At 42.6% G+C, this 107709-nt stretch overlaps 4 protein-coding genes across 27 annotated transcripts; all 4 read right to left on the bottom strand.

The window, feature by feature from the left end:
- Positions 1–3403: 3403 nt before the first annotated feature.
- TMEM248 (transmembrane protein 248) lies at positions 3404–20494 on the bottom strand. The gene is made up of 7 exons (XM_054208053.1): positions 20356–20494; positions 10963–11137; positions 9950–10235; positions 8525–8675; positions 7556–7739; positions 6942–7085; positions 3404–6167 (listed from the first exon to the last, which is right to left on the bottom strand). The coding sequence occupies exons 2-7, from the start codon at positions 11119–11121 to the stop codon at positions 6147–6149; spliced, it is 945 nt and encodes a 314-aa protein (XP_054064028.1). The 5' UTR covers positions 11122–11137; positions 20356–20494; the 3' UTR covers positions 3404–6146.
- A 2906-nt stretch (positions 20495–23400) lies between these two features.
- On the bottom strand, positions 23401–49037 carry RABGEF1 (RAB guanine nucleotide exchange factor 1). Of its 9 annotated transcripts, none has more exons than XM_054208046.1 (12): positions 48906–49031; positions 41300–41418; positions 37324–37509; positions 34768–34934; positions 33617–33736; positions 31456–31476; positions 30378–30544; positions 28726–28807; positions 27789–27921; positions 27277–27368; positions 26652–26908; positions 23401–25618 (listed from the first exon to the last, which is right to left on the bottom strand). In XM_054208046.1, exons 3-12 carry the CDS (start codon positions 37500–37502, stop codon positions 25220–25222), a joined length of 1617 nt encoding a protein of 538 aa, XP_054064021.1. In that variant the 5' UTR covers positions 37503–37509; positions 41300–41418; positions 48906–49031; the 3' UTR covers positions 23401–25219. The 9 variants fall into 9 exon arrangements, with proteins under 9 accessions (XP_054064021.1, XP_054064018.1, XP_054064019.1 ...); XM_054208043.1 differs by having other exon boundaries at positions 30378–30547; XM_054208044.1 differs by lacking the exon at positions 41300–41418 and having other exon boundaries at positions 30378–30547; positions 48906–49037.
- Positions 49038–49307: 270 nt separating this feature from the next.
- On the bottom strand, positions 49308–65162 carry KCTD7 (potassium channel tetramerization domain containing 7). 6 transcript variants are annotated; one of them, XM_054208059.1, is made up of 8 exons: positions 64859–65162; positions 62984–63104; positions 60381–60573; positions 59410–59579; positions 57583–57761; positions 56701–57073; positions 53963–54089; positions 49308–52120 (listed from the first exon to the last, which is right to left on the bottom strand). In XM_054208059.1, coding segments are annotated over exons 3-7 (867 nt in total). In that variant the 5' UTR covers positions 60525–60573; positions 62984–63104; positions 64859–65162; the 3' UTR covers positions 49308–52120; positions 53963–54088. The 6 variants fall into 6 exon arrangements, with proteins under 6 accessions (XP_054064034.1, XP_054064032.1, XP_054064029.1 ...); XM_054208057.1 differs by having other exon boundaries at positions 49308–50991; positions 51188–52120; positions 53963–57073; positions 64859–65160; XM_054208055.1 differs by having other exon boundaries at positions 49309–51394; positions 51865–52120; positions 53963–57073; positions 64859–65160.
- Positions 65163–66143: 981 nt separating this feature from the next.
- Positions 66144–107476, bottom strand: TPST1 (tyrosylprotein sulfotransferase 1). Of its 11 annotated transcripts, none has more exons than XM_054209400.1 (7): positions 96262–96476; positions 89581–89684; positions 87975–88918; positions 80681–80879; positions 71091–71141; positions 69275–69350; positions 68162–68209 (listed from the first exon to the last, which is right to left on the bottom strand). In XM_054209400.1, the coding sequence occupies exons 3-6, from the start codon at positions 88817–88819 to the stop codon at positions 69306–69308; spliced, it is 1140 nt and encodes a 379-aa protein (XP_054065375.1). In that variant the 5' UTR covers positions 88820–88918; positions 89581–89684; positions 96262–96476; the 3' UTR covers positions 68162–68209; positions 69275–69305. The 11 variants fall into 11 exon arrangements, with proteins under 11 accessions (XP_054065384.1, XP_054065375.1, XP_054065379.1 ...); XM_054209404.1 differs by lacking the exon at positions 96262–96476 and adding an exon at positions 95707–95808; XM_054209407.1 differs by lacking the exons at positions 89581–89684; positions 96262–96476 and adding an exon at positions 107157–107476 and having other exon boundaries at positions 87975–88896.
- Between the last annotated feature and the right edge of the window lie 233 nt (positions 107477–107709).

The following is a 107709-nucleotide window of genomic DNA, read 5'->3' on the forward strand; positions in this document are numbered from 1 at the left end:
AGCCAAATGCCCGAGAAAAACCCACCTGGCATGTGATTGCTCGTAAAAATGGTGAATCCACCCACCTGGGCCCCTCCAAAACAGAGCAGGCAGGAACCCGGCCCCAGCTGCTCAGCAAACACTGCTGCCAAAAGAAGGAGAGAGCAGGAGTCCAGGGGAAAGAGACTTAAACTCCAGGGTGGAAATCCTGCCTCGGGTGCTGAGCTGCAGTAAGCAGCTTCATCTACAGGTCACAAAATCACATTTCTTACCCACTTGTGCCTGCTAGAAGACATCAATTTTGTTCATACAGGGCTCTGGGGGGAAATGGGTGCAAGGACATCATGGGTTTACCCGCATTTTTCAGTCCCTCACCTTGCTCTTGCTCCTGGGCTCTCGCCCTTTTCCCCAGACACAACTCCGTGGCCTGATGTATACCCAGAGCACAGAGAGGACATTGCCATCCCCCTCGTTGCAAAGTCCCCAAGACAGATTCCAAGATGGTGGAATAGCCATCCCTGGAGGTATTTAAAGCCCCCAAGATTCTTACCAGATGCGATCTTTGCAAAGGATAAATGATAAGGTAGTGTACTGTGAAATGTTTTATCCACAAACACCAATAAGATCTATGAAAAAGCTGGTCCATGGATTGCCCTGTTCTTCTCTGTTTTTTTTTTCTTTTTTTTTTTTTTTTGTAGCTACAGATTACATCTTATTCATTTCATCAAAGTGCAAGAATCACATTGCGAGGAGCTAACAACAGAGACAGCACACGGAAATAAATCAATGCTTAGGTCCCCAACTGTTTGTTTAACTGCCTGTAAAGAAAACACCTTCAAGAGGTAAATGGGGAATACTGGTTCCGCCAGGAAGCCTTGCAGGTTGGGGCACAGCCCCCCCTTCCCTGGAGCAGCACAGTCGATCGGATGCATTTTCTAGCCGAGGATAAGTTATTTCTACCAGAAAAGGTCATAGCACTTAGCAGAGCTGTAAAAGCCCTTTATAAAGGAGAAACCAAGACCTACAAACACAAAGCAGCTGCCCGAGTCACCCAGCGAGGTGCCAGATCTCCCGAGAGCCGGTGCGGTGACCGAGGGACGGGGACACGGCTTGGCATCAGTGCTGAAGGAAGGTCCAAACCCAGGCAGCTTCCACCTCGCTTCTCAGCGGTGCTGCCCTTTGCTCCGCTGTTTTCAGCCCGGGGTTAACAGACCCCCCGAGGTCGGTGTCCAGGCTACAGCCGAGGAGTTGGCAGGAGCTCGCAGGAAGGACACCCGGTCAAGGGAGACCACAAAGGGACCTTTGTGCGTGCAACTGCTCGGGGATCTTCCCGGAGGGCACTTGTGGGGCTCAGAAATCAGAAGTTTGAAAGCCACCGAGTTAGCTGGTTACCAGCGGGCAAATGACTCCCAAGAGTTTAACAGAAGCGTGGGCTGCTACCTTTAGCCACAGCTTTATTTTCTCACTCTGCCAGGCAATTCCGCCCCAGCAAAGTTTTGACTAGAGCTGGAGGGAAGAGATCCTTGGATTTACAATCCAAATTGCAGCAGCTGCCAGCGTACTCATTCACGTGAGCTTTTGAGAAGAACATTTCTTTGAAACTCTCTCTTTTAAAAAGAAGGCTAAAGCAATTTGCTTGCAGAAAGCAGGCGCTACTGCGAGAAGACAGATGCCGTTCCTCATTTCCAGCAATACTTTCACATAAGACCAAAATACTTGGCACAAAGCACCCGATTAAAGAAATGCCATCGCTGATGGCAGATGGTACTTCTCATCCCAATCCGCAGCCGCCTGCTAACGTTAGATGTAATCTGCTTGCAAACACAGTGCGTGCGTTTTTTCCAGATGAGCAAGCTTTACATAAGTTTTCATTGCCCTTATTTTAGTTTGTTAACAAACATCCATTCGTTATGAGTAAACAGCCTGATTACAGTGTTATCAAATGAATCCCTGCTGCTCACCCCACCCTTCCAGCACCTGGAAATAGCAGCAAAACAGCCTTTTTTCCTACCCCACATTGTACCACCTGCTAAAAACACCTAGTTTTAAGCTGTCCATGCTATCAGGAACAGGGGGGAACCTTGAAAGAACTCGATTTAAGGCTATGGCGCTAAATTACAGCAAGATTTTCCCTATGTAAGAGGCTTGGGAAATATTCCAGGCAGCAGGCTGCTCACCTTTACTTTAGAACAAAATGAATTCAATCACGTATCGATTTGCCGAGTACCTTTGCCCCAGTGGGAACTCACCGCGGATCCTCCTGTAAATTCACTCAAGTGTGACTCTACGCGGCAAGAGCGATGAAAAACAGGATTTTCTTCAAGGAAGTTGCACTTCTCTCAAACGCATTGAACAAAGCTGTGCCCTTGCCAAATAGCGGCTGCTCGAGTTATGAAAGAGAGTTTGTTTAACAGAAAACAAGTGAATACGTGTCCGACTGCCTTTCTCTTCCTCTTCGCTGGCTGAAGGACAGGATCGTCGAGGCCGGAGGCGGCTGCTTTGCTAAGTACCCACGGACGCAGAGCTGAGTCCATGCGAACGCAGGGCGTTAATGCTCATTTGGGGCAGACGTTTCAGAACCAGCCAGGTTTCCCAGAGCCGTAGCAAAGGGGATTTGTAAAAAGATATTCTATTAAAATAACTTTTTTCCCCACTAATTCTCAGAGTCCCTCTCCCCAGTAAAAAATGATAAACCAACGTCGCAGATTTGCTTGTAAACAATGCTCCCATTCGCCACCAGATCTGAAAGGGCACCATTTGGATGCTTTGAACTCTGCTCTCCAGAGAAGCGCGACGGGCTGGCTGCCTGGCGCCTGTCAAATACCCGGTGCCCAGCTTTTAACAAGCTACCAAGAGCTAAAGGAAGTCTGTTTTCCCTACGCTCTCAAGCGCTGAAAACGCGCAGGTGCAACTTGTTCCCGCTGCAGTAACTAGAGCTAGAATTTAACAAATTCTATTCTCTTGATTTCAACAGCCATCCGTATCCTCCTCCAGCCACCCGCAGACATTCTGAAACACTCAGCAGCTGGTCTTCGTTCCGCGGAGCAAGTCGCACAGCAAGGAGGCAGCGGAGATCATCCTTCATCATCATCATCAAGGAACAGCAGCAGGAGAGATGGGTCTGGGTCACAAATTCTGCCTTTCTCATGAGCACCAGCTCCATTCCCTACCCCAGGACACCTGGTGGACTTGGCAGCGCTTGGTCAGACTCAATGATCTGAAAGATCTTTTCAAACCTAAACATTTCTACGATTCTATACATAAAAGTCCACGTAAGGTGCTCACTGCACCACTGGTACACAAAGGGTTTGAAATTCCAACCTATTGCGGACTTTCGGTACTAATTTCCGCCGATGGTCCATATAACACAGGTGACTTATAAAATCTCCACAGGAACCGGGCAGCAGAAATAAAGACAACAGAATAAACTTCCTCGTTTTTATTCTGCAAAGCAATATGCACATCTTACAAACACAAAATTAATCTAGGAGAGAAATGTCATTTCCAAATCGGCTATTAACCTTCATGCAACAAGACAAGTGAAATGTAAGAACAAAACAAACAAACAAACAAAGCCATCTTAACCCCACAATCACCTGCAGAGGGTTGAAAACCAAGGCTCAGATTTTCTATGTAATGCCAAAGAAAAACGCAAAAGAAAATGGCAGCTTTCTAAGAACAAGAAAACACGTACAAATAGAATCAAAACTGATTCAAGTCATAGTTAAAAAGAAAAAGAAAACAAAAAAGGAAAGATCAATATGATCTGAACTTCAATATTAAGTTTTTACTCTTCTGTTTGGCTGCATTTAACTTTTGTACATTGCGCCTAGGAACAATCCGATATTCCTCAGTATTACAGCATTTCAACCCGATGGACACCCTCACCTCCCCGCTGCAATACAGGGGTGCAAAGGGATAAACTAAGGCCAAAAATTACAACTCTCTGACATTTCCCCCTTTGTGGGTTGCAATCTTAGTATTTCTGGGTACTGCAGTACAGCAGGTGATAAATTGCAAAGCAGGCTCCTCTAATTACCAAATAGCAAAACCAGATTTAAACAAATTTCTGTTTTCCCCAACGCCAAATTCCAGTTAGAAAATTTGGAGTTTGATTTTTAATTTGCTGAAACGGAAAGGACCTGGCTTTGCCTTTTTTTCCCCCCCCAAAGGACTCGCGTTACGCTGGGTGTTTTCTAGGTATTTCCAGAATTTGCAACATCACCCCGGATCTGTTTCCTATTCCTGCCTTTGGTCCCCAGACCAAGCCACCCCGGTGGGCAGCTCTAGAAGTCAGTATTCATGCAGGAGGCTGGGCACGCGTGAATTAGCAACAGCTCGGACACTTTTCATGAGAAGCCGTCTACCTGGTTTGACTTCACCCATTCGTCTCAGCGAAGCCATTATCAGCCCATAGCAGCACCAGGAGAAAACTGGAAGCTTCATTTTATCCCTCGACTTCAAACTAGGCCGTCTCTAAAGCTCTGCCTTAACATCCCTGGAGAAAAACGCTTGTTAGTTAACACCATTTAAGTAACTGAAATTCTCTAAAGGAAACATGTTTTGAAGAAAAGTGTGACTATTTTGCTTCAAACGCTCTGAAGACTCATGAACTTACTGAAGTCCCATACGTACAGACCAGCAGGGTACCACTCAATAGCGTCTAAAGGTAATAAACTAAGAATCTTATGCCAGCATAACTGAGACACTGAGATTTTTGACTTGGGTTTCTTCTTTTGTGTAGTTTAGAGCAAGAGGAGGAGGAAAAAAAGCTTATGTGTATGTATGCAGACCTACAGTTATACTACCTGACAAGAAAGCCGAAAGACAAGATGAAAGGTCAATTAAGGCAACCAGTGAGATTTTAAAAGCAGCGGCGGAAATGTCTTCAGGAAAACCCTGACTCCTAAAAATTAAGGAGGCTACTGAATAAGAAGCCACAAAGAAACAGCAAAAGCTGGAATGAGAAAGGGAGAAGTGCACAGAAGAAAACATCTGATTTAAGAATGGACACAGAGAAGAGTGTGTGTTTTACTGTGTGGTTTCTTTGGCCTTAATCACAACAGCCCCAGTTCTCTCCCCGTCATCTTCCCCCGAGTGGACAGCATTAAATGGAAATCGGACAAAGCTAATAAAAGTGTCATTTTCAGCTGCCCTTCGGAGATGGATGGAGAGTCCCAAAGTGAAGCTCGGTAACAGACTATGGGATTTCTTTTCCTTTCATTATTTGCACTTGCCCAAGGCTGTGCAGAGCCCCAACAGACTGTTAATACAATACATCTTTTTACTAACTTTCACTTTCTAGAAAAAAAAAAAAAAAAGTTTACAGAAAGCTGCTCTGCAGCAAAGATGCACAATCCTGGTTTGAGGGCTGCGGATGGGAGGCCAAGTGGAAAGCTTTCCAGATAGTCTCTATGCTGACCGATTCTCTGGCATTCAGCAAGCCAAATGGAAAAAAAAAATAAAAACCAAACTTAGCACTTTTCAATAAGAAACATTTTAAAATGGGACTTCACTTCTTTTTTTTTTTTTTTTACTATGAATAAAAGCACAAGTTTGTCCTAAATACAGCACTATTAAAATGTGACTATGTATTTCTTTTTCAAAAAAAAAAAAAAAAATCTAAAACGTTGATATCTTTTTCTTGCAAGCAAGGAGCAAATGGAAGAAAGTATTAGGCCACACAAATACACATTTAATTCATGTAGTAGATTGGTGGCTTCGGAAATGCAGTATTATATCAAAGGTGCATACTGTTTCAAACACACTGTACATATCATTGGGCAAAAAACCAAAGATCTGTTGGGTTTGTGTGAGACACTTGCAAAGGCATCTTAACCTGCCCAGATGCAGCTAGACAAAAATATCTTGCTCTGACTATACGTAGCCATATCACTAAACATATCTACACAAACATTCGGCTATGTCCACAGGTAAAGACTGAAAAGTTTCCCGCCGCACTACAATGCGGAACAAGTGCATCATCTGACCTATTCGGAATATACTTTTATAAATATGTACAAATCAATTACAGGCACTTGAAATGTCTTTGGTTGGAATAAACCAACATTGCAAGATAATGTATTCACAGAGTGTTAAGACCCATTCTGGGTTCAGCAGGCAATGATCATGGTTCTCAGTCATTCTCAGTAAAAGGAGAGGATGGATTATGCTTCTGACAAAGCAACCTAAGCAAAAGAAAAAGAAAACATTTAATTAAAGTCAAATTCTTAATCCCGTAACAGTGATATTACTTATCTCCATGCAGCTGGGCATATCTGTCCTTGCTTTTTCAAAGAGCCTTGAAAAGTCTAACTTGGAAAGGAAATCAAAGTAAGTCTGAGGGTGTTCTGTACCGAGCCTAATGAATTAAAAAAAAAAAACAAAACAAAACAAAATGCTCAAACGAGCTCATACTACAAAATATCATTAAGATCAAAAGGTGCCAACATTAACTTCCTACTTCACAATTAAATATACTGATATTTAATCCTTCAAGCAAAGCGCAGGTCTCCAATGCAGTATTCAATACTGACTGTTTCAACGGCTTTGTCATTTTTTCAAATTTAATTCTGATTAACAACCATTAGAATCATGTATCGTGTTTTATTCAAAGGTTTCAGTCTGTTGTGATAAAAGATAAATAAAACTATTCACTGCTTCATACAAAACGGTGCAAGTAACATCAGAATTACGGCAGAAGAATCGCATGGCAGCACTTACTGAACTGCAATAATCCACGTCTGCAGGAGAGAAATCTAACTCTGAGGATCTACAACGCACGTATCTGTATTTTGCAGCTCCCATCCGTACTGTCCACAATGAAACACCCCCGTCTCTTTGAAAGGGAATTAAATCTACATCTCCAGAGATAAGAAAAACCACCACTCTGCGCCGTGCAGGAAAGGAGGTTTCCTGTGTTTTCTGATCAGAGTCAGTATTTTGCTATTACACAGACTCACCTTTTCAGAGCAGAATTCTGTATTGCTTTGCCTCAGTTTGCTTGGTCTGCCTTTAATAACTGCATAGCAGAACATCGTAATCACCATCACAAAAAGAAAGTAACTGGTGTGCATGAGATGCAGGTTTATTAGAGAGCGATCATCCTGCACAGAGAATTAAAACCATTTACTGACAATGCACCAAGAGTTGGCATTTTATATTAAAGCAATAATTATCAGATCAGCACAGAAATTACTTCATGAATCAACCTTCTTCCCCCTGCGCAGCTGGCGTAGTAATGAAAGAGATTCCTAATCGTGGCGCATAAAGAGCCAAAATCTCCTCATGTTAAAAATCTGTACCGGAGATCTCTTCCCATGCACTGTCAGCGTCTTTTCTCAAACGATTTGAAAATATAAATGTTAGTTATCAAAAGCTGTGAGGCACATGGAGATTACATGGAGACCATCACGCCCACCCGGGGTAAAGCAAACCCAGCTCTGTCTCAACCCTTGCGCTACACAATAAACCACCACCGAATATGACTATTCTAGGACACGAAAAGAATCATATTCCATTAAACCAGAGCAAAGCACTTATTCAACATAACGTATAAAAACACTGTGGCACTTACATCTGGAACTATAACAGTTAGTTTGGGATTTAAAGCATGATACACTTTTCCGATTGCTCCTTTGTAACACCAGAAAGGGTTATAATCTTGTGCATATTTTGTATTAGAGTCCCTGGCTGTGGTAAAGATCTTGTACCAAAGCGTAGCATTGCTGTACGTCTCAGGAACACAATGTGGCGGCTGACTGCAGAAAAACAGAAATAATTAGCACCCCACTTGCCATCCTCCACGTTCAGTAAGGGTAACTTTTAGAACTGAGTCAAGCCCAGTCTCCTCAACAGCAGCACGGTTTTATTTTGGACCTTCCGAAACAACAAGAAAAAGCAAAGCTTAACCAAAACGCTGTATAAAAAACCATGTGACTCCTATACTAAGATTAGAATTTAACTGCACGTTGTTCCAGTAAGTCAACAGCCCACAGCTGAACTAAAAAAACACTGGTTTTCATAAGGCTTCACGCAGCCGCGTGAGTCTATCCAGTGGTTTTCCAGGGTACATTGAATAGTGTCAGAGAGTCTAGAGAAGACAAAGGGAAACTCCTTTGATGAAAGGTCTGTACCTGCTGGGGTATGGCAGCAAAGCAGCATTCGGCTTACGCTGAGCTCTCAGCAGCGAAGAGGATAAGAACCTTAGTGTCAAAGCCTTAGCTCTCACACGAGGCAGTGAAACTAAATTGTAGGGTATCTTTAACTTAAATATTCACAGATTCTTTTGCTCCTAGTGAAGTTTAAATCACAGGTAGCACGTCGAAAGGCAGGTAGGGGCTACAGTTCTAAACACCCACAGAAAAATCTAGTGTTGCTAAAAGACAGCAAAAGTCTTAAGACTTGGGACCGGGCTCTTCCTGTGGGGGAAGGCAGGCAGGTACGTAATTTCCATGTTCATCAGAAAGTAACAACCTCAGAGAACCAGCTGAGGCATTAACCACCCAGTAACCGGTCTACGAAGGAGTGTTCAAAATGCACTTACACTGTGACAGGAAACACGCTGCTGGCTGCCGTCACAGTCATGCAGGTTGTGAACACGACCTGCTCGCAGTGGCCGTGAAGAACGCAGTCATCTGAATTCCAGGCAGCCGGCAGGGTGAACGTAATATTTATTTCCTCGTGGGATTCTCTGCCTTTGAGAGAGAGAGAAGGAAAGCTGGGTTTTGTTCACACAAGTATCTGAGCAACAATCGCTAGGATAAGGACAAGAGGCAAACGGCTAAGGCAGCAACCATCACCCTGAACCCGCACCTTTGAAGTCATCCAGGATCTTCACTATCAACAAAGAGAGCACACAAAGAAAGTTAAAAACCAAACCAAACCAAACTACACTACAAAAGCCCCAGGTGCTGGTCCTTCTAATCTCTCCTGCCCCCAGGAGTGGGGTGATTAGCCTCCTTTCAGAAGTTAAAAACTCACTACTTATAAGTGAATTCATGCACGTTCAGGGAACTTTATTAGAAAGTAAAATCGGATCTTCAGCCTTTCTCCTCCCAAAAACTTTGTCCCACATTCGTTTTTCCTGACACTTGCTTTTCAAATTGGAGATATTCGTGTAGACAAAAAGGTGCTAGCAGATATTGAACTGCAGATTAAGTAGCGTACGTTAACTCCACGTGGATATATTCATACTGAAAATAAATCCAGGCTACTGGAAACGGAACTTGCATTTGGTAGCTCTTAAGGCAGTAACAAAATAACAACATAAAATACAGTAATAGAGATTTACAGCTACAGTAAATGTCTCTTCACGGATCTCTCAGGTTCAAGAACACCTTCAGGCATTAATATAAAATGCAGCCCTGGCTAAAAGCTAAAATTCAATGAGGTTTTCTTATCTATTTCTAGTAATTTTCTACAATCTCCTGTCAAAACTTAACAGCAGGGCCGCCACACAGCAAATCAGTCTCTTCACGCCACAGAAATTGTAACCATCTTATTTGTTGCTGTTGGCAAGATTAAAGCTTATTCATGTAGGCATTTTAGATAAACTATTTTTTTTTTGACAATGTGCTACTTGATCTCTAATGTATATACAGTAATGCCTTTAAAATGAGAGTTAAGTGCTTGAAGATGTATCAAGATAGAACTGAAGATAGCCACTGTAGAAGCTTTTTGCTGCTTGGAATTTTGTTGGCTTAAAAATTACCTTCCATTGTCATTAGGTTAATCATTTAAAACTGAAAAATCTAATCTTGCAAACCTGCAGGTTCTTTTCCATTCTGGATGCCGGGAAAAGTTTTTCTAGCAAACAAATGAAGGGCTTTATATAGGAATTTACTTACAACAAATCTGGAAACACATGTATGTTCTAAGCAAAGGATTCATCTCACCAATAATAAGCTGGTGATTTTTTATTTGATTACATAGTTACCATTCAAAGTTAAAAAAGCCAAGTCTTGCATACCTGAGAGTCCGATTTGGTGTCCAAAAATTGTGGAACTAAGATGTGTGACATTGCGAGAATATCCGCCAAACGGTCGGAGCGGGTCCAGCGTCAACGTGATTGTAACAGAGATGTTTATTGGACCGGAGTCCTCAAGAGTCTGTGGAGACTGTGTAGAAGATCTCGCCTGCCCACTTGTCACGGTACTTTCTGGAGTTGTGGTATCATTGATGAGATGCTTTAAGGTTTCATTCTCAGATATACAGAAGTCCAAATCATTAAACCTCAGGAGGAAGGTATTCCAGTCCTTAAAACAAAGGTGATGATTTCAACCAGATTAGCGAGTTAGCTGTTTGCTGCCGCTTCCCTAGAGCGGTGCAGACCTTGATGTGTACCATCCCACCGGCAGTTCCAAGCCATTTAACAAAAACTACACGGCTCACAAAGCAAGCACAAATACCGCCATGGCTATCTAAACAACAGGGCGAGTTGTTTACACAAGTCAGACGTGTTCAATCCCAGCCACCACCTGAGCGCTGCTCAGCGCGGCAGCGGAATATCCTCATTTAAGCTACAGAAAGAATATACGCCTTGGTCCGCTCTCACCAGGCTCGGGGGATGAGTGGTTTCTAGCAAGGTTTCCCTCCTTACAGCACAGTACTACTAGGTAGGAAGTTTCACAAACAAGCGAGCTGGCACAGCAGAGTAAGAAAAAGAAAGGCTTCTGGCCATAGTAGGGAAGATCCATCTCAGATGATTCGGCCTCATCCTCGAAATAAAACAAGACTATTCAAACATTCGCACCAACAGCCTCTTTCCTTATGAAATACAGGCAAGCATAAATGAAAAAAAATCTCCCATAAGACTGTGCACTTCCATGAGAGGGAAAAAAAAACCAAAAAAACTCATTAGCTTTTTTTGGGGGAAAAACCCAACTCATTTTGGGGGGAGAAAAAAAATATCACTCATTAGTTTGGGGCATGTTTTTCAACTTAGTATTCCTCCCATTTAGCTCAGGAACTTTTTGTACCTACCTCTGTCATTTCTGGTGACTTGATCTCCTTGATTTTGAAGAAATAACCCAGTGTCAGAAAAGCTATCGCCATAGCGCTTACACTGATCATAAAGACCACAAGCGGAGGTCGACTGCTGATGTAAACCTTCAGGTTCTCCAACAGGTTTATGTTGAACATTATTCTGATTGTTCACCTGAAAACAAAGAATATTACAACAGTGACTGGGCTGTGTGTGTGTTACAGGGCGGGGGTTTGTAGATCACATAAGACAAAAGTTTGACAGGAAAAAAAAAAAAAGGAATCTTATACTAAAATGAGATTCAATTATATGACTCTGTGCTGCTCACTGAACACAGACTCAGTACGCCTGAAATTAAGCACAAATCAAAGCACGCTTGACTTCACCTTCTCAGCGCCTGAAGTTCCCAGCTAGGACCAGATTCTAAGAAATGAGGACAACTTCTAGCCCAGCCAAATATCGCTGATAAGCAAGAAACCCAGTTCTTTTCTTTCCCCAAATACCTAAGCAGAACAAACGCCGCTACACCCGAATTCCAGTAACATTGGAATTCATCAAATTACAGTGCGGATGGAGCTGTAATGCGGCCCAAGAGATCCAACTTCGTACAGCCTTGCATCTACTTTCAAAACTGAGGCTGAAACCTTAAAGCTCCCCCTTACTCCATCCCTAGACTCCAAGGACCAGACCTTCAAAATGGGATCCAAAAAGCAGCCTACATCATTTTAGGCTTCTGCATCAAGAATTCTGTGGTCAGGAACACCAAACTAACTGCATTAGGGTGGAGGCTGGAAGAATCCCTTCTTTCGTCGATTCTTGCAGGATCTAGAGAACTTTTGCTAGAGCCTGTAAACAAAGAGAGGACCTTACGCATGCTGAGGAAAAGTACTGAATCATTAATTTTTGTCCAAAAAAATTGTATTTTGTCTGATTCCTCTTCTGAATTTTCTTTTCATTTGCCGAGCACAGAGACCCAAACTAAGTTTACTGTATCGGCTTCCCCACCTGCGCTCGCAAGGAAAAGCAAACAGCCCAGTGTTAAAGGGCAGCCTTGCGCCATCGGCTTCAGCAGCTCTGCAAGAAGGAGCTTCAAGCAAACCTCTTATCTTCGTCTTACCGAAAATCCTGCTTGAAAAGGCTTTTAACACCGACTGAACTACAAAGGCAGTAACTGTTCCTAGCAATGTGTTGCTTATCCCTGAAATTCATAGGAAAAGGCAAACTTCAAGACTGGCACCTAAAGAATTCAGGACCGTGACCGGGTGACGTGTGAGCATTCATACAGATCTGATAACATTTAATTAAGCCAGGGCCCCTGCTCCTTGCAGGTCTGGGTGATTCTCATTGGCTTTTCTTAGAAACAGGCTTCATTTACAATCCAGATGTACCAGGCTGAAGAGTGGGAAGCCTGGCGACAAGAGAGGGACCCAGTTTTGAGAAAGAGGGCAAGGGAGAGAGTGATCTTTGGTCTGATCTATTGATTTAAAAGAAAGCAAGAGAAAGGAAAAGGACAAGCTTTCAGATCAAGTCTTTTTCAGGTCCCACAACGTACAATGATCACCTTCTTGTGTACAATCAAGATTTCACTGCCGGAAATGCTTCTGTTATTCTTAACAGAAGGAATATTGACAAAACCTGCAAAACTGCCCCAGAGAGGGGGAAATTCAACTCACTGAGAAGAGACACGAGCTCCTGTGGCAATAAGACACTACTGAGTTGTTCGTGCTGACCTTCCCCATCTCCTCCCCACACACCTACTCGTTCTCCTCGGTGGAATCTACTGAAACAGTGCTCACTCCAGAGCACAACGCCATGGCCTGGGTTCACTATTCTGCACCATCAGCTGATTTTCACCCACCCTGCAAAGACCAGAGAAAGCCGGCAGGAACGACTGGGTGCTGCAAACATCTCTTTACAAAAATAGAGTGTGTCTGAGAGTGAAAAGCACGGTGCAGAGAAAGGATGGAGAGAAGGAGAAGAGAGGAAAGAAAAGGTGATGATAAATGTACACCCTACCAGAACTTCCATGTCTGTCCCAGACCAGCTGCTATCTGGTCAAAAAAAGAGGCCAGTGAAGGTGTCAGGAGAAGGCAGGAGCGCGAGGGAAAGGGAGAGCTGGGGCTGGTAAGGATCATGCTGGGGACGATCCGCACTTCTCTACGTTCTGCCTCTTTATCTTGTCACCGGCAGCAAATTTCTTAAATGAGCCCTGGCTAAAAATCCCAAACGTTCCATCTCGAAACACTGGAGACACATGTTGAGATGGAAAACGATCAAAAGATAAACCAAAAAGCAGAGTTGTATTCAGCGTTCCCTTCTGAATTTCCTTTTGAAAATAACACCACAGATGCAGGCTTTATTACGGCATTTAATCAAAGCTGAATGTCACCCACAGCATACCCAGAACTGTGATCCCTTTTTTACAGGGGCTTCCAACAGCTCCATTAGCATGTTTGTTTACCACAGGGTCTAACATCGGCCATAAAACTGGATGCGCTGAAAAGCATACATATAAAAATATTTGGGCTAATATTTTTATGTAAGAGATCACCGGCTTTTAAGTGCCGGTTGCTTTAATATGCTCCCGTAACTCAACGGCTTTGAAAGCAATTAGAAAATGCTATAAGCTGCAATTTCCAAAGTGTAATATGCCTTTTGAGCATTTATGTGAGAAAAGGGAACAACTGTGGATTTCAATACTAGAGCTGACAGGAAAATAGCAATCGGACACGGTGAGTGCAAACCAGAACCAAGAAGAATGTTTCCACCCTGCTGCCTGAAGAGCTACCAATATTTCATGAAATAAAATGCTTAAATAACACCAGTTATCAAAGAACTTGTGAAACAGATCAGTGCATACAAACCAAAATGTATATTCCCACTAGATTTTAGGGGTTCGGTTAATGGTCCATGCACTTCGACCCCTGCTTTCTGTTAGGGCCCGTCAGAAACACAACGCAAATGCTATTTTTCTACCAGCTCTGGTCGTAACCAACAACTTGCCCTGTGTAAATGAATAACCTAAAGAATATAATTTAAACTTTTACTTCTTTTTCGCACAGTTAAAAAAAGAAACCCAACGCTATTACCTCCTGGCAGGTCAGGAAAGCAAGATCAGATTTCACTTTTTAGCTAAATAAATAATTTAGAAAGCGGCTCTAATAACTGCCGCCTGCCTCTCTCCGCTCCAGCTAAGCCTTTTAATACTTGTGCAATAAAAATCGCCACAGTCAGCCTAACAAGTAGCTCAAGCGCAACGGGAAGAATGAAAACTGCCAGCCCGGAACACTGGCCACCAACTCCAAAGTAATTGCTCGGTATTGAGGTGTATCCGTCAAGACAAAATGCCACGTTCAGGCAGAGTTACAGCTGACGGTCCTCATCGGGAAACCTCATTGGGAAACACTCGACAGGCGCCGGAGAGATGTTGTGCTCTTAAATCAGGCCCTACAAACCCTGGAAATTCTGTTAAAGAGTTAAAAAGATAAAAATGGTAAAGGATGGAAATACACAAGAGTTAATATGTCAGAGTCCCTGGCAAACACAGAATTAGGTAACCATCTAAAAAGCGAGGAAATAGCCACTTATTCTACAATTTAGGGGAGTCTTCCTTCACAATAGCTCGAGATTGAACGCAATAACCTCAAAGAAGCACCATTTTTGATTCCTCCTCATTTGTGTATGAAAGGGTATAAAAAAGGTAACTTCTGAAATGGACCTATGAGTTTTTCAAGAATAAGTTACAAATAAGGAAAATCTTGAAGTCTATTGCAAAGACCAAGAAGTCAATAGAATGAGTCACAGCAGATTAAACTCCCATTTCAGGGATTAATATCAAAGGAACTGAATTCCTAACAACAATAAAAACATGCATGCTGTACTAAAGCAGGTATTAAAACTAAAATTGTAGTTGCCAAAAAGAAAAAAAAAAATTTAAAGAGATCAAAGTAAACATCTGACATAATTTTTACATGTTTCTTGCCATAACATCAACTACAGCCTTTCCACCAGAAAGCTTAAAATCATGTAATTTCCTTACAAATATTTCTCCTTCTTGTTGTGCATGTAAGACAGTCACAGTCTAGAGGAGAAAAATATTTCGGGGGGTGGGGGTGGTGTTAAATAATAAAAAAAACCCACCGAAATATCTTAAGGAAGAAAATTGTGGGTGGAGAAAACGGGCAGCAGGCCAGCACCAACCCATCCCAACGCTCCATCAAGACCTCGCGCGTTTTCTAAGTCTGAACCTCTTATTGCACATAATAGCGTTTAATCTTAACTGTGCAGTTCAGTTTATTTATAAATCAATTATGTTTTCAAAGATGTCCCATTACTACGGTACAATGTGGGTTAGGAAATGGGTCACATCAGGGTTAACCACTTTGAATGAAAATAATGTTGCGTGCCAGAAAAACACTCATAAACACAAATCAACCGAACTGCGATTTTCCTAGCAAACCATCCATAAATAACATGCAAACAAAGAAATGGTGTTGATTGCAAACTAAAGTGCCTCTCGTTTAAGAACAGTAAACAGCAGCAGGTACCGAAAATGTCTTTAATTTGGTTTTCTTCTCCTCAAACCAAACCTGATGTCTAACACCTAAACCACTAAAACAGTAAAGGAAAATAGATCGGTTGTGTTTACTGTGAAGCTGCTTATTAAAGTTCAGAATATTCAAAATGGTCTGTCAAAGCTTTATAAAGACTAATTAATATCTATATCTCTCAATCTAATATCACCAGCCTATCGAACAGAACTAGCAAAAGTAACCTCACTTGATCTTGCAAGGGAAAACAAAGCCTCTGCTGGTTCTCAGAGCAGCAGCAATTATTATCTTTATTATCATAATTTTGTATTATAATGTTATCTATTATTATTATAAACAGGTTAAAAATTAAAATTAACCAGAAGTTTCTAAACTCACCAGACGGCTGCCCTTTCATGCCCTGAAATGAACTATTCATTTCTACTACATGAACTAGCACAGCTTTTACGGTCAGTTTCTTTCAGAAATTGGGGAAGGCTAATCAAGGTTGGTTGGGTTTTTTTTCTTTAAGTCTTCGTTAGAATTTCACAACATAGTATTTTTATCATAAAACACAGGCAGTTGGGAGGAAAAGTGGGGTTTTCCCACTGATTTTATAGGAAGACTTACTTTCCCATACTGCTATCCGTGGAAACAAAGAGGTGCCAGCACCTGCAACTGTTTCAGTTCGTATTTTTAAGAAGCGTATCAAGACCCTGCAGGATGAAATTGTGCAACCTAAAACCTCTGTCAGCGGCAGAGGGAACCTCCAGAGCAGAGCACTTTTTCTGTCCACCTGATCCTCTTCCCCTTCTCCTGTCCTTCAGCATTAAAAAAAAAAAAAATAAAGTCAACAGACTCATAGTAAACAGCACCAGCCTTCTTCAGAGAGTAGGGGGAGAGAGGTAATCGGGGCTCGCGGAGGAAGAAAGTCGATGAAAGTATCACCTAGGATCCTTCAATCCACCGCACCCAAATACAACCAAAAGATAGCAGCCAGATGTGCCCAAACACAACACGCCGCCTCCCCCAAGACTGCTCCAGGAGAAAGCACCCAAGTGGGAGATAACAGCGCACGGGCTCAAACCGGTCAGTGGCTCATCGCCGCTTTCTGAGCTATTTTATCCCATACGTTTGTTTACTGACAAAAACCCCCACCGTCGTGCTAGAGCCTGGAAGCAGAGAGCGCGGCAGGAAAACGGCCTGGCCCCTTTGCACATGCAAGGGCACGGAGGGAAGACGCTAAGCGGCACAGAACGAGAGCAAGAACATCACCTGCTGAAAAGGAGCTTCTTTCCTCGCGGTATTCTGATAACGGAGTGGGTCAGGAAGCAGATTATTAGCAAAAGGCTGAGAGCCCGGGGACTTGCAAGAACAGAACGAAGCAAAACGCTTCATACTTTAACGAGACGTTTCTTTTCACCTCTAAAACCACTTTTCAAAGCATAATGAAGCATTTCAATATCCCCAAGAGCTACATAAACAGCAAACATTTCAGTTCTACCCATAAAAGCAAGCCAAGGAAGGGAAGTAATTTGGTCAGAGTTATAGTAAATTCTAAGGATCAAATTGATACTGAATTTGCAAGACCCAAGTTCCTGACTGTAACTCTTGCTAAGGACAGAAAACTTACAATGAAAAGTAGACGAGTTAAAAAAAAAAAAAAAAAAAGGAAAATTCGTGGCTCAGACATTACTCAATCTGTGTACATGAAGTTTCCAGATACTTAACAGCCCTTCCCAACAAACCCATGTTGTAGTTCAACGTGTCTGTGGTGGATTTGCCACAGGCACCTGAGCAGCGCGTCAGCTGATGCTCCTGGAACAGCACCCTGGATTTTCATTTACCACTTAAAGAAAAATTTCCGCACAAACAGACAAACGCAAACAAGTTCCAAATACTAGTTTTTTTAAACGCTAAAGGTTTAAAAAAAAAAAAAAAAAAAAAAAAGAACTAGAAAAGGGTAGAAAAGCTATAAGCCAAGAAATATAAACAATGCAAGGAAAGCCTTTTTTCACTGGTTCAACGAACCCCACATTCTGCCTTATGTAAAAAGTGAAAAACACAATTTAAAACATCCCCAGCTGTAAAATGAACCTCTGGTTGAAAATAGACATTTTGCTGCCAAACTTTAAGGCGGCAGCCCTGTTTGCCAAGTGAGCCTGTGCCATGGGAAAGAGCACACTTTCACATGCAAGAGCTCTGGCTTCGGCATTTTTAAAACCTTCTGACTTTTACAAGTCAAAGTCGTGACTTATCATAATCTTAATCATCCAGGTTCCAATAAAACATACAATATTAGACGCAAGGACTGTGAAGTTGTACTAAAAACCACTATTCTGGTCACTGTTGCTTAGCATGAGAACCTGGGAGAGGAAGGCAAAAGGAAAATCATTCAGTTTCATAGGATCTGCCCAAGTTCCAAGAGAAATCAAATCCTGCGTATAGTGTACTGACAACAGGCAAACAAATGCAGTTTACAGAAAGGCTTTGCTCAAGAAGTATGAAAAGTCTCAGTAAAGGTTTAATAATCAGAAACTGGTTTAGTGACCAATTTAAGAAGGTTAATCGTTGACTTCCTTAAGGAAGGCGGTACAGAATTCAGCAGCGCAAGTACACAAAAATGCCAGAAAAAGGCTCTTCAGCCTGTTTGTAATGAGAACGGTGGCTTGTAACGGGAACTGTAAGGCGAGGGAGACGCAGACAGATACACAGCTTGAATCACAAGCAGAGAATGACTGACAAGTGGAGGAAATGGCAGCTTTAGAGAAGATGACAAAATTCTGGATGTAGAAAGGAGGTAACGCTGCCTGTGTGAGAGGAGTAGGAAAACAGCCAGTGGCCACTAGCGAAGGCGGGAATACAAACAGCAAAAACGACTGAAATAAGGGACTTAGGTAATAGCCAAAATATCAAGGATATGGCAGTAACGTCACCATATCTGTATGCTTCACCCACACTGGTCAAAAGAAATAGGACTTTCAAACTCATGCAGGTAAGTACAGTCTCCGTTTTACAGGTAGATAATTAACAAAACCTGACAAGCCAGGGCATACGCAAGTTTTTGTCCAAAACAGAACCCAGCAGTTCTGAGTCCTGGCAAACAAGCTTTATTCACAGGTCAGAATGCTCTTCTCAAAACAATGAGACTCCCACCTACAGAGATGCTTTTGGCAAAGGGAGATTTGGGAAAAGCAACAAAATTCTGACACCAACGAGTTTCCTGAATGCTTAGTCTAGGACTCATTTAATAAAACAGCTTCATTTCTAAAACAATTATGGTATTTAATAAAAAATAAAGATGCTCACAGCTAACAGCTCCGCAGGAACACTGTCGGGGAGCGTCTGGGGAGGGAGCCGCGCTCCATCCGGGGGCAACGGAGGTGCCAGTCACCCAGCTCACACGGAGGACACCGAGGTCTGTCTGTCCCTGCCTTCGGATGCTCCTCTCCACAGGCAGAGCACACTGGCTATTTTGTATTATCTGGCGGCATTTCCAGTTCTTGTCTTTCAAGTGGGAAAGAAGAATGGCATTCCACCGGCCCTGAGCCACTCCTCAAATTACGGCAAGTAACAAAGCTACTAAGGTCCTAATCCTCTTTGATGGGACTAAATCTAGTCTCGCAGGCACAATTCAGTATTATCTCTGCTCAGTCTGCCCACAAAAAGTTGTCCCCTGTCCTGCAGACACCTGCTGACCAGAAGCTGGGTTGCAGCCATCGGCTCGGTCCGGAGACCCGAGGGAAAGCAAGTGGATGGAGGTGGCTCACAGGATGAGCCTAGAACCATTTCGTACATCCAACCTAGAAGCAAAAGGGTTAGTACCTATTTCCTATAACTTAACCATTTATAGAAACGCATTGATGATTTCCCACAAGAGACAGGCCCACGGCAGGCTCTCATCTCACGATCCACTTCCAATTGCAAAACTTCTCAGAAGTTCGACGATGATGTGGACAGTAATCCTTAATGAATTCTTATCTAGACTCTAGGTTTGTCTAACAGGGCAAATTCACCTGTACAACTACACTGCCAGAGCTAATCACGCAATTAAATTTCCCCGGAGAAGACAAGCCCTTAAAAAGCAAACAAAGGGAAAGGGGGAAGAGAGAAGCTGCGCTGTAATCTGTTCTTCCCCTTGCCAGGCAGAAATGTTTCCCAGCCTGTCCATATCCCTCGTTGCGATACACGGTGCAAATTTAGCGTCAGGTATCCAGCAGCCATGTTCCAGGCATGATGCACCAGAAATTTTATTATTAAAAAACCATCGTAACGTCTTTAGACAGGAGTTAAATCAAAAAAGTAAAAAAGGATAAAATACAGGCATGTAATGAATAGCAGAAAAAAAAAAACAAAAAAACCAACACTAAAAAAAAAAACAACGAAGGAATCACTATTCAGAAGCTATTTTGAAACGGAAATATTTTTAGTGCTACCGGAATTACTCTTTCTTACTATTTTTTCCCGGTACGATACCACACATACAAAGTTCAAGCTAACAACCTTTAAAAACAATAATTAAGTAAATAATAAAGTAAAACTGACGCTAGGATACCCCAGCCCAGCCAAATCCCACCGTTTATCGTTATTACCGCGCCGATCTGAGCACACAGCGCTGGAAGCGGGGCTCTGCGGCGGCGGGGAGGGACGCGCCCGGCTGCGGGCCCGGGCTCCGGCCGCGCTCCCCCCGTCACGCAGCCGTCACCGGAGCAACCCCCCGCCCCTGCCCGGCAGCGGGACCCCGGCGCCGAGGCCCGCAAGACACCCCCCGCTAGGGCGGAGGCGACCCCACACCCACCGGGCCCCCGCGGCCGGGGAGGGGAGGCCGGCGGGTCCCCTCAGCCACCCCCGCCCCCATCTTACCGGCGCCCCAAGAGGGGAAGAGGCCCCCGGGCCGGGCGGGCGGAGGCCCGGAGGCAGCGGCGGGGCTCAGAGGCGGCGGGGCTGCCGTGCGGGCGGGCTCTGCACCATCCTCCTGCCCTGAGGGGGCCGCGGGGAGGGGGCCGGGGGCGGGGGGGGAGGCCGCTACCGGCTCCGCTGCCCGGACGCCCGCCTCCTCCGCCGCCGCCACCGCCTCCCGCTGCTTCCGGGGACGCAGCCGTGACCTCTCACCCCGGCCGGCCGACGGACGGTGGCGCGGGGGGGACAAGCTTTGCGGCGGCGCCGGCAACGCGCGGCCCGGCTCCCGCCCCGGAGCCGACGTCGCCCAACCCCGCGACCCTCCGCCCCTTCCCCGGCAAAAAACATCGAAGAGAAGGGGAACGGCGTGGCCAGCGGGACTGGGGCAGCGATCGCCCCCTGTGCTCGGCAATGGCGAGGCCCCACCTCGAGGGCTCTGCCCAGTTTTGGGCCCCTCACGACGCGAGAGACATTGAGGGGCTGGAGCGGGTCCAGAGAAGGGCAACGGAGCTGGTGAGGGGTCTGGAGCAGGAGTCTGGTGAGGAGCAGCTGAGGGAGCTGGGGGTGTTCAGTCTGGAGAAGAGGAGGCCGAGGGGAGACCTCCTCGCTCTCTACAGCTCCCTGAAAGGAGGGGGTAGCCGGGGCGGTGTCGGTCTTTTCTCCCAAGGAACAGGCGATGGGAGAAGAGGAAACGGCCTCAAGTTGTGCCAGGGGAGGTTTAGGATGGATATTAGGAAAAATTTCTTCACGGAAAGGGCTGTCGAGCATTGGAAGAGGCTGCCCAGGGCAGTGGTTGAGGCACCATCCCTGGAGGGATTTAAAAGCCAGGCAGACGTGGTGCTGAGGGACACGGGGTAGCGATGGGTTTTGTCAGAGTCAGGTTGATGGTTGAACTCGATGATCTGAAAGATCCCTTCCAACCTGGACAATTCTGTAATTCTACAAATACCTAAAAGTGTTCAAGATGAAATCCTTAAAGCAGCTGACTTAACAGAAGGAACCAGCAGAATAACACTTTAATGATAACGACGCCCAGGAGAGGAGAACCTGAAGTCCTGCTCCCTGGGAAACGCAGCAGAGGGGAGCGAGCCCGGCCGCGGGGGATGCAGAGGATGGAGGGGTGGGTGCGCCTGGGACAGAGGAGGCTCAGGGGGATCTTGCCCATCTCTACATCAATCCTGGAGGGTGGCAAGGAGGCAGAGCCAGGCTCTGTCCAGTGAAGGGACAAGAGGCAACAGGCCACGATCCAGGGAAGGTAATGGCGCTCCCAGCCCTCCAGCATTACCCAGCTGGTTTAGCCGTCATTCGGTCTATCGTAACCTGCTCTTCACTGCAAGGACAGCTGCAGCACCCCCCCAATTTACCTGCTCACCCACCCCTGACTGCAGCAGCTTGACGAGCTGCAAAGGAAGTGTCTGTCAGTATTTCCAGTAGTTGTGGTACTTCAGAAAGGTAACACCATGGTATTTCCTGAAGCTCGAAAAGGTCAGAAATCACCCTGTCCAAGGACAGTACTGAATTACTTGCCTTAGTTAATAACTGACTCCCTTCTTGATCGTGGCTTTGGGAAAGAAGTAGTAGCGCCAATGCACATTTGGCAAGGCTCTCAGATGATAAAAAAAACCCCAAATCAACATATAGACTACTTCTGTACACGGCTCTGACAAAAGGATGGTGGCTGTAGATAAAGCAAAAAAGTTCTTTATCAGATGGAACACTGCTTCCTCTCCCCTCAACGATTTTAACCCTTATTTTCAAATTGCTGTTAAATAGTACTAGCTTTATCTATCTATCAAAAAACCCCAAAAAACCTAATTACCTGTTTTACCTCCAGACAGGTCATTTGCCTCCCTGTGCCCCTCTCCTTTAGGCATGAGATACAAGAGAATTTACACTGGAGAATTAGTAAACATTGATTCTTCTACCAGATATCATCAATTTAATTTCATAATTCAGTTATATGAAACCAAAGACGTTGTACGGTTTAGTTAACCAGTACTTCCTGTAAAATAGGTTCTTCACTACAGCAAAATAAATGGGTAGCTCGCAGGCAAAGAAGTAGTTTATAACTTAGGATCTGAGTCCTAGCAACGAGCTGCAGGGTCTTTGTTTTCAGTAATGCTGAACTAGTAGCAGTGGGCTGCTGAAAAAAAAACCGAAGAATTTTTGATGCTGTTACTGTCACCAAAGCACAGCATTCCAATTAATTTTAAGATAATATTTCAGTAAACTCTCTGGTTCAAAAGCAACTTGTTCATAGATACTATTTCATAACTTTTTGCATCCCTGGGGTGTCTTACTGTATCTCATCCCAAACTGGTGTGTGGGACCAGAGCATCTCTATCCTATAGTGATGCCCAGGACCTCGAGCCTGGAGCAAGTACCAACCCGATCTGGTACCGTGTACTAGAGGGTTCGTCAGCTCACACCAAGCCCAGAACTGCCACGACCAGCACCTCACAGCACGATGGCTTGCCCAGCCTGAATTCTGCAACGCTGGAAAGATACTCTGCAGTTATTACTGGGGCAACCGAACTACCTTTTAAGCAAGAAAAAAAAAAAAACAAACCCAACCAAAAAACCTATTTACCTGTTTTACCTACAGACAGGTCATTGTTACTAACCAGCCCGCACCGAGGGTAGGAGCAAACCGCTCCTGCTGGCTAACCTTTAGCTGGGATGGGAAATCCATCTTACCTGCCTCGCGGGGCACTTGGAGCATGCGTTTGCTGAAAACGTTCCCACTTTAGTGGCTTGATAACAAGATGGCATATGAATTAGAGATACTTAGTTACAAATGCACCAGCAAGTCGTTCTTAAGCACTTAATCACTACAATGATCTTTCTGCAAAGAAAAAGACATCGTTACCTAGACTTGCACTTGAATGGCTAAGAACCCTGTCTCCCAAAACACAGAGAATGCAGAAGCAGACACAATTATATTCACATTAATCATTTACAGCATAACAAAACCCAGTGATGAGATTTTTAGGAACTCATTAACAAGGGCATAATGTACACACTTTTATTTAAACATCGGAATTTACACAATAGCTCCGAGTTTGCTTTTTTTGTTTTTTTTTCCTCCTCAGGAAAACCTGTGTACCTGGATATCAGAAGTAGCACCTAGTGTTTGTAAAGAAAATAAAGACTTTACAGTATTATTTACTGCCAGCACTGGTCAGGTCCTAAGCAATTTGGGCACAGTGACGCATGGATACATTAAATAATCTAATTTCTCGCGATCATCCGATCAGCTCATTGCTTCACCTCAGCAGTGGAGTTTTGGGTAACTGGTTCTCTCCGAAACACTAGGAATGCATAGTTCGTAAGGCTAAATACGTTTGACAAAAAGGGACAAATCACAGTTGTGGTCTGAAATTATTGCAGTGCGAATTTAGAACAGCAGTGTTTTTAAAGCAGTGGAACATAATAAAGAGGTAGGTACTTTCCTCCTTGATGGTAAGAATTTAGCATTGCTTAAGAGTAGTTCAAGCTAAGTAGCTTTATGTTAGATATCTCAGGTACACAAACACGTCACGGCAGACTGGATTAACTGGAAGATATTTAAAATGATATAGAAAATGTTTCACTGGCATAAAAAAGTTATATTGCCAAGAGGTTACTTTTTGTGGAATGAGCTATTATTCTTACCTTGAAATACACCCATTCAACTTCTAGTGCCGTAAAGTCAACGTTTACCTCGACGTTCAATACTTTTGCAAAATAACTCCCTTTGCTATGGGGGGGGTCACTAAAGATCAGAAGACTGATGTTTCCTGAAAATAAAGTGCACTTTTCTGCTCAGAGCAACGGCTCGTGCCTCTTCTAAAAAGCAGCCTCTCATTATATGAACTTATTTATCTACCAGGATTGTCAAAAAAATAATCAAGACCTAGCCCACCGATGGAAATCACTAGGCAATGCCAGAAAAAGAAAGCCACTTTTGGTGCAACTCTTGCGCTAACTCCTCCCCACCCCCTTTTTGTTCCACATTATGCAATTTTTAATAAAAATATTTCCTTCCTTTCTGAAGCTTGGCTGAACGTTCTCTTTGAAAGTGGTAATACCAGCACTTACGTGCACCACCGAAGGCTATCAGGTGTACTGACAAAGCAGAGAGAAGATTTACATGAAGAAATGTCGTATTTTAAAAAGTGCTTTTTTTTTTTTTTACAGAGCAGATTTCGAGACGAATGTCAAGTTTTCAAATCGTTACAACGATATCTTCTCTGACTGTAATTCATCAGTTATACCATCTAGCTTACTGCAACAGTAACAGTGTACTTGCCTTTATACTGCGATGTGATTTAACTGAAAGGTGCTAAATGAATACTTTTATATCATTTTCACTCATACACAAGATGTCATGCACAGTTGAGACATTAGATTTTAAATCTATTTACAATTTTACATATTTTACAATATATAGTTCGTCTTTACAGCTACAGAATAAATTCAGACTAACATTGGTAACTTTTGAGTTTCTGCTGGAACTCAAATTCTTTAAGTTAAACTAATTATTAAAAACAAGTAAGTGCATGCCTAGAAGGAAGCTCTCAGGAAAGATGTCAAGGGACTAGCGTTGCTTAAAAATTACACCGGTTTGTGTAGAAAATGTCAATTCCGTTCAAAAACCCACAAAAGCCTAATAGAAATCTACTTGACTAAAATAAATACAATTAACAATACACTTAACAAAAAATGTACCTTTAAAAATGTACTGATTTAAGCTCATCTGATTTTTAGCCTTAAATTTACTTCCCTTCCCAAGTAGCAGATAGTACTAGGTGAGGACAATGATGCTTTTCAAAGTTAACACTGATAATTATCCTGCGTAAACCTGAGGCTGCAGCGGTGGGGGTAGCTTGTCATTCTCCACATTTTCAGAGTCAATAGCTGCTAAGGCTTGATTTTTTGGTTTTATTTCTAATGGATATTTCTCAACAATATCTTGGACTTCCTTTGTAATTCCATCAGTCCAATCTATTAGGTCTTTCTCGAGCTTCTTGGCTTCATTGACAATTCTTTCCTGTCTCTCATTCAACTGAGATAGTAGGTCTAAGTTTTTATACATTTGCTTAACACCCAGGCACACATCAGGTGAAAAACTGTCAGATTCTTGCTTCTTCGGGGATGTCTGACCAGTCATAAAACGATCAAAATCTTCTTGGCTTAGATTTAAAGACTGAGCATCCAGTTTTTCAATGAAGGCCACAGCACAGCACTGCAAACAAAACAGAGTGAGCATCACTGCAAGCTACAGATGGCAACCCATGCATTCTATTTTTTAATCCTGCTGTTAGACCAATAACTGATTATTTTATTTAATGCCTCAACAGATTGCTCCTAAAGAGCTTTTCCAGAAGCTAACTGTATCAGACAGTTCACAGGCCTCTCTCCTCTCCCCAAAGTCTGAAGAAGTTGAAAACTCGGAGAACGATGTGGGAAGACATCACTGCGCCTGAACAGTCCAGACCCACTGGGTAACATCAATTACAAACCTCAGGGTCGCTGCATTTTGCAGGTGAGAGCAGAAAGAACAAGACATGACAACTAGACAAGAGCACTATATTAATATTTAATAATCTGATCAGCAGAGACCTGCTATGCTCCCTGTTCATTTTCTGGAGGAAGGAATGTCAATGCCCATCTCACCTTGTGGATGCTCTCCTCCTACTGAAAGGAACATTTCAACAATTTTAACACTGCAAGTACTTCATTCAATTACATATTTTCCCCTCGAAAATGGCTTTACGGTGAACTGCAGAGAAGCTGAGTTCATAATCATAATTCCTTCTAATATAAACAAGCACGCCAATAAATGTCTCCTGCAGAAGCTTTAAAAAGCCTGTTTACCTCCACACGTTAATGGCCTAGTTCTGCAGTCTCGTCAAGAGATAAAACTCTCATGAGCTTAAACGGGGAACTTTGCACCCGTAACATCTGCACAGCCCTAACTCAGGATTTTAGGAGTGGAAAGTCCTTATCTCTTTACAAAATAAAAATATACCCAAGTCTTAGCATCAAACTGTACAAATAAAGGGTTTAATACTATAAAGAAAGCAAAGCACTGACTGGTTTGGAAAGCAGAGAAGGAAGAGAGAGGGGATATAGAGCAGAAGAGCCTGCTGTACTCTAAGTAACCTCAACCACTATTTGAAGAATTGTTATGCTGAGTTTGCCTTTACTGGAAATTCCTACATCCAAATAAAAGACAATCTTGTTGTCCAAAACGTCAACGCTATTCCTGCACTTACCAGATTGGTAAAATAGTAGCCGTCTTCTCCTGTCATTAGCCTGCTTGGATTGCAGAAGCGTGTTATGTACTGGATGTTGGACTGCAGACGGGGCGGGTTTCCCTTCAAAACAATGTATATAAGCGTTGGAAGAAAGTCATCAGCAGAAGCTGGTTCATTTTTTGTGATTTTAATAGCATTAAATATATGCTTGCTGCACTTGGTGATGCATGCTAACTTATCACGAGGGACACGCTTTGAATCCATTTCGATAATATCTGTAAGACAAAAAAGTTCTCAAATCATTAAAACCATATTCATCAGACACCTGAATGAGTAGGACACCTACTGGAAAATACTAAAACTGCATCATTTTTATCTGTGGTGCTTGATGTTCCATAAAAGTTTCTGTTTATTCGACCTTCTCTTGGTTCAGTCCAAGCATTTACAATAGATCAGGTAAGCCTAAACACTTCTGTGATGGAAAAATTATTCTCGCTTCACAGATGATATACTAGTCCGATACCACAAAGACCACTGCGAATCCGAAAGCCTGGACACCCTTTTGATGACAACAGAAAACCATCTCTATGAACAAGAGATCTGAAATTAAAAGCTGTAAATGTAAACTTCATCATTCACAAACCTGTAATTGCTTTTACAACCATATCGGAGACTTCTGGAATCTCTTCATTGACAGGAACACACAGCATTTGTGGAGTTACCCAGTGCAAAGCCCTAGGACAAGAAAAAAAAATGCTAAACTGTTCTGTGCCAGTAACATTCAGGTGTTTGAAAACAGCTGCTTCTTGAACTCAATGCACAAGGAGCGCTTTGTGTAAATGAGGCGCTAGTCCAGTTATAAGCTAGTTTATTCCACTGAAGTAATTTATTTCCAGAAAAAATATTTTCTTTTTCTTTTTTGCCATAATTTAACAAAAGCACACCAATTAGTCTTCCAGCGTAGTAGCTTTCATTATTCTGTTCATTCCTTCTCTTTCTTAAATAAAGTGTTTTTAACTCTTTCTGGTTAAAAAGCTTACCTTTTTTTTTTTTTTTTTTTTTTTTTATCTACAGCAGAAGATTTTTAACGTGCTTGATTCAGAGCTCATTCACACGGCTGTGGATTACTGGACTATTTTTCTTTTACAGACTTACCTGATTCTCTTTTGGACAGCAAGATCTTTCTTCTCATCATCAGTTGTTTCAGGACAAAAGACGTATTTATACTGTCGAGTCATAATGTATTTTTCAATCTGATCCATTGCTTTCTCAACTTTTTCAGGGGGCACTGAAAGGTACAAATCCCACCCCCAAAACAGTAAATAAAGGATTCCGTGTCTGTTTTGAAGATTTAATATAGTTTGGTCCCAATATCACCACATCAGTACTACCAACTTGAGCCAACCCGAGTTAATAAAGAATGGATATATTTGGGGTATTCTCACTCTCTACAGCAGAAGTAAAGTTATAATGGTGAGACCACCACAGTGACGTGGCCAAGTACGTACGTGCACAGGTTCACAATGAAGCACGTTCAACACACAAATTAGGTCCAGCTGCTTGTAGCTTACAAGAGTATTTCTCAAAAATAAAGTCTTTGAGAACAAATGCAGGGAGGTCTTCCAAGTCCTCTGTTCCTGTTTACGTCTAAAAAAAGTCCCTGGGCATGTCTGAGCTGTGCCACTTACACGCCAGGCACATAAAAGCAGTCTGCAACAGCAACGCTCCCATCTCACTGGCTTTTTGTGCATTATAGTGGAACGTAAGGCTCACGGCCTGTTAACTGGGTTGAGACTACACATTCAACCTCAGTTTTAAACAAAGACTATTGAATGTAAAACAAGAAATGAAAACAACTGAACCACATTTAATTGAGAGTTTAAGAAAAAACTGTAAAAACAAATAATTCAGACTGCAAAACTTTATAGAACTGGTGCTGCTGGGAATAGTTCTAACTACGGTACTGGAATTTATTAACAGCATTTCTGAAAGCTAGTCCGGAATGCTTCGTTTTTACTTGAAAACACAAGAGGCTCTCTCCTCAAATCATTACTTTTTCAGGAGTAAGATATGAGGAAGAGGAACATGATACCTTTCCAGCGTGTCTGTAATTTCTCTGCTACATTTTGATAGAAGTCCTGGGCACACTCAGATTGCTCCTCAATACTTAAGTCCTGTAACAGAAAACTGATTAAGTGTTCATGCGTGGAAGAAATGGCAGCAACGCCTCTGATGTTTTGTTTTTGTTTAAGGAAAGCGTCCCGCTGCAGTCACAGTCTGAGAATGCAAATATAGCCGCAGAGGTGTTTATGTTGGCTAACTAATATTCAAAAATATCAGCAACCAAGACATACTGGCTCTTTAACATGTGAAAGACTTATGTTCATTTGCTGAAGAGATGTGTATTAGCAATGGAACTGGACAGGTGCAATGCCATTTTCCCCGGACACATCCCTGAGCAACGGTGACAAAATAATGTAGACTATTAAGCAGAACGTTCGCTCCCACCTCTGTGTCTGTAGCTTTTTAAAAGATTATATATAGTATACCAAAAAAACAAGAACATAAATCATATATTTGAAAGAATATCTATAAAGCAAACACTTCTAATTATGAAGTTACTACGAAACATATTCACAATGTTATCTGTGAAACAAAATTGTCTTTCGAGCATTAACTAACAGAGCTACTGAAGAACATAATGAAAGTTTTTAAGGGTTAAAATTAACTTCACCAATCAAGTCACTTTTCACCATTAAATGGCATCATAAGACCATATGTGTAAAAAAAAAAATAAAAAAAAAATTCTGAATTCTCTAAGGCCAAGAACTGGACAGTTACCCTGAACGCAAAGTCTCGGCTCCGCTGGCAGTGCTGCATTTTAGGGCTGGTTTACGTGTAGTAGCAAATTGCATGTTTTGAGAAAGACTTGTTTTTGACTGGCACAAACTATCGAGGAACAAGGAAATAAACCTTTAATGTTTATAACCAATAATAATAATATGCTGTTTTCACACACTCTTATGCTCAGAATGAATCAGTTCTAAAAGGAAAAAAACCTTCACGATGTATTCAAAGTGGAGGGGGTGTCAGATTCCATCAGAACTCCCTTTAATTTCCAGTCCAATTTGAGGATAAACTACATACTAAATAGGAAAGGTACGGGAAGGAAAAAAAAAAAAGGCGTGCTGTATACTGACTCATTTCAACCCTAGGTGGCACCACAGACATATTAATATTTCAAGACCATTAAATTTTTTATATGGAGAATGAAGACGTAACCCTTATTCCATATTAAAAAGAAAAGAAGAGCACAGTCAAGTTCCCCTTCCCCAAAGAAAAGGAGACGTGGTTTGATACTGTATTATCTAACTTTTTAGACTTAAGATATCTAAAAACTCATTATGTAATATATTATGATTTCCACAAGTTGTATTTATCTACAAAACTGTTTGTTCAACAGATGTTTTATTTTTCATTATTCATTTATTCAGGATGCAAAGCAAAGTTCTCTCAAGACACCTGAGACACTGGTGTTGGAGAGTTTCTTTGGTCACACACCATACCACAAAGGAAGGCATTCAGAATTTAAGACCGCCACTGGACCTTCATTTGACTAAACATTTCAGCTGAAGACTCCTGTGTACAGCATATACAAACCAAACCGCTGGAAGAGCAGCGGCGTTTTCCCCATCTCTCCTTAATTTCCCCATTTTATTTACATAAAAGGCATGCAAAACTTACCCTTTTATGGTTCATTGTGTCCAAAAACAGTTTACATTGCTTATAGATATCTTGTCCAGGTTTATGATAGGTCTTGAGAAATTCTATGAATTCCTTGGATACTCGATCTGTCTCGATGCTAGCCTGCCTGTTTATGGAAGGGCTGGGAGCCTTGGCTTCTTGGATCTCTGCTGAGAAAATTTGGGAATATCAGATCAGCTTTTTTACACTGGTGGATGAATTCCGGAAGTGTTTAATGCATATTAAAATTTCATGTTGTTTTTTTCCAACTGTGAAGATGAATAAGCATTTATGTCTCAAGCTTTACCAGTGAAATGGTGCATATTATTGAACAGAACTCTAGGAAACTGAGTATTCCATTGAAGTGAAACATTTATAGCCACATACCCATTTACACTAATGGCCTTTTTATATCAGCAAATTACCGTAACATGGGTTTGTTTTCCTGTTTCTTACATTTTCATTTCCAGGTAAGACATCTCCATATAAAGTTAAGGCTTCCAGATGGGATTCTGCAGCAGTTTAAGATAATGGAGTGGTCCCTTTTCCATTCTCCCTCACCCTTACATTCCTGCTCCTTTGCTTGCACCAACACAGGTATTCATTCAACTGGCTCGTGAACTAGCTCAGGAGGTAGCAATTTGGGGCAGTCCTAGTCAGAAATTGGTGTTTCTTATGGGGTTATTTTTCAGCCTGATCAGCTCCCCAAGCTGGCTTCCTACCAGGTCATAGGAGCAGCAGCAGCACAAGACAAGGAATGGGAGCACGAGGTTGGTGCAAACACAGCAGCCCTCCTTTGGCCCGGCAGCAGATGCCGCAGAATCACACCTGCAGCGTAAACGAGAACTTGGCCATTTGTGTTTCAGCAAGAGCAGAAGCACCGCGTCTGTTCAAGGAAGAACTTGCTTGGCACTCAAGAAGGAGGCAGGAACACAGACTGCACACAGCACCGGATGCAAGTTTACACAGCTGCAACCACGGGGGTTTTCCACACAAACACATCTGATCTTCCAAGGTATACGCTCCAAGTTAATTGCACTGATCCAATACCTTCACTACCCAAGTTTAGTTCACCCACCTTTCAACTTGCCAGCCAAGACTGTTCAAAATGAAGGAGTGAATAGAGATGATGTAAATGAACATGATGAAAAGCAAGCAGCAGAGAGACAGAAAACATGAAAATGTTCATGATCAACATGATAACACACGTATCTTTCAAACTGAAAATACTAACATGCACAATAAAAAAATTCCTTGTTTCAATAAGCACACATGCAGAACTCCAAAATAAAAGGAAATACATGGGATTAGTATATTTAAATTGGTATGTTTAAATTTGAATTTGAGGTAGCTTATTATTTGTGGGTTTTTGTTTGTTTGTTGTTATTTCCTTTTAAAGAGATCCAGTACCGCAGTAAAATCAAAGCTGTATGATCCAGCGACTAACACGCATGGATCGTTTGACCAAAGCACAAGACTCGTTAGGACCTCTACACTTCAGCATAACCTCCTCTGGATAATTTGGTCAGGTACCATTAGATACCATTTATGGTATTTAAGTGATAACAATGGAAAAGGCTTTACAAATATTTACATTCCAACTGTAGCAATCAAGAGAGTGCAAATCAACCTCCTCTCTAGTTAACAGAAGAACACTTCTTCCAGAGGGGATTTCCTCCAACCCTCCTTATACCTAAGATGGAAAGTAGAATGCCTGCACAGTACTCAAGCGGAGCAGCAACCATTACTATACGTTGATCTAAATTTGTTACATTTAGTATTACAAAACCAGTAAAAAGAGAGCACAGTTTTGAAATAACAAACAAAGCAAGCAGGTACATTTTGAAAGGGTAGAATTAGATGATATTTTTTCTGCAGTTAATTACTAACTTCATTTCAAAGAACAGCTGAAGATTTATTTACTTATTTCAACACTGAGTTCACTGTATTATGAAAATAATGGACCTCATTCTGCTATTTGACCTCAAGGAATATGAATATGATTTTTTCAGTCCCAAATTTAAAATAGATTTTTTTTTTTAGTTACTAGAGAGATGTAGTCAACTAAGGCAGATAACTGTTAACGTAGGCATTAAAAAAACCTGAATGTTAGAATGAACTGTCTTTTTAATGAGTCACACCAAGACCTACATGTCACTCAGAAATGTTGCCACTTCATTAATCTCTATGTTGAAAACCCGATTTCAGGAAAGTGAATCTGTACAATATGTACTGATTACTAAGGACTGCAAGAACAAATAGACTTTCAGCAACAAAATATTTTCAGCTTGTCATGTACTCTAAAAGAATTAAGTCTTACTAAAAACCAGCTGATTACAGAAAAGAAATTCCATCTGAACAAGTTAGAGAACCTAGTAGAGGAGATAATGCCAAAATGAAAAGAAACAGTCTGGGAAGAGTTAAGAAAGCATCACCTTTACAAAGAATGAACACTATTAATATTAAAATCTTTCTCAAGGCATTCTGCAAAAATGCTAGTTGTCACAGCAGAACATTAGCACTCCAGTGATTCACTATGGTTGTGCCATGGTCATAGATCTGAGTCCAAGCAAAGAACATAAAAAAACGTTTTATTACTAGCTCCACTATGCCCACCCACTCATCTTCTTCATGTATTTTGCAAAATAAAGCATGGTCCATCTTCAAATTTCTTTGGTCAGCAGAACATGTCAGAATTGCAAACAAATAACATAGGACAAGATCCTAAAGCTGTTTGCATCAAGTGTTTGGTTTAAATGAAACCAGAATGTCTTCTCTTGACATGAAATTGTCTTCTTGATTAATGTGACAAACATCTGGAGATGTTTTGAGATTGCAAAAGTTCTTGAACTACTAAATTGAAGTCGTTCCAACTTATAATCAGATTTATAATGGCAACCTGGAATTATTTTTTGATAAAAATATGAAGCAGCACAAGATCTAGCTACTTCTTACAAAATCCTTTTATTTTTGAAACTGCATAATCCTTCAGATGTCACGCTAAGGTAGGGCTTAAAGAAGCTTCTGCTTAATTGCTACACTTTCCTTACCAAAATGCAAAAAATTGGTTTAGAGATTCAAGTTCACTTCAAGACACTACCCTTGCTTTTTATGTCATCTTCACATTCAACAGCACAAGTTATAACTGGCACAACCCTAGTTTGTATTTTGCAAAGCCCGACTAAGAAGTAAGCTTACTACAATCAGGCAGACAGCTTGCCCAAGCTGTACTGCATTACCTTCAGTAGGGGAAGCCAGTTCCCAGGAGGGAGTGAAAATTTCCTTCAAATCCCTGAGAATGTTATCAGCATTTCGCTCCCTCCCAAGCTGTCCTTGCTTAACGATTTTCTCTTGAGCCACTGAAATAAATGCAAAAGCAAGCAAGACACCGAGAGCGGCAGCATGTCAGGAGAGACGGTGAATGCGATAAAAAAAAAAAAAAAAAAGAAAATATGGAAAGTGAGAAGAATGAACGTAAAAAAGGTCTTAATACATAGCCAAATTTAGCCAGCTGCTGCGCACGCACCAAGACAAATCTAAGATGAAATCCAGACATATTTAGAACTTCTTATTAAGGAAATACATCGTCTATAAGGCCAAGATACATTAAAGTTGCTTTTTCTTCTGGAATGCCTCCTCCACAGTCTAGCATTTCCCGGGTTTTGCCCATGTAAGCTATCGCTATGCAAAGACATCAGTGCCATTAATCATTCTTGCTTGTAACATGCTGTAGAATAAAACATTCAGCCAACCACAAACTTGATATTCACAACCCACATACACATAAACACTACAAGTTTCCTTTCACATTTATTTTCATTTAAAGGCACTCTGCTTACACACTCCCAATTTTCCCGTTAAAGCGATCCATTACGGCAGTATCACCTGATATTTTATATCAGCATTTCTATCACGCTTTGACAGATCGGGTGTTTGAGGTGACTGACAGCTAGTACCTTTTCTCCTGCTTTCTTCAGGAAGAATTCCCCTTCAAGTCCCAAACCACCGTACCACGCTACGGTTGACTCATGAATCTAGCAAGAATTTCTGTCACATGAGCAAGGTAATTCCACTCAGCAGTGCAGTGGTAGACCACCAGTAGGAATACGTCTGTACTACGCTTTAGTGGAAGAACTCCTGTATAACTAACACAAACACAGCCACAGGTTTAGAAGGGCACTGTTCTATATAAAGATTGTTTGGCATCGCCCAAAAGCTCACGTTTTTCTGTGTTTTCAGTAAGACTTCACATATCACTCTCCGGAAGCATCATTGTTCCAACTTTTTGAAGTCAAGACAGAGCATTGCTCTGCCTTTTAGTACCACACGTCTATCAAAAATACAACTTAACACATTGTACAGAACAATTAAAAGCAAAGGAGGAAGTTACCCTTCTTAGCTCCTGTTCTGGAAGAAGCAGTGAAGAACTTCTTCACAGTAGTGACCTTTCGGGTTTTCTCATTGGTTTTCTTTTCTTCAAATTTTGAAAAGGTCAGCGACTGCGCCCCTTGGGTACTCTGACTACTGGCATATGCTTCTTCCTCCTCACGCTGAAGCCTGGAATTAGAAAAATGTAGGTCTAATTTAAGTGCCTAAAATCAGCGCAAATAAACTAATTTCCTGTGCAATAAATTCATTACTCACTTGACATGCTAACCCTCCTCTATGCCCATCTTCATTCCTTGCCTCCTACCGCATCCCCCTTCACTACATTAAGTTCACTCTTTCCATGCTATAACGGTGAAAGTGAGAGAAAGCTTAAGATGGCCAGGGAGGATTAAATAGTAAGGTCAAAAGAGAGGAGACTTAAGTATAATCATGGTCACCTTCCCCTCATGTCACAGCCCTGAATTCTACAAAGGTAGAGATGAGGAGAAAGACTGTGGGAGCATTTCCAATAGTCAATTCAGTTGCCTTCCTCCCTGCATCCTGTTCTGTTTCATATCCTATTACCACAGGCAATCCTTTACCATCTTCTTGAAGATAAAACCCACGGCTCGCAGCTGAGCAAGTGAAATACCCTGTCACAATCTCAGAAATATTCTGGGAAACAGATTATTGTTGTCGTAATTTGTTTTCAAAGACTTGGTAATACATATACGTGCTTGAATGAATGAGGCAAACAACTTCAATGCAACACTGGTAGGTGCTTTGCAAAGACCAAGCCCATCTTTTAATCTACAGGTACAAAAGGCCGGGGGGGGGGGGGGGGGCGGGATATACTCATCCTTCAATGGCTACTTCGCTTCTTATGCAGGCGGATTAAAATGGATTAAATTATATTGCTCCTCGAGACGCTAAAAGGTTGAGCAATTTTCTTTAAACATCCATCCAGCTCAGGATGGACCATAAATGGTCTTGCCCTCTTAATCTCTAGAGGCAGGAATTGTGTCTTATCTGTGCCGTCAGGCCTTTCTGTTCCCTACAGCAATCACAGCTTATCTGTTCCTTTAGCATCTACCTACTGAACAGCTACTTATTAAAGAATTCCATAAATGCCCCATTTTATTGTACTTACATGTTATAAGACTGACAGCTTGTAACTATCTGCTCTAGTAATACTGAAGTCCTTATTAACTGGTTTAGCCAAATTTATGGCAGAGGAACAAATTACATGTCCTCTGTACTGTATTCAACAGCTTACCTGGCATTCTCTGATTAGGCTAGAAAAGGTTTCCAGCACTTCTTTCTACCTTTCTTTGCGGTTAATCTGTTCCAGTGCCACACAGTAAAGAGAACTTAAAAACCAAACAAACTACATCAAGGAGTAAGGTAAGAGGGTCTAGGGTAGTTAGATAGCAGAAAACTTAGGGCTTCCAAACTATAACCATCAGTTTGAACCCAACTCAAGTTCACAGACCGTCCGCAGATGTCACCTTCTTCAAGCAGGCTGATATGAACACTGCACTTAATGCCTTTTCCCCACCCCCCCAGTGACCTTGGTTAATGTATCACCAGGTAACTCAAGTTCACCGAAGGGCTCCAAACTCAAGTTCACTCATGTCTCTTGGGCATTTGTACTTTTCCCTAGAGTTCTGGCATACACCACTAATACATTAAGGTAAGCGTGTATATAGAATCTGTGTCAATAGGAACAAACATCTTGGCCAGCTCAAGTCAACTGCCAGTCAATTCCGAACACGCAGCTAGATGCTCCTCCATCTCAACAATTCACATAACCCTGAAACAGCTAATTCTGAGTGGATGTCATGTAACTCACACCTGGAAGTGACACAGAGGACAGCCGTAGTACCGAAGAAGATGCTCTGCAGTTTCTCAGGCAGTGGGCAATGCTTTTGCTTTCTACCCAAATCCAACAAAAAGCAGTCCTACCTGCTTTTATTTTTCTCGCTCAAGCATAGATTTCCTCCAACCCCCATTTTCAGACTCAAGCATTTATCACACTAGGAAAACTACACTGCTTTGCAGAAAATACATGCTTTGAAAAATTACCTGAATTATTAAAGCTAAAGCTGTGATGCTTTTGGGCTTAACCCTGCAGTTTTAAAAGAATGACCACAGACCCAATTTTTTTAAATCGGTAGCTGAAATGTAAAACCATTGTGCTGGCTATATTCAAGACAATAACTGTGGCCTCCAGAGGCAGAGGTATTTTAATCAAAATTGTCACTTTCACCCTTCCAACTGCTAGTTAGAATTACAGATTTCAGTATGCAAATTAGGTCAAAGTATTTGTTGAGAGGCTGGGGAGGTGTTTACCTTTGTTATTTCACAGACTTTCTTTTGAAACCCCTTAAATTAGAATGTCAAAAGTATTCACCTTTGCACCAAAAGGAAGATTTTTAATTCCCGATGGAAAGGTCAAATTTGAGAACTTATGATGCAACTAAGCCAGAGCAAACAGGACTAGAAAATAGGAGACAGGAATAGTATTTAGTGAAGCCACCGTACTGTAAAAGATGAAGGAATAAAGAGGGCTCTTTACCGCTCTGCCAGCTCCCAGTCCTCTTGAATCTGTTTCTGCCTGGCCTTATGGTATTCCTCTCTCCAGCACTTGGAGCAAAATCCCTGCCAAGCAGGATTGCCATAGTAACCGCATCCCTTCTTGCACAGTAGCTCTGACTGATCAACGTGAATTCCTCTGCGTTCAGATTTCAGGTTCATTTTCTTCCTGTTTAAAGAGAAAAGGGTTAAAGATAGAAACATGATAACAGCCTGCTAGAAATAATTTCTTTTAAAGGCTTGTCTTTTAGAAAGAAGTCACCCGTTTTAATTATTGAAGAGTTCCATAGTAACAAAATAAAGGGCACAGTTATACAACCGTACAGCCCCGAAAGCCAACTGCAGCATTAGCATATGTTTGCATAACTTTGACCTGCAAACAGTACTAGACAGCTGGCCTGGAAAGCAGGCCAGCAGTACCAGTCACACAGCTCCGTACACATGTGGAAAAAGGCACAGTCCTCTGATCTCACCAGCACATTGTTCTAACAGTCGCAGAGGCACAAAGCAACAGAGGAAAAAACAAATACAGAAAGTTACAGTCACCACCAAAAAGAAGCAAACTGAGTAAAAGACAAAATGTAAATAGGTTTGTATTCAGGCTGAGACTGTCTCTGCAAAGAATCGCACTACTGAGACTTTAGATAACAGATCTTCGGCCTCACAGAGTATGTCTTCACAGCGCAGTGAAGTATCACAGCTAACTCAGCAGGGTTCATTAACACGGATGAGGTGCACCTCCATTTCCTTCAGTACTCAGGTTACTTCAGGGTTAAGTTGGGCATAAAGCACAGCTCTACAGAATTTATATATAGTGACTGCAACAAAAAGATTTATTTTCATGCCTGCACCAGCACTGTGCAGAGCCTGTCTTCAACGGTCCAGCCCTCCCCTTTCTTTTTTTCCCTTGACAGAAACCAGCCCACGTGCCAGCTTGCTCCCAAGGGCATTTCAACTACCTCTAATTCTAAATGCTGGATTCATTTTAACAGAAAAGCAGCACAGGATCATGTGCACTAGCAAGTTTAAAGTCCACATATTAAAACATTAACACTTGGATTTCAATACCGACATACAGATGCTAGAAATATCACAGGAAGGCACTGGAAAGCAGGTCTTGGTCACCAAATCCAGCCCCTTTTTCTTCCTGCCATCCTCAGCAGAGAGTGCTTTGGATAAGCTGAGCAAGCACCTTAGCAGTTCGGTTCCTTGCTCTCACGTGCACAACCGAAGGCGTCCCTGGGACTTCCTTCCTCTAACAGGAAAGCCAGAAGATTTTTAAACCAACTCTGCCCCGCAGTTTGAAGACACTGCCCTCCCCTCCAGCACATTTCTTAAGACCACACAAGGAAAACAGAAAGCAGAGATGCAATGTATAGAAAGCAAACTTGAAAAGTGATTTTCTTAAAAAACGTCAGGAACTGTCGGAGTAATCTTGTTTTCTCCCCAAGATTCATAATGACCCTTAAATTCATATGTTTGAGGAATGTGGATCTCTGGCTGTTCACATTTCTGCCCAGCAAAGGTTCCTCACCCCTGAAAGCTCTTGCACTCAACAGTCTCGGCAAGAGCCCCGAACTCTTCCCTGGCTCATCCAACAAGACAGATGCCATACACACAACTGTCATTACCAAAGACAGTTTTCTACTATAGGAAATAACAGCTATTTTGTTCCAAGCTGAATTATAGAAGATCAACCATTTTAAAAGACTGATAACATTTAACATTTCCCATTAATGTAAACAAGTTATTTTAAGTAAAGTAATGGGAAACACACATGATTTTCTCTGAGGGGGGAACAAATTAAATATTCCACCTTATCTATGTAAGTATTAAGGTTCCTTCCACTAACATCTTTTCTATCTTTGAAAGAAATGATGAGTTTCTAAAAATAATCTAAAAATAGTTTCATTGTAGAGACCTGTATATTAAGGGAATCAGTTTCTTAATGGCACAATTTATAAAGACACATTTTCTCATTTATGTGGATGGAGAGCAGCTGAATACCCACTTTTCTTTCCCACAGAAACGTCTGACAGTTTAACAGACATTAATACACTTCTGCAAACCAAAATTAAAAAAACAGCTAGATTTTAAATATGAGAGCGCTTTAGTTCATTCCCACATGGACAAATTAACAGAAGAAAATAAGAACATTGCCTTCACAAAAATCTTTTGGTTTCTATACTATCATTTTCTGATTCCTCAAGTAAGGTCTTTACATTGACTATAATGGTACATAGATCTGCTGACTGACAATCTTTCTAGCAGACCAGAAATTAAATATCAAATGTTGATCAACTGCACGGCCCGAGACGGAAACTGCATGTTGGCAGTATTTGGAAACACAGCCCATTCTCAAAGCATCACACATGCCCTTTATCACCAATTCTGAAAAGAAAGGGGAAGCAAAAGCTTGAACTCTTGAGTTGCTCCTGATCCGGTTTAAAGACGGCTTCCTAAAAACAGAAGCTGCAGCAGCATTTTGATTAGAGACTCCTATTGCAGGTGCTTGTACTAGGAAAAAAAACCCACCATGCATGAAAGTTTCAATATTGCCATTAGCGGTAAAGCTGATCAGTCTGACTGTTGTCACTGTAAACTACAGGGAGCTCTAAAGACACAACAGATAAAAATATTTTCATAATGCAAACTTCAGAGAAATTTTACACCGATCTCTATCACCCAAGGAAATAACATCCCTGATCCTATCACCCACTACAGTGGAGTCAGTCACAACAGCTTTGCAATTGCAGCCTGTAGACCAGTTTCATGAATTCGGGTGTCTGTTGTTCTTATTCAAAAGCACTGTGCTTCGGACACTCAGAGTTTTTGAAAAATACAGGAGTAGAATGAAATACATGACCTTGCTGCCATCCCACATCTTGCTTTCTGAAAGGCTAACAGCATACACGGTTTCTGCGCCAATTGTGCACTTTCTCTATCTCTATGCAGACACACAAAAATTAGCTTTTTGTACCCACAGAGCTTTAACTGCATACTAATGCCACAATTACCTTTGGCATCCTGCTAGCCCTTTGTGTACATTAGAACTAAAAATAAAGTTCTGTTTAGTGTCAAAGTTCATCAGCTTTCCCTGGAGTAAGCAAAGCAGATCTCTCAGTAGCAAGACTCATTTATTTTTTTTCCCTTCGCATTCTTTTGGGACAGGTTTGTAAACAGCTGCAAAGCCAAGTGACTAGAAAGCAAGCTGTTCTGTTTCCTCTCCTTCAAGTATTTTCGATTGCAGTTACATCAGTTTATTTTCGATGCAGTTACATCAGATCCAGGGACAAAAGAGGTCACCCCGAATCAATATGAAGAAATCACATGCCGCACTTAAAGCGGAGGCTTTCTACTTCCTTTAAAAACATACAGCCAATAAAAAAAAGTTTCGCAGCCAATTTCTGCAGGTCAGCATTTACATTTTAATGACGGGAACAACTCAAGTTTTAATAAACCGAATATGAAAAATCCATCTGAAGCAAACTTTCTGCAACTAAATCACTGTATTTTATGTTCTTTCATTCCTAAAAATGCTTTGTTGGAACTTTTAAGTGTTCGAGATGCTTTTTTTCCCCACCCTTTCTTTCTTTCTTCCCTTCTCTCCCTCCCCCTCCAGCTAAAGGCATATCATTCTTTATTCAACGATCAACTCCTCAGTGTATTTGCACAGCCGCACTCTTATTTTGCATAGTCAGACCTCTTATTTTCATTCCTGGCCTGAATGCATGACCCATTCAAAGTTCACTTCTGAGTAACGCAATACAAACGAAAGAACAAATTTGTTCTTTTTCTGATCGGAGAGGCAGGCAACTCTGAACAGCTTCCATACTGCCTGACAATTGAGAAGTCAGGAAAACAATAGTGAGGAAGGCAACAAACTTCCACATTTAAAAAATAAAAATCATCTAACCAAGAAGGATGATAAAGTACCAGAAGATCATAAATAAAATTACCTAGTACAATCTGGAGAGGTGCACTGCACCAAACATCCTTTTCACATCTCCTGTATCGCAATTAAAACACTTCTCCACAACTGCAAGAGGCACCGTGTCTCCCTCCCAGGATCAAACGCCTGTAATTTAAAGTATACTCAGATGTCACTTTGCTCAGTAAGTGCTTCAAACAGTTCTGCTGTGAATATCATCAGGGAAAGCAGAAATCATAGAATCATAGGGTTGGAAGGGACCTCTGGAGATCACCCAGTCCAACCCCCTGCCAGAGCAGGGTCACCCAGAGCAGGTGGCACAGGAACGCGTCCAGGCAGGGTTGGAATGTCTCCAGAGACGGAGACTCCCCCACCTCTCTGGGCAGCCTCTGCCAGGGCTCTGCCACCCTCAAAGTAAAGTTCCTTGTCATGTTTAGGTGGAACTTCCTATGGTCAAGTTTGTGCCCATTACCTCTTGTCCTGTCTTCCCACCACTCCCCCCCCGCCCGCCCCCCCCCGAAAAGATCCTGGCCCCATCCTCCTGACACCCACCCTTTCAGTATTTATAAGCATTGATAAGATCCCCCCTCAGCCGTCTTTTTTCCAGACTCAAGAGACCCAAATCCCTCAGTCTTTCTCCATCAGAGAGGTGTTCGAGTCCCCCCATCATCTCGGTAGCCCTTTGCTGTCCCCTCTCCAGCAGTTCCCTGGCCTTCTTGACCCGGGGAGCCCAGAACTGGACACAGCACTCCAGATGCGGCCTCCCCAGGGCAGAGCAGAGGGGGAGGATGACCTCCCTCCACCTGCTGGCCACACTCTTCTTGATGGCCCCCAGGAAGCCATTGGCCTTTCTGGCCACAAGGTCCCATTGCTGGCTTGTGGTCACCCTGTTGTCCCCCAAGACTCCCAGGTCTCTTTCCACAGAGCTGCTCTCCAGCAGGTCACCCCCAACCTGTCCTGGTGTGGGGGGTTATTCCTCCCCAGGTGCAGCACCCTACACTTGCCCTTGTTGAATTTCATAAGGTTCCTTTTTGCCCAGCTCTCCAGCCTGTCCAGGTCTCTCTGTATGGCAGCACAGCCTGCCGGTGTGTCAGTCACCCCCCCAGCTTTGTGTCATCAGCGAACATGCCGAGGGTGCATTCTATCCCCTCATCCAGGTCATTGATGAATATATTGATGAAATGGCATCTTCTTACACAGTTCCTAACAAATACCATGATATAGAACCTTCTTCTAAGCATTTCTGTACTAGACCTCATCAAAGGTTAACATCTATGTTAATTAGTATCACCCCTTTGAAAAGTTTAGAAAAAGAACTGGCTCTTAGACTTAGTTATTAATTTATAAAATCCCTTTCCCCTTGTTACTTATTTGTAAGTAAAGTCTCCCTTTTTCCTCTGAAATGGAAAAATTGAATACACCCAACCCCCTTCTATGATGATGATCTTTAAACTCCCCCTAACACACTGTGTGTGGGGTTCCTCAGAGGGTCACTGCTAACACAGGCTGTTACATCACAGCTGCAAAAATGGATGTATCCTGGACAATTACAACATGGAAAGCCATTGCATCCCTGGCAATCAGTGTATTTGTACCACAGCTAACAGAGGATTGTACTGTACAGACACCAAAGAGCTCCTTGTCTTGCTGCCGCATGCATTCCAGGGACAGTGTCCCATCCTCCCACCCAAGCCTGACAGCAAACTAACTCCAGGCTACAGCACGGGCTGCCCACAGCTACGCCTTTCCATGCTGTTTTAGATGTAGAGCTCTAGATGAGCCTTATTTCTGCAAACTACAGTGATATCAAGAAGAGATGAAATACTGTGCGTCACTGGCAGATGAGGCATACGATACATGTTATGTTAGATATATCTGAAGGGTTGTGCCATCAAAGGTCTCTAATGACAGATCTGATCTCCTCCTGTAGCTTTTTCATAAGCATCTTAGAATATTTAGTTTTGTTGCAATGTCTAGCATGTGGGGAAAAAAAACCCACAATACTGTGGTTTAATTCAAAATTAGCTTTTTACTTGCTTGAACACAACTCATTCTGCAGCTCTCGAATACATCTTCCTATCAACACATTTTTCTTTTTATACCTAGACTCATCTAAAATTTTTCTTCTTATTCAGTAGTAATTTAAGCTTCTGTTTACTCAGAGCAAATACTTTGTAAAAAGTGCAATATGAACTCAGAGGTTTCTGGTCCCTTGCTCACACCCCTAGATTTTTCCTGTCAAGTTTGCCATCCAAGAAGAACATCCAACAAACCATAGCTCTTACTCCAGAAAATGGAAATTCACATCATTTTCTTAGAACAGATAAGCCAGCTGCCTGCCCAACAGTTCCTCTGTGACTCTGTCAAAGCTGCAACTGAAAACGTATGTGCAACCAGTACAGGGTTTCGGTTACCACAGCCATGGAAGCAGTCATCTGAGCCAAAACCAGAAAAACCAACTTTTCTGCAAAATACTGCTGGCCTACAGCCACATCACTTTCCCCCGAGTCACTTACTTCAATCCGGCTTTGAAGATTTACTAAAGAAAACACAGAAAGAGTTAAGACGCGGGAAACATGCATTTTATTACAAGTATTACCAAAGAAAAAAAATGAAGCATTAAGATTGGCCAGGGGTGTGTGGGTGTGTGTCAAGGGAAAGTAGAAGAAAAAGGAAAGGTTTTTTTAAAAAAATAATATTTTCAATTGACCTGAAGTGCAACAGTATTCATTGAATGCAAATGCTTAATAAAACTTACATTCTAGTTTCCAGGGATTTTCAGTTTCAGGTCTCAGGAGCCGAAGTTTCTCATGGGAAGCAATAAGGATATATCTAAATCTACAAGGGGATTCCATCAAAGCATTTAGTCTTCAGCCACTTGCAGACTGCACTCTACAATCTTCATTCCCTACGTACTGCTGGGAAACGGCTACAGACACAATCTACAACAGTCACCAAAGCTCAGGCAGCAGACCTTGCTCACATCACACCTTAGATGCCCACATTCCTGTACGGGTCTAGTCCATCAGGCTGGACATCCAACCTCTGGCATCCTGACCGCTCAGGTAAAAGGACAGTGAAGTTCACCAACACCAGTGCAGAACTAACCAGATGGCACTGACACAGAATTGGGCAATCAGACACTACTTTCCTGCTTTTTTTTCCTCTGATGATTTTCCATTACATGCCCATGGGACCAAAGGTAAAGCTTTCATAATCAGTGCTATTTCACAATTAAAACTATGGGATAAGAAGAGAGCTCAAAAGTTTGCCAAAACCTGATAATATCTTGATATGCAGGGCAGTTACATAAAGCACAAAACTAGCTCTTAACTTTCCAAAAGACGCTCTCTCCTCCAATTATAATTCCATAAATTGTCGTGCCATTTTTGTCAGTATTCCATAGTGGGGACTGAAGTAGCAGCAATTACTGCTCCAGGACAATATACCTTTCGTATCAGACTCAAAGCTCTCAACCACAGCAAAAGACTATATTCTAATTTTCACACAGACCAGATTACAAAACATCTGGAAAAACTCATAGTAAACTTATTAAAGCAGGTATCATAGTCACAGCAACAAGCAAGTGCACTCTTAGGTTTTACGTAAGATGGAAAAGGGGCTCCTTTCATCAAAACAGGATCCGTCACTAAGGGCTGATTTAACGCACACATGAAAGAGACTGCACTTACGTAACACGTTCTTTTCAGCAATAAACCTAAGATAATTTTCATAACACATTAGGGTTTCCAAAGACTGCAGACACAGCTTTGGCTTCAGGAAAAGCACTGTGTGTGAAATAAGGTTTAGAAGCTGTATAGATTTATGAGTTCAGACATCACTGGCTCGTTTTTCCTGTTCCTTTCTACCACGTACCTACCTCGCTTCCCAGGGACCGCGCAGGCAAACAGGTACCTTTATTGTCAATGCAGATTGCATCACTGCCACAACGACAAGATGTCGACTTTTTCATAAACTATTTATTAGTCCTGGATTGTTTAGGTCACCTTTGATGGAAGAGCTAGTTGAAAAAGATCACGTATCAAAGCTGAGTAGAAAGTTACCTTTAGTAAGAGGTAACTGCAAGTCAATTTATAATTATTCGAGGCTATGAAAAACAATTTTTAAATAACGCTGCTTTGATTTCCAGAGTTAGCATGCAGAGGCTTTGTAAACAAGCTTCAATATTGGTACCAAAGTTCATTAAACATATCTAAAAACAGGAAAACACTTCACATAACAGACTCGAAACAGACAGGCTGACACAAAGGTATGGAACTGCCTTTGATTCTGCAAAGCCTATTTCAGCCTTCTACACTTTTGACCACAAAAAAACCCCCAACCCAAGCACAAAACCAACTGTCTCCTGACGTCTGAATCCCTCCTCCTGGTCTTGGGTTGGTTTTGTTTTTGGGGGAGTCCTGGGGGGTGTTCTCTCATCTCTCTACCTTACTCCCCGAAATCAACAGTCTTCTCAAAAAAATCTTAGCACAACTCTCGGCAACAACCTACACCAGTCTTTGGACTGCACTGAAGCGAACGTGATTTGGCTCTTCAAGTATAAGTCTTCATTGCACTTAATGAACAACTTGCATTAATTCTTCTCGTTAAAAAAATGTCAAAGTGCTCCAAAGAGCGTTGACAAAGTCTCATGCAGTTATCACTCACTGCAGCTGCCTGGTCTTTAATGACCAACCCCAGGCGTGGGATTTTAGAGGAGGAAAAGAAGAACAACTGGGGAAGTCTCCAAACATGCAATTCTTACAGGAACAGCTGCTGGTTTACATTTTACTGGTGCCTGAATAATACTCCATACTTCACACCAGATCAAAAGAGTGGCAAGTTCCACCTAAAACTGCATGCAACTTCAGTTACTGAAAATAAATTTACAAGGTAGACTAGAAAGTGCATCAAAACTGAGGGAGTGGAGGAGGGGACTGGGCTAAGCTCTCTAACAGCTACAAATTTTGCCTATGGAAAAACATCCTTAAAATAACATGTAGGTATTCCAAAGAGCAACCACTGAGCCAAATGCCACAAAATTCTTAAGAGCCATGTAAGTGTTGAAATAATCATGATTCATATGCAACCCTAAACATTCAGGCATATAATTAGCAGAAAGGTAATTAAACATGAGTTAATTTCCTCTAAAGGAAAGGGTGGGGCAATACAAGCTAAGAGATGCATGAACAGGAAAAAAAAAGAAGCCATTAGACAAGTTGGGAATTAGGAAAGAAACATGGCTGTTGTCTTTGCAGAATAGACCATACGAGCCTTCACAGTCTTAACGCGTGTCTTTCTTGCGACTAAGGAATTTCAGCTATAGCAGCTGTTTCCTAGTATAAACAGTGCAGGTTGCTAACTAATGATCCCGAGGAAAGAAACAGTCGTTAACTGTGATGACAGACACGCAGACTGATCAGCCACCTGAAAATAACCGCACTGTTTGGTACTGTCATTTGGCAGAGGAAATTGCAGGCACTACTTAAAACCTCCGAAACCGAATGGCCACGAGGCTTCAACACTCTACGCACAGAGCTCACTTCAGCTCAAAGATGCATTTTCCCCCTCCTACGTCACAACAGACCTTAAGCTACAGTTTTGTTTGCCTGCATCAAGTTCTTAACTACTGCCCGTAGCGATGACCGCTTGGCTAGGAGGAGCATGAATTCATGAATTAAGACTATGTCTCACCATCTACATGTGACTCATAATTGCATTTTTAAATGAAATCACAAGAAACATCTAAAAACTGCTTTGTATTCTTTGACTGGGAACTCAAGTAAGAATATGAGGAGGATTAGCTAAAATTGCTAAAATCTGCCCCAGAAACAGCAATGATTAGCTTCTACACACTGTGTTTTTTGTCAACATGCCAACCATGCTCACCTGGATGTAGATTAAAATTAAGTTGGCTACCGCCTCAAAGAAAAACTTCAAAATATTTTATACACTTTGTACCTGCCTTGTTACTGACAGCATTTTAATAGGACTTCACAAACATGATTTTAAGGTCTGGTGTAGGTCACAAATAGCCCATCAGAGGAAAAAAGGCACAATTGGGGATTATAAACCAAACATCAGGAGGGAGCTGAGAAAGACAGTTCTAGATTAGGTAACTCCGCAAAACAAAATGAAATACCAGAATCACAGACTATCTTCAAGCTTATAATCATAGCTTGTTGTGTAAAATGATCTTATGAATTGGTACAACTGGCTTCATATCCTATTATTCCCTTCTATTGTGTGTTGTTTGGGGATTTTTTTGTCAGCAAAGCATGCCACTGAGTTACAGTTCTTTTCCTAATCCTTCCCACTGCAAAACACTTGTGTAACCAGGTCCAGAAGGCCAACCCATCCAATTCCTGTGTAAAGCACCGTTCCTGGAAAACACTACGTTCTTCTGTGCTGATCAGCCATTAGTCTCAAAGGAGTCTCGGGTAACTGGAAAACTCAGTACGTCTCCCAGAGTACCGGCATGAGGAACTGCCAATACAAAACACCATTTCAAAAATAGCTTCATGACTACGAGACCAAACAAGAGAAGCATGGCAAGTCATGTCAGTAACAAATTTAAATCACAGCCTCCATAAAGCCACCCTTGCTCCAAAACTGTGTAGTGACACTAATTCCCAGCGCTGGGCCAGATCAGGGCCCCGCTCAGCCCAAACAAACAGATTTATTTGAATTTTGGCAGTACCAACCCCCTCCCGCTGACCCAGCACCCACCACAGGAGGGACACTGCCCCCGCCACAGACCAAGGCAGCCCAGACCAGCAGGATTTCAGGCAGTGTCGAACCACTCCCTCGGAGAGTTTCTGGGTACTTTGAGCGCGTCATTCATCTTTGAATTTCTCACACCCTCTCAGAAAATACAGCCACTCCCTACTTCAAGGGAACGACCTGAACACTACTCAAAGCGCTCACACAGTGACAAACGCCCACAAAAACAACTAAAACACGCCGCTCAGCTTCTTAAATATCCTCCCATTTGGGGGGATATTTGACCCAAACTTCATTTGGCTTGAGTTTAAAGGACTTTGATCCCCAGTTTTTAATAAGAAGGCATAAATAGTAATACTTACAAGCAAAGACTCAAAAACCCCTCGATCCACAAGGAACTTAGCAGGGAAACGAGCTGAGGGGACGGGTTTGCAAAGTTATCAGTGACACCTGAACCCTGATTAACTACTGAAACATAGCCATGGAATTAAAATAATAAAAATATATATCATAAAAACAACTCAAGTTTTAGGAACTGCGCATGGAGGAATCTGGTTGACGACATTTCTCCGGGTGTGTCGGGCCCGATTACGGTGTCCCAGCTGGAGCCCGGCGCCCCCGGCACAGCCCCGGCCCCTGAGGGGAGAGCCCGGGTACCGCCCCCCTCAGCGGGGCCCGCCCCGGCGCGGGCTCAGACCCCGTATCACCGACGCTTGTGAGGAATTACAACGACCGGCGGCGGAGAGGACGGGGGTGGACGCTGACAGCCACCCAACTGTCACCGCGGGGCTGCCGGGCTCCCTCAGCGGGGGAGCCCCTTCCCGCAGCCGGGCCCGGCGGCCCCAGGCAGCCCCCGAAGGAGGAGGCCCGGCCGACCTGCGGCCCCTCGGCGGGTCAGAGCTGCGGCTCACCGGTTGCCCCGGGCGGCGGGGGCCGCCGCCGCTCCGCGCTGCTGGACTGGGCTCGGCGTTCCGCTCCGCTCCGCTCCGCTCCCCTCACGGCGGCCCGGCGCGTCCTCCCCTCCGCGGCGGCGGCGGAAGGGCGTGCCGTCACTTCCGGGGCGGGGCACCTTCCCGGAAGGAAGCGAGGAGGTCGGTGGACCGAGGAGGGGCCGGGCCGGGGACCCGGGGGTCCCTCCGGGGCTCCTTCCGTGCCCCCCGGGGCGCACCGAGCTGCCCCATCCCTCATCTCCCCTCGGACACGCCGCGCCAGCCCCCAACCGCTCCGGTTTTGCCTCAGACACAGGCGGCTGCCGTCGGCGCTCGGGGCGCCTTAGTGCTGGCAGCAGCAGAGAGAGAAATAGCTACCGCGATTTAAAACTTATTCCTCTTTCCCTTCGTTTTTACACACTGCTGTCGTATGCTGGTTTCGATGTCTCTTCCCCCCGCCCCAGCCCAACGCAGACATTCAGCTGTGAAAGCAGGGATCGCTTCGGCAAGGCTTTATTTTAGTTACTGCAGAAAGAAGAGGGAAATATGTCCGACCCAACAGCCGGGTAAGAGGAGGCTGAGGGGAGATATTATGGCTCTCTACAATTCCCTGAAAAGAAGGTGTAGCCAGGGGGGGTCTGACTCTTCTCCCAAGTAAGAAGCGATAGGACAAGAGGAAACGGCCTCAAGTTGTGCCAGAGGAGGTTTAGGATGGATATTAGGAAAAATTTCTTCCCCGAAAGGGTTGTTAAACACTGGAACAGGCTGCCCAGGGGAGTGGTGGAATCACCATCCCTGGAGATACTTAAAAGCTGGGCAGACGTGGTGCTGAGCAACACGTTTTAGTGGTGGCTTTGGCAGCGTTGGGTTAATGGTTGGACTCAGTGATCTGAGAGCTCCTTTCCAACCTCAACAGTTCTGTGATTCTAAATCCAGAAATGTATCTTTCTTTTTGAGCGTTGCACAAGCAGGCTCAGCCACAGCCCGTCCCTGGGCTGCTCGCGGAGGGACAGAAGCAGAACTGAAACGAGGTGGTACCGGTCGGTGTCCCGAAGGAGATGGCAGCCGCTGCGTCAGTGCCATCTGCGAAGGAAACGACGATGAGCGAGTGAGCGGCTGCTGCCGTTAAACGAAGCCCGGGACGGAGACTGGTGTATTTTATTTTCATTTGCAGTCGTGCAAAGCAAACTCCAACGACAGGGGGTGTGAAGAAGGGGGTGCAGTGGCTGCAGACCAGATTAGCCAGATTCCAGCAGTTTTCAGTATTACATCCTTTTATTGCACAACACAAACTTTATATCCACATTTGTCTTCTATGTATTTTAAATAAAAAACTTAACTATGTATTACCTTAACTGAGAAGCGAAACATAGTAAGAAATAATACACTGCAATATCCACAGTATTAAACATCACAACTTACTTAAAATAAAACACATTTGGAGATAATTCCAAACCCTGATCGTTAACATCCAGGCTGGATTTTCAAAGGCATTACGGGTTACAATGCATAGACACATACAATTTATAATTCAGCAAAACAAAATCCATTTATAAAAGTCACAGTGAAAGTGTAGGTAAACTTATACTAAGCTCGTGTAAGTAAAAGGAGTAAGAACTGCTGTTCTGGAAAGCAGTTTCCAGTTAAGACGACTATATACAGAAGACAGTAACAGACATAATTACCCTCTGAAATCTAGCTTATTTGCAGAAAGATAATGAAAGACTGGAGGTTTTTTCTGTTTGTGAAATGGAATTATGTTTCCGTAGCCCAAAACGCAGAACTATCCTGGGTCCTCTCTGCTGTGACTGAACAACCTAAAAACAATTCACAACCATTTATAACGAAAGAGATCAATACAGCTCCAGGGTTCAGTAACACCCATCATAACTTAAAGCCAGTGGGGTTTATAAATCATCCAGAATAAAGTAGTTATTAAATGAAGAAACTGAAAGAAATACCATGTCCCAGAGATTTGTGGTGAGTTAAGAGACCATCTTTCCGCATTCCTCGCTTTGAAGTCTTCTCTTACCTACCAGGCAGTTGCGTCCCAAACTTGATTACTCTGCTTCGCCATGCAGAAAAGAAAGATCCAACGCATAAGCTGTGGCATAAAGGCCCTCAGACCTCTAAATAATGATGCTGAAATTCAAATAGTGTGAGCCCTGCAGCCACCTCACCCCTCACTGCTGCATTTCCCAGCGCAGTCCACGGCCGCTGGATTTTCCCACTGAATTCGATAAATCACAACACAACACACTTACACAGAAAACGGATGAACGCAGTCGAGCTGAGCTGGGCTAACTGGATCCTCACATAAACAGTGATGAACGTTCCTCTGCCTCACCCAGCACAGGGCTGGAAATAAAACGGGAAAAACACTCTGCAGTGCCAACAATTGGCTCTGACAGGAGACTTTCCCTGCTGGCACTTCCATCATCTTCCTCATCGTGTCCCCTCTCCCGGGTCATCTATAAACAAGAATGAGCAGTGAGAATAAAGCTGGGAAGGAAGGCTCCCAGGGGTTGCAAATGCCAAATGAAGCTCGAACATCATGAACTTTTAAGTATATGAGTAATTATTTTTTTTAAGAAAAAAAAGCGAAGAGATGAGAGATCCTGCACTCATCCTTCAGCTCATAGCAAGCAGCAAACAAGGCCCTCAAAGCCCAAAATCCAGGTGTTTAGCCTGAAGACATATTACTATGAAACAGATGGAAGCCCTTAAAAGAAGTAAGGGTTTACATTTCTTAACAGTCTTTAGAAAAAAATACAGCAGAAGAGTGAAATTAAAGTGATTATGCTATAAATAAGTTTTTTTAATTAATTTATGCAGGTATTTTTGTCAGTTATAAGATTTTCATTGATTCTTTAGCAACTATCAGTCACCATATTGTAATATTAAAACAATCCCTTTAGTTTAAAGCAGGCTAAGTATTCACCTTGCAAACAGATGTGAGGGTGCAGCAGAGAGAAGTAAAACATTTCCTGCCCCTGGAGTTGTACATCTTAAAGGTCAGAGGAAGGGGTGAGGATTCCAAGGGGGAATCCAGTCAGAGTCATGGTCTCACTGTGAATCTTCAGGCTGGACACCTCATCTCCTTACGCCTCTTACGCTTCATCTAGCAAACGGAGATGTGGGGGCGTGTGGCTCAGGATCTCACCGAAGTTCTCCTTCAGAGCCAGTGAGGATTGTCCCTGGGGAAATACACTGCAGAACTAATTCCCTCCCGCTTTCATTTTTGCACAAACCAGCACATGCCCAATGCACAGGAGAGACTTGAAATAGGCTGTATTCAGTTCTGGGGGCAGAGATCTGCAACCTCGCTCGGCTTCAGGTTTCACGAGGAAAACATAGATACACCGAGAACCATAAAGAAAAGGACTGGGCAACCTCTCTGTCTTTCACAATGCAGATGTTGGAACAGTCTGGCACAACACAGATTAAGGTTTAACAAAGCTATCGTTTAGAACAGTTTGAAATATCAAGACCCTTCTGATTTGCTGGGAATTTAACCATGACTTCAGCGAAGGCCAGATTACGCGCTTATGCAAATCAGTACGTTTCTCATATGACAGAAGTCTTTGCCTTTTGCCTTCAAGGACTTGTGCCAGCCAGACCCAACCCCTGACTGCTTTGTCTCACTGCTGAAGCGACAGGCAGCCAAGCGGAGCAGAAGAACGGAGATGGCAATTGGATTAACATGGACCGATTCCCTTAATGGACTCATTGAGAATCAAGGAAGATTCTTGATTTTCCTGTAACTCTAATAGCCATTACTTTTTCATATATTGAACACCTCTGGGATCAGTGATTTTACAAAATGGGGGTAGGGGATATCTAAGGCATAAGCAGGCTTATCAGAAAACCAATGTTTAACTCAACCCTTAACTCTCGTTCTAGGTTCAGGAAAGAATATTACACAACGGAACGACAAGAACAAAACCTCAAAAATATCCACATCAACAAATTCAAGTATTTGCATATATTACATCGTGAGGTGTCTCCCAGACAGACTTCCTGAACTTAAAAAAAATCCATCTAAAGGGGCGTATGCAGAACTTTCTGCTGCAATAACTTACTGCTTTTGCTATTCAGATAACGAAGACCTGGAAACCCCCAAAACAAACCAAAGAACCCACAACCCTCATCAATGCAGAAATTGATCCCTAATTATAAGTTTGGGTTAAAATCAGCTTTAAAAAAAGAATAATCCAGCAGTCTCAGAAGAAAACACGCACCACGAGGACAAGCAAGAATCTACTAATGGCTCAAAGGTTTCCCAGATCAAAGACACACCTTCACTCTCCTCCAAGGAGGATGGAGGTTCAGCAATGAGTATTTCTGATAACTATGTTATGTTTTTGTTCAGACACACAGCAACCTAAAAAAAAAAGGTAACAATTCTACTTTTGAAATAACTATCCCTCAACTGTCCCACTATTACCCCCAGTAGTCATAAAAAACAGAGTAATCGCTGCAATCCAGATATGCAATCTGTGCTTTGAAAACACTTGAGACTTCTTATTTAGGAAAAAAAAAATAAATTGATTCTAACACATGTGTTCCTGTATATCAATTCGGAACCGAAAACGGCATGTATCCTGTCTCAGAACACGAAATAAACAATGTATTTCCTTCATATTGAATGAGCTAAATGGACTGACCTGCATTGTCCTTTTAATGATCTGCAAACATGATATTCATAGCGACATTATATTGACGACCTGAGACCCGTGACTGCACGGCCAATTTGTCTACAGCGTCAGCTCGCAAACACAGAGTATTTGGGAGTGTGGGGGTGGAAAAGCAGCTATGTAAATGATCAAGTGGCAAAAAAGCTACACAGAAGTATAGAGAAACAGGTAAATATGTTCTAGCAAACCTCTAGCCTAGCCAGATACAAAGAAAAGTCCTAAAGTAAAGAAAAAAAAGCAGTATTACATAGGCATTTAGTTTAATTAGACATTTATAAAGCACTCATGATATACAAAAACATCGATCATCTTAAACATGGATTTAATAGATCAGCTACTCACATTTTTGTTGCAAACGCAGAATTTCAAAAATTACGCTATACGCCAAGAAAAGATAAGTCAATAATGTTATATAAACCAGTTATTAGATTATACTCCCCTGACATCCGCCTGCACAACTCTTCTGTTTCTGTCAAAAAACGAATACATATTAGGCAATATCATCTAAATCATTGTAAACAAAGACTGCTTAAAACAAGTGTAATCAATAACAATATTGTTAACTTGCACAAATCACAACACAGAATGTATGTGTTTAATGAAAGCATGTTGGCTCGAATCCGTGTTTTCTTTTTCAATATTGCACTTAATGTTTGCTGTCTTCTGGAGGATTTGAAGGATGAAAGCTTCAGTTAAGATGCAACTGATGCAGACCAAGATTTTACTTTTTATCTTTTTGGTTAGACAGTCTTCCTTACTTATTTACGCACTAAACCGGAAAAAGTTATAAAATATCAGTGTGTGCATATTAAGAAATAGCAAACATGATCGAAACAGGAATTTTGTCATTATAGCTTCTCTAAAATAACAATGGAAAAATTCTTAGAGCCAAACCAAAAATCATACTGTTAAATCAGACTGTGTTCCATTTCTGCAAGTAGTGCTGAAATTCAAACCAGAGTTACGTCCCATTTAAATACAAATACAGGAAGGAGCAAAGAAACACCGAATAACCCAGTAAAACTGCAATTCTCATTGTAGTCTCTAAATAAACTGATGCTGAAAATCCTGAACTTACATGTCTGAAGTGTACAGGCAGCCAAAACTTTGTAAGCCTCAGCTTTAAGATCTTACATAATTTTATTAGAAATTGTAGTTTGCAGTTTAAGATTCCCTGGGAAAAAAAATGAAGCCGGCAGAGTAGTGAAGAAACCATGCAAGCTTCCTCTTAATTTAGGGATACTTTACTAGTCTCAGTTTGCCTCAATTTTGGGTTGTCAAACACCAGCAGAACAACTCTGTGTAACACATAGGCCAATATTTAAGAAGACAATTTAAAATAACTTAAAATAAGATCCAAATGTACATAATTTCCTCCTTCCCTCCATTTCAAAATTTAAGCTCTGGACTCAAAACTCAGCACTTGACAATGACCCTCTGTCAGTAAACATTTGAAAAGAGATCATTAGAGCTATATGGCCCCACCTCAGAGAGACAATTTACTAAAAATTCCTAAATTAAATACATAGAAGTGTGACAACGCAAACAATTTGCCTCTTTTTCGCAAGACAATTTGATCGTAAAGTCCTTGAATTATTCTAAAAATTACCTCAGGTAACGGAGAATTTTGATCATTGCGATTAACAGGTTTCTTAAGTGTTTTGGTCAACAGTTTAATTAAGCAATATTCTTGGATTAACCAATCCAATGGAATGCAATATGCAAACATTTACTTTCCCTCTCTCTTTAGGATTATTTTGAGGCCACTTCAAGTGGGGTCTTTTTGAAAAATACTCAAGTTTTCTGTACCTCACAAAAGAGTAACATCTTCAGATGTTTAGATCTACCTTTCAGTTTTAGACATGAAGTAATTCAATTTCGGGATGTGGTTATTAATGTCAGAAGTGCAATAATAACCTTCTGAAAAGAACATGATTCTGCAATGGCTGCCTCTTTCAGTGCGGAAAGAAATTTACTACCCAGGTATACTGGTTTATAATTGGAGAAGTATTTGAATATGAAGGTTGAAAATTCTTTTTCCTGATACTATGCCAGGAAGGGTCAAGAAGAATGTTAAAAATGAGATTTAGTTGTCTGAAGGTGAGGTGAAAGAAGCACTTGTCTAGTATCATCATTTGACTCTAACTCTAGAACAAAGTTTAGTATCACAGAATGTAAAAAGAGTTAGTAATAAAATAATGTACATTTAATATTCCTCTTACTTCTGCTAATAGGAACATACATATAGGGGTTTTTTGTTTACCAAAAGCCTTTGTAAAGGACCTGATTCTATAGAGCTTCTTTTTTTGTAGATACTGTAAACATTTAGAATTTCTAAGGCTAAAAACAGGCACAAGTCTTCCATGAACAGTTATTATTCCTAAAAGCATTAAGGAATATATTCCAAATCTGCTATTCCTTTTTATAACAATGGAAATAATTGAAATATAACATTATAATTCACAATGCAGATTCTTAATTAAAAAAGAAATATAGCTTAATTGTGACAACAATTAATAATATATAGGGAATACTCCTATTTTTTTTTTTTTTAAATTATCTATTACATCAAAATTACATTTCCAGAATCTCTGTGCTGGGTGTTACTCAATTTTATAAAGTGGTAAGTTTAAGTAGTGACTAAAACATTTCTAAGTGGGTAAAATTCAACCACGTTACGTCAGCATTATTAGCCCCCGGCTTTATAATAATGCGTGTGAGATCTGCAATATCTGCTTTGCAGACTACGATACTAAAGCCACATGGTAGGTGGCACCTTTTCAAAGACGTTAGACGCTCCTCTCCATCATTTCCATGAGGTGATTTTGTTTTGTGCCTCGTTAAGGTACCTGAGCCAACAGTCTTGTTGCAGGCTGGTTTTTCAAGATTTCAGAGGTTTTTCAACCTCTGTAACAGGTTCCCTTTTGCTGAGCAGCTAAGCGTTAGCCAACACTTCAGCAGACTGATTCCAATATATGTTAGCAGCAATGCATTTCCAGAGACACGTTGCAAAAATATTAAAAGCAATTGTCGTCTAGAAGTCCTTTTATCCCTGCACCGGTCTGGATAAAATAACTCACCACCAAGTAATCTTGAATTCATAGATAGGACGCTTGCAGTAATAGTGATTTATCAGGTGTTTATCACACACCCCGATACACTGATGATCCACAGTTATCCCTCTATCAGACAGGTCTGTCACAATACAGTGCAGAAGATCATAGACATCAGCTACAGCCTCCCAGGGGCCAAAAGATACATCTACTTCGCAATGATGTTCAAACAGCTTTGTCTCACTTTCACTCCTTTCAAAACGTAACGAATTGAAATGTGGGCATTCGTAGGGAGTGATGGGCATCTCTTCTTTGAAGACACAGACCTTCAATTTTGCAAATCTTGCTTTTCTCTGCATAGCTCGAAGCTTTGCTATTTCGATTATCCGTTCCAAATGATCTAAAACAAAAAAAGTTGAAAATAACTATGAAGCACCTAGTAAGAGAAAACAAATGCAATTATTTAATGTGAAAAATATTACTTCAGCACTTAACAAGTTATTCTTAACATAATATTACCAGCAACGGGAAGTATCTAGATATATAGTAATTAAATCAGTCTCAGTTATCTTGTGACTTAGTGTCTTACTATATGCCTAAATTTATTCAATTGCAGTTCCTAACGGAACAAATGCAGAGGGAGAAAATCCTTCTCATTTAATAATATGCCTTGCATGTTGTGGCCTAGATCTTGCTCCCTTTTAAGACAGCACAAAAATCCACATCCTTGGGTACAGCAGGAACAAATCTGACACAGAGACCTCGAAGATCTAACGAGCACGAAAGGTACATTAAAAACTTCTCAAATACAACGGAAATAGTTTGATTGCTGAAAGCAGGTCTGAAAGCACTGTGTATACTACTTGAATCACCCTAGAAGCAGCAGTCAATACTACTTTGTTTATTTACCTTTGTAATATGGCATTAGGCCCAGGAAAGCTTGTCTAACTTTTTCTCCTTTAAGAGGCTGGATATCCTCTAGATTGTCGAGCAATGGTCCTATGGAATAATACTGTGCTTCCTTGTAAACTGACCTCACTCGCTCTCTTGGTGGCAGGTCACCAGATCGCAGAAAGTTAAGTATGTCTCTAAAAAAAGGGCAAAAATACTATTAAGTAACAAGCTTCTACCAGAACTGCCACAGGTGAGAAAGGAGAGAAAAGGCTGGATATTCATTGTTTATACTATTGAGATAGAAATCCTTACATTTAGACAGTAACTGAAATAACCGTGAGTCATATTTCCAACATATGTTTTTAAAGGCATTTGCCATGTTCAGGTTTCCAAGTCATCATTTCACATTCTGCTTCTGTTAACGTCAAAATTCACTCAAAACACCCCATCATATTTTAAGGAAAAAGTTCAAGGCGGAGTAACCGCCTAAAATAGAAGAGGGGACAGTATTTCATGGGAAAGAGATTGTAGTCACTGTATTTCAAATTTAGGTCTGTGACAAAATAATCATTTCCATTTTCCTGGAGAATCATATGCGTGGACATTTCATCCCACACAGAACCAGGATTCTAGCTGAATACAGCGTCCTTTTGCAAAGGAGACATTCTCTTCACAGGATCAGGGCCATATACACTTGTAATAATAATAGAGAGAACATTTCCTCATAGTTCTTAAACAGCTAAGTGACCAGATTTTTAACAGGTAAAGAAATCACTTTATAAGCATTAAACAAGAAAACTATTATTGACCATATGAAATAAAACAAGCATTACTGCAATCTTCATTAGAATGTCAACAAATACAGCATGTGCTAACTTGGCTCTCTGTTCTAGCTACATTTTGAATTCAGATTGATAACATCACAAATTAATTGATTTTCCAACAAAGCGGCAGGCAATTCCAAATTGCCAAATGTAAAGAAACAATTATTTTCCAATAAATATAGTGGCTTAATCTATTTCTGTCCCAGATTATGGCACAATCCAAATGTGCTTTGGAAGTAATTCAACCCTTCTCTGTTGAAGAGGTTAAGTAAACGTCTACAAAGGAGAAACAAGAAATGTAAGTTAAACTGCAAAGTGTGCTTTGGGCAAAGACCTTAACCCATGAACATTAACCCATGAACACTGTTTACCTTTTCTACCAACCTCACACCAACTCAAACAGAATACTAGTAAAATCATGGTTAGTTTAATTAAAAATAAAAAAAAAGCTAAATACATAAGGAGGAATCCTGAAAGCGAAAGAATATGGCACTACCTGCAAAAATAATTAAAAAAATATTCTTTGAGCCTTGTGCTTTTTTACCAGTTACATTATATCCTGCTTAAACACTGAAAACATCGTACTTTCTAGATTTAAGAAACCCAGATGCATTCCCTCCCTCTTTATCATACATACTGTAATATCAATTAAAAAACAGTGTTGTACAAAAGAGCCTCCTATGAAAAGCAATGACAAATACATTCTTTTTTAAAACATCAAAACAACTTGATACCTTTAAAGGAGATACTCTAGAGACAACGCACAAATTCAAACATTACCTGTTTTTCTTTTCCCATTGTAAAACTTAGGCCCTTAAGAGTAAAACAAATAGTTTTTTAATTGAAGTACACTCCTCTCTTGAGATGTTTTGAAGGCATGGATGCCAGTCGGTCACATTTACCTACCACACAAATATGATTTAACTCTAAGGAAAAAAAGTTAAAACTTATTTTCCTTTAAAAATAATCTTTTTCAGTAACAAGTTTTAAAGCATACTACTGAGGACACTGTACCTACCCAAAGTAGGTTCCATCTCTGTCAATAAAGTATCTGCCTTCAGCATCTGTTGGAATATAGTGTCTTCCACTGAACATAGCCGCCAACATTGTGTCCTCATAACGTCGCAGTGTTGACAGTCTTGTTGTAAAATACATGCCTCCTACGTTTAGTGGAACAACTTCTGGAAACTGCAAAAGCAACCACATCATCAGAAATGAGCCTCTAGCCCTTTGCAGACATGTTCAGGCCAAACGGGTTACAACTTCCAGCAGACACAGCATACAATCTTTGCCACTCTGACTTAACTTGGTCCAACAAATCCTTCTTTCCTGGCCTGTTGCCTCAAGACAGTGAGGTTCAAGGGTTAAAAACCTGAATACTTTGGCTGGCTTCTGGGTGCAATCAGTGAATGTTTTAATTTTATTTGGAAACCTAAAAGAGCAGTAATCACTTAGCTTTAATACCAGATATTCATTAAAAGCGTGAATGCCTCCTCTCGGCTCTTTTGGGGACAGAAAAAACAAAACAAAACCAACCCTCCCTCCCCCTTCAACACAAACAAACAAGGTAGGAAATCTCAGGGCAAGGTTGGGACTTGCACTCAGATGCTACTCTGCTGGTTCCTTTACACTACACTACTATACACTGAAAAAAACAGTGGTTCTGTATTTACATTAGGTTTATAGCAGGCCTACCATCTTAGTATCACACTGTAAGATGCGTAATGTTAGTATCACACCTCAGCACCAGAACAACACTTCCTTGTTTTTGTAAAGTCCAAGCATGGATGGAAATTCTGAGTAACGCTGTCAAGCTACTGAAGTAAAATTCACGAGACTTAGTTTTATTCAACCATTCAGCTACCAATGGAAATGGAACTGGATATCCATAAATACTCCAACAAAGAAATCCTGAATTCTTTGGCACCTGAGCAGTACGTGCTGCAATAACTGGACGTTATCAGATGAACAGTACCAGAGAGCTCTTACCTGCTGAGGCAGCAGAGGTAGTGCTTGTCCTGCCTGGGTTGCAGTAGGAGTGGCTGGCTCTTGGAAATCATCCTCTGCATCTGAGCTCGACATGGCATCATCCGGGTTTCCACTCACTTTGTTCTGCCCCGTAACTACCACCATCCCTCTGGCTCTCGTAAGCAGGTCTGCTGGGTAGGCAGCCGTGGCAATGCTAAATGGGAAACAAGACCCAAATTACTTAGGCACTCTCCCCACCAGCTGCAGAAGATCACGTGGCAGGCAAGGCACGTAACTCCCCGGCTTTACACAGATCATTTACAATGGCATTGTTATTGCTGGGAAATGAATCACAGCGAGGATGACTATTGTGCTGAGAAACAAACTCAGGGAGGGCTGTCTCTGCAGGAATGCAGTTTGCAGAGCTGTACCAAGGTCCAACAGTCACAGAGCCCCTGCCAGTGGCTGGGTAAGAGACCGGCGTCCATTGGCTGTGCGGTACAGTGCGTGATTGGCTCCGCCACGCTTTTGCAGCAAAATGTCATTTGCTGGGTGAATTTGGGTGGCTGCTGTTCCACCCCATCCATCGCAATAGGCCATCTGGAGAAACGCATCCTGAAATGCAGGCTCTCATTGGCCGCGCGCGCTGTGCAACACCCCGCACTCCTGCTCCCGACCAAGCTCCCAGTCTGTCACCTTCAGCTGCAAAAGCGGCTCAGAGCCTGCTGTGCACAATGACAGGCACCATAAAGGCTCTCTGCTCAGTTCTAGCGTTTCCTGTCAAAGGAGAAAATTGAGCTTTCTAACCAGACAGAGAAAACAGACATTTTCCTGCCCACTGCATCGCATCACACTGTACACAAATGCACACATCGGATATGCATGTATTTAACTCCTCATACTATATTGTGCATTTACTGATTATTATCCATTTCCCTTCCTGCACAGAAAAAAATGCACAGCAACATCAACTACAATGCTTTCCCAGTCCATCTTCAACCAGAGGATGGGACAGACTAACAATAAGCTGCGTTATAAAAATAATAATCGAAAGTGCAGAGTAGGAAAGACTAGAAACCCTGCTGTTCTCTTTACACTGCATTTTTACGTGAAAAGTACCTCTGTTTCCAGGATTGCTCTGGTGTCTCCAGTGGCATCACAACATCCTAACAAAGAAACTGAACTACTGGAGGTTTTATCCAGCTCTCTAACCCTGCAAGGTGCTTGTCTCACATTGCTATACATTTTCAAAAAGAGAAGGAATATTTGCACAAGCACATCAGGTACATTTATTTACTGACTAAATAAATGTTTCATAAGGGCTGCTTCCAATCAAAATCAACAAGCAGAAATGACATAAAATTTTAATAGCCATGATTAATTATTCTGCCTTACTAATTCTGCTAATACAGTCATTATGCACATGGTCAGGCTATCTGTAATCTCAGCTCTTAAAGGAAACGCTGCAAGTTCAAAATGAACCCAGGCTGGAATGGCTCCTGGCCAAAACATACTCTTTAGAGAGCTAATCAGATCAAAACCTCCACACTCTGTGGGAGTGTACATAGTCTTCGTTCACCAAAATTTGGAGGTGAATTCCAGATCCTGTTAACAACCTAATAAACCTAGATAAGTAGGTACCGTGATGTTTCAAAAATTTATTTTTAAACTGCAGCTTATTAAGAGGTTTGTCTCAGCTCAAGACAGGTATTTAATTTCTCTTCTCTACAGTTCAAAAGATGGACTTTCACTTCATAATCATTTTTCCACCACAGTACAATGCATAAGGCAAGAAAACAAGGAAGGAAGGACTTCTCAATGTCCACACCCTATTAGCAATTTTAATATTTGTCCTGAAACAACATCTATTTTGACATCATAAATTATCAAAACAAGTCAACTATGCCTCACAGATAAAAAACATATACCCCGTAAATCAAAGATTGTTCTGGTGGGGTCTCCTTTAAGGAGGTAAAAAAATTACCATCAAGAAGCAGTTTGCAGAAGCTTAATTTATAAGATGTATAGTCAAAATTGAGTGTGAGGCTGTATTTACTGTCAATGTATTATTTATAATGCCATTACTTGAAACCAGTGCTTTGATTGCTGTATTTCCAGTTCTCTTAAGACTATTCAAAAGAACTCAAGACTGACCAAAACCGCATTCTTTAATTGTCCAAATTTTTCAAGAATGTCCCATAGCTTCCATGTAAATGGATCATATACTCTGAATAAACAAAATTCAGCTTCATTAAGCATATCAGAATCGCGGACCACAGAATGTGTTATGGGTAAGTTCATCCATTTGGCACTGTACCAAAAAGGCCCTCTTTCCCAGCAATAGAAGAAAAAGGAATTAAGGTTGAAGAAAAAGGAATTATTCTTCCTCTTTCATAATCCCCCTTCAATGTGACACCATGGTTTAGGAAAAAACATGAGAGAGAATAAGTTAATTATGTCACATTCATGAATAATAAGCTTCTTTTCTATTGGAATGTTCACACAAAGCAATCTCCTGGATAGTGACGTTTAGCGTATAAGATCTCAGCCCATAATTAGTCCAGGATTTCAAGAATAAGATTAATGGCAGTAAAATGAAGAGATTGATCATTGACACGTCTAACCTGTTTTTTGACGTTCATTAAAAGGTAACAGAAGTTCCTCTCTAGGTTTGCTTCACTTCCTGTTCATCCACAGAGACAGCGTAGTGAAACAGCAGTATGCTGACTGGAACACAGAGCCTTCCTGCAAGAAAAACATACGCTCATCACTGGTCAGTTTTCTGGCATACAATCTTCTGCATTTTGGTTTTCTGCATTTTGGTTCTCTTCGCTTCATGGGGAATATGCATCCATCTGAATACCCTTGCCACTTCAAGCATACGCAATAATTAACTAGGCACAAAAATATTTCTCTGTTAAATCTCACATTAAAGTTACAGGATTTGTTTTGATTATTTAAACTAAGTGCATCCATTTAATTTTCAAATACGTCTTAGGCCAGATCAACAGATAATTAATGAGAAAACATCACCAATCAGCAAAATTATTTCTAAATCAAATACTTAATTGAACCATACATCAGCACAATCCAGCTCTACCAGAAATACCTCCTTCCAGTTGACAAGCTGCTCCCTGTCATTTAAAAGGCAGAGATTACTTCCCGGAGCTTTGTTATCAACAGTTCAGATACTGTCTCACACACACACCCCAAAGCAAGCTTACTAAATGAAATGGACCTGCAAGTTTTGCTTCGTTCCCTAGAGAATGATGGCAACCCTAGAGCTGCATCGAGTTTTACTTGATGTTGAGATTCAAAAAAGCTTTTCAAGGCTCTGCTGTTCCCTCAACTTTTCCGTTTCCTTTTAAACAACTTTTCTTAAATACTTTCTAAGGTTACACCGGTGTTGGCAAAGGTACGCACCTATAAAAAAGTAACATAATGATTACATGGTTAAACTCTTTATTATCAAGGTACTGATGTATGAGTCCACCATAGGAGACCTACACAAACTACTATTCAAAACCAACTGATTGGAATGTGTTTGTTTTGGGGAAATACCAACCAGATTGCTAGGAAGGCCCTCCCTTTTCAAGAGAAACTGAGTCCCTGTGAGGACGCAGAATAAGACGTGACTTAGCAGTGTCTCTACCACAGCATTCTTCAAGAGACTCAGATGCATGAATAAAGCAGAAAAGATGGGACATCCAGTTAATTCTAATGAATCTGTGTCAGAATAGCGAAGAAACATCCTGAAAAAGGGCAGGGATCCCTGGGCTGCAGGTAAACTGTATTATACATTTGACTGTAAAATTCTGGACATACTCAGTGCCTCTAGTCATTAGCAAAGAACAACGCAGAGTATGATGAAGGGATAGCGTAACTCAACTTCTGCATCAGAGAGCAAAGACGTGCCATACGGGAGGATACGATGGGAAACCTCATCACCACAGTCACCTTCTCGGGTAGGAACAGGGCAGCGGGGAGGCCGAATGACCAGCAGATAACAGCCACCCGCTCTGTACTGCCTGGCAGCAACAACTTTTTTTTTTTTTTTTTTTTACACAGAATTTCACAGCACGGACAAGCTTTTATGAGCTCCAAGCTGCTTTCCAGTTTCACCACCGTGAAGCGTGGAGGCACCGCTGGGGCAGCACAGGCCCCCAAGGGAGATCGGAAACCGAGCCAGACGCATGGGTAAGCCAGGTGTCTGGCAAATTAAATATTAATTAGACAAATAAATATTAACTGCCACTTAGCACCCTTCTAGGGCCTTCTAAACAGCCTAAACGCTAACGGAGTTCACCAGAAAGCGCCTGCAGATGCGGGAGTTGTCTTTCTGTGGTGTGAGGGGGGCAGGCCGGGGTCCTGCCGCCACCTCGCCGGCGGCCCTGGGCCGGGCAGCGGCTCCCCTCAGCGGCCGCTGCAAACCGGTCTTCTCCGAGCGCTCCACCCACGCCCCCCGCTTCCCCCGGCCGCGGGGTTTTCCCGCCCCTCACCTGACAGGACGCCGGTGAACGGGCTCATGCCCCCTGCCGGGCCGCGGGGGAAGCGCCTGCCGCTGCCGCCGCGTCTGCCGCGCCCGGCCCGCCGCCGTGCCGCCCGCCAGCCGCCACATCTGCCGACGGAGGGAAAAAGGGCTGTGGCGGGGGGCGGCGCCCCGGCCGCCCAGGAGAGGAGCAGCGGGCCCGCCCGCCCTCACCGGCTGCCCGCTGCGGAGCGGCGGGGAGCGGGAGCGGCCGCCGCGCCCCCGCGTCACGTAGGGCCCATCCGGGTCCCGCGCGGGCGGGGCCGCGGAGCGGGACTGTCCCCTCACGGGGAGCGCTGCTGCGCCGCTCACACAGCCACGGCCGGGCCTTGGTTTGGGGTTTTTTTCCTCGTTTTTGCTCATCCGTGAGGGAAAACATCCCGTAACCCGTCGATTAATTACCGCTGCCGGTACCTCGCTGCCCTCCACCGGGGCCGGTCCCGGGACAAGGCGGCCCGTCCCGGGGGAAGGCGAGGGGCGGCACCGCCCGCCGCCGGCACTAGGGGATGCTGCGGGCCCGCTTTTGCCAGCAACGGTATTCTCATGGTCGGTAAGAAATGGGTAAATCGGTACCAAACTGTGAAATTAACTTATTTTCCTGAACGCACTTAAGCGCCTGCGTTCACTGTTGGTTTTACAAATACACGTTAATGATTCTGTGATCTCAAAATGGAGTTGTAACAACAAAAGAAACAGAAGTAAACCAAAACTGTTTCAAATCCTAAAAGGCAGACTTTGTAGAAGCACAAGCATTTTGGAAAGTGGATTTCTTATCTTAAAAAAATAAGAGATTTCTTTTCTGGAAGAATTTATTTCTTCTCTTAAAACTGGTGGAGAAAGCTGAGGGCACCTTCAGTATGCCAAGAACCACTGAAGTGATAAAAAAAAAAAGACAAAAACCATCCCAAAAATCCCTTACTTGAATAATCATGTTCCACTGACTGACAGATGCTCAAAGCTTTAGGATACAAGTTTTCTGGCAGTGTCCAGAAGCAGTTTCACCTTTTTTGCTTTTGAGGGACAAATTCAGTAGGCTAAAAATTACCTACTTTTTGCTGCATTAAACAAATCTCACATTACTCTTTTCTACCTCTCAGTAGGATACTCTTACTTTTTCCTCACCACCCAGCTCTTAGAAACAAGCAAAATGCATTCAACTGCAAATTTCAAAGAGAGATCCAAACCCAGGCCATTAGGTCGTACCTTCCATCAATACTTTGAATTATTTAAATCTTAACTGAGCCAACACATTAATAATAATAATAATAATAAATCACATTTAAAGCATTTATTTTGAAAAATAAAATACAAAAGATCATTGAATTGTAATTGTACATGTAATTTATCAACTTTTTTTTTAAATAAAAGATATTTAACAATTTCCACATGTGAATAAAACAAACAACTGTTCCACCAAAAATCTTTTAGGACAAGCACAGACCACTCTTTTGAAAGCTTCATACATTTAAAACCAAACTGCTATAGGAAAAAAAAATCTTTGAAGATGGAGTTTTGTAATTAAGACAGAATAGCAATTTTGGAGACAGGCATTGCTTTGCGCTTTTTAAAACCTTAAAAAAAATACTTGTGCGAATGTAATACAATTCTACATTAACATCAGTGATTTTTTGCTTTTGCGGTTTTTTTGTTTTTGTTTTTAAACAGGTTTACATGCGCTCACAACAGCAAAATTTTGAACAAAAACAGTATGAAAGAAATGGGGGAGAAGATTCTGAAAAAAGCAGGCCATGAGCAGTACACCTCACTGATCTCAGCAGGACAGTCCTTGTAAGATCGTTTCCATCGAAAAGGCAGCAGTCTTTTTTCTAAAGAAAAAGAAAAATTAAGTTATGTTTGAGCTTTCAGTGTAACGTTCTGGTTTTATCCTTGACAACGTCTTATAAATACATATTTGTAAATGCACAAATACATCTTGTAAATGCATAATTAATCTTATCTCAGTAGGTGAAAAGTCACTGCCAAGACTAACCACAGCCCTGAAAACTTCCTGTAAGGAATGTGGCTGCTTTTTCTGTCGTTTATCATTAGAGTTACTTCTTGGAGCATATTTAGATGTAAGAAAAAAATACCTCTGAATTTCCACTTACATTCAGAATCCTGGTGGAAGTGGGCTGCATTTACATGCTGGAAGTGTCTCTTTCATTACAATGTACCAGTGATAGTTACTGCTGGGAAGTTAACAGTTTGGTTTCTCAGAAACTGGACAGCAGCTTTAGACAGAAATATTGTAGCTTTAAATACGTTTTTCCAAGAGCTAAGTGGCAACATGAAGTAGATGTTTTAGTCGTTTTAACACTGACTACATGAAAAGATTATGGTTTCTCTATCGATTTCAGAATAAAGGCCGGCAATTAACCTTTTGAAAACCTTTATATCCATTATTTCTAATTGCTATGATGCTTTCTGGCTATATTTAGGGCTATAGAGCGTGCTATATTTATGGCCACTTAATAAATATCTAGAGCGAGTGTATTTGTATGTGGCATGTGGCTTTTGGCTATATTTAAACTGGATGCATTTTGCCATCTTTTGTTGTCAAGCTAGAACATTTGATAACGCGGTTCGCAAGAAAAAAAATCCTGGAATAATACAGTAAATCGTGCACCGTTCATTTGTTAACTAGTCCGGAATTTACTGAGTTCCCTGCACAATCTTGCCATTGTTCATTCAACAACTAAAATGCAGTTTATTGAAAATACTGGCTATGGAACATATTAAAAGCAAATTCTACAAATCAGCTCGTCTTTAGCAGTTTCCTCTATCTAGAAAGGGCAATTGACTTAAAAAACAAAAGACAAAGGCGATTAAGAGTCATCTTTAAAGCTTCGCTGTTTTGTTACAATGAGGACCTGAATCTGTTGTGCAAATATGCCGTAGTACTGAAACACACACAAATATGAAAACGAACAAGAAACTCTGCTAAAGAATGCCAGGATGAGTAGTGGTAGTTTTATGTGTTCCTTTCTATTTCAAGCTCTAAAATAGTGCTGACAATCCAATAGCATAGCAAATACAGCAAACTCTGATGAGCCATGTAGAGCTGCACTGTGAGTCTTAAAGCACGTGAAGCTATGCCTTTGTAGCTCTTACCACTAGGATTGACCTCAATGTGATTTTTACCAATTCTGAATCAAGATCTGTATCATCATATTTTTATTACCCGACATCTCACATGGAGTTACGTAAGTTTAAAAAAAAGACCTTAACTAAACCAAGAAGAGCAAGTGAGCAGGACCGCACGCTCTTTTATTACCTTCTGTGCAAGAAATATCCATTGTATCTTCTATTCCATAGGTTCAGTCTGTCAAGTAAATAATTAAAATGAAATTAGCTATTTTACATTAGAGGAAAAGATACCATTATCAGCACCAGTGTTTGTACTCAAAACCATCTAGCTGTATACTTACATTATGTTAATTTCATCTTTAGCATAATACTAAAGGAGAACACTATCAGCATCAATTTCAACTCCAGCATCAGTTTTTATGGTTTAAGCAATATTCTCTTACTATTTCACAAAGCTTATTTTTGTTTTTTAGATGATCTTTCTTTACTTTGGATAAGTCTGCTCAGAGTTTGGCAAATAATGTAATCATACCGTGCTAACTGTATAAATCCACCTCCTGAAATTTAGCAGTCTCATTTGAAACCTCCCTGTCTGTCGTATGGATTGAAAGAGGACATTTACTAGAAATAGGGGACCAAGTTCTTTTGATGTATCACAAGATAATTGGAATATACAGATGGCATAATTTAACTAACAGATACTGTAGGCAATCAAGGATCATTTGTTAGATAAATGCAGATCAAGGATAATTTATTTTGCTAGCACACTGTCTATACAGTGTGTCAAACTTTAAAGACAGCTCATCTCCCTGCATTTTCCAGAATTCCTTATCAGCACTATTTAATTTCCTTCCATTCTGACACACTCTATGCCTGCAGCCATATATGCTGCAACTGTATCTGTATGGTTGTAGATAATCGTGAAATAACCACAGTAATTGCATTTGAAAGCATTAGAAGTAACTACAGCACACTTTCTCCATACAATTTGCTGACAAGAACTTTTAAGCAGCACACATTTCAAGAGTTGTCTTGCCGCTAAGCTGCAGAGACATTTTGGCCAGCAGTTGAGAGTGAACAATGCTGTGAGCAACAGCACACGTAGCTGCGTGATGCCAGGTTCTTAATGGTTTTCTATTAGCTGAGCACAACTCGCAAAGCATGAGCACTAACTGTTCCAAGGGTGAGAGCAGGCAAACATCCAGTAAGAGAGCAAAGCCCACATTAGAGATCACAGAGATTTATCAGAAAGGTTTGGTGTTCACAGCAAAAAGTTATATTCTGAAAACACGAAACAGACACTACGGCTATTTGACTTTACTGATCCATGTTCATTTTATCTTGCCACGAGACTTCCTTTCTACTGTCTTCTTTGGCTGGAACAAAAGAAACCAGTTTTCCTTTTTAATCAATTAATTTTCGTTTGAATGAATGGAATAAGTCAAAATGCTTTGTTTGCATGTGGCAGATTCTCCCGTGTATTCCTCAACCTCTGTATCTAACAAAGTCACAATCACAGAGCCCTTTCCTACTGTTGGGGATACAAAGCCAAGAAAGCTTGTGCCCATTAGTTGTGTTTTTCTTCTTCTAAAAGTAAAGACACTGCAAATTATTTTACTTTTGATAGGCTACTTACACCCTAAATAAACTTCTGTACTGTATGTATCATTAAGGACGGGGAATTGAGTAGAAATCTAAAACAATGCAAGCAGAGATACACAATTCTGGAGGCAGTGGTCCCTAAAAATGCTTTCTCTCCAAATTCTGCAACGCTTTGCTCCTGCGTGTGCAGGAAGAATTGAAAAACCCCAAGTATTTTTCTAGCTCACTTTACTTGAACACACCCTGAGACAGTAACAGCGATGAGCCACTTCTTGTTTTTCTATCAAAGCACAACGTAGAGAGCACTTTAAATGAAATTTAGACATTTACCATCAATTATACGGCCTCCAACACTGGTATTTTTTATGGAGCCTAGTTGACCAGCTCTTACCCAAGAAAAGAAAAACAACTGCTACACGTTCTACTGATTTTATAGAAAATATTTAACTTAAGCAATAAAATACAAATATTTTTGTTATTTCTCTGATAAAGGTGAATTATTTGCTGCTTGTCTAGAGCATGTGCTCTGATTTTTCATTGGTAGATTAGCAGATCTTCAATCTGCAAGGCTATGGGAGGGAGAATTAATTTCACTACACATTGGAAAGGAAAAAAATACCCACCCCCCCCCCCCACAGAGAGGAGCCCTTCAAGCTGCTGACAGGGAGCACTCCAAAGGCAGCTCCATGGGACGAGTCCATCTTGTCTGCTCCGTTTCCTTCAACGGACACAGAAGAGCTGCCCAGCAGGAAGGGATGGCGTCTCCCAAACTGAGCTCCCAACAGGCTAGTGGTTTCAGCCCAAACCCTTCTCATCATGTCTACATGGGGAAGGGACGTGAGGTTGGAAGCACACCTCACTCACATATGGGGGCAAGGTACCAAGACATCCTGAGACCCCCACGATAAAGATTTTGCTTTTTCAACTGCTATTGCAAAGGTTAGGTCCCTTAGGGAGCTGATGACAATTAATAGAATTTGAAGGGTATCAGATTATGATTTCTCAGTAAAATCTGGAATTCAATAGCTCACTCGATTATTAAATCAACACACCAACACTATCTATGGCTGAACTGGTTTTGTTTGTTTTGTCTGACACAGTACTATTTCTTTCTAAAAATACCTCATTACTTATCTCTGCTGTCTGTACTGTACTTGCTTTAAATCTTTCCGTGCAAGGCAACGAAGGATAAAGCTTCTCTACAAGTAACAAACTTTGCAGTTTGGGCAACACAAAGAGAGCCAACTTTCTTTGAGTTTCACAGCAACATTCAGTCAGCTCAGGTTTACAAGCACCATACTATTAACACTGGAGTTACACGTGCACTCAAAAGAGGCTTGGGACTGCTGCATCACTGGTGATCCAATCTCACAGACAAGCTATTCTTTTATCTCGTCAGCTGTTCTCTTATGATCTAACAGAAAATCAAATTTACGAAGAAGTGGTTTATAAAGACTGGTTGCATACTAACTTGCCGCAACACCCGCAAAAAGAAAACTAATCCAGTACTGTACCTGGGGCACTTCTTTAAGAAAGTCAGGAAGCTGAAATTCACCTTTGTAGACCTGGAAAAACAAAAAACAATATATTGCTCATTTCTATCTTATAGTTAAGAAACTTGACAAATGTCACAATGCAACATCTTCTGATGCGTCAGAGTACTCATTATGTACAAAATACATACCATTCACACAAACAGAAGTATCACACTTGAACAACTGATCCCATCTTACTATGCTGTCAGAGGAAAGTTCTGTTTTGTCCTAGTTCATCGAGACAATGCGCCTACAGTCAAAGTGTGAAAATGCTAACTTAGGCTTCCGTGTTGTTAAAATGGTCAACACAAGAGCGTCAGCATCTCCTTCTACCCTGTTTTACACATATCTATCCCTTTATTCTACATATCTAGCTGGTGTAATTTCCAGGTAACAGGAAAGTTTGTACGTTTGCTTTAATCCTTAAAGATACACAGATACCATTATAATACGTGCAGATATACTACTAGCAATTTTCCCCAAGTACGCTGTGTCAGACCTTGACTCACTTAGCAAACACGCTGCATGAGATCAGACACCCAACTCCTTCCCCCACAGGCTGGATGTAACCACACACCTAAAATCACCAGCTCCTGGAGGGAGAACACAGGGTTGGATAAGGCTTAAGATCTCCTTTCTTATTTTCACACCACTTAGGCATTAATTTGCTTTTCATTTACAGAAACGTAAAAAAAAAAATCAAAATTCTAAAAAATTCAGTGGGATAATCCTTTCTTATTTGGACTAGATGATTGTTGTGGGTCCCTTTGAACTGGAATAGCCTATTCTATACTATTAATAGCTTTATACACACATACAGAAGAGCTCCACTTAATAGTAGGGCTGTCACAAAGTTAGTCAGCATCTCTTATGATAATGAATTTCTACAACTGCAGCCCCATTACCAGCCTGAATTCATGAGACTTTGTCATTGCTGCGATTTCCAATTTTTCAGAATTAATATTATGCTCTAAAACAGCACTGTTTGGAGAAAGAGCAAGCAATAAATATCCTCAAACATACCAACAGCCACACCAAACGAGTGTTTCCACTATCTGCCAATTAGGAAATAAATTGGCAACATACTGTCTTCCCTCTAGAGAATACTATTTAGAAGCTGTTTGCTTCTGAGATTAAACTGGAATACATTCCAAAGCGGGGGGAGAGATTCTGTTTTGGTTTGTTTTTTTTTTTTCTTCTCCAAAAAAGAAGTATACTTGGGAGTTTTACTGTCCTTTCTACTGGAACCAAAAGGACCAAACACCCTAATGTCATTAGTTCTTTGTAGTCTTGTGTAGCTGTAATCATATAAAAATTAAAAGCCACAAACCTACTTCGAAAAATTCTATAAAGCCATGGAGCTCAAACAGGTCTACTTTAAAGCCTCGCTCGGAGTTGCACTCCCTGGTTTGCAAATTGCGTCAAAGGAAGAAGATTCAGGAAGTCAAGGGATGCTTATTAACAATATCCATTTTCTCCGCTTTCCTATGAATAGATGCCCAGAAAATAAAGACGTACTCATTTAGTTGATAGACTGCAGTGGCCCAGGACTGCAGCTGAGGCAGCTCAGAGTTTCCTGTCCCTAAGATGCCTCACCCCACCACAGCCCCGCAGCGTTAAACCGTGACTCATGTGGGGTGGACTTAGGAGCTGGCAGTTCTCATCACTCGTTATCACCAGGCTAAACATATCCAAACAACAAGGCTTCACTAAGTCCCAACATGAGACTAGGAATTGTTACGTGCATACACTGGAGAACTCTGTGCCTTCCGATATTCCATGCTTTAGATAAAATAGAAAGGCTGATTCAAAAGGATAGGCACAGCTCTCGTTTATATTCAGCCAGGGGGTACTGTCATTTCCATGGAAACCTTAATGAAAGCCACACTGGCCAAAAATTCAGTGTGTGGCTTACTGGAGCCTAGATATACTATAAATATTTATAAATGAAGGAGAGTATTTCATATTTGCAGCTTTTGCCCAAGCCATTAAAATGCAGTCTGCGTTCTAGAGAGCAGAAATGGAAGTTACAAATCAACAATATTATCACATCAAAAAGTGCTACAGAACGACCTAGGCAAGGTTCACAAGAAAAACCAGGATCTTTTAGTAGACTTGTGCTGATGCTGGGAGAAATAGACAGGCTTCACCTTTTCTGGCAAACCACTACAGTCATCATCTGGCAATTCTTAAAAACAGTTAATACGGATGATGATGGTACATTGTGACTCATTCAGAACCAGAGTGACCAAACCCACGCTTGTCTCTTTGGAAGCCACCCCCTTTCCTTCTCCTTCAATTACGACTTGGTCTAATTTTTATATTATATATCTGTATGTACGTACGCTCTAAAAACTTTATCATTGTAATGCCCTTTGTAGGAACAGCATTTACTCCTAATAAGCATTTAATAGTGGGTAGTCAAGGGTATTCATCCATCAGCGATATTAAGAAAAATAATGACACTAATGTCATAGCCTGGAAAGATAAGAAAATGTTTCAGGGGCATTTGATATTACATTCACATGAATATCACAATTTACACATCACAATTTACAAAGGCAAATCTAACCAGTGACAAGCCCAAGACGATTAGTTTTAATACCTAAGCGTGCCTAATTTTGGTTCAGAACTGACATTATCTAGAATGCGGGTTTTGTCAAGATTGAGACTGCACAGAAACTGGTTCAAAGTAGTTCCAAAAACAGTAAGTGGTCCCTTTTGAATCCAAACCCAGGGATCAACTACAATCCAGAAATTCTAAGAACAATGCCTCCATCTGCAGCCAAAGAAATTAAGAGGTTTCAGATTCAAAATTCTTTTCTGACCAATTTCTAAGTCTAAAACACATTATTCAGAGAATGGCAGAAGCAGGACATTGGAATGATTTCCAGTCTAGCAAGAATTCAATAAAATTGAGCAGAAATGGTGTTTACCATTTCTAAGGGAATTATTTTGCAAGTCCAAATGGATTTCCAAAGGGGAGGGGGGGATCTGAAGCCTGTGTCAGTTTGTTGTTCAGTGTTGGCAGTATTCGAGCTGTTCTATTAAAAAAAAACAAAACACATTCTTATGGTCTAACTAAATGTGCATTATTCTCAACACAAGATCAGAAAACAAGTTTCATATCCAGTTGTTTGAGAAAACCCTGAGAAGTACACAAGAAAAATTTAAGAACAGAAGCGTAACTCAGAAGTGTAACCTACAATTCATCTTCATAGAAGATTAAAGCACTCATTTTCACCCACTTTCAAGCCTGGTTTAGAAAGAGTCACATTCTATTTGGTCAGTTCCAATACACAGAGATAATAGGTCTTTTTGTCAAAAAGTTAGCCTGAAATTAAGTGTACTTGGGCTTGGCAGATTTTCAAAACATCAAAGTTGCAGAGTGCAAGGCTACTGATGTTTCATTGTCAAAGAAAAAAAAAAGGAACACTGGCAAAAACAGAACAGAGCCCCGTTCTCAAAAAAGTCCTTTATTGCACAGTACATGGAGGTACCCTCATCTTGCTCTTTCGCTTTCCTTAACTTTTAAGGTAGCTTACAAGGCTCACACAGTTCTTCACCTCTTGGTTGGAACTGCCAAGAAAGGGGACATCTGAGATGTAAATATTTACCCAGGAGGAACAACACCGAGAGCAAGATTTTAGACAGGCCTATGAACGTCTGCCAAAAAAGCAGCTTGCAACCATACCCAGTTTTGCATTTGTTTGTTAGTAATTCTGTACACCTTACTAATCACATATATGCATAGTTGGTTTAAAAAAAAAAAAAGGTATCAGCACCTCTGGAGGAAAACAATGCAGCTGGGAATCCACATGCTAGAAGAAACGCTCACTAAAGAGGGTATTAAACAAATTTAAAGGACACTGAGAAAGTCTGTGCTGCTTGTGGTCACAAGACAGATGAAATAAAAGCCCCAATTTTTGTTTTAAGCATCAGCGAAAACACTCCCAAAGCCAAATGCCTTTATGCTTAAGTTAAGCAGTGTAAGGAGAGATGCACGACCTTGAGCAGTGCGTCATTACTGCATACCTCCACAATTACACATCTTTGACAGCACAAGTAATTATGCTCATGCATTAGTATAAATATACTTTGCACCCTTTATCATAGATTGTTTCTGTCTTTAAAATCTCGAAGTCTTGAAATCATGATTGTCGTAGACATCTTGAGTCTTAACAACAGGAGACATTTCCCCACAATTTAAACCAGGCACCAAACAGGAGTTAATAGAACTGTTTTTTTTCCTCTAAATGTTATTGCAGAAAATACCATCAACAGAACATAAACCAGAGATAGATAACAGTTTTCGGAAGTGATTAGAAGAAGCCACATGTATTTGAACAGTCATGATGAAAACCATAGCTTTTTCTATAGAGTTCTGTACACTTCCGTCTCTCAGTCTCTCCGGGGCAAAGAACTTAACTTCATGAAGAAGTTAAAAGAAATTACTGGAATATGTATTCCAAGCATATAAATTCATTTAGTGGGAATTATGTGCCAAAGAAAATCTGATGTAATATGTTACAGATGTGAGAGGAAACCACTTCGCCAATCATAACAATAAACCAGTTTCTACTGGGCATAAGTCAGTCTTGCAGTTCCAAGCTGTCCTCCACTACTGCTATATTCTGGCAAACTGCTGACACACACTTTTACACAACCTCACAATATTGATAAGGACATACCAGACACTCTTCTAACATGGAGTGATTCCACTTTTGTAATTTATTATATAGCGATTGGGCTACCAGTTGAGATAGCTTAATTATTTGCATTTTCTGGATCATTTGCAGATGAAAACTCCTTTTAGTTACAGGATGTTATTTTCCTTAATGTTCAAAAAAGTAGTCAGTCACGTTTCTGTAAGGAAGGACCCTTGCAATTGTTATAGTAAAATGACCAGACCAGCAGCCCTACAAGAAAAACCACAAGATAGCACAATTCTGCAGTCACTGAATAACTAAAGGTCGCCTCTCGAGGAGGTCACATGCAGAGAGATCTGCTGAATAGCGCAATGCTATTCAGACCTTGTTCTCTCTGCTCTGCATTCTTTAACCGAGACAAGATAGTGTCATAAAAAATAATATTGTCATAAAAGATAATATTGTCAGGCCCAAGATAAAATAGATAAAGTTAATGGCTTTGTTATTGAAAACATCAGAAAAATCTGTTAACTTGTGTTAGATTTGTATTTCACCAGTGCAAATACTGTCAGAGATGTCTTATTTTGTAACACCACATAGCAATTGGAGACCAACAGAAGAAGAGATGAAGTTAACTTCACACTCTGTTACCTCCTAAAACAAAACCAGAACTAAGATGACAAACAAAGCGGAAACACTGGTTGCATCTCATTATTTTTTTTGCTGTATTACAGGAGCATGGAAAACCAACCTAACCATTTTGGTGTCCTAGGCAGCTAACATCAAAGCGGAAAATCCAAATGTAGCAGAGCGCATTGTTTTCCTTGCATTATCTACAAGCACATACGAATTCTAAATCCAGCACTATACCCTAGCATTTTGTGTCCAGACTGAAGAAAAAAAAAAAAAACAAACATTTAACCTGTACATCTGGCAAGTCACCGGCAGGGGGGACGGAAAAGGAGAAAAGAGGGGAAAAAAAGAAAAACAAGAACAGGTCTGAACTGCTTAGAAAGCATAGGGGAAGCTAATATTTTGCAATAGCCATTCCTTTCCATTTTTCTCCAGTACTAGCCCTTATTTCAGACATGCTTACACTGTTGGTTCTTACCTTCAGGACTAACAGCAGCAGCTTTGAAATTGCTGAACAGTATTTCCACTGTGAAGTCTAATTTGTAGTCTTTTCCAAGAAGTGACAGATTTTGCTCAGTGCAGTTAGTGCAGTGTAGTATAAATGCAGTTCTACAAGCAGCACTTAAGCACATTTTAGAACAAAGACATCGTGCTGTTTAAAGTTTGGAATCTTTCTAAATTATCTTCTACAACTGGGCAATACACGGACTTCTAGTCATAAAATACCGACCTGTCTGCGTTCAAAAGAGGCTTTCTAGCTACAAGCACATTTTGCATCCTGACCAATTTTCATATTTTCACTCCACTTATGATTTTGTATGTACAGTATAAAAATGCTTTCAATCATACAAAACAAGGACTCTCCATAACAACAAGAACTGATTTGTTTGTTTTTTAATGTTGTCCGATAGCAATGAACTAGATGACAGAGTGTTGTTCCATCTTTAGGTGGAGCCAGAATCTCCCCTGCCAGTAATTTCGGTGGTGTTGGGCTTCCACCCTGTTGTTGCAACTTCCACAATCAATTTAAGCCAGCATTACATAACCCCCAAGGAACCAAACAACTCCCCCCCCTCAAAACCACACCAAAAAAAAGGAAAAAAAAAAAAAAGTAAAATCACTCCTTCCCCCTTACTATTGCTTTCTGTTTGCCAGTTGGGGAAGTTCCTTCATCTGAAGTTTTAGCTCACGCCATTTTAAATGGACTAAGAAACTGTGACAGTATTGGAGTAGAAAATGTCAGGTAATTCAACATTATTTCAAGTTAGTCTCTCTAAGGGGTTACTATACTAACACAATGCAGTTCCGCTTTAGCAGCCTAAACTTGATCTGTTTTCAATTAATAAAATTCAAGTTCTGTGTTAAGTTTGAAGTTCTCAGAGACCACAAACATAAATATAATAGAACAGCTTCCAAACACAAAGTGAAGCAATAAACAGCTACATAAAAGATTTATATATATTCTTATTATGTACTGGAGAGTAACTTTGGAAAGATTTTATTTGGACAGCTTCATCTCCAACAATATACCCAGTACAAAACTCTGAAAGACTACCCCAGGTGAAGGAATTTGAAAAGAGAGCAAGAACAAAAGCAGTGCTACAGTAATTTACAAATTCACTAGCTAAGAAGAGGCAACAACACACTAAACTTGCCGAGTGCCAGTTCCTAAAAGCCGGAAAAGTCTAGCTCAATATATTTTTTTTTTTTTAAATTTTTTTTTTTAAATTCCCTCTTGTCCAAGCTGCAGCAGCAAGAAAGAAGTTAGCATACGTTCATGGAAGATAAGGGGAAACCCAAAGGGCAGCAGATGCTATATCCCTGATGGGCAAAACTAACATATCACAGTTCCCGCTCTCTCCCTCCTTCCCCCCACTACTTTTCCAAAACACCTTAAAGTGTTTCAAAATATCTGTCCCCCATCTCTAAATAAAAACACAATAAAGCTGTGGGGAAAACAAAACAAAGCGTTTTTTCAAAAGTGAGTCAGCTCCCACTGATCACCAACCAGCACATCAGTTATTTCAAAACTTCCTTGGTTTAAGGCCAAGCTCAGTGCCCCCTGTTTTGGCAATTTACTGGGCAAAATGCATGCTGGCAGGAAGCCTAGCACTTGGAGAGACATGAGCCTGCTGCCCCAGGAATTAGGTAACCTGAGCAGCAAACTGGCGTGGAAGTTGGGAAGCCTTAAATCTTGAAAGCCTAGGAAGTCAGGACATCAACGTTTCCATAGTCACAGAGAAAGACAGAGGACCCAACGGTCTGAGCAGGGATTTGCTGGCAACCAGCCGGGAAGAAACGAAGCAAAGCGTCTGGGGAGGAATTAAATCATCCAAATGCAAACTCCAACACCGATTTGAGCCATCATTTGAAACGACAAGACATTTTGAAAGCCTCACGTTTTTCCATTTTCAAAAGGAATATTGTAAATTTTGAAGATTAGCCATCTTTAATCCTTTTGATTTTTTGGGTTTTAGTCTTAATTCAGGACATCTCCCTCATTTTACCTATACAAACCATATATGCAAAAGTAATTTTGTTCAAGAACAAGTGACTAGGAATATATATACGGGGTACTACATAAAAAATAAAATTAAAATGCTATCTTGGGCTGCAAGTAAAACTATTAAATTAAAATAGCAGTCAAAGTATTAACAAGCATTCCACATGCTTGCAATATTTGCATCATCTATTATAACAGTAACTTCCAGTTTTTCACAGCTGTTTTTAAAATTAATAAACTAATTATGCTTCAAAGCAAACTTGTGAAAAAGCCTCAATACACTTTAGTCTTTTAAATTAGGCTTTGATTTTTTTTTTTTTTAAGGTATGCTTGTGGCTTTGTTTATTACCTGAATTTCTCTCTCACATCTTGATCTGAAATAGATTTCAAGAATTCATCCAAGAGTAAGTGACCAAAATCCACACAATTTTTACAACTCGGACTGAGCTTGACATGAAAAGGTAGTGGGCTCAGAAAGGTTACCACACTGTAAAAACTTGTTTAAATTGTATCAGTAAGAGATAACCAACCTTAAATTGTTGCACTACAATACAAATTTGGATCTGAGTCACTGTTTTATGGAATGGTGCATGAGGATTTTGTTTTCAAGGTTCTGTGACGCAGTATTGAACACTTATTTTTTTTTTAAAGGGGTTGAATTGAGTGCAAAATAGTTTGTTTGGAAGCCTTTTAAAACAGTAAGTGCCAGGAAAGCTATAAAATGCTAACCACTACCCCACCAGAAAAGGTGGGTTATCTTTTCCATGATGAGCTAGCAACCATTAAATAGTCAACCTGCCATCCTTTAATACATCGGTCAACTGTTTAATGAAAGTCTCCCAGAGAGTGCTTCTAAAAAGAAATAATGCAAAAATATTTAGAGACTTCACAAAATTGATTTTTTTTTCCATTAGTATCTAGCCCATCAGCATACCAAACAGGTTTTGGTTGTGGTTTTTTGTTTTGTTTTGGTTTTTTTGTCCGTTTTTTGTTTTGTTTTTTTAATATCAGAAAGCTAGTAGAAGACAGTCCTTTTAAATGGTTTAAATCAATTTTTCCACTGATTGCTTTACTGCAGCAGCAAAGTCACCTTCTTTTAATAAACAGCAGCAAAGAGTTAATTATTCTTATTTCAAACAATGGTAATGAGTTTTTCAATGGATACCTCCAGGGATAAACAGCTGTATAGCCTAACTACTCAAATTCCAACAACATTAAATTCAGACTAAAATCCTTAAGTTTAGGTTAATCAGCACCAGACCTTCCTCCATCTTCTGTTTGTTCTACAAAGGACAGCAAAGAATTGGAAAAATCTGACAGTTTGATCATCTTGGGCCATTTTCCATGGGTCACTTTTCAAATTCTACCAAGCATTTGGGGTGTAATTTTGTGACAGAGCTTCTGCCAACCCTCATGTATAAAAAGCTGGGCTCATCCATCAAGTCTGATGCCCAGATGAGAAAGCTAGTTTCTTCCCACTACTAACTAGTTCCCCAACTATCTGGATGATTCTCAAGAGGCTCAGCTATGCACACCAAAGAACACAGCTCAAGCCTGGGGTTGGGGTAAAGGAAGACGAACCAAATTGAAGACAAACAGCAGGAGCCAGACTTTCAGTGCCCAAGGTCCCACAGTCTTCCTCCCCTCACAGCATGGAAAACATATTGCTAAGTATCAGAAGGCATCTGAAACAGACTTTAAAAAAACCAAACAAAACACAAGACACTTCTGCTTTATAGCTCACATCCATGTGGTCAATAATTAAACACCCAAAAATGCCTTACCCTCCTCGTGTTTTCCACAACTTTTTGATCTGGCTTTCCGTAGTTTGGCGGATTGGCATATGGATCATAGCCCAGTTTTGCTAGCATGGGTGCAATTACAGGCATATCTTGCAAAACATCAGCAGGTATCTTCCCAACCCACTTTGACAGTGCTTCCACATTGACTGGCTTGATTACTTGGTCGGTAGATCTTTCAACCCTGTAGAGGGAGAAAGAAAGGTTATATTTTGCCCGCCAACAAATACTTGCTTCTTCACTAGTATTAAGACCTTTAGCTTGTTTTGTTTGGGGTTGTGTTTTTTTTTTTTCCCCCCTTCCTCTACTTTCCCTCTGAAATTTTGATGTTTCTACAGAGCTGATGGGAAGTGAAGTTTTACTACATAAGGCTAAAACAAGAATAACTAGCATAACATTCATGCATGCTTTCTGGTCTGGGCTTCCACACAGAACATACTGAAGCAAGTTCTTCACATAAAGACGGCAGTGAAAGCCAAAGAACAATGAAATGAAATGTGAAATGCATGCACACACCTACCTAAAAGGCTGTTTTCCCACTGGCGTATTCCCACATTTACTGTCTCATCATCTTAAATGCTCTTGCAAGTTGTATTCTAAATTAAAATCCATGTGCCGTTTATTCCAGCCCACCCATACTGCAACTGAACTTTTTTGTTTTATAAAAGAGAGACCTATGGAAATGACAGAAAACTATGGACTGCAACAATATTTTTCATATTCATTCTTTTTACTGATTGAGTGTTTGGTCATTACACAGTTCTTAGAGGCAAGTGCATAATCATAGCAGTGTCATATGCACTATATATAGAAAATAGTTGATGTGTTGCTCATTTAATCAGCAGTCCTGAAGTAATTTTCATTCTTGCACCCTAGTTTTGTAGTGCGTTTTTGTTGTTGGGTTTTTTTTTTTCCAGGGGAGGAAATCTGGCATCACTTTGTTTTCCCACATTCCTTGCTTCTTTTAGATTAAAAGACATATGACTTCTTTACTGTGTTTATTTCTGAAACAGGCCAGCAGGACTCAGAACACGCTGAGTAATTTAAAACTCTCAAGAGTTTTCACTGCAAGTAATTTAAAACTTCTTTCTGAACTCAGAAAGAGCGCACATGCATTTTGGATGTCAAGGTTTACCTTTCTTTTAAGGCAGACTAAGAATCAGGTCTGTATATACAGTTTGCCTAAAGGAAAATGCATCTGCATTGCAATACCATAAGGTACGCCACTGTAGCAGTAGGTCCTGCTGGCTGGCTATACCTGCCTCAAACCTGATGCTGAGCATGCAGCCGTCATATCCACTTGCAGCTGCAATCCTTCCCAGGCCTTATTTACATCATGAAGAATTTTGATCTCAAAAAAGCTCTACCACCCAGAAACCAAAAATGTTATACTGGAAAGTAACAGCACAAAGTATAACACTAGTATCTACACAAGATAAAGAATGAGAACACCGAGACTCAAATAAATTCTCAAGCAGCTAATTCTTCATCTATACAGCAGGCAGAATATGAGAAAACATCTTCTGAGAAAAATACATGGACATTTCCTGAAATAATCCTGGTAGTTTCTGTGTCCAGAAGCCTGAACTAAAGACAAATCACTCAAGACTGACATCAGTCAACTTACAAGAGGAACAAGTTTGATTACAGTCATCTAATTAACCTCATGAGTCCAAGAAGAGGTTGAAGAATTCTTGCACAGCAGACAAACATTAAATCAATAGCAAGAGGCATCCTATTCAGATGCAAATTGTACTGTGCAATGAAAGCCTTAAATTACAAGCTATGCATCCATGTCTGCCAGTCATTAACTCAATTTGATCTCAACACCAGTCTTACCTTGTTACTCTTTTTTTACTTGTCATCATAGCTAAAATTCTTCCAGGACAGAGGAAGGAAGTTAGTCATACAATGCTGAAAGGTCAGTAACTTAAGTACTTTAAACACAATCAACAAAGAACAAACCAGACAGGGAAAGAGTCACCCACGGGGAAACTGTCTTGGCAAGCAGGGCCTTCACAGATTGCTGCAAAAGGTGTTTAACGGAAGCTGACGAGTAAGCACCTGACAAACAAAAAAACTGTAAGACAACCCCCAGAATTTTCAGCCTTACTCTCTTTAACCATTTTTAGTAGCTCAAACGGAAGGCTGGAACTCGGAATGGGATTTGGGGACTAGGGAGTTATGACTGAATTTCAGCCCTCCTGAAGGCTACTGGCCTGATATCACAAGTCTGTGTAGCAAACTAAAGAGCCTGGCCATTGCCTTTTTCATCCTTCTAATTAGAAGATGAGCATCTGACTTCACATCAAGTTAGTAAGAAAATAGCTGTTAAGAGCTGAGTTTCAGAAGCTCAAACTGTCAAGGCAGAGGACAAAGCACCACACAGTCAGGAGTCCTTAGAACCAGAACGCTGGCTGGGACCCTCAAGAAAAATTTATCACTATGTGTTTGAAAAGTGTTAAGATTTACAGTCCTCTCCCTCTCAGACAGAGACAGCCAAGCCCAAAATCCCTTCATCAGAACTGCAGATTGATTTGACCACTTAAAATAAGGGTAATACTGTGACAATGAGGTAATGGGCTTGGCTTATAGCTTATTGGAACCCTAAACCAAGGGGTGCTGTATATATCAATTAGCCCTAAATTAGTACACATATGGATACCTCTTCCTGAAGTAAAAGCACATTTAAAGGTGTATGGTTTGTCCCACTATCATTTTAGTCTTTGCTAACAATAAGCTCAGCATGAAACATTTCCTGGTGATTAATAGCTGGGAAGAGATAAGCAGGAAACTACATTTATCTGCTCCTCGGCACCGATTCAGAAATATACTACACCACATTTGGTCTTCTGTTTAAATCCTTTTCTGTCCTTTCAGTTAAGGTGGGAAGAAAAGTAAAACACGATTCATGGGAAATATTCTTCAGACCAAAGAAGGAGTAAGGGGGAAGACAGCCTGGGGACAGGAGGAAAGAAACATACAAAAAACCAAACAGAACAAAACAAGGAAATGTACCAAGTCCTGGCAAATTTGATTATATGTACATATGGCAAACACTGCCTGGTCACAGCTTCCAGGCTCCCCTGCAAACCCACCAGAACAGTTTCAGCTTTGAAAGCAGCTGGAACTGCTGGAAAGTACCATGGAACACAGGACTAACCCCAAATAATTCTACACCTCTACTAGTATCAGATGAAAGATATGTATTAAAAATAGTACATTCTGAAGTAATTTTGCCTAGACAGCTATTTCCATAATAAGCCTAATAAAAATTGTTATAAAAGAGTTGACATTTCTCTGCATCAGTGGTCACCACAGCTGTTTTCAGTTAGGAGGCAAATGCCAAGAGCTATATTAACAATACTAGTTATAGCATGTAGTCCAGCCATAATACATTCCTTCAACAGCCACGTTGGCAATTACTTCAAACCACAGAAGGTTTCCCGCTACTACAAATGCTGCGGTGCACATCCTTAAAACCCTTGCAGTGTTTTTCCTTGCAGCTAGATGAAAACCAAAATAAGGGGTGAAAATACTGAGTAAAATAGAACAAACACTGAGGCTAGAGCTGCATGAGCAACAGAAAAAGCAGTGATTACTAAGCAAATGCAGGAAATAGAGTAAGGCAGCCAACAGTTTCCTCATATCAAGCAGCCAGGGGAACAGACGAAGTCAGAATCTTAAATACAGACTGCCTAGTATCTAATATCGTTATTAACAGACTATTGCATAAGAGTTTCTGAGTCTGGAATAAGGGAAAAATGGAATCAGCTCACTGCCTGAAGAGTTCTGCAAGCCACTGGGTGGCTAGCTCAGCTCTGGAAGAGAAACAGCCTGCATGTGCAATTTAACTCTACGTACAACTGAAAGTAAAACACCTTACCCTGACCTAGAGCCTCATTCATCTGATACAGATTTCATTTGACATAGTTAATTTTGATTTCAGGTGAGTTAAAATATATTCTTAAACTTTCCCTTTCTGTTATTGGGTAATAACATCACTATAAAGATCTTTTAGCAATTCTGCGGTCTGTTTCTCAAAGTGTTTTTAAATATTTCAAGACAACAGACTTGTCGGATTTCTTTTCAAAATCCCTCCAGCAGTTCAAACACATCCAGGCATCTGATGGTGGACCTGACCTGAGCAGGCATCATGCCTCTGGAGTGGATGCTGAGCCTGTCTAAAAGATCTGAAAGTCTTAACAGTGAGCAGAAGATGATGGAGACAGGTTTCTCTGTGCGTTTACTTAAGTCTTTACACAGTACCACAGCCTTTGCAGATTATAACAGTAGCTCATTCTCTGACTTTGGAGGTTTTCTACCCTACCTAATACCTTGCAGACAAAACGGGGAAATAATTTTATCTAAATCTTCATACTTACCCGACTGTGCCAGAGGCTAGGCCTATGTGTTGGTAACTTTTAAATGCATATCACATTTCAATACAGATTATTTGGTATTTGTGATCTCCTCCTCCTGACAGTAAAAAATGTAATATAATTTGAGTGTTCTAATTTTAATATACTATTATGAAACAGCCTGAAGCACTTGATACTGGGCATGTGGTAAATTAAAGCTCTGCAAGAAGACAGAGGTGCAATAGACAGCAGTGGTTTGAATTTCCTTAGGTTATCTCTGAAGTGATCTTCAGCACCATCCTTTGGAAAATCAGGTGGGAGAAAGCTACTAATCAGAATATGGAGCTCCACTGCTTGACTCTTGTTTTCAGCTGAAAGAAGATAGTAACTGCACTGTAAAGAGCACTCTCCAGTAAGCCCAAAGAGCAATTTTAAGTCATAAGAGAACAAGGTTGGTTATAACCTGACGCAGAACGTAACAGTCATGCATACCTGAGGCCGTAAAGAATTGTGCTGCAGCTGAGAACAAGCCAAATGCAACCTGATGGAAGGAATACTAAGTCTGATGCAAGATGTATTTTGTTCAGCTGTCAGAATTTGATAAGCTGTGGCAGACTCTAAAGTTCTCAGTAAACTCTTTGAAAAGAGTCATTTTTGTGGGCAGTCACCCCCTGCTCTGGGCAAGCCCCCCCAGAGAGGCAGCCGTCCCCGTCCGCAGTGCTCTGCTGCACACGAGAGGGCAGTGAGGAGCTGGGATGCCAAAAGCAGGAGGCTGTAACTGGTACAAGGAAATCAAATTGGGAAATCTCAAACTCCCCCTGCACAGTTTCAATTAGTATCTTATATATATACACACACACACACAACACAGACATCTAAGAGAATTTCATATTCACTGTTTTTCCTGCAGCCCTCACAAGACTGAGTCACTGAAATCATTATCGAATTATAAAGGTCTCTTGCAACTGAAAAACAAATTTCACCACCTATTTCAAGGGTATTTGATTAGTTAAAAGACACCAGAGACATAACACTAATAACCCCGTTCATTTTCCACTATTGCCAGAGCCTTCTGAAATAAGAAATTACTTTCACATATCATCTCATGAGATAATAAAAGCATAAAGCATTCCATGAACAGATTGAATTGAGAGTCACAAGAATATTTTCATACTCATTTGTCTTAACTTTGAAAGTTTGTTTCAAAAATAAACATGAAGCCACATTTTACTTTCAATAATCCATTTTCTTAATTTTTAGAGACATGAACAACTCCTTACATCCCATTCCACCAGATTGAAGAGAAGTATTACTTGCAACTGTACGAATTCAGTAAGGCTACCGAGTTTTATAGTATAGAGGTCCATTAATTTTTAAAAATGCTAATCTGGAAGCTTTAAGTTAGTAATATTTTACTAGAAATGGCATTACGCATAGTTATTTTTACAGGACACTTAACAGAACTTGGCAACCCCTATTTATCTTAGTAAGTTTACTCCCCCCTCAGCTGCCAGTAACATGATAGAGGTAACTAAAGAGAAGTTCGCAGGCAGATACAGCTTGCAGACAGGTACAACAGTGCATTGCTTCAGGTTAACATTATCAGAAGGCTTCAATCTGCTAAAAAACAATACCAAAAAAAAAAAAAAAAAGAAAGGGTTGAGATGCCTTCTTGATAGCTCTGAGAACACAGTGGTGGTGACTGGGTTTCTTCAGTGGGAGTGGTGATGTGAAACCGCCAGATTGTAGATATATAACCATTATCTGAGTTTTAAGTTATCTTTGTAGCTGCTGACTAATAATTCTGTTATTTGCTTTAAATCATATTCCCCTACAATATATTAGAAAATCCACAGTGTCATTTCCCTAGGCATTAAATAAACAAAATTTCCCAATTTTTATCTCTCAAAACTGCAGGTTTTAAAAAAAATGGAATCACTCTGTATTCGAGTTTGACATGTCTCTACCCAGCCCACACTGCTTGCTGTGCAAGGTGCCTCTTACTCAGAAGCACTTGGCCAGTGATGAATATTCGAAAAACGGAAGCCAAGGAATTTAACTGGGCATGCCTTCTGCTGGAATAGGGCTTTTTAATCAATATTTTAGAAACTTAAACAAGACAATCTGGTAGATGTATCTGCCGTAGCAAAAACAGGAAGAGAGATTCAAACATTCACACTTTTTCCCCCTCAATATAAAGACAAGCCAGCTTCCGTATTTCAGTTGTTCAGCTGTAAATAGTGGCAAAGAAACCAGAGTATAACTTTTTTTTTTTTTTTTTTTTCACAATACACATCTAAGTTTTCTAAGCAGAGCTGGATTTTAGTTACTGGAAGTAGCTAAATCAGGTGCACAGATGGCACAACAGAACACTGAGAGATTTGCTTACAACAAGGTTAATTTTATTCAAAACGCTTGTCCTTTTAGGAGTGCATGCCAACAGAAAAGCACGCCAATTCTGCTTTCTATTTTGTTGGAACAGTTTCTCAAGTTTCCTGGAAGAGTATGTTCTTGGCAAATATAACTCGAAGGCCATTCTTGCATTGACAACAACGCTTAAGTTCCTGAAATGGGTGATCTTGCTAGGATGAATAACACCAGTCTAGATAAAACAGTCCAGCTTTATTTTGGGGCACAGAGAAATGCAAAGCTATACTGGAAGTAAGGCTGATACTAGATATCCAAATTCAAGTTAGACTGGCCATTAATTAAACGTTCATTCATATGTTCTATACACGTATGTTAGCAGGACAATTGCTTAGTGGGAGCAATCCGAGTTTGCAAGTTGTTAGTGAACAGTGATTCTTAATATCCAGATAATATGCACCATAAATCAGGTTCCCGAGTCTTTTATATACAAAACATACTATTTTACCTCTTAGAACAATACAAGGTAAAGGAGGAATGCTCATACTCACTTTGAAAGAGAAACACCCCCTGCTTTTCCAATCATTTCTTCATGGTGCAGCACTGCTTGGTTCCATGGGATGCGAAGAAACTTTAAGAGAGTTCTCATCCATCTTTCAGGATGCAATACGAGTTGTTCGTAATGGACCAGCATACACCTTTCAAAACCAACCTCCATACACTGATTATACATAGTTTCTATAGCACGATTCCACTTGGTCAAGCAGTCTCTGTAGCTGTTAAGGTCAAACCCAGCTATTGTGACTTTTCTAGATATCATGGAATGCACGGATGCACGACCATCCCGTACCATTAGAAGAAATTTGGCATTGGGGAAAATTCTAGCAAGATAAGTTAAGGATTTTAAAGCAAAAGGATCTTTGTTACACAAATACGGAGCAGGCTCTCCATGTTTCACAATGATTTCCAATAAAAACGCTTGCATTGCTGAGTCCAGAACCTCATCTGTGACTCCAGCTTCATCCAGTCGGATCTTCTCTTTGCTCGATCTAGCCCACATCTGCTTAACTGCCAGAATTCGCGGGATTACCCTGGTCTCTTCTCCGCACCGAATATCCGGGTGGGCATCAAGCATGGCACGCATTAAGGTAGTGCCACTTCGAGGTACTCCTCCAATAAATATTAAAGGCATGTCTTTGTTGTAAGCAAAGGTTTTGTTTGCATTTACATTGGAAGCAGTTCTTACTGTGCTTCTCACACTTTCCATCCTCACAGGCTGGCTGCGTTCTTCTATTCGGTGGTGACACTCCATAGCGTGTTGGCCCAAATAAAACACTGTCACTGAACTGATCACCAGACATGCCAATAGCAAGTTCTGTTTGAGTTTTCCAACCATTTTGATAAAGACTGTCACTTCAAAATAGAGAGGCCTTCTATTTCAAATTATCTTCTAGTTCACATGTCACGGGAATCCTAATCCAAAATAAATTAAGGTCTAGTCAGGGGGGAAAAAAAATAAAATAAAAAATTAAGAACTTTGTTAAGAACTACTACAATAAATCAACAACAGAAATACCTGACAGCATTCAATAAAACTTTTATCTCCTGGTGTTGCATTAAGACTAGTAAATGCAAAATCTAAATACAATTGTCCCATAACAAAAAGCCCTTTTGTTTACCCATAGAAGCAACACAAAACATAACAAGATTCATGACTAAAATTGCTATTTACATAGAAGTTCTCTGGTACATTTTAACAACATTTGAAAGAATTCTACCACTAGATAGCTACCGTTAAACTTTACATTCAAGCAAAGACATCATTTCTATGGGACTCTACACATTAAAAAAGTAATTATTAAGAAACCACTCTTGTTTACTTGGGATTTCACAGCAAAAAAAATAAAGACCAAAAAAATGACCACTCTGAGACAGAGTTACCGAGATAAAACAAATGAACAAGACACCCCACAGAAATCACATTATAAATTACAGAAGAATTTAAGCATTAGAATAACTCTGGCTTGCTGAATAGATGGTAGCAGTATCCTGCTCATTGTCACATTTTCACATAACTACTTTATCTCCTGTTTTGCTTTAAATGCCCTGTTTCCTTCACAGGATATGAGATGATAATAAAAGATGTTTCACAGTTACCTATCAACACTGACAGTGTCCAATTTTTGATTAAGGCCTTTAAGCAGTGAAGAAAAATAGGTTGCAGCAAGTAAGGGAAACTTCAATTTTTACTTCAAGGGAAGCTGTGATTAAAGAAGTGTATAGTCATTAAAGACTACAAACACAATCCAGGATTAAAGTTGACTAAGATCAAGACTAAGATCAGTCTTGATTTAAATAAGAACAACCACCACCACCACCCATGCTGACTTAAAAGTTTGCATCCATCCCAGTATCCAGATAATACAAAGCAGGACATACGAAAGAAAACTAATGATTTCATCCTAACTTCCTTCTTTATTGTTTTCTTTATGTAAAATTTGGCTCTTAGAGATATTTCCCTCAAAAAACCCCACCCAAACTCAACATAACCATAATCAATCATTATTCCATTGATTAAAAAACAAAAAACCCACCAACTTCCCCCCACATCTTATGCAGCATTTTGAACTCCAGAGGAATGTTAGCTGAAATGCTAAAAAACTGAGTAAATTAGGAAGAAAGAAAAAAGAGTTGAAGTCCTGCATAATTTTAAGTCATGTAATAAAGCACTGCCAGAATAAAGCATATACTGCATTCTTCCTTCAAATAAGAAGGTTTGGATTCCTTTTAAGCAGTGCTGGTAAGCTCACTCTTTCTTTTAGCCTCTCTGTCTAGATAACTCCCTATTTTTGCTGGTATGACAGCAAGAGTCTTCCCCCCTCCAAGATAAGACCTAACGCTTCAGAGTTAAGATTCTGAATATACGGTTACTACACAGAAAGGTTTATGGTAAGAAACCCATGTAGCAAATCAAAAGTCAACTGACAATAATAGCAAGACAACTATGCTTTATAAAGCATAACGGCAGCCCACATTAATGAAGTTTACAGATATAGTCATTTCATATTTATAGCATGGAACAGAAAAATACACTGTAAAAAAAAAAATTTAACTTATGTCATAGCATAATCTTCCTTCTGGTTCTGCAATATCACTTTTAAATTAATCAGTCAATTTTAAACCCTTACAACTATTACAAATAAAAAGAGGCAAACCAAGGACGACCACTCATCTATTTTGTGAGGTATCGATAACATGGCTTTCATTCTGCTTTCTAGTCTACAATTTCAGCAATGATGATTATTCTGCAACAGAACAATTTTTCAATATGACTATTATTTGAATAAAGTGAATTTTACCACACCAAAAGCCACCACTTTTCTCCTGTAAATTTTCTTTCAGATAGGTACAGTACTATTGTTTACAATGATAGCATAGTATAACTCACTATTTGAAAACAAATTAAACATGTATTAGAATGAAGGGTTTGTGCAGCTAACACATCCATTACTAAATATTTTGGATACCCCCATACAACTCATTTCCTCAAAAAAAAAAAAAAAGAGAAAAAGCAAAACCAAACCCTCCACAATATTCTTCATCTTCCAAACTAAGAACTACTTGAAGACATAACATTCCCCAAATACAAAAGTTAGACAGCTGATCACTAGAGAAAAACATATCAAGACCCAAGCGCATCAACTGTTTTATCATTTATATTAGAGTATCACTTTAAAAAAAACCAAACAAACACAACAAAGCCAAACCAGCCCCAGCTTTCAGCACCAAGCTGAAGAACAAGCAGCCTCAGAGGAGAGCCTGTTGACTGAAGGCTGAAACCCTCAGAGTTCACAGGCTGGGTAAGGCAGAACAATGACTCACTCTCAGCACAATTCCAGCTGTGAATGCAAATACACATTGCAGGCTGTGAGCAGGTTTCCTAAACTGCCGTTAAGTAATGACCACTCACCTACAAAACTAAAAACCCATCCATGTCACAAAAACAAAAAACCAAACAAACAAAACACCCACAACCAATCAACCACAAATACTTTCATTTGAGGCAGTAACTTTTTTGATAAGTTCAAAGATGCTGAAGCTGCAAGACCATAAAGAGCTAGTATTAAGCTGTCCTACAGCCTTCTGTGCTCCACTCGCCTGGAAGCAACACCTGGAGCGTACAACTGCCATCAACCGTGGCAAGACGAAGCCTTTGTATGTGAGGAAACCAGCAGAGGAGCAGTCAGAAACAGCACCTCTCAGCAAACTAATCTATTCTACAAGCCAGCAAACTCCCTTCTCTGCCTGAAGTTACATATGAAGCTTGGGGACAAGTATGACATACGGAAGCTACTGCCCTTCTAGCAGCTTGCAAATAAACCCCACCTTCTCCCTTCTCTATATCAGTGAGTGCTTTGGATCACATCTGTCAACCTCAGGGATTATTACAAGTCATTAATGTTCTGCTGTTAACAGTAACTAAACTGACAGCATTTAAAAATCACAACTAGGCAATCAGCAATCTTGTCAGCATTTCAGTAGAGCTTTGAAAAATTGTGGGGTTTTACCCACTGTCACCTGAGAAGAGCAAAGTGCCACTCTACCCAAAACCACAGACAACTCTTAACAAAATACCCCAATACAAAACAAATAAAAAACCCTAAAGAAAAACAACACCCAAAGCAAACACAAGCCCCTCACACACACACACACACACACACACACACACACAACACAGTCATAAGTTGAAGAAGCTGAAGATGACTACAATGGTAGAGAAGGCCTTTAGGAGCAATTGTTTCAACTGACAGACTAAAATGAATTTCTAGAAAAATGTAAGTGTAACTCAAAAAAAAAAAAAAGACAGTTATGATCTACAAGTTTCAGTACAAGGAAGTACAGCTAAGCAGAAGTGTATGTAACTGAGTTTTATTCCCAGAAAAGTCAGGCCTATGAGTCAGCCACAAGATGATGTTAGCAAAGCAAAAACGACTGCATTGTTTCCTTCTTCTGCACACACTAGTTCTCTCTCCCTCCTTCCCTCCTCCTACATGCCACAGGTCAAGACCTTCTTCCTAAAGTTCAACCAAGAAATGTTGAAGATTTTTAGCTTAGTCAAGAGGCAAATCATTCACTTGTATTTTACATTAGAACAGTTTGGGTTTTGTTGTTGTTCAAAGCATTCCTTGACAGGGGGGGAAAAAAAAAAAAAAAGCCCCATTACCACCCAGTAATAAGCAACCCTCATAAGATCTAGAGCCCCGACTTTCACTTTGGAGGCTGGAAAGAGTGATGACCACCTCCCTTCTCAAGACCAACCAGGCAGCTTTTTCCAAGATTAAATTAACAGGACAGCTACACTGGCATTATCCCTCTCAAAAATAAAATAAAAAAAAAAAAAACACACAACAAAACACATATATCTAAAACGTTTTTCAGTGATTAGCTTGTCCTCTGCTTCTACCTCTTGAACTTCTGGCTCAGATTCTGATAACTAGACCTCTTTCCAGAAAGAGCAAGTATAGTAGTACTGCTTGGATTTGTTCCTGCATCTCCCCAAGCGTTCAGAGTGTTTGACCTCAACACTACCAGAGAATTTTCTGGGAGAAAAGACCACACTCAGCTCTGTGTCAACAGGCTTCCAAGTCATCCTTCTCAGAACACGGTGCCCTCCCACCTGTGCTGGAAAGCAGGAGCAAGACAGAGGTGAGTAGAAGAATGGTAGAGTTCATACTTTCGGTAAGTCATCTTTCCTGTCACCCTGTTTTTACCGTTTACCCTCATATCCTCCTACCATGTTCCTACGATTTTCTTTTCCTACATAGGAGGTCTACTCAATCCCTCAGTCTCTAGGGCTGTTACCCCCCCATAAGGCTTTATGCAGTAGATGCCAAAACACAGACCCCAGAAACAGAAAATTCTTGCAGTTCAGAGATGCTGCCTTTCAGATGCACAGCCACAGTCTGACTACTACACCCAAAGCTTGCGGTATAAATCTGCGGAGGAAATTCATTTCACAGTGGCAAGGTAGCTAAGTTGAATGGAGAAAAACCCTAAACTGTTGTTATCCATTTTCACTCTCTTCTCTACTCTTGACTGTAGAAGAAGAAATGAAAATCCCGCTAGGACGTGAAGAAGCAAATGTCAGTATCTTCCTTGCCTCTTCTTGCCCCTTCACATTTCCATTGTAGAAATAAATACTGGAAAGGCAGCAGATACTGAGAATTCTTAAGAACCATATTCAAAACAAAATACACTTAGAAAACTGGAGACTATATTTCTTAGAGGAAGTTCTATATTAAGCTCATCGAATAGTCCAAGTAAGAAGCCCTTGCATACAATGCTAGTCTTTCCGCATTCCATAAAACCTTTCCTTCAATGAACTGGTTTGTTTCTGGTCATTTGTGTTTGTTCCCTGCAAAGAAGATTGCATAGGAAAGCTGACAGTTACATGATAATGGTATAGCACAACACCAAGGAACACCACTGAAATATTCACAGTACGCCACTTCAAGAAGCTATCCGAACTGTTGTAGGCTCATTTAGAAGGTTGTTCCAAAAATCATTTAAGTATTCACAAAGCATTTTTATGCCTTCAAAGCAGCGTTTGCACAATCACCTTAATGATTTCCCCGAAGATCGAATATCATGTATTACTGCCAGTCACGTAAGAGAATCTGAGAGGAATGTCAATGTACAGGACAAGCAAGCAAAACCCAAGCAAAACACTCAGCAAAGTTAGAAATAAAAATCAAGAAGCCTTTAGTACCAAGTCCATCTTTAGCTTTTTAAGTCATCCTGGCTCCCAAGCCCAGCAGCTGTTTTCTCTAGATTTCTCCCCCATTAGTTATACAGTAAAAAAGGATGATAGAACAGAATGAGCAAATTTTATTCACCTCCACAAAGAAATAATCAGTAAGTCACCTGGTGGAAAGCATCTGGGATGAAACACAGCCACCAGACCTAGTGAAGACTTCATGCAGAACAGTTTGACAAGTAGAACGATAGGCAAAGTTGGACAAAATACAGAACTATAAGGGAATGCAGATCTGTGAACAACATTCCCTTATACTTCACACTGTAGGAACTATGGGAGTGTCGTTCACACACTTGCATTCCCTTGAACCTACGCGTTTTGTTTTTTTTTTTTTTAATCTAAAGCTCTGAAAAATTGTAAAGGCCAAATTAACCTTCACAGCCATAGACTACTGCTGAGTCTGAGGTTCCCATATTGGGGAAGACGGCATACAACCATGTAATAACCCCACAATTTCTAACAGAATAACATTACAAGGAGTAAAAAAAAATAAATATGCTTATGCATTTCCCTCATATAATTAATAGGTAAAAGATGAAGCAAGCTGTACCCTTTCCTTTTAGCAGTTAACCCACTCCCCTCCAAAAAATCACAGCTTTCTTCATAATCCTTCGCTATACTAGACAGATAGATAAACACACACACATAGGTATCTATAAATAAATAAAAAGATAAATTCAGAAGCATTTCTACTTTCTCTGGATCTACCAACACCTAGAAGCTTTCTTAACAAGCGAGAGAAAAAACACACCAGACCCCAAATAACTAGTGAGGCTACCAGTAGACTCAAAACCCAACACTTAGGTTTTCCACCATTTAAGACCTCTAGAACGAGGTTAAAGTACAGATAATTAAAATGTTCTGCTTCAGATGAAAGCAAAGAACTCTATATATTCTGCTCTACCTACACACACAATGCATACATGAAGTTATCTGGATTTACATATTGAATGGTCAAAAAAAGTTAGCAGCATGCTCCCAGTGATGCAAGAATATACAGTGTTTATTAAGTACTACACTTACTACTGGAGAACAATGCAACAAAAGGAGTTTTATGGACAACACACATAGGTTTATAGCTGTTTATGATTAAAAAAAACCAAACACAAACCTAAACCAAATGAGAGGGGGAAAAAAGTCAGTAGCACAGTAATAGCAGATGAGCTGCTGTTTTGTGCGTTTTTACGTGCACTGTGCCTCCTAAGAGGGATTTCAGCGCTCCACTATAAAATAAGGTATTTCAAACTGCTTAATAATACTAAGAAGATCTAGACCCACAAAAATTTGCACAACACGTTCGCAATAAACACATGCAAATGGCTTATTCTGCAAAACCACTTCCAGCTAAGAGACGTATTAGGTCCAGTGCTATAAAACTATCGCTACAACGCGTACGCACTACAGGTTGTGTCCGCAGATATAAAAGCAGCGCTACACAAGTATTTCTGCGTGCCTCCCCTACTCACAGCGGCGGAGCTCCGGCGGCCAGCCTCCCCCGGCACATCCCGGCGCCGGAACAAAGCCAGCGGGAGCGCTGGCAGCTCCTTAAGCGAGTCAGCCCGCCCGGAGGGAAACTTTCCCATTTACCCGGCTCGGATCCGCCTCGCACCCCGCCGCGGCACCGGCGGGCAGCAGCGAACCGGCCCCGCCGGGCATCCTCGGGCGCTCCCGGCTGCGGCTACGGGATCGGCACAGCCGTGTGCCCCGGCCAGCGCGGCCCGGCCCGGTTCCCCCGGACAGAGCGGCCCCTGAGGGGCGCGGGCACCGCACGGCCACGCCGCCGCTCCGCTCCCAGCCGCCGCCTCAGGCCGCGGCCGCCCCCCGGCCCGGCCCGGCCGACAAAGCCAACGGCTCTGGCAGCACCGGAGCCGCCCCAGCGCCGGCAGGGCGGAGCACGGCGGCCGCCGCCGGAGCTGCGCGGGCGGGGCGGGGAAGGGAGGGAACGGCCGCGCCCGGGGCCCGCTCCGCCCCGCCGCACCGCGCCGTACGCCTCAGGTGCGTGGCGGGCGGCGGCTCCTCACCTGCGCTGCCACCGCCCCCGCGCCGCGGCGGCCGCCGCCAGGGCCGGGCTGGAGCCGCGCAGCAGCAGCACCGCTGCCCCTCCGCCGCCGCGGCTCCCCGCAGGCACCATCGCAGTGGGTCGCGACCGGGACGGCGATCGCGACCGGGACCGGCTGCGCCGCCGCCGCCTCCTCCCCTCAGCCGCGCGGCTGCGGCTGCCATGGAAATCACAACCACGCCCTGATTGGTCGCCGGCCTCGATGTGTCGCGGGAGGCGGTTGGGCCGCCGCGGAAGATTGACAGCTGAGGGGGCGGGGCCGGGCGGAGGTCGGGGGGGTGTCGTTAACCCCTGCGGGCGCGGCGGGAAACATCTGGAGCGCACAGCTGGAGCGGGGGGGGGGGAGCGCGCCCACATCTGGGCCGCGCCGCCACGTGAGCAGCTCTGGGTGAGCCCACGTGCAGCGACACCCCGGGCAGCGGTGCCAGACAGATGTTGGTGGCTGGGAACAGCTGGAACAGCTGGATTTTATCATGGCTCCCTCCACAACAACACGCCGCCATTGCTGGAGAAGAAGGGGAAAGACGTGATTTATAACAATATTTTAAGGAGAAAACTCCTCACCGCCTGCGACCCACTGGCGTAGGGCTCAGAGCGTGGTTTTACAGCTAAAACCATCCAAAACCCGCTGTCCCGTTGTCCTGGGCGAGCGGGGTTGAAGTGCAGCGCTGCAACTCTCTGATAAATTGGGAAAAGCTACAGTTAAACATTTTCATAGACACGCAGATGGCAGGGAGTACCTGGCCTCCCAGCTCAGGTGTTGTCTGGTGTCACACAGCTGTTTGGCGGCAGTGGGGAAGCAGGAGCCATGTGTCTACCACCTGCGCGAGTGTGGAAACATCTGGAATAGCATCGGGCTGGAGCCCGAGCTGGCTGCGGGCACATGGCACCGCTTCTCTGGCCCACAGCTGGGTGAGCGGCCAGGCGAGGACCGAGGGGCACTTGGAGCAGCACTTTGTCCCTGGAGGTGCAACTACAGCAAGCTCAGGCCAGGAGAAGACACATCTATAGGTTAAATAATCTCTAATAAAGACTGGCCTTAGGCTTCCTTGTCAGTGCTCTAAGCAGAAAGACAGCTACAGAGTGGGAAAATAGGTTGAATTTGACCTCTTAACATTGACATGGTGATATCTAAAGTCTAAATCAAACTAAAAACCGGTTTCTTCGTTACATACAGGAGGTCTGGCCCCGCTGGCATCACCGTACGCAGACAAACACCCTGCGGAAGATTCACCACCGCTACAGGGTTATATCAAAGGGAACGATCCCGTGGGACAATCCCCAAATTCATGTCGCTTGCCAAACAGGGGGTAAAAAAAACCAAACAGCTAAAGGGATTTAACATGGTGCCAGCCCAAAGTTCAGTCTGGGAAAAGCCGCCCCTGCATCCAGCAGAGATGATCAACACTGTCACCGATTCGGTGCCACCAGGCTCGGTAAAGACTCGGCTGGCTGGGGACACCGGGGCTGGGAATCGGCACTGGGAGCAAGATCTTGGTATGAAAAGGATGGGAACCACCGTGCGGGAGAACATCCCCTTTTAATCCTGAAAGCCCTAAAATCAGGTCTGACTCACTGTCCCGTCTCCCAGAGAGACGGTACGAATCCTGCGTGGCTGGGGAGGTACCGGCTGGGCTTTGCCGTCATCCCGGCCTCACGAGATGCCGAGCGACGGTGCCTGAGCTGACAGCGATACCGACAGGATGCAAGAATTAATCACAGCCCATTACCTCGTCTCTCATAGCCCTTGCAAAGCGCCCATCATAAAACTTTTACGAGCCTGTTCAGGAACATGGTTGCCAGCGCTACGATGAGCCAACGCTCGCTGCCCGGAGACCCGATACGGTTCTCTGCCTCCCACTTCTCCGAGGCGATGGAGAAGCATCGCTCTCGAGTGGGGCGAACGCGGTGTGGCTCATGCGTGTTTTATTTGCTCAGAAAATTAAGCCAAGGCAGCCACGTGAGCAGGTATCTGTGTGCAGGACAAGTATTTTCACGTCGGGAAATGCTCTGCCCTGTAAAGACCAAGTTTTAAAGAGTCTGTAAGGCTTTCAGACGTGCCCAGGGAGCTGCTGGGAGCACGGAGAAACCAGCAACTCCTTTCAGGTTTGGTAAAACTCCTTTCCACTTTCTTTTCTCTGACAGCTATTGACGGGGAATAAATGTCATTTGCTCCCGAATGCATCTGGATTTGAACTAACGATTTAAAGATGAAACAGTCTGTATCCTGTTTCCAGTAAGTTTGCCTCAATCCATTAAACAGCACTTTTCAGATCGCTTTATTGGTTTTTCTTTTATGGCTTTAACTGTGACTCACAGAGATCATCCCTTTTAAAGGCTTCCAATCTGTGGCAATCAAACAATGCCTCGGGGAGGGGGGAAAAAACCCACCATTCCCCAAGTTCCCCGGTGCTGCTGTAGGAAGCAGACGCAGCTACTGTACATAGCGGGTGCCCCACGCTGGGCCCTGCTTTAATCCGCTCGTCTGGGAGCTGTGGATCAAATAACCCACCAAATACTGCGTCACGCCAAGTTTGGGTACAGACAAGAGCTTAACTCTCGGCCGTGAAGTTGCTGTTGCCAGTGGATAAACACGATGAGAAGCCACGGCACTTAATTGCTCAGCATCTGACAGTTGCGTTGGCTGTTCCTTATCGGCTTGTTCCCATTTTGTTCCTTGAAGCTGGGAGATAATTCCTCCTCGCCGGGGGCTCAGCCGCACGCGTGGGGTGAAGGATGAGCCCAGGACCGAAGCCGCAGCTCGGCGGGGGGGCAGGTCTGGCGCTACGGGGCCATAGCCAGGGTTTGCAGAGCTCCAAGAGGAACAGAAGCGGGTCCTGGTGCCTGTCCCTGCTTTCTGCCCGGTTTTCCCTTGGCAGCGGCACAACTTACGGTTGTTTCCAGTTCTCGCAATGCCGCACAGTGCATCTGGGACCGCCGAGGAAGAGGAGGGAAGAGCAGCCCTGAGTCCTGCAAGCTGGTGCTATTTAGGAGCTTACGTTAAACTTTTTTTTTCACGTTATTTCCCAATGTGAGCCACAACATAAACCAAACTTTTTCTCCAAATCACTGCTATGGCAAAGACCAAGCTGGACATCATCGCCTGGAGGGACCGAGCCCGGTGTCTGCATCCGCGCTCCCTCCTGGCATCGGGTCCAGGTCACGTCAGGAGCCAGGAGCCATCCTGCACAGCGTGGACCGTCACAGCTCCAGCAGCAGTGATGGATTTTGCTTCCTTACGCTCATAGCAAGACCTGCCCAGTGAGCCGCAGCTTCTCTACCACATCATACGAGTTGCTGGGCCAGCACGTGAGCGGGTGAAGTCCCCAGCGACGCTGCCCTGACCTCTGCTAGCTGGAGGGCTGGCACACTCAGAGACAAAAAAGAGGTCATCTTATTTTTTTTTTTCCCCGCCTTGGACTTCCAATACAATGCTTTTCCTGACACCAATTCCACTCCAAAAGTCGTCCTGAGTTCAATTCCAGTTTGATATTTAGAAGCAACAGAAAGCTTACTACTCCAGGTATCCTGGCCCTCATCCAGGAGTGTTTTACTTTAATTCCACCTTCCCAATCCTGAGAATGCAAAGAATTTCCCTCTGGCTTTGCCCAGCTCATTCCCCGCCTGGAGCAAGGAGAGCTGAGCTTGCCGGCTTAGGCGTGTTCTTGCCAGAACTGTTAAATATTATTCTTTTTCCTCGAATGCCTCGGCAGCGGTTGCACAACCCGGCTTTTCGCTGGCTGTCTCGCACGGGGAGGATCTCTCCCTCGCCGAGAGGCAGATGGAGGAGGGTTGGTGCTTGTGGCTTTCATCCCCATGCTCACTAAAGGCAGTTTTGAAAACCCGGGGGGGGGGTGAGAGGCTCAGCTGTCGCTTCCGCCTTGAAAAAAACCTCCCTGTTACCTCCGTTATAGAAGGATATGTATGGATAGAGCCATTCTAGAAGGATATGTATGGATAGAGCCGTTACAGAAGGAACTGAGGGAACGGAGGGGTTTGGAGGAGGATACCGATACGATAAAGCAGAAAGCAAGTGGGTTGGATTTCAGCTTGTCCCGTGCACCCGGGAAATTCATTTGGCCTTTAGGTAGAATTAATTTCAAAATCCCCGGCCCCCGCGTGTGCCAGTGCTGTCTCCCAGCCCAGAGCACGGCTGGGCATCCTTCCTCCCCGGAGCAACCCCGCTTAAGTGCTTCGTTGGCTCTGCGCCAAAGACGTGCTTAAATCAGTCCTGTTATCTCTGCCTTTATGAATACGAACAAAACTGCCCTCTGACAAGGGGAAAAAGGATGGACTTAACACCTCACCCACAAAGTAAAGGGCCGGCAGGTAAACCAGCGCAGACCTCCAGCCCTGGGCGGGTGCCTTGGCCAGGGGAGGACCATGGGGCAGCATCCCTCTGCACATCCCGGCCTCCCAAATGCCCGGAGTTTACCTTGGGCTGAGGGTTATTCCAGACCCCGGGAGCAGGGGCAGGGGACGGGAATACACCGCTCCTGGCTGCACATCACGGAGCAACGGGGGCAGGTGGTGCCCAGCACCGCAGATGGATCCCGGCGGTGTCTGTAAGTGCAGACTGCTCCAGAAAAACCCCAACTCGGACAATCAGGGAAGACTTAACGATCCCCGGAGGCAGAGAAAATCCAAGGACTGTGTTCACGGACCTCTGAGTTTAGGGAAAACGGGCCCCACAAGACATTAAGCTGATGACACACCTCTGCCTCCCCTCACAGCAGGAGAATAAGATGTTTCTGCTGAATACAGGTTTCTGCACCCAGGATCACGCCCTGCGCGGGGCGCAGTCTGTCTTACCCGCAGAGCAAACCTGTCAGCCGCGAACCCAGCGAGCACGCTGGTTAACTTGGAAGGACGCTCACGTCTCTCTCCACGTTTCCCAGAGGCACGCTCATTTTTATTGTTTTTCTCCGCTACCGATATTATTTTTCTGGCCCGGCTGCCTCGCGTATCGATCATCTTAGCGGTGCAAAGTTTGCCCCAGGGGATGCCGGAGCAGACGTGGTGCATGCACCGATGGGCTGGGGCACCGCTGGGGGTTTTCAATTTGTATTTCACCGCCAAAGCCAGAAAAACCAAGCCCCGGGAATCACTGCGGGACCAGAAATGTGCCGTTCTTGGTGTTTGCCTGCAAAAAGCCCCATCTGCCAGCACCGGGATCCACCTAACCCGAATGCACAGCACCATCCTGTGCGTAAGCTGAGAGCATCGTTCCTCTACCCCCGGCTTGGCCCTGTCTCAGTGCGCGGCGGTGATCCCAGGGGTCTCGCAGGGCACGGGCTCATCCTGCTCTTCCGACCCGCTCTCACCCATCCCTTGCTGCAGCTGCCCCTACCTATTGGCCTGAAAACAGAAAAACTCCGCTCGCATCCCATGGGAGGGCAAAGCGTGACACGTCGGACCTGGTTATGCTTCAAACGCTTTGCTCTGGCTCAGGCCACTGCTGGAGGTGCAGACCAGGGGTCTGGGCACGGCTGCAGACCCAGACCCTCCCGGCCCACATCACCCGGGTGCTGCAGCCCCGAGAATCCCACCTCCCCGCCAGCTCCAGCCCCAGCCCCAGCTTTGACCCCTTGTTTCCCCAGTCGCAGCAGGGCCACGCTCCGTCGCCAAGCAGGGCTGGCTTTTTGGCCGCAGACCAGGAGAATTTAAACCGAAATTATCAAAGTCAGGAGAAGAGGGACTTTTCTTTAGGTGGCTGCAACCCAACCTTAACCCGCTTGTGGCTCAGAGGGGGACGAGACAGTTTCTGCTCCAACCCCGTAAAGCAGCTCTTTGTGATAAATAGCTCCATATTCCCCCGTCTCTGTCTGATCTTGTGTCTGCTGCTTTATAAATGTGACAGCTGAGAATTGATCTTTCCACGTGCCTGGAGAAATAATTACTGGGCTAGGAATATCTCCGTGCAGTCCTCATCCCTCTTCTCGCAGGCGAGGCGTTTTAGCCATCAGATGTATTTATTTCGCGGGGAGATTTTTTCCCCAGCTGTAGGAGCCTCTGGAGGTGCAGAGTCCTCGGGTTTTTCCAGCCGGTAGGCAGTCCTAGCCATCCAATAAATACAGGAGGAGCTGTTTTTCCAGTCACAAGCGCAGGAGTGAATACTCTCCTCTTTTACATTTATAGGCATCTTCCCGTGTTCCTGGCTTGCAGACAGCTGCCTATGTGGCACGACGGACGTGCGCAGGCGGAGAACTCGTCTCCAGCACGGGAACATCTGAGAACAAGCCATTGCCTAATTCCTTCCCTTCCTTTAGGTTTCCCTAAAAAAATAAAATAATTTAAAAAAAAATTCCAATATCACAGAGACCAGCTAAGCCGGAGCTCCTATAGCATCTCATATGACCAGCACCACGCTGCTGAAGGCGTTCGCTTCCAGGGACGCGCGGTGCTCCCGGATGCTTTTGCCGAGGCGCCCTGCGTGGCTGGTCGTGGCGGCAGGAGCAAAGCGCTGGGTTTTCATCCACCAGCGAGGAGCGACGCTCCTCAGAGCCCCCTTGCACCCGCGCCGCCCGTCCTCGGCGCGTTCCTTCATCGCGTCCATAGGGAGCTGCCTGGGAAAGCAGCGCCGGCAGCACGCCAACCCCTAACAGAAGGGGGATAAGCTGTTTCTTGCGGGATTTATCCCGTGAAGTTTAAATGGCTGAAAATACCCAGCAGTTTGCAGGATTAAGTCCTGAGTTTGTAAAGCGGCAGCAGCATGTGTGGCGGCCACTTAATGAGCTAAATATCCATTAGCTTATTTATAATGCCAGTGATACAAGAAATTGTCTCTTTCTGTGTCTGGAAAACAGTGCAAGGAGGTGAAAGAGCAGCTCAAAAACTCCAGCATCTAAAAAAAAAAAACCCAAAAGACACCCAAAACCCCCTTCCCAAAGACACAGAGCTCTGATTGCATCGGATCGAAGGCTTTCAGAGCCTCTGGTTGTGGTGGCAGCAGCGAGACCCCGGTGAAATCGCCCGGGCCGCACACGCCGTGCCCGGGCAGTTGGCTACGCTCCGTGCCATGAGTTTCTCGGGAGCAGGGTGGCTTGATGACACTTGGGCTCTTGCAACCGCAGCAGTTCTGAAAAACGGAAAACATCCCGTCGTCTAAACACGTTGGCATCTCCATCAGGTGCTGGGCGCGGGCGTTGGGAAAGCAGTGCCGGCGCAACGTTCATACCTACAACCCCAGCAGGTCCGTCACTCCTTCCCTTCGTTAGCTGGCCAGCTTGCAAGGAGCTACGGAAGCGTAAAGGGTTTTAAAATTACATAAAGCTCTGAAGGAACATCATTAAGACCGCTAATGAAATCCTACATGGTGCAGCCCTTCTCTTGGCGTTTCTTACAAGTGGCGTTAAAGTTCACACCATTAAAGATCAGACAAGGCGGGATTTAAATCCCATCCCCACCGCGGTTTCTTGTTCCAGGCTTGCGGTGTTTTCATCACGCCCTGCCTCCTTTATGGTTGGGCTTGGTTTGTCAGCGAAAAGAAACCAAATTAAACCCTAATTCCCCCTCCGCGGGGGATGCCGTGCAGCCCTGCTGCGCTCAGGCTCATCACCAGCAAGTGTCGGTTCAGCAATTGGATTCCTGGGGGGGGAGGGGGGGGATGAGGAGGGTAATGCGATGCCCTAAAAAAAAAATAATAAAATAAAATCCCATTGTTTTGGGGGACAGGCTCACTTGCTGCATCCAGCACCCGACCCTGGCTGTGGTTTTCCCCCATTTGCAGTAGCTGAACAGCTCAGCCCGGGGTGTTGCTTGAAAAACCTTGGTTTAGACCCATTTTTATTTTTTTTTTAATTCCCAAGGCTGTAACATTAGGTCTTGAGTGAGGCACGTCATGAAACGGGTGAAGCCTGAGCCCCTGGGGACAAAGTCTGGGAGAAGGGTAAATAGGGGAGGGAGGAGCGGTACCTTCTGCGGAGCTCCCTCTTCTTGTTTGGTTTCCATCAATCATTTATTTTCACGGTGGCCTTTCAAAATGGGAACGCGGCACTTAACGCGCTCTCTGAGCTCATGGAGACGCTGCTGGGTTTGCAACAAGGAGGGAAATAGCCCAAATTGAAAACAGACGAGGCACCTTCGTTAGAGAGGTGATGGGAGCAGTGAGGCCCAGCTGAGAACCTGAGGGTGTGAAGACACCCGAGATTTGCACCCACCGAAAAATGGCCCGTATCAAACTATAATTTCATTCTAGACAAGTTACAAAATCCAGACCTCCTTTCTCCCCATCCCCAGCTCCAACCAGCGGATAATATCCCCCTCAACTATGAAACAGATGTTAAATTAAAAAAAAGCGCTACAGAGAAGAATAAAATGCACCAAAGAAATCATCTAGTGAAGCTCTGCCCCTTCGTGTGAAAAACCTGGGGCTCAAAAGGAAGTAATCTCTTTTCTGCCCCCCCCCTACCCCCAGAAAACCGCAATTGCGCCAGCAGAGGCAAATAATGAACCCGCCCTCCTGCAACAGGACTTTTAAATCGATAGGAGAGAGCAGCCGTCAATACGCCAATTTTCCAGACTGCGATGGAGAGAAAGGGAGCAGAAATGGCAAAATCGGGACTCTCTTGGCCCATCCTGCTTCCAACACCCCCCGCACGGCTTCTCCGTTATTTCCAAACACCCGCACGTCAATAGACAACTTGCAGTGAATGCTAAATGCCATTCGGCCTATTGCCGTAGGAACCAGCTGAATTCTGTCGGGGGCTTCCCTAATACTAATTTCTTCACGTTCACTCGCATTCAGCCCTATAGGAATATTCTATTTCTTGTTTTCCTAAGGAAAAAACGAGACTTTCTCTGCCAGAAACAGTGCAGAAAGGGCAGAACTCCCCAGCCAACGTGCTGCTGACGCTTGTAAAACGAAAGAAGAAACTTTCTTCACTCGTGCGGCCGTCGAGAAGCTTTTGCCCTTAGATCAGGGCTTTCGATTCCAAATACTTCGGGTTCCTTTGGGCAGAAATCCCTGCCTCGCTCTGCAGAAAGCTAACCCGAGGCGGATGGAAAGCAGTTGTTTGGGGTTTGTTTTTTTTTTTGGTCCGGACACCTCCACGCCTCAGGGCACAGAGCTGCTGAGAGCCAGCAAGGACGACGGAAGCAAAGCATCAGCGACCCAGATCTGCAACGTGCCACCTCAAATCAGTGGTACCCATATGAATGGCCTCCCCATGCCGGCCTGGAGAGGCGTACACATATATATAATGCACACACATATATATATATATATTTTGGAACAAGCTCCCCATGGAAGTGGTCATAGCACGACCCTGTCAGAGCTCAAGGAGCATCTGGACGACGCTCTTCGCCATATGGTTTAGTTTTGGGTAGCCCTGCGAGGAGCAGGGAGTTGGATGGGATGATCCAGATGGGTCCCTTCCAACTCGCTGTGTTCTATGATCCTATATACACACGTATAGCTGTGCGTACGAATTTCTGCCGCGGTCCGTGTTTGCGGCGGGGCGGCCTTGGCCGGCTGCCGGGCGCCCACCCAGCCGCTCTCTCACTCCCCTCCTCAACAGGTCGAAGGAGAACAGAAGATAAAAAAAAGCTTGTAGGTCGAGATAAAGACAGGAGACACCCCACGGCCACCAAACCTCGGCTCCGGTGGCCACAGGAATGCCCAGCCCTGGCGCAGGGGGATGCGGCCCCTCCACCGCCCGCGTTGCCTGACAATTTGACTTGCCAAAAATTGTCGGACAAGTGCCTTTTCCCCGCGCGGCATCGATGCGAAGCGGCTGGGGCACAAGCGAGGCAGCGCCGCTGTTTCTCCTCCGGCGACTAAGGAAATGTGACTGTGCGCTCAGCCCTCACGAATGCAGCCGGGGAAGCCTGCCAGTGCCTGCCTTTGATTTCTTGCCTAAACCCCAGCCGGCTTAACGCAACATCGGCTTGGAAGCCATAAAACACGAGACAAACAATGTAAATCAATGCGACCAGCGAAATTTAACAGGAAACAGGCTGTGCTCTTTATTTTCTGGATGGGAGAGCAGCCGGCCGGCGCGGCCACGGTTACCTCCCCAAGGCCTCGCACCCATTTGCTTGTTCGCAAGCGGGGAAAAGGGAGCTGAAGGCCGATTCCACGTGACGCGGGGTTTGGTACAAATCAACTGTATGTGACTTAAAATTGGACGAACGACAGAAAAGTCACAAAAAGAGACAGGTGAAACGCTATTAAAGTAAAAGACTGGAGAAAAAGCAAGTGGCGGGATGAAACCCGTGTCCGGAGGTGTTGGGATTTACAGTTTATCTAAGGACTGGCAGCAAGGGCACACATCCCCTGGAGCTACAAATAACGGCACTTAACACCTCTTTGGGGTATTTTAAGGCAGGCAAGGAGGCTGGCAGAAGGCTCAATGTCGCTTCTCCCTCCAGCAGACATATTCTCACCCCAGCCATGGTGGAGGGTCCCAGCTGCGCTCAGCAACGGCTCCAGGCGCATCGGCCCCTTGGGGTTAAAGGGATAAAGCCGAAACGCGCCGGTGGGGAGGCTGGGACCAAGCACTGAGCTCGCAAGAGGACAGGACTTGAGAGACAGCCGTTGGGGTCAGCTCACGAAGCGCCCAGCTGATATAATCCCTCTCACAGCCCCATCAAAATCCACTAAAATCCGTTTCCATTGTTTTTCCCCCCCCCCCCTCTATTCCCTTGCAAAACCCCGCTCCGTGCTGCGTCTCCCCGCAGGATAACGCCGCGATAACGCCGCTAACGCCCTCGCGTCTCCCAGACTGCAAATGCAAACGGGGTTTCACCAAAACCAGCCACCGTCCCCGGGTCCGACCCGCCTGGTGGGAGAGCATCCCGCTCACCCCCGACCCCAGCGACGCCACCCCCCCAACTCACGGCGCTGCTGAATTTCACCTTTTTAGACTTAAGTAGGCGATTCCGGTCCCCATCGGCAGCGCGATGGCTCCGGGCAGACCCCGTCCTTCCCACCGCAGCCTCTGACCGCCGAAGGGATCACAAATATTTGAAGAAGGGCTCAGCCCGCAGCTGGAGCCTGATTTCAGGCGGATCGGGAGGATCTGCCCGTGTCGGGAGGCGGCTCAGGACACGCACCGGGTCTTTGGTGATCTCTTCCCACCAGCTGCTATTTCTTCCCCACCCGCTTTTATAGGAGCCTGATAGCTCCCATTGGCTCGAGGCACACTTATTATAGTGACTACTATGACCCATTTAAATTGCGTTAAATAATTTCTCAGTTCATTGTCCTGCAGAGATTAGTTACATATAAGCATATTTTAATGATTAACTATTGGGCTCTGCTGAGGCCCCAGCAAAAAACGCAGAATCCGCAGCCTCCCTCCGTCCCTCCCTCCCCTCCTGCCAGCTCCCCATCACCATCCCCATCGCGCTCCTTCATCACCAGACTCGCAATATTTATGGTTTTCCTCGGAGCCTCCGCTCCTGGCCT

Source organism: Rissa tridactyla, chromosome 7 (assembly GCF_028500815.1).
Source record: "Rissa tridactyla isolate bRisTri1 chromosome 7, bRisTri1.patW.cur.20221130, whole genome shotgun sequence".
NCBI classification, from domain to species: Eukaryota; Metazoa; Chordata; class Aves; order Charadriiformes; family Laridae; genus Rissa; species Rissa tridactyla.

What these genes read in the sequence shown, in the direction of transcription:
- TMEM248 (XM_054208053.1), bottom strand. Translation starts at nt 11,121, where the DNA reads ATGTTCAACATAAACCTGTTGGAGAACCTGAAGGTTTACATCAGCAGT. An exon ending in AGTCACCAGAAATGACAGAG is followed by an intron (nt 10,236 to 10,962) that starts GTAGGTACAAAA and finishes CTTTGTTTTAAG; the next exon opens with GACTGGAATACCTTCCTCCT. An exon ending in ACACCAAATCGGACTCTCAG is followed by an intron (nt 8,676 to 9,949) that starts GTATGCAAGACT and finishes TCTCTCTCAAAG; the next exon opens with GCAGAGAATCCCACGAGGAA.
- RABGEF1 (XM_054208044.1), bottom strand. Translation starts at nt 37,502, where the DNA reads ATGAACCTGAAATCTGAACGCAGAGGAATTCACGTTGATCAGTCAGAG. An exon ending in ACTGGCTTCCCCTACTGAAG is followed by an intron (nt 31,477 to 33,616) that starts GTAATGCAGTAC and finishes CATTTTGAACAG; the next exon opens with TCTTGGCTGGCAAGTTGAAA. An exon ending in GCTGTCCAAAAGAGAATCAG is followed by an intron (nt 27,369 to 27,788) that starts GTAAGTCTGTAA and finishes TTCTTGTCCTAG; the next exon opens with GGCTTTGCACTGGGTAACTC.
- KCTD7 (XM_054208057.1), bottom strand. Translation starts at nt 60,524, where the DNA reads ATGGTGGTAGTTACGGGGCAGAACAAAGTGAGTGGAAACCCGGATGAT. An exon ending in TACCTCTGCTGCCTCAGCAG is followed by an intron (nt 59,580 to 60,380) that starts GTAAGAGCTCTC and finishes TTGCTTTTGCAG; the next exon opens with TTTCCAGAAGTTGTTCCACT. An exon ending in CCTAATGCCATATTACAAAG is followed by an intron (nt 57,074 to 57,582) that starts GTAAATAAACAA and finishes TTTTTGTTTTAG; the next exon opens with ATCATTTGGAACGGATAATC.
- TPST1 (XM_054209407.1), bottom strand. Translation starts at nt 88,819, where the DNA reads ATGGTTGGAAAACTCAAACAGAACTTGCTATTGGCATGTCTGGTGATC. An exon ending in GGGGGTGTTTCTCTTTCAAA is followed by an intron (nt 80,880 to 87,974) that starts GTGAGTATGAGC and finishes CTCCCTCTACAG; the next exon opens with GGTTGAAAGATCTACCGACC. An exon ending in TTCTTAAAGAAGTGCCCCAG is followed by an intron (nt 69,351 to 71,090) that starts GTACAGTACTGG and finishes CTTTTGTTCCAG; the next exon opens with CCAAAGAAGACAGTAGAAAG.